At 52.4% G+C, this 130652-nt stretch overlaps 41 protein-coding genes across 41 annotated transcripts in view; 17 read left to right on the forward strand and 24 right to left on the reverse strand.

The window, feature by feature from the left end:
- Positions 1-829: 829 nt before the first annotated feature.
- On the forward strand, positions 830-3002 carry BDZ83DRAFT_705906 (major facilitator superfamily transporter; the record flags this gene model as incomplete). Its single annotated transcript, XM_060511518.1, has 7 exons — positions 830-1069; positions 1129-1199; positions 1267-1337; positions 1428-1719; positions 1785-2540; positions 2605-2709; positions 2763-3002. The coding sequence occupies exons 1-7, from the start codon at positions 1000-1002 to the stop codon at positions 3000-3002; spliced, it is 1605 nt and encodes a 534-aa protein (XP_060361511.1). The 5' UTR covers positions 830-999.
- A 255-nt stretch (positions 3003-3257) lies between these two features.
- Positions 3258-3903, reverse strand: BDZ83DRAFT_585191 (uncharacterized protein; the record flags this gene model as incomplete). The annotated part of the gene is made up of 2 exons (XM_060505828.1): positions 3258-3560; positions 3622-3903. 2 exons carry the CDS (start codon positions 3901-3903, stop codon positions 3258-3260), a joined length of 585 nt encoding a protein of 194 aa, XP_060361512.1.
- Positions 3904-4262: 359 nt separating this feature from the next.
- Positions 4263-6811, forward strand: BDZ83DRAFT_785827 (amidase). The gene is made up of 6 exons (XM_060515639.1): positions 4263-4812; positions 4897-5019; positions 5075-5227; positions 5297-6172; positions 6236-6323; positions 6385-6811. Exons 1-6 carry the CDS (start codon positions 4504-4506, stop codon positions 6498-6500), a joined length of 1665 nt encoding a protein of 554 aa, XP_060361513.1. The 5' UTR covers positions 4263-4503; the 3' UTR covers positions 6501-6811.
- Positions 6812-9590: 2779 nt separating this feature from the next.
- BDZ83DRAFT_631869 (uncharacterized protein) lies at positions 9591-9860 on the reverse strand. The gene has a single exon (XM_060508929.1). The coding sequence runs from the start codon at positions 9774-9776 to the stop codon at positions 9600-9602; it is 177 nt and encodes a 58-aa protein (XP_060361514.1). The 5' UTR covers positions 9777-9860; the 3' UTR covers positions 9591-9599.
- A 2379-nt stretch (positions 9861-12239) lies between these two features.
- Positions 12240-12608, reverse strand: BDZ83DRAFT_654730 (uncharacterized protein; the record flags this gene model as incomplete). Its single annotated transcript, XM_060510743.1, has 1 exon — positions 12240-12608. The coding sequence occupies one exon, from the start codon at positions 12606-12608 to the stop codon at positions 12240-12242; it is 369 nt and encodes a 122-aa protein (XP_060361515.1).
- A 3542-nt stretch (positions 12609-16150) lies between these two features.
- Positions 16151-17484, forward strand: BDZ83DRAFT_585181 (cellulose-binding family II protein; the record flags this gene model as incomplete). Its single annotated transcript, XM_060505827.1, has 2 exons — positions 16151-16928; positions 17090-17484. 2 exons carry the CDS (start codon positions 16151-16153, stop codon positions 17482-17484), a joined length of 1173 nt encoding a protein of 390 aa, XP_060361516.1.
- Positions 17485-19585: 2101 nt separating this feature from the next.
- BDZ83DRAFT_722086 (NupC family nucleoside transporter) lies at positions 19586-21583 on the reverse strand (the record flags this gene model as incomplete). Its single annotated transcript, XM_060512434.1, has 2 exons — positions 19586-19867; positions 19937-21583. 2 exons carry the CDS (start codon positions 21581-21583, stop codon positions 19586-19588), a joined length of 1929 nt encoding a protein of 642 aa, XP_060361517.1.
- A 4775-nt stretch (positions 21584-26358) lies between these two features.
- Positions 26359-28143, reverse strand: BDZ83DRAFT_654733 (MFS hexose transporter; the record flags this gene model as incomplete). The annotated part of the gene is made up of 4 exons (XM_060510744.1): positions 26359-26613; positions 26686-27074; positions 27126-27787; positions 27809-28143. 4 exons carry the CDS (start codon positions 28141-28143, stop codon positions 26359-26361), a joined length of 1641 nt encoding a protein of 546 aa, XP_060361518.1.
- A 1623-nt stretch (positions 28144-29766) lies between these two features.
- Positions 29767-31431, forward strand: BDZ83DRAFT_722088 (alpha-L-rhamnosidase; the record flags this gene model as incomplete). The annotated part of the gene is made up of 1 exon (XM_060512435.1): positions 29767-31431. The coding sequence occupies one exon, from the start codon at positions 29767-29769 to the stop codon at positions 31429-31431; it is 1665 nt and encodes a 554-aa protein (XP_060361519.1).
- Positions 31432-31524: 93 nt separating this feature from the next.
- On the reverse strand, positions 31525-33005 carry BDZ83DRAFT_460249 (pectin lyase fold/virulence factor). The gene is made up of 4 exons (XM_060503227.1): positions 32775-33005; positions 32649-32698; positions 32255-32593; positions 31525-32189 (listed from the first exon to the last, which is right to left on the reverse strand). Exons 1-4 carry the CDS (start codon positions 32834-32836, stop codon positions 31618-31620), a joined length of 1023 nt encoding a protein of 340 aa, XP_060361520.1. The 5' UTR covers positions 32837-33005; the 3' UTR covers positions 31525-31617.
- Positions 33006-35918: 2913 nt separating this feature from the next.
- BDZ83DRAFT_585157 (uncharacterized protein) lies at positions 35919-36872 on the forward strand (the record flags this gene model as incomplete). The annotated part of the gene is made up of 2 exons (XM_060505825.1): positions 35919-36104; positions 36378-36872. 2 exons carry the CDS (start codon positions 35919-35921, stop codon positions 36870-36872), a joined length of 681 nt encoding a protein of 226 aa, XP_060361521.1.
- A 560-nt stretch (positions 36873-37432) lies between these two features.
- Positions 37433-47159, reverse strand: BDZ83DRAFT_755175 (uncharacterized protein; the record flags this gene model as incomplete). The annotated part of the gene is made up of 2 exons (XM_060514576.1): positions 37433-40583; positions 40633-47159. The coding sequence occupies 2 exons, from the start codon at positions 47157-47159 to the stop codon at positions 37433-37435; spliced, it is 9678 nt and encodes a 3225-aa protein (XP_060361522.1).
- A 1773-nt stretch (positions 47160-48932) lies between these two features.
- Positions 48933-50538, forward strand: BDZ83DRAFT_722091 (uncharacterized protein; the record flags this gene model as incomplete). The annotated part of the gene is made up of 4 exons (XM_060512436.1): positions 48933-49286; positions 49349-49615; positions 49672-50315; positions 50499-50538. The coding sequence occupies 4 exons, from the start codon at positions 48933-48935 to the stop codon at positions 50536-50538; spliced, it is 1305 nt and encodes a 434-aa protein (XP_060361523.1).
- Positions 50539-55311: 4773 nt separating this feature from the next.
- Positions 55312-55678, forward strand: BDZ83DRAFT_460528 (uncharacterized protein). The gene has a single exon (XM_060503229.1). The coding sequence runs from the start codon at positions 55424-55426 to the stop codon at positions 55640-55642; it is 219 nt and encodes a 72-aa protein (XP_060361524.1). The 5' UTR covers positions 55312-55423; the 3' UTR covers positions 55643-55678.
- BDZ83DRAFT_460527 (uncharacterized protein) lies at positions 55679-56429 on the reverse strand. The gene has a single exon (XM_060503228.1). The coding sequence runs from the start codon at positions 56172-56174 to the stop codon at positions 55716-55718; it is 459 nt and encodes a 152-aa protein (XP_060361525.1). The 5' UTR covers positions 56175-56429; the 3' UTR covers positions 55679-55715.
- Positions 56430-62327: 5898 nt separating this feature from the next.
- BDZ83DRAFT_755178 (uncharacterized protein) lies at positions 62328-62691 on the forward strand (the record flags this gene model as incomplete). The annotated part of the gene is made up of 2 exons (XM_060514577.1): positions 62328-62555; positions 62611-62691. 2 exons carry the CDS (start codon positions 62328-62330, stop codon positions 62689-62691), a joined length of 309 nt encoding a protein of 102 aa, XP_060361526.1.
- A 3492-nt stretch (positions 62692-66183) lies between these two features.
- Positions 66184-67303, reverse strand: BDZ83DRAFT_733326 (uncharacterized protein; the record flags this gene model as incomplete). Its single annotated transcript, XM_060512917.1, has 3 exons — positions 66184-66664; positions 66877-66987; positions 67235-67303. 3 exons carry the CDS (start codon positions 67301-67303, stop codon positions 66458-66460), a joined length of 387 nt encoding a protein of 128 aa, XP_060361527.1. The 3' UTR covers positions 66184-66457.
- A 5149-nt stretch (positions 67304-72452) lies between these two features.
- BDZ83DRAFT_755179 (uncharacterized protein) lies at positions 72453-72993 on the forward strand (the record flags this gene model as incomplete). The annotated part of the gene is made up of 2 exons (XM_060514578.1): positions 72453-72792; positions 72851-72993. 2 exons carry the CDS (start codon positions 72453-72455, stop codon positions 72991-72993), a joined length of 483 nt encoding a protein of 160 aa, XP_060361528.1.
- Positions 72994-73789: 796 nt separating this feature from the next.
- BDZ83DRAFT_654743 (TfdA family taurine catabolism dioxygenase TauD) lies at positions 73790-75081 on the reverse strand (the record flags this gene model as incomplete). Its single annotated transcript, XM_060510745.1, has 2 exons — positions 73790-74823; positions 74967-75081. The coding sequence occupies 2 exons, from the start codon at positions 75079-75081 to the stop codon at positions 73790-73792; spliced, it is 1149 nt and encodes a 382-aa protein (XP_060361529.1).
- Positions 75082-75987: 906 nt separating this feature from the next.
- Positions 75988-76999, reverse strand: BDZ83DRAFT_460657 (DNA replication complex GINS protein psf-3). The gene is made up of 3 exons (XM_060503231.1): positions 76928-76999; positions 76635-76874; positions 75988-76544 (listed from the first exon to the last, which is right to left on the reverse strand). Exons 2-3 carry the CDS (start codon positions 76674-76676, stop codon positions 76035-76037), a joined length of 552 nt encoding a protein of 183 aa, XP_060361530.1. The 5' UTR covers positions 76677-76874; positions 76928-76999; the 3' UTR covers positions 75988-76034.
- A 364-nt stretch (positions 77000-77363) lies between these two features.
- Positions 77364-78193, forward strand: BDZ83DRAFT_722096 (iron/manganese superoxide dismutase; the record flags this gene model as incomplete). The annotated part of the gene is made up of 3 exons (XM_060512437.1): positions 77364-77493; positions 77565-77830; positions 77894-78193. 3 exons carry the CDS (start codon positions 77364-77366, stop codon positions 78191-78193), a joined length of 696 nt encoding a protein of 231 aa, XP_060361531.1.
- Positions 78194-79007: 814 nt separating this feature from the next.
- On the reverse strand, positions 79008-79891 carry BDZ83DRAFT_548913 (uncharacterized protein; the record flags this gene model as incomplete). Its single annotated transcript, XM_060503471.1, has 2 exons — positions 79008-79244; positions 79301-79891. Coding segments are annotated over 2 exons (828 nt in total), but the record flags the coding sequence as incomplete, so codon positions are not given.
- BDZ83DRAFT_460653 (uncharacterized protein) lies at positions 79826-80791 on the forward strand. The gene has a single exon (XM_060503230.1). It carries the CDS (start codon positions 79958-79960, stop codon positions 80627-80629), a length of 672 nt encoding a protein of 223 aa, XP_060361533.1. The 5' UTR covers positions 79826-79957; the 3' UTR covers positions 80630-80791.
- Positions 80792-81504: 713 nt separating this feature from the next.
- On the forward strand, positions 81505-83484 carry BDZ83DRAFT_460969 (HET domain-containing protein). Its single transcript, XM_060503233.1, has 2 exons — positions 81505-81736; positions 81798-83484. The coding sequence occupies exons 1-2, from the start codon at positions 81731-81733 to the stop codon at positions 83409-83411; spliced, it is 1620 nt and encodes a 539-aa protein (XP_060361534.1). The 5' UTR covers positions 81505-81730; the 3' UTR covers positions 83412-83484.
- Positions 83485-83557: 73 nt separating this feature from the next.
- On the reverse strand, positions 83558-84751 carry BDZ83DRAFT_722097 (uncharacterized protein; the record flags this gene model as incomplete). Its single annotated transcript, XM_060512438.1, has 3 exons — positions 83558-83894; positions 83958-84445; positions 84500-84751. 3 exons carry the CDS (start codon positions 84749-84751, stop codon positions 83558-83560), a joined length of 1077 nt encoding a protein of 358 aa, XP_060361535.1.
- Positions 84752-86707: 1956 nt separating this feature from the next.
- BDZ83DRAFT_585222 (uncharacterized protein) lies at positions 86708-87148 on the reverse strand (the record flags this gene model as incomplete). The annotated part of the gene is made up of 1 exon (XM_060505830.1): positions 86708-87148. A coding segment is annotated over one exon (441 nt), but the record flags the coding sequence as incomplete, so codon positions are not given.
- A 3870-nt stretch (positions 87149-91018) lies between these two features.
- Positions 91019-93142, reverse strand: BDZ83DRAFT_460878 (putative oxidoreductase). The gene is made up of 2 exons (XM_060503232.1): positions 91831-93142; positions 91019-91778 (listed from the first exon to the last, which is right to left on the reverse strand). The coding sequence occupies exons 1-2, from the start codon at positions 92777-92779 to the stop codon at positions 91297-91299; spliced, it is 1431 nt and encodes a 476-aa protein (XP_060361537.1). The 5' UTR covers positions 92780-93142; the 3' UTR covers positions 91019-91296.
- A 364-nt stretch (positions 93143-93506) lies between these two features.
- Positions 93507-95153, reverse strand: BDZ83DRAFT_755188 (uncharacterized protein; the record flags this gene model as incomplete). Its single annotated transcript, XM_060514579.1, has 3 exons — positions 93507-94678; positions 94729-95073; positions 95132-95153. The coding sequence occupies 3 exons, from the start codon at positions 95151-95153 to the stop codon at positions 93507-93509; spliced, it is 1539 nt and encodes a 512-aa protein (XP_060361538.1).
- Positions 95154-95612: 459 nt separating this feature from the next.
- Positions 95613-97571, forward strand: BDZ83DRAFT_631971 (short-chain dehydrogenase). Its single transcript, XM_060508930.1, has 2 exons — positions 95613-96916; positions 96978-97571. The coding sequence occupies exons 1-2, from the start codon at positions 95946-95948 to the stop codon at positions 97093-97095; spliced, it is 1089 nt and encodes a 362-aa protein (XP_060361539.1). The 5' UTR covers positions 95613-95945; the 3' UTR covers positions 97096-97571.
- A 1093-nt stretch (positions 97572-98664) lies between these two features.
- On the reverse strand, positions 98665-99747 carry BDZ83DRAFT_631972 (uncharacterized protein). Its single transcript, XM_060508931.1, has one exon. The coding sequence runs from the start codon at positions 99406-99408 to the stop codon at positions 99100-99102; it is 309 nt and encodes a 102-aa protein (XP_060361540.1). The 5' UTR covers positions 99409-99747; the 3' UTR covers positions 98665-99099.
- A 4-nt stretch (positions 99748-99751) lies between these two features.
- Positions 99752-100419, reverse strand: BDZ83DRAFT_631974 (uncharacterized protein). The gene has a single exon (XM_060508932.1). It carries the CDS (start codon positions 100341-100343, stop codon positions 100035-100037), a length of 309 nt encoding a protein of 102 aa, XP_060361541.1. The 5' UTR covers positions 100344-100419; the 3' UTR covers positions 99752-100034.
- A 2073-nt stretch (positions 100420-102492) lies between these two features.
- On the forward strand, positions 102493-105550 carry BDZ83DRAFT_461076 (OPT oligopeptide transporter). The gene is made up of 3 exons (XM_060503234.1): positions 102493-102679; positions 102756-105059; positions 105116-105550. The coding sequence occupies exons 1-3, from the start codon at positions 102593-102595 to the stop codon at positions 105413-105415; spliced, it is 2691 nt and encodes an 896-aa protein (XP_060361542.1). The 5' UTR covers positions 102493-102592; the 3' UTR covers positions 105416-105550.
- Positions 105551-114051: 8501 nt separating this feature from the next.
- Positions 114052-114961, reverse strand: BDZ83DRAFT_461116 (uncharacterized protein). Its single transcript, XM_060503235.1, has one exon. It carries the CDS (start codon positions 114783-114785, stop codon positions 114207-114209), a length of 579 nt encoding a protein of 192 aa, XP_060361543.1. The 5' UTR covers positions 114786-114961; the 3' UTR covers positions 114052-114206.
- Positions 114793-115723, reverse strand: BDZ83DRAFT_461140 (uncharacterized protein). Its single transcript, XM_060503236.1, has 2 exons — positions 115123-115723; positions 114793-115057 (listed from the first exon to the last, which is right to left on the reverse strand). The coding sequence occupies exons 1-2, from the start codon at positions 115634-115636 to the stop codon at positions 114864-114866; spliced, it is 708 nt and encodes a 235-aa protein (XP_060361544.1). The 5' UTR covers positions 115637-115723; the 3' UTR covers positions 114793-114863.
- Positions 115564-118024, forward strand: BDZ83DRAFT_631983 (amino acid permease-domain-containing protein). Its single transcript, XM_060508933.1, has 5 exons — positions 115564-116034; positions 116084-116140; positions 116197-117733; positions 117799-117896; positions 118007-118024. The coding sequence occupies exons 1-3, from the start codon at positions 115741-115743 to the stop codon at positions 117706-117708; spliced, it is 1863 nt and encodes a 620-aa protein (XP_060361545.1). The 5' UTR covers positions 115564-115740; the 3' UTR covers positions 117709-117733; positions 117799-117896; positions 118007-118024.
- Positions 118025-120291: 2267 nt separating this feature from the next.
- On the forward strand, positions 120292-122376 carry BDZ83DRAFT_722103 (uncharacterized protein; the record flags this gene model as incomplete). Its single annotated transcript, XM_060512439.1, has 3 exons — positions 120292-121382; positions 121433-121710; positions 121763-122376. The coding sequence occupies 3 exons, from the start codon at positions 120292-120294 to the stop codon at positions 122374-122376; spliced, it is 1983 nt and encodes a 660-aa protein (XP_060361546.1).
- Positions 122377-122678: 302 nt separating this feature from the next.
- On the forward strand, positions 122679-124238 carry BDZ83DRAFT_461148 (short-chain dehydrogenase). Its single transcript, XM_060503237.1, has 5 exons — positions 122679-123057; positions 123114-123707; positions 123767-123835; positions 123901-123994; positions 124047-124238. Exons 1-5 carry the CDS (start codon positions 122980-122982, stop codon positions 124154-124156), a joined length of 945 nt encoding a protein of 314 aa, XP_060361547.1. The 5' UTR covers positions 122679-122979; the 3' UTR covers positions 124157-124238.
- BDZ83DRAFT_705981 (uncharacterized protein) lies at positions 123989-125629 on the reverse strand. The gene is made up of 2 exons (XM_060511519.1): positions 125413-125629; positions 123989-125359 (listed from the first exon to the last, which is right to left on the reverse strand). The coding sequence occupies exons 1-2, from the start codon at positions 125483-125485 to the stop codon at positions 124320-124322; spliced, it is 1113 nt and encodes a 370-aa protein (XP_060361548.1). The 5' UTR covers positions 125486-125629; the 3' UTR covers positions 123989-124319.
- Positions 125630-125780: 151 nt separating this feature from the next.
- On the reverse strand, positions 125781-127226 carry BDZ83DRAFT_461178 (NmrA-like family protein). The gene has a single exon (XM_060503238.1). The coding sequence runs from the start codon at positions 126959-126961 to the stop codon at positions 125882-125884; it is 1080 nt and encodes a 359-aa protein (XP_060361549.1). The 5' UTR covers positions 126962-127226; the 3' UTR covers positions 125781-125881.
- Positions 127227-127701: 475 nt separating this feature from the next.
- BDZ83DRAFT_631991 (S-adenosyl-L-methionine-dependent methyltransferase) lies at positions 127702-129124 on the reverse strand. Its single transcript, XM_060508934.1, has 2 exons — positions 128325-129124; positions 127702-128272 (listed from the first exon to the last, which is right to left on the reverse strand). Exons 1-2 carry the CDS (start codon positions 128776-128778, stop codon positions 127965-127967), a joined length of 762 nt encoding a protein of 253 aa, XP_060361550.1. The 5' UTR covers positions 128779-129124; the 3' UTR covers positions 127702-127964.
- Positions 129125-130303: 1179 nt separating this feature from the next.
- The window catches only part of BDZ83DRAFT_631994 (putative arginase), a gene marked incomplete at its 3' end in the record, with an annotated part of 1203 nt that continues 854 nt past the window's right edge, over positions 130304-130652 (reverse strand). The window contains exon 1 of the mRNA XM_060508935.1: positions 130304-130652. This exon is cut by the window's right edge and continues 854 nt beyond it. Within this exon, the coding sequence (XP_060361551.1) occupies positions 130306-130652 (347 nt within the window).

The following is a 130652-nucleotide window of genomic DNA, read 5'->3' on the forward strand; positions in this document are numbered from 1 at the left end:
CAGCAAACCGACCCCGCGAGGCTATTCCGTTGGTCCACTTGAGTGTGGTGTTATAGCCTTCGCACTGGATGCCACGCCTTTGGCATGCTCGGCAATCTGGACGCGTCTCGTCGCATTTCCGTTTCCGCCTCTTACAATTGGAGCATCCTCCCCTAGAGCGACCCATCGGTGACCTACTGAGGGCTATCGACCGAGGTCAGCGTAGTCGTTATCTGTTCAAGCCTTGGAATTGACTGCTCAGCGGAGTTCTCGAAATGGCCGACCTTGCCGACGATGAATGAAGAATTGAGATTTCAACTTCCCAAGAAAGGCAGACGGGGCCGCGAGCGCATATATATGCCGAATAGGGCATGGCTCAGACGCTCGGTTCTGGGGCCCAAGCAATCATGTTGCAGGTTCATAAATGCGGGGGCGATGCCGCTAAGACAAATAGAGTTCTTTGTTATCCATGCGGAATGCCCTCGGAAAGAAAGGGATGAGGGTCTAGCAGGGATTTTACTTGCCAGTATATGGCGTCGAGACCTCGTCAGACTTGCTGGTTAGTGTACACTCACAGGGACTGCAATCAAGTCCCCAGTCCTGTTATCACAACGGTATTGGCCATTCTCGCCATGGTCTTCATCGCCTTCGATTGCGACCGGGGCTCTCAAAGATTATCATCCCGATCTAAACATGGTGCAAGTAATTCAGTCTCCTATGACTGAAAAGGGTTAACCTGGGCGCGTGGCTTATCGTGGCACACGCCAAAATCCCAGCTGTCACACAACTTTGAGTGGTATCCAGGCCGGCATAGAAGTCTCCTGAAAAGTTCGACTTACATTCGTATTTTGTATTAAATACTGGTTGCCTGCTCAACTCATTGCTGTGTCTGCATCAAATGCGACAACATTCTAGGCTGGTTCCTAAACTCAACAGCACCTCACAACATCTAGCCCACAAGCCCACTATTGTTTGTGTCTCTTTCTGCTCTCCCCTCAACGCTGTCGTAGAGAGTTCCCGATGGACGGCCCAGCAGTGACAATGGCTCAACATACACCCCTTCCTCCGGGAACAGTTCACTTGCTGAATTGTATGTCTCTTACTCGAAGTCTTTGCAGACCTGTGCTGACGTCTGCATTCTTCCCCCAGATGAGGACGCTACAGAGTCCCTAACATTCGTTCTATCCCCTACCCCATCGTCAGACCCAAACGACCCACTGGTACGGATTCTGCTGTTTACGATACTTTGTTAATGGCATCTTCTTACTCTTGAAAATTGTGAAATAGAACTGGAGCAAATGGAGAAAGTATCTTAACTACAGTCTTGCCATGGGCGTCACCGTGGCCGCTTTCACCAAGTACGTTAAAGTCACATCGGTTTTCCAATCCATCTGTTGCCCTTCGCGCAACAACTCCCTGGCTGACGATTTGATTGCTTTCCTCCATAGCCTCTCGATCCAGACCGTCTTCTGGCAACAAATGACCGTTGACCTCGATGTGTCTATTAACCAACTCAGCAACGCACAGTCCGCTCAGCTTGCAGGTCTTGCCACAGGCTGCATTTTCTTCATTCCGTTCACGATCAAGTATGGTCGTCGCTTAACGTACTTAGTTTCCACAGCGATTCTTGCAGCAGCAGCGTGGTGGACATCATCTATGCATTCATACGCAGAACTTATTGCCACAGCTGTTATCACGGGACTAGCTGGCGCTATAAACGAGACTGCGGTGCAGATGACTGTAATACCTATCAAAATCCCCTGGTTTTATCTCGCATTGTCGCTAATGATTCTTTTCTGCAACAGATTGCCGATATTTTCTTCGTTCACCAGCGAGGCTCTGCCAACGGTCTCTATTTTACTGCCGTAATGGCAGGAAGCTTTTTGACGCCTTTGGCTGCCGGCTCCCAAGCCGTGACTCAGGGGTGGCGCTGGTCATACTACGCCCTCTCTATCTCTCTGACCGTTCTCTTCTTCATGTTTGTTTTCTTGTATGAAGAGACTAAATATGTTCCCATAAGCCTCGGCGAAAGCGAGCTTACAGACGATAACTCACCAAATGGCGAGAACGACATGGCAAAAGTCAAAAGCCTTGATAAAGGCGGTCTGGAGCTGAACTACATGCGGTCCAATCCCGCTACGAATGTCCGAATGAATTCTTACCGCGAACGCATGCGATTATTGACACCAACCTCGGAATCCTTACTGCGAGTCTTCATCTTGCCACTTCATGTCATTACTCTTCCACACGTCATGTTCACTGCTCTTCAGTTTGCATCTGGTGTTTGCTGGCTCGTCCTGTTCATGTCGGTTGTATCCGTCGTCTTTTCTGCGCCCCCCTACAATTTCAATACTGCAGCAATCGGATACATGAACCTCGGCCCATTTATTGGAAACATTTTCGGCAGTATTTACGGCGGACCTTTAGCAGACTGGACTGTCTTGCGCTTGGCTAAGAGGAATGGGGGCGTTTTCGAGCCGGAAATGCGCCTGTATCCATTATTTCTACCCGTCATCACGATGGCTGGTGGTATTGTCATGTTTGGAGTCACCGCGGATCGAGTAAGTCGCCTTCCTGCTACATTTATTATTTTGCTCCATCGGCTGGTTAGACTAACAGCCCTAGGGAATGCATTGGATCTTCCCCAGCATCGGCGGCGCACTATTCGCATTTGGCCTCGGTGCAAATGGAGATATCACCTTCACATTTGTCATTGATACTTATCGAGAGGTAAATGCATCAATCTCTCATTCAATGTCTTCGACTAACATATAGCTCCACAGCTGACTGCCGAGGCCTTTGTTGGTGTCGCATTTGTTCGTAATGCTGTCAGCGTAGGTGTCCCTTCGGCGCTTGTGCCCTGGATGTCAAACATGGGCCTTACCAATATGTACATTCTGAGTGGGGTTATTTCTCTTCTCATCGGTCTTTTGTATGTCCCTATGATCATTTGGGGCAAGCGCATTCGCACCATTCTGGCTCCCCGATACTTGCGACTTGTGGAGAGGCGCATGCAGATTTAGTGTGCTGAGTACGTGTATTTTATCTTGCCAACCTGACTTGAGATTTGCTTTGATGCACGAAGTGTGGCATCATTCCTGAGTTTGGTGAGAAGTCCCAAACAACTTCTGCGTTTGATGCTGTTTAACTTGGTCGGGCTTGTCGTAATTGGCCTGGTGTCTCGCAACATTTGCAGCTATATACGAACTAGCTTGAAGCCTTGCTTGCCTTCTGGATACATCCAGTGACGAGATCTACAGTTCTGTACGCTATCCCAGTCAAAGCTTCTCTGCCGCTACGCCAGGGAAGTTTGTGAGTCGATAGCAGTCAATGATAGGGCGCCCCTCAAACATAGTCATTACCCCGAGTGCCACCACAGCGTTCATCCAGTCGTAGGGGCTTCCCCCTGGTGCTTCAAACCTGATGTGTGTAAAGTACTCAACGTCATCCTGACTGATTGTAGATCGAGGCGATTTTTCTGTTTGACCAGGGCCAGTGCGGAAAATACCCTGCGCGTTGACAAGAATAAAGATACCATCATTGGTCTGAAGAGTATACATGGCATGCAACCTCGAGAACACCTAGAGAGCGGTAAGCCGTATGAACTTCTCTCCGTTTGTGACTTGTTTGCACTGTGCCAACCTTGTCAGGGCTGATGCGCTCTGCCCAGTCTGCACCACTTCTCTCCACAATCTTGCCCGTAATCCTAGGGCCTTTGACTGACCCGCTCAAGATAGGCAGAACAAGACGGGTGACGCCCGTGTTATCGACGTTTGCAATTTCGGACACGTTGGGGTCCATATCGCAGACGATACGATAGATGAAGTCGAGATGTGGCATGCGCATGGGTGGCACAGCTACTCCACTTGGCGAGAAGGCGTTTCCGGGGGAGGGGGCATGATCGGAGCTTCTCGCAGGTGCCATGACTAGGATGTAAGTTGAGCGCGGGTCGACCTGCCGAATGTATCCTGGTTCGAAGTAAGCAGATGGAGAATCGAACTATGAATGGCTTTTGGAATTGGCACGAGGTGCTGGGACATGTGCCGAATGCTCGAGGCGGAGTTTTAAATAGTTATTCAAAACCAATGCATTCGCAGACTGATAAGAGGGGGTTTGTTACGCAATTGTTGCAGAGTCGAAAAAGCCGTCACCCATCCATCTCCCGAGCGCAGATGCCGGCTCCTCAAAATTGAAAGCCCTGGTACGCATCACACTTTCGACTCCCGGCACCCGACGGCATCGGCAACACTGACCAGCCAAGATCTGGCGGCATCTCCTTCCCTATTTGGCCATTGGACGCGCCGACAAGCCGCCCGGGATGCGTGCCACCGTCCGCAATTCCGGCGACGTTCCTAGCATCAAGGTGAATTGGGGTTGAAAAGAAGACAACGCAGTCAAGTTTTCTCCTTTGTCTCTTGCCCTTGGTCTACTCGACTATCGCATCCAAGTCTCAACAACCACGCATGCAACCTATGAAACCTCTTTCTTCCACGATATCTTCTGAACCTATAAGACGTAGTATTGATGCCCGCGGCAATGGAATGGGAAGCAATTGCTTCTCGCCACCGATTGAAGCAACAGCAGAATATTCCTCAGGAATGGAGAATCTCTGATGATCAGCTAGCCAAGCTTCGAGGCAAGGGAACTGCCGAAGAAGGTCGACTAATAGCCCAAGATGTTGCTCGAAAATCGGCGCTATTGACGGAAAAGGAACTCGACATCACAGGGTGCTACAACGCACGAGAGTTGCTCGACAAGATTCATCACAAGAAACTCACATCGGAAGAAGTGGCAGTGGCGTTTTGCAAGCGCGCCGCTCTCGCTCAACAGCTTGTAAGGATATCTCCATCCCGCTCCGTCACCGTAGGCTGTGGCCGAGCTCTCAAACGCCGAATTACATGTACTGACATCTTCTAGACTTCCTGCTTGACTGAAATCTTCTTCGATGAAGGAATCACCAGGGCTCGAGAACTTGACCAGCACCTAGAGCGTACTGGAGAGCTCCTTGGGCCATTGCACGGCCTACCAATTAGCCTCAAGGTATCTCCATCCGGGAAACTTATCCGCCAGCACCTTGTAGAACTGATGGATATAGGATTCTTTCGTCGTTAAAGGTCATTACGCTACTGTCGGCTATGTCGAGTTTTTGAAAAGGCCACTGCCTACTTCTAATTCGGCAATGGTCGATCTTCTAGTGGACGCTGGAGCCGTCCTATTCTGTAAAACGAACGTTCCCCAAACCATGATGGTTCGTGACCTGCTCAATTTGTAATGATTGAAACTTTTGGTCAAGTGTATATTGACGAGGGTTGAATAGACTGCCGACTCGGAGAACAACATTTTCGGTAGAACTTTGAATCCGCACAAGACGATTCTTACCGCCGGAGGTTCGACCGGTGGTGAGGGAGCTCTTGTAGCATTCAGGGGCTCAGTATTGGGCGTTGGCTCCGATATTGCAGGATCAATCCGGATCCCCTCACTTTGCTGCGGCATTTATGGCTTCAAGCCCACAGCGGATCGAACGCCATTTGGAGGGCAAGCTAACTATCCTTTTCGGAAACTTCAGCTTCCTGGAGTCACCCCTGTGGCTGGGCCGATGGCAAATACAGTTGATGATCTCAGTTTATTCATGGAAACAGTGATCGGTCGTCGGCCTTGGCATTATGACGCATCTGCAGTCAACGCCCCCTGGAGAAGCTCTTATGGAAGCAATAAGACCCTGACCATCGGTATCCTTCCCGAAGACCCGGAATATCCCTTGCAGCCGCCTGTCCGACGAGCTCTCCGATACGCAGTCTCAAAATTGACTGCCGCAGGGCATAGTATTGTCACACTACCAGCAAACCCCGCTTGCAGTGCCAGTGTTGGTGGAAAGCTGGGGTTCCATTACTTCGGGCTAGGATCTTCCGGTCTGGATGCCCTGGCGAGTGAGATTGGTGAACCACTTGTACATTCAGTGAAACGAGGTGTTCATCCTTTCACAACTTCAAAGCCCCTCATTCCGACCGAGTTGGACACAGTACACCAACTAGATGAGTTCCTTAGCTTACAGGCTTCCTATGCCAACAGCTGGAAGGACGTTTGGACCCAGTATCAACTTGATGTTGTCATTGGCCCCGGAGCGATCAGCACCGCGGTTCCCCACGATACCTATGGGATCCCTGTCTACACCTTGATGTGGAATGTGTTAGATGTAAGCCAGCGCAATCACCTCTCTCTACATGTAGTCAACGATTCAACTAACTGAGAGGCCCAGTATCCCGCAGGGATAATACCATACGGTGTGTCCTCCAAGACTAGAGATCCCGACTATCAGAACGCGGCCTCGAAGTTTGAAGCGGACTGTAAGTACTGATCGTTCTAATTCTGCGGTTCTTCTCATGCCTGGTGCTAAACCGATCACAGATGATCCAGAAGCAACGGACGGCGCCCCGTGTTCGCTTCAAGTCGTTGCTCCCCGATTCCATGATGAAGAGTGTTTGTACGCGATGAGAATCATTGACAGAGATATACAAGCATGAAAGTGAGCGATGACTGTGCGGGATACTTGTATTTGTTCTGTAGAGGCACGAAATATCATATCATTATCAAGTGCTTTTTGATAACCCGAGAGTTTCCTCGGCGGCAGTGTCACCACCATCACCACCACAGCCAATACCATGGCGCTGACGGAATTTTTCTAGCCATTCGGGATTATCTGCAACAGTCTGATTCCACTCATCGTCGCAGTCATAAATCACGCGTCTCGACTCTTGTCTAAGCATCTCGTCGGTGATGTCGAACCCTCGAGCAAGGTGCTCCTTTGCAAAGTGCCTCAAATGCTGCTCTAGGATCTCTGTGAAAGCTTTTGAAGTTGCTGCCCTGGAGCTGCGGATCGATTCTGACTGCAAAGGCGTCGTAGCATCTACTGTAGCGGTCCCCTTCCCAGTTTCTTCTTGTGACTCAAGTGTGCGAGACGATATCTGAGCAAAATGGTCTCTGGTGCTCTGATCTGTAACTGAAAATGGGACAGCACTCAGCGACTCTGAACCTATCAAGTAGGGAGGCAGGGCATGCACGACCTGCTGCGCAACCGTTGGGCTGAATCCGTGTTCTCCCTTCCAGTCTTTCATCGTTGCACCATGACGAAAATGGTTGGCGAGATGGTCAACGCGTTTTTTCCAGGTCATGAACTCCATGTCACAGAATCCGCATCGAGAGGAGATCCCTACGGCTTCAGCCTTCCAGCCATCGAATGGAGGCATTATGTCTAGCTTGTGCATAACGCGGAGGTGTTGAACGAGATGGTCTTTCCTGCCAAATGATCGTGCTTCTATCGGTCGCTCGTAGCATGCTTTATGGTTGTGACCATCAAGATGTTCTTCTGACGGGTCTACCTCGCTGCAGTACGCACAATGAGGTCTACCTGTCACTGTAGACGTGACCGAACCTCCCCGCGGTGCGCAAACCCACGACTCCAGGTTAAGATGCCTCGATTTCTCGTGCCGAGCCCAGTCATACTTAGTCTTGAAGCTATCGCAGCAGAATGTACATTTGAAAGGGCGGTCGTCTTTTTTGGAAGCGGCGGCTGCCCGTTTCTTGGACGCTCTTCCCCGCCTGGTGCGATGAAGTAAACTTGGTTCGTTCCGGCGACCTCTTGACGCGTCTGATGCTGCAGACCACACTGAGTTTGCCGACTGTATAGATGAACTGCTCTCGCCACTGTCCAAGCTGGTTCTGGATTCAGTGCGAGCATAATCAGCCACATTCGGTGTTCGATTGACGTCGATGCGAGTACCACTATCTTTCAGCGCGTCATGTATGGCGGTGATGGAGGCTGGTTCGTCTTGCGGGGGAGACTTCCTCCATCGCTGCATAGGACTCAATTCCCCATCGCTTGGAGATACAGGAATTGGTATTGAACCAGCCTGCTTCTCCGAATGCACAAATCGATAACGGCTCCGTCTTCTTGGGAGGCCTTTATTTGTGTTGAACACAGTTTGGTCAGCAAGCTCACCATTGGAGGCGATCGGCCAATTGACGTGGTTTAACGTTGTACCCGGAGACTGCAGAGACCACGAAACATCGCCAAGCGCAAAATTCGGATCAACCGCTTCGCTGCTTCCATCATAAATCCAGGATATCGGTGGCTCTTGGGGATCGCTACCAGCCGTGGAAAACATCGAAGGCCAAATATGGCCCGACGTCCCAGTCGCGAGGCTATCATCCAACGGAGCGCATCCGGGGTTCAGACCCAACCCCGCAGTCAGAGAGGGCGGCCCGAAAGTTCCGCCTGTCACGGGTTGAGTTGTTGCATGTCTTTCCAGCGTATCGGGCTGAGGGTGATCCAAAGTTATTTGCTCCGTGGCAGCATTCATAACTTGTGCGGATATAGGGCCTCGCTGACATGTCAAAGCGACTTCAGCGTCGTGACCACCGGTGACTTGGGGCATGAGTCTGGGATGAGTCCCATTGGGCGATGAGCGTGGGAAGTTCGGCATGCTATCGACATGGCATGATATGCAACAGGAGGAAAGATAGCATGCACGGTCATGTCAAAAATCCTTCCATTTGCTCCGCTTACCTGAGTGAGAGCCTCGCACGCATGGAGATTGATAAGCGCCAAATCTATGAACTTCACGCCCTAGGGCGCAACAAAAATACATCGAGTACCTACGAAGAGACACGTGACACTAGCAGGTGGCCACAGCGTTAACCTTGGCTTGATGTTTGAGTCAGAAGCCCCCTAATGGTCTGCTCAGTTGCTAGGTCATATTACTGATTGCTATGCTGCCGTCGTGGGAGCCCCTTGATGACAAGTGCTGGAACGTGTATCAGGGAACCCAAATTCACTGGTGCAATTTCTTCCAGTACCTATAGCAAGAGCATTGAAATCTCATTCATTGGACTTCCTTCTCGCGATCCTTGCATTCTGATTGCTCGGACCATTGACGCACGTAACAGTAAAGTCTTTTTGTGTTACTACCAGCCTCAACATATCTCTGGGCGATCTAGGCTCGTCGTGCGACCCTCGCATGCAAGTCGCTTTAAATGAAGAATGCTACGTTAGAAGATTTCCAGAAGTCTGTAGGGTTCAGCAATGTGAATTCCAGCTTCCAGGACTTCAACTATAATTGATGAAACAAACCAAGTCTACTTAGTTGATAAAGCGCTCGCTCGTGTCAAGTTGAACAGAAAAGACTCGAAGAATGTTCTATCCAGACCCAAATCAACAATAACTTCGTTCGACTCAATCATAACGATGTTTTTCTCACACACTCGTATCGACTTCCAGAAATAAAGTCCACTATAACCTACTGGTCCATTACTCCAGCCGCCATTTCTCTACAGGAATAACAACCCACCAGTTTAGGTAAAAAAGGCCTACGCCCTGTCCAAGAACCTCTTTTCTTCTTGTAATGGTCCAATGTGCCCATTCGACATTGGTTTCTGGGAAAATGTGAATTGCGCAGACCACCTCGTCTTGTTCGGAGACCTTGGGCAGCGAAGCGGTTGCAGGTGGTCATAACGTATAGCCTTCCCTAATGAGTGCCTAGAGATATCGAGGCTTTCTTGTTTCAATCATCAGTAACGGCTGATGATGATGCCTGTGTCTATTTCGGCCTGCAGGTGGGCGCATACTAAGGTACTTTACGTGAGGATTTGTGATCAAGAACAGCATCGTAGAACATCCTGCTGGACCATTGCTTCTCTTTCTGCGTCTTCTTCTCGAAGCCATGAGCAATAAACGAGCCTAACATGTCGCGTTCTATGATGAGTTTCTCGTCATATCGTCCCTGTGTGGTGTTGTGAGTCATCTATCATGACAGTCCCAATTCAAATCATGTAATTGGCATCCGGCATTAACAGCTTGAGCCTTGAAGACTGTAAAAGTTCGAGAAGCAATGCCATGGCTAAAAGTATGGGAACTACTTTTTCTGCGGTTTCGACATTGTTGTAGCGAAAATTGTCATTGTCAGCCTCCAGGTGGCCAAACTTAGCCCCAAATGCCAAGGCTAATATGGCATCCAGAGTGAAGAATTGGACTTTGCGTGCCAGATCGACGGTCTTGGATGTAGTACTGTTCAAGAGATGACGAGTCTCTGATAAGTTGATAAGTTCGGCAACGTGTTCATTGATAAGCTCATGTGCACCATCAACAGCCGAAATCCACACGGCTAGCGCGCGCACCGACTGAAGAAATTATGTACGAGTTCAACCCCAAAGCCTGGCTGACGACAAGTCGCGAGAGATTGTTCAACTGGGTTCTCCCGTTTCAACGTTGTAAAACAGAACCTGGCTGGTTTAAACTTCCAGACTTGGTAAGCAAAGGCTCTGGACGCCCTGTTCGAGGGTAAGCATTCGTTCGGGGAACTTGAAATTCTTCGTAGGCCAGGCTCGGCCGTTCATAGAGGGGACAGCATGCACGCTACTTGAACAGAAAAGAAAAGAAAAAGAACACCACCTTCACAAGTGCAGGCTTGCTGGCTGACGTCGAGTAAAGTGTCCCTAGAACCCGTAGATTCCACATTTCGGCCCAAGCCGGGAGATAGTAAGAAAACCCAAGAAAGATACACAAAAGCTGACAATACAGCCCATGGCTGGATTGACTCAATACCTTAATTATGGAGAAGCACATCGTCGATCCCGGACCTCCAAAGATCAACCAGCTGGATTAGTCCTGTTCTAAACAGATAAAAGAGCCACATGTACCTTTCCCAATTCACATTGTCGTGGGCAGTCATCACTGATCGGGTGCGTCCTACCAACGTTGACCTCTTTCGCTCTCCCGCAGATATCCTCCGCAACACCCCCGGTTCCGTAGCCCTGGAACGGCAACATTGAACTCAACGGCCACAGTATTACAGTTCACTAAAGCCAAAGCATAGGTAATCTCGTATGGAGTACAGTAGCAACTTTTCAGATACCATAGCTCAGGAACCGCGGATTGCGTTAAGGCCTGGCGAGGGATCTTGACCTGCCTGATGCCTAGCTACGGACACCTGTAGGTAGGTAGACGACTAAGACATTCAAGCGCGTGCTTCAGGCACCTAGATCTAAGGATATGGGTAAGGAACACACATACGAAGTAAATACTTTTGTCTAGTCCTTACGAAGTGGGCGGGGTTTGGCGGATTACGAGCATGTCTCGTCCGGGAAGCCACCGGACTTCCAATGATCGCGACCGAATAATGATGGCTTATTTGCGCTTGGCTGATTGTTTCCACCAGCTTGTAAATGGGATAGACACTGTATCTTGCCAGCCTAGTGTGTTCTGATCAAACAAACGTCGGATGGTAGGATAAAACCGACGGCACCAATACTGCATTGACCGCCCTCGAATCTTGTGAGTCCTTTGGAGCCTTGGTCTCTCCCATTCTCCTCTTGAGTCCCTCTCCTCACTTCGACACTTCCCTATCCGGTATGGTTCCCTCGCCATACAGCTTGATGTACAAGATGGTAGGTTCTAGTATCGCGTCCTAACGACAGCTGCAGAAATACTGTACATGGCTGCAAGCCTCACACACCCGCTCAGCACTGAGCCCATGACCTTTGAGAAAAAGTATCAGCTGGAATAGCTTGGAGATCATATACCACCACGAACAATGGAATACTTCTGTTTTGGGAAAACGTTGTGCTCCTAGGTTTTCAATAAGTATGGGTTTCCTACATTATATCCTCTTTTGATAATATTTTGGCATATGGCATCAATAAGATGCTTCGCCTTAGACTAAGAATCCCGTCAAATCACATCCTTGAGGATAGCAGTTTGAATCGCAGATGCCTCCTCCTGACCCTGGTTCACCTGATTAATAGAAATATCATAGGTTTGAAACACCAAGGTTTTAATATCGTGGACGAAACGCCCACGTCATGTCCTTGGACGATTACGGAGTCACATTTGAAAGGGGACAAATACTTGCCCTTATAATCTTGTCAACATCTTCACACACCGAGGTTTTGGATAACTGATTCCTGGATTTGGAGGGCCATACACGTAGATCAAAGTCTGAATCGTTTCTTTCGTCAAGTCACACCTATGTCCAATGGTGTTTTCCCTTGCATCCGCTCTTTTCGTGTGAGATCAGCAACCAGGCTTTTGCGTCTAGAACATATGACTGAATGCCGAATTACACATACTGTATCATGGACTGCTCGACCGAGCCAATTCGACTCGACTCTTGCCCTTGAAATGTAGGCGAGTGTGGGGGGGGGGGGTACAACACAATTTCTCAATTCATCCCCCCAACGAAGTGGAATCAAAGTATTGGCTTTCCTCCCTAGAAACCCAAAGCACTGTTGAAAATTGTTGCAGCAGAAGCATCTTTGACGCCAGCCGCAGAGACCTGAGCCTTAGCTCGCTGACACTGGTCTTTTGCAGCTTGATTCGCCTCACATACGTTGGTGAGCTGGTCGCAAATTCGGTTCGTGATAATGTTTGGATTCAGCGCGTCTTGTTGACCCTTGGCTACGAGAGCGTCAATTGGTAAGAAAGTGCCTTGATCTGGCTTGCGCCCAGTACGGCCCAGTTGAAAATCCATTGTTGGCGTGCATTTGCCGAAATCAGTCCCGTCAGCCTGTCGCCGAATCGTGGCAGCCGATGCGCTAGATGTGCCGAAAAGTACAAAAAGAGCCTTGGTGGGTCGCATGTTGCAGGTAATTAAACTGATTATTGACACTTCTTCTCGAAGATTAGATGAGTGCGGGCGATGGCGGAAATGTAGAGGTGGTTCAGCTGCTTGAGAAAAAAAGAAATCTTGGGGGTTGCTGCGCGGAGCGGATGATGTTGAAACGGGGTTCACAGAACCTTGAGAACAAATTGAGTTCAACTCAATGATGAAGCGAAAGATGTTAGTGTGACTAGAACCACATCACTCTTGCAGTATTCGACGAATCGATCACTTTTGTAACGTGTAGTGATATCGTGACTCCCTTAGACGATGGAAGCTCAGACCACCCTGAGGCAGATGGCGATCAAGACAGTGCCTTCGGCACTTCGGATGGTTCAAGATCAGACGGGAGTGTTTGAGGTGGGACCTTAAAGAACCAAGCACACGACACATCAATTACAAAACTATCAACATGATTGGACTATAAGATCGACATGCCTTGCAAGACATTGGGGCTCCCTTGCAAGAATCGGACGGCATGACATGAGATGATGCACAGGAGACAATTGAGGCACAGATTGAGAATAATGACGAAACCGCAACCCCGTCACCGACGTCGCAACCAACTGGAACCCTTATCGTGTCTCACCTCTCATCGTGAATGACACTTGGGAATTGCCAGAAATCACGGGAACCGGCAAACTGCCCCTGACACAACGACCGAGCGTCGATTGCGACGGTAGTTGAACTTTACAAGTCGCCGAATGCTGTGTGAGCCGAGAAAGTAGAGTCGATCAAGCGCTATCAACAAACGGCAATCCGAAGCTTGTGCCTTGTTCGCAACTCTGCTCATCTCCTTTAGTGCCTGATGTCAGGACTTGACTCAGATCAGTTGGAAAACACTCGTAGCCACCTCGAAACCAACCAGGTTTAGGACTTGCGTGCCGATCTGCACGGCAACAACGGGGGAAGCCTGCGTTCGGTCGAAGTTATCGTCACCTGATCGGTTCGGGCCCTCTGCAGATTCATTGTCGGGCCGTCACATACCCTCATTGACTAATCTCGTCAGCCGACGCTGCGCAGTAGCCAGTATCAGCAGAATGAGGATGTCGGTATAGGCTTGTAGCAAGCGTGGACTGGGATGTACGATTGAGGATAGAAACTACTCATTGTTAGCAGTTTTGAGCAGACCATCACTAATTGTACTGGTTCCATCGACCCTTGCACATGGAAAACCTGACGGATGCAGTTGTTCTCATCTAGCGTCTGCTGCGTGCGTGGCTTTGTAATCTGTGTTATTGTATCAACAGCGTGGATGGCTGAGTTCGTTTAGCAGGCAATCAGGAGAAAATGCCGGGGCCCCTAATGTCTTGCCAACAATAGGTGGAAGGGCACAGATTTGATAGGGAGGACGCATTTGGCTTGGTGTGTTTTCTTTTGCTTGGATCCTGTCGGGAATTGCCTCGTCATGACATCTGAGGCACAACTTGAAGAATTGGAAGATAAAAAACTGCGGACTATAAAGCGATTATTTTAAGAAGATTTAGGAAGTTCAGAAGGCTCAGGCCATGGAGTTGTAGTGTTGTCTTGCTCCGATGAAAGGGATCAATTTCCTTCGTTTACTCTTGAAAGGTCGAGACGGGGTGTTGGAGATATTACGCGGGAAATGTATCCGTATTCCATTGAGTGAGGTTTTCCCTGGTCTCGACCCATGCATCTCGTATCCCTTAACTATCCCCGCCTCTAAGCCCGGGGAGTTTCCGTTTACGTGCAATTGTGATTGGTATATAGTCAATGATTCCCTCCCTCAATAGGGGAAACCCCTTGACGTTCGAGTTTGATCATTATTACACTAGTGTAGATTAAATGCAGTCGATGTGGGGCATTCGCACTCGGATTCCGGATTCAACGGAGAAGCCTAACTTTATCGAGAGCCGCTGCGTGAAAGTCTGGTCGGGAAAATGTCAAGCATTATGCTTAATTGCAAGACCACACGTGGAATGTCGACTACCTACTGGGCGTCGGACGGAATAGAGTTCATGAGGCTGATCGACGACCACTACTCCTACTACTACAACATGGCTGCAGAGCATCAAGATCGTTCAACATCTTTTTCCAACCCAGCTAAGCTGCCGATGGTGTCGGAAATTCCGGGAGTTGCACACATAGTCAGCCCTACCAAGTACAAGACGATTATCTGCATCAATTTGTGCGTCTGAAATTTGTATCACACAGGCCATACACTTTTCCAAAATCTTACAAATATATCGCAACGTTTCCCATGGATATTACTACTACAACTGGGCGTGGATAGCGAAACAATGTTCATGTACGCATGGGCGTTGACGAGTTTTGGTCTGCTTGGGCCAAGCGAATCGTGCAATGAAGAGGAACCCATTTTGACGCCAAGAGCCTGGAATCGCTCTACCGCCGAGTTCCATCCAAATTCGGCCATGGAGCTGCCAAGATGGGACTTCATGCCGGCACACTTGGTTTATGTAACGTGACTAAAAAGCAATGACCAGGGAACTACCAGGTTCGTGGATGTCAGTCCCGCAAATTCTAATCGTCTGTTTCACCATTACTCGTTCTCGATGGGGTTGAAAGTGCTCTCCGCCCCGTCTGAATCGTCTATGGGCTGCTTTTCTGCCCTTCTCCCCTCTAATTAGAGTCCACATCATCCAGCTGAGTCCTGGCAGTCTGTTTTCTTGGTCGGATGATCGACCCGAAAACACAGAACATCCTCTGTGTCCGTTAGTGTAAACATCGGGTCTTGGTGACAGTTAGGACGACCCCAAGATCCACGGGTAAATGTAACACAAAGCCGTCCTCGAGCTAGTCTTGCGCCCATGAAAAGCCGTGTTTCTATGCCAATAACACCTCACGGCAGATACCTCAGCCTCTTACGGATACTGAACATCCCCTTAGCACCGCATGCATGTCCGCCCTACCCCGGATTTCTCAAGTCTTGTGTGCTCTATTCAGAACCCGCATGTCACACCAGGATTGCTCACTCAGCCTTGGCGCTATTTATCTCCGGCCCAACCATTCGAGAAAGGCAGGACTTCCAGTAAGCCCCTCTTTACGCCGTAGGATTTGTTTCCCAACTTGGACACCCGACGCCACCCTTAAAGCGGTCCTTAATCTTCCATCGTCACTCAGTCCCCGCTGACTTATTCTCCCGCCAATGGATTTAGTCGGAGCAAACGCATTCGATTCTGAATACGGAGGCCTTAATGCTCCGAGGACACAAGGAAAAGCAAATGGGAACGTTGAAAGTCTTGGCCATGGCCGCCAACACGGTAGATACACGAATTAGCAATCAATTCGACATTCTCAGTAAACAGGTGGAGTCTTGGAATTCTCGGTTGGATTGATACGAAGATGACTTAATTAAGGAGTTTGGTGTTGATGTTTATGTATATCTTTGGGTGCTTCCCGTCTAAACTTTCCTCGTATGTCCATCCATTTTCAGCTTCACAAGGTCCTTGGTACCAACTTGTCTTGTCATTCGTTCTTGATCCAAATTCACTTCTTTCCTTTAGTACATTGTCAATCTTCTCTCTTTCTCATCTATCGCCATGCGCTTCTCTACCACATCTGCCGCCGTTGTGGCGCTTGCGGCCTCTTCCCAAGCTATGAACATCTCAACTACTTCCGACCTTGACGGATCTGTGTGGCAGGCCCTCGCTCCCGTTCAGGCCCGAACCTTTGAGCATATGCCTCGTAACCGTCCCATCAAGAGACAATCTGGCTGGAGCCCTCCCTCCAACATCGTCACTCCCCTCAAAGAAGTCTGGGATCACTGCAAGAGCACCTACTCTAATTTCTTCGGCTTCAAGAACTACGGTTGGGACCAAGTCATCGCCACCAAGGGCACCATCAACGTTTGTGTCCGCTGGGAATCGAGTGCTTCTGTCACAGAGGCTCAGCGCACTCAAGTCGCCAAGGCCCTCAACACTGCCCACCAAGGCTGGTACAAGTGGCTTTATGGCTATGATAACTTCCCCTACACCGACATTAAGGTCAACGTTGTCGGTTGGGCCGTTCGTGACAAAAGCCTTCTTCAGGGTTCTACAACTGGCATCCAAGTCTACACTGACAAGGACGCCGAAGGGATCCCCCAGTGCGCTGAGTCTTGCGGTCGTTTCTTCAACCAGAATGGCGACTACAGCAAGTGCGCGGCTGGTGCTGACCGGCACTACGACCAGTCTCTCTGGCTCACCGATGGCATGAACGGTGGTGCTGGCGGCGACTGGGGTCAGCGTATTGGTCGCGAGTACTTCATGGGCGCCCTTGACTCTGCCAGTGCCCACATCCTTCAGCACGAAATTGGACACACTTATGGCCTTGATGACTGTGAGTTTGATTATTTCCCATGACTTCCCTCACAAGTGCTTTGCTAACAAATCTCTTTCTTCAGTCTACGGTACGTGGTGACTCATACAATCCTCAGTTTACCGACATGAGACCCAAACGCATACACTCAATCGTCCGTGTCAATGCTGACCCTAATACAGACTGGACCCCGACCGGTGTCACCAGCTTCATTATGCTCGCTGGATCTGCCGCTCAGATTACCGACTTCGACGGATGGATGCTCCGCAACTGGTGGTACGAGCTCTCCCGTGAACGCGGATGGCAGTCCGGCACCTCGAGCTCTGGTTCCTCCGGCTCTGCTGCCCCCGCGAGCACTGCGTCCGCCAAGCCCACCGCCAAGGCACTGAGCACTGCTCCCGCTGCCGCTGCCGCTACCACTGCCGCTGCCGTCTCAACTCAACCCGCTAATTCTGGAGCAACCGTTGGCGCTTGGGCTCAGTGCGGTGGTTCTGGTTATACCGGCACCACAGCGTGCGTTTCCGGCTTCCAGTGTGTCAAGACCAACGAGTGGTATTCCCAGTGCCTCTCTGCATGAATATGATGCTACATACATCCTCGGCGTGTTCGAACTGCATACCCACGCTACATCAAATTTCCCATAGCTCCTTGTTGGCTAAATGCTTGGACACATGCAGTTAACCTTTTCAACTTCCCAAGAGGACTTCTTGTCTATAGGCATTTTTCGACCCCTGAGGTCTCATTTTCTTCCGTACATATATGTATATGATCAACACCGTCTCACTGTCTTACTGACCCCATTTGTTTTTCTTCTCCCACTTCCACGTGATACATCAACCATGACTACTTATGTGGAATCATTATCAAATTTCCAGGTGAGGCTGGGACTCAGCCCGATCACTGTGTGGGTACTAAGCATTGCGGTAGTTTTCATCGATGACTCGACGAGTGCGAGCAAATAATACTCCGGCCAAAGCAGCCGCTTGCTGATCTTTGGCGCTACTCCTGAAGTTTGACGTCTGACGCTTAAAGTCGAAGGCGGTTCTGCGATTATATTCTCGGCAACATCTACACGAACATGAAAACACTGGCGGATGCTCTCGCGATACGCAAGGTAGCGGGTAAGACGTGATGTCTGCTTGCGGGAACAGTAGCTCAAATTACGTTGAGGTATTGGAGATAATCAGGATGTAACTCAGATAAAGCATGTAGGAGCGCGTACATAGCCGGTATTTCGCTCAGTATTACTCTGCTATGTGTGAGATGAGGTTGGTATCCAGCCTTATGACTACCAATTATCATACTGTTATTCCAGTTGTTGCTGATAGAGCATATGGGATCTCGCCTGGGCTGACCTTGATCGGCCCATGAAGTCTACAGTACCCAATGTTTACCGAAGCAAACCGAAGTCAGTCAGATCTCCACAGTCAAAGATCGATACCCATTTTATGAAATAGTTACGGAGAGTGTGCTGTCTTGTGGAACGCAACTCTCGCGCATCCATCCCTTCGACAGACCTTAAATCCACGCCACGCAGCAATATACGACATTTGACGCAGGAGCCCGAGGCCTTCTGGTAGCAGGATCGTTGTAGTGTGTTTCCGAAGTAAGCATCCCATCGAGTGCTGAATGGCGTCAGTACATTCCCACTCGGGGCAGGAACGAACCACTTATTATATTACGTTGTTCCGTATTAATATGGTAATATCTCTCGCTGATGCACTCAATCGAAGTTCAAAGGGGGATTGGCGTTGGTATAAAATAGAAGACTATGTACTGACGCCATTCAGCACTCGACTGGACGTTGCTGAGCAACAAAGCTTGAAGTAAACAAATATCTCAGCGGAGGTCACAAATCTCTTGGCTGAAGAAACTCATGCGCCTGAACTCTGGATGCGGCTCAAGACGGGGTTGATGGCACGTCGTGTGATTTCTCCCTTGACTGAGAACAGGCTCCATCGCGGCCCCGGCCCACTTTAGAAACTTCCGACCGGTGACAAGCGACTGAAGCCAGAAGCACCAAGCTGAATGTGTGAAGCATGGAGAATTCCTAGTCGCAGTTGAGAACAACTGGTTGGCAATTCTTATTACGCTTCATAAACAGCAAAGGCCGAGGAAGATGAGGCTCAAATGCCAGTCACGAACCCGTTCTTGCTGCCTGCGGCCGGCGCCGACGCCCGCTGGAGACCGGCGGGTTTATGCCTGTCGTCCCTGGTACGCAAAATTCTTTGCTTGACGCGGATCCAATGAGGCTTGGGATAGCGGGTACTACTTCGGCCTGACTCACGGAGATCAGCCGGATTTAGACGGCGGCGGGGCAAAATGCTAGAACATGAGAAAACTTTTGGGAGGATTGCATTATTAAAGAGTACGGATTGCGCAAGACAGTCTTTAATCACGTCTTTGCCAATCGGACAACAGTGGTATATGAGGACTCCTTGACACCTTGTTTCTACCTGAGTTCATGCTTGGTCGATATTTCGAGTTACATTGTCCAGCTCGCTTGCTGGCAGATGCACTGGGTATTATTAACTACTCTGTATATTCTTCTCTCATCAACCGGCGCTTTACAAGCACATTTCTTCCTCAACATCGTACATCTTTTAGTCATATTTTCTCTTCATGTCCATCGAACGGAAACATCCATCCAGCTCGGATTCTCAAGGCCAACCAGTGACCTAAGCACTAGCAGCGAGGTTCGTTACTTGGTGGGTAACAACGAGGCCTGCAACAGCGGCCGACGTCAGAGTCGACATGACGCCAGAAATGAGCGCAGAAATTGCCATGGCACTGACATCGCCACCACGGCTAGGGGCTAGCTGGCCAAGGATACCGATCTGAATACCAAGGGATCCAATGTTACCGAAACCGCAAAGGGCATAGGTCGCAATGAGCTGTGAACGGGGAGAGAGATCGAGGTACTCGGGCGTCTTCATTTCGGTGAAGGCAACGTACTCGTTCTATTCACATACCAGTCAGTACCTGAAGTCAAGTGGTCAAGCAACATTCAGTTGAGGGGTTGCACTTACAGCAATAACCTTGAGGGCGATCAAGCGGGCAACCTTGAGAAGGTCGCCGTTACGGGGAACACCCAGGAGGAACGCAACCGGGTAGAAGATGTAACCGGTAATCAGGTTGAGAGTCAGAGGAGGGTCGTTGATGTTGATGTAGCCACCCCACCAGGTCAGCAGACCATCAACGAGACCGATGAAGGCCAAGATGCACAGGATCGATGCAACAATGGTACCGGCAATCTTGATACCCAACCAAGCACCGTTTGCAAAAGCATGGATAGCGTTCTTGGCCTCATGCTCATCGTCATCAGGGATGACGACCTTTCCAGCAGTCAAAGTCTCCTCCTTCTCGGGGTAGCGAAGCTTGGAGATAGCAATAGAGGCAGGGATTGACATGACGCAGGATGACACCATGGCCTGGGCATTGAGACCCAAGTTGATGTAGGCGACGAGAGTGGAACCAGAGATGGTCGCGAAGCCGCAAGTCATGATCTGGTGGATTTCGGCCTTGGTCATATGAGGGACGAAAGGACGAACCAACATGGCAGACTCGCCCTGGCCGATGAAGGGAGTGGCAGCAGCGACGACAGCCTCGGCACCAGACACGCGAAGAGCCCAGAAGACGAAGGTTGCGAACTTGCCGATGAACCACTGGAGGAAGCCGATGAAGTACAGGACCTGGACAATGGCGACGAAGAAGATGATGGGAGGAATGACGCCAGTAATGAACCAGTGAAGGTCAAGCACACTTTCAGCAGTGAGGAAGGCTGTTCCCTGGTTGGCGAAGCCAAGCAAGTCACCAGCTCGATCCGCAATGAACTTAAAAATGTCGTAACCGACGCCGGTACGAAGGACAAAAAGCGCAATAATGTACTGCGAAAGCATACCGCCAATAACGGGACGCCAGTTGATACGCTTGCGATCGTTCGAAGTTATCCAGAAGCAGGCCAGGATGACGATGAGACCGAAGATGGAAACGGCACGGTTCTCGCGGTTGTTGTCGGCCGACTCCTCCGAGACGAAAGAGCCAACGAGCATGACAGCGAGCGTCACGGCAGCACCGGCTATAGTGCGGAACTTGGCAGGAATGGCGTTGTAGATAACGAGAGCAGTGTGTTGCCACACAAACTTGATCGGCCGGGAGACGTAGGAGCTCGGGACGTAGAAGAAGAGGAGGCGGAGAGAGATGCAGAGCCAAACGAGGAACGGAATGACCCAGTTCTTGTCGTTGCGGTGCTCGACGAGCGAGGCAATCCACCAGCCGGTGAAGAAGCAGAAGAGGATGAGGTGGAAAACCCACTTGAACTTGCGGTAGAAGGTTTTGAACTTAGAGGGCTTCTTCTCCTCCTCATCGTTGGAGGCCACGACGCCAGTCTTCTCGCCATCGTAATCAGGGGGCCCGCTGAGCTTGTCGCCCTTCTCAATGTCGTGGGGCTGGACAGAGTGCTCGTGTAGGTGGCTCTGGTGCGGAACGGTCGTCTCTCCGGTCCTGGTGTAGGTTACATTGTCGTCGTGACCCTTGGCATCAACACGAGCGCTGTGGTGCAGATGTTGATGCTGGTGCTGGTTGTGAATTTCCAGCGCCGGGTCCGAGTTGCGACGGGGTGGCGTGCTCCCGGCCGTAGTGGTGGTCTGGTTGACCTCGGTGACCTGGGAAGACATGGCAGCAGGATATGCTTCTTGAAAGCGCACCGATAAAGAGAGAAATAGATGGGAGAAAGGTAGGGCTGAAGGAGCGTTGAGCGGCTTGACAACCAGTCCTTTCAGTGGTCTGCCGTAACGAGGAGACCGTGGGCTACGCAGTTGAAGGCGCCCTGGCGTACTTTAGGGAGGTTGACGGCGAGAGACTCGAGAAGCAGCTGCACGAGACAAGACCCTTACAATGGATGAGTCTCGAGGGGAAGCTCTCTTTAAAAAGCCCCAGTGCGACGATCAAGAAATCCGAAAGTAGTGCCGAGGCTAGGCTAGGCAAGTAAAGCAATGCCTACGACTCGTCGACCTTATCAGCAACCAGGACAGGATGGAGTTCGCCGCCCTTGTGGTGTGGAGGAGGAAACCCTCATGCGGTTCGGTGCCCATCTCGGTGGATTGACCCAGATTCTGGACGAACGGCTAGCCAACGAGGGGTGCGGGATGGGATGGGCGACAGGGTTCACGGGTGTGGAATTGACGAACAACTACTGTACCAGAGATACTGGGTGGCCAGGGTGTAGCAAGGGAGTGTGGGAGGGGAGCAGGTCCGAAGAACGCCAACGCGAGAATCAGGGACGAGATTGGAGCAGATTGAAAGAGTAGGTAAGACGATATCTTTGGAGACAGGGCAGACGAGGGAGTGGCAAGCCGCCCAATCTGTGTGGGCCGGCCGCCGACGGTTCTCGTGAAGTGCCAGACTGGCGGACCATACGAATACTCTGGGGTCTATCAGCAGCACATTTTGGTCTTGATTCCTGGCAGTACGACGCTATTGGTACTCTCTCAGGTTTTGGGACCCTTGGTGAAGCTATTGCCGGCCACTTGGGGCAGACAGACGGTGTTGTGACGGGAAAAGTATCTGTCAAGCAATCGAAACCAAACCCACTCGCGTACGCCAAGGCCCACCGATACTCTAAGTCGACGGGGTCAAGATACCGGTTGGGTTAATCAGAAAAGTTCGGTCTTGGGAACCCTTTGATTGTTGCTCGGTGTGCTTGCGATAAGGAATGTAATTTTTTTTTGATTTTCTGCATTTTGACAGTAGCTGGACAGGGATAGTCGCCGCACCCAACGGCACAGACTCTCGATCAGAGCCGGGCCAAGACCTTTAGCTCTCGACGTGAGTGGCAAAGCTAACGGCGTGCTTCCGGTTCTGGAAGGTTAATGGAACGATGGATACTTGCAGTGGAGTCGACTGAGATTGAAGAGACGGGACTGGACGTAGGAGAAATGGTCTAGCAAAAGGGCAGGGCTAGCGTGTGGGTGTGAAAAGGTTGCCGAGTTCGTTGGACAAACGATTGGCGGTCCCGGCAAGGATCGAGACTGGCCGAACTCGTGGGCGAGACGCGTCGGCCGAGTCCACGCACGAATCATGGCCCTGGATCCATCTCATGATGAGATCTGCTCGTTCCTTCTGTTGTCAGGTATCACGGCTAAGCAATAGCAGCGGCCAGCGAAATTGTACTCCGTAGACTCGAAGGTACCCGGACAAAGTACGGAGCACCGTCGTCTAAAGGATCTGAGACTGCGGTGCCTCCAATAATGTCGAGGCAGCGGGTTCCCGGGGATGGCGTTCGGTGTCTTTGACTGATCATTAAGGGGTTCCTGATAGGCTCAAGACCGGGCCTGTTTCTGTACGATGGAAAGGTGTGTGGCAGATCCTTCCGCTCTGCTGGGCGCAGACATGGCCAAGGGGCCGACGCCCAAGACCCTAAGAGGCGCACGAAGTGACCCCCAAGCTGTCAGAAAGACACGGAGACATGCGGAGAATCGGGACTGGCTGGCGATAGCTGCATCAGTCGTCGCGGCGCCACAAGCCATGGATCGAAAGGGCCGCTAGAGGCCGGTGACCCAGCAAGCCCACGGCACAGGTTGAGATGCGAAACCTCGACAGTTGACACCTGCTCGAGACGTACTATCAAAGTATCAATCAATGTCTGATGCTTGATTGAGGCACAGGATTTTGACCTGCTGCCAAAGAGACGCATGGCTGCTCACCTTGCGATATAGTACTGAAAGATAAACGATAAGAGCAATCCCTACTACTGATTCCGCAGGTATTCACTTCGATTTCGTGCGGATGCGGATGCTCAATTGGTCTCTCAGTAATGTGCCCTTCCGCCATGCGCACTGCTGGAGCAATGAGGCGAAATGAAAAGCCAAGATTGGCGAGCTAGCCCTGTCATTCGTAATTGCAAGCAGTAAGCGAGCCCTATGCTTGGGATTCCTGGCCCGGACCGCATTCTTGCGATTTAGTTGATAGAGGAAGTGCAGGTTATTGGAGGGTGGTAGATAGGTAGTGTCGGCAGAAAGTCAATCTTGGGCTTTCCCCAGCCCTCTCTATCGGTGCCCTCAGTTCCTGGGTTGGTCCTGTGTCGTCGGACAGGGCCGAGAAGACGGGACCTGGGGATGAATATCTGCCAGACCGTCACTGTCAGACGAGAAGTTCAAAGTTCCTCTTGAGCACGAGCACCAAGTTGACCAACACAAAAGGGCCTGGGCCTGGGCGCATCTGGCATCCCCAGTCTGTCCCCCCCTCTCACTCCCATGCTTCAGCATCCGCGTCTTAGTGCGCGCACTAAGGGTGCCAGGCGGGCAGAGGATGTGCTCCACGCCACCCTGGGGAACATGAGCAAGGTTGTCGGGCCTGTTAGGTTGCGCATTGCAGCCGTCGTATCTGTGTGCCCAATCCAGTCAACGAGCGCGTGCGACTCGGCTGTCGAGATTGGCCCAGCACAAAAGTGCCATGCCTTTCGCTTTTCAGCTTCGGTCGGCTCCGCCATTCTAATCGAGTCTGTTGGCTGGGAACCTGGGGACTACAGCATAGCTCTGTACTCTTTACAGGCACGTGAAGTGTTTCTGATGATAAGCTTAAGGTGAGCTCCGACGACGCCAATGCGAAACTGAGCCTGGCTCACAGCTCATCAGCCTGGCTCCTTCGCTGTCCTCCGACAGCCATTTATCTACAATCGAGTCTTTGCGCGCGCAAGACTGATCCCTCGATGCCCGTTACGGAAGAGCCAAGTGACCATTATCAGAAAGAGTAATACTAATGGGCTGGGGACTTGACATTGTGTCGCCTTCGATGCAGTATGCGAGAAAGGGATATGTCCAGCATCCCCGTCGGCTCCCGCATTGAGAACGGAAATGATTATCAATGGGCTAGTTAGCTGCGCAACTGGGTCAGTAAAAGACCGCGGATCCAGAGATGCTACCACGTGTGGTCTCCGCCCCCAGATCCAACATCGCGGACCGCCGCATTCGCAGAGTGCCTTAGAAAGTCGCGACTCCACTCCCGGATATTCGGACACATACAGCAAGCACATGACGGGCAAGCTGGGTCTTACTCTTGGCTACTGGGAAACAGAGTAAACCCTGTTTATTCGATGGTGTCTGTACATACCTACGGTCAAGTCCACACACAGATGCACGATCAGTTTCCCACGAATCGACATCTATCCGTACAGGCTCCATTCCCCCCCAAACCTGACCTCCTACGTACTATGATCCTTGCAAAACACGCGTAAGTTTGTAACAGCTGCCAAAGCGGATTTTCTAGCCAACATGACAGTCTTCTTATGAGGATACGAAATCCCACTTGCCATTCGAGTTCAAGTGATTTTATTCGATGATCGTTACGTCATTTCCGTTCTTGTAATTTATCCACTTATTTTTCTCCAGGATGTGGATGAAAAAGTCGGTATTGCTGAGATGATGCCATCACCAACCTCCTGAAAGCGCATCCTGTATGTGCGCTAGTCACACTGATCGCGAAGGGACAGGCCTCCGTCCTAAGATCCCACGAACTCCTTTCTAATACAAATCCCTCGGGCCGTACCGTTGAATCTCCTTTTGGCGAATGGCGATGCCTACAACTGGTGAGTGCCGTGGAAATCACGTGCAACAAAGGTTCTCTTTTGCCAATTAAATAAGGGCAACGAGATACAGTCGCTCCGGTGGCACATGCAGAGTCTTATGAGAGCCGGCGATGCAGAGATTGAATTCTATGTAAGCTATTCCAAGTAGGTGCCTTATTCCAATGAGGTTGCACCCAGAAATTGACCAGAATGATACCTGAGAGGCTGCGAGACAGGTCGACTGGTATCGGCTATGGCCTTGTATCCGAGGTGATTCAAGGAGAGCAACAGATGAGGCGAGCAGCGATCTCCTAGTAGTGGAATTTGGTAGCAATTATGTCAAAAATCGGCTAGCCGGCGCCTTCATCATTATCTGGGGTGACGCAGGTCGGCGTGATCCGTGAAAGACACGAAGCGCCAAAGGACCAGAGAGCTCCGAGGCTAGACTAGACATTGAATTATCAGTATCCGGTTCAGACTAGCGTCATTGCCTGGAGTATGACTTGGAAACGCTTACAGGCAAGATGTTGCAGAACGACTTTAGTCGATAAATGTCTTCAATTCCACCTGGGTGTGCCGGCAGAAGATAAACCGACTTTTCTCCTGATATACGAGTAGAAATTATTATTAAAGATGGGGTAATATGTCTCCTGAACGTTACTAAGTATTGATAGCTACTTCACTTGCCTTTTATGAGGCGTTATTGGCGTCATTAGTAGCGGAAACTCGCGTGGTCTTGAGGAGTTCCATTGAGTACTATATTCTGATGTCTGGCACTTCCCGCCTGCTCGGAAATCCTTTTGAGAATCAAATCAATCGTCGTCTAACTACTGCGCCCCTGGAGTCATCTTGACTACATCAGGTCAAAGATCAATGAACTGTGACAGATCATTGCTGTTGAGCAACTGCCCTTTCACTTTTCTCCTGTACCTCTGTCTTGTAGCCCTTGAACTTCCGTGCTGGGATTTGCTTGATGAACATCTCATCAAGCTCTTCGTAAGACCGTCCAGCAACCTCGGGTTGATAGAACCAGAGATAGACAGTGGATAGAATGGAAAGGCCGCCAAAGATGAAGGCCACCTTGGCACCGAGATTGGCTTGATCTGGGTTGAAAAGGAAGGGGATAACAAAGGCCCACATGGTCTGGAAAGAAGGGATTAGTTTCCATATTTCAACCAGATCAAGAATGATATTTGGTGGCAGGATTTGACTTACGAAGAGACTGTTTTGCAAAGCCAAAGCCATAGAGGCAGTCTTCGCACGGAGACGCGAAGTTGCAACCTCGGTCAAGAGAGAATAGGCCGTGGCTCCAATAGTGACGTTGTAGATATAGCAGTACACCAGCAGCAGTGCGACGGTTCCCTTGACGGCACCAGGTGTGGCAGCCACCGCAAGACCACCAGTAATCATGAGAAGGACTGTCAAGATGCACATCCCCCAGAGAGTGAGGCCGCGGCGACCAACTCGATCAATGAGGAACCATGCGGTTACGTTACCGAGCATGGACATTACCTGCTGCACGATAGCCAGCGTAAAACTCTCTTTTGTGCTATATCCGGCCAGTTGCTGGTAGTAGGTAGAGTACGATGCAACGAAGAATACACCTAAACAGAGTCAGTCAAGGGCAGGATTGTGAAAGGACACGAATAACGTACCGCACAGAGCCTGGATGCTCAAAGGTGCGACTGAGATGATGGTACGGCGAAGGTTGGACTTGCGGAAGCACTCAGCAAAGCTGGCGCCGTCGGTCTCCTTGCGTACCTCAGCAAGGGTGAGAGTAATAACAGATAGGCGCTTCTCGACCTGGACCGCATCGTAGCCAAGACGGCTCAGAGACTTGGCAGCCCTCTGCATCTTGCCCTTGCTAACCAACCACCACGGTGACTCGGGCATGAAAAACAGCAAGAGGGCACCGACGCCGCTGATGCCGTATTGGGACACAAAGATTGTGCGGTAAGCCCAGCGGTCGGTTCTAGTTCCAGTCTCGTTGACAACCAGGCTGACGATGAAAGGACCAATGGTGAAGGCGATGGCCGCAGCGGCGGTCAAGATACCGCGGAGAGCCAGGGGCGCGATCTCGCCAATGTATGTCATGCTGACTGTGATGAAAGCGCCAATGGGAAATCCGGCAATGAACTTGCCCGCGAAGAAGATCTCGTTGGTGGTGCTTACCGTCTCGCAAGTGATGCCTGCAAAGATGAAGGCGTAGCTGATGAAGTAAGTCCACTTGCGGCCGATGCGGTCGGCCACCCAGCCAGCACCGAGGGATCCAACGACGGCACTGTGATGGAGAGTAACGTTAGCTCGTGACGGGAAGCTATAGGAACAGTGCACATACGATGCGACAGGGGCTCCGCTGTAGGCAGATTGCCACTTTGCGGGGAGAACATAGTTGCCATTGAATTCGGAACCGAAATCCTTGCGGAACTGGGGGATTCCAATGACTGTTCCTCCCGCCTGGTTGTCAAAGCTGGTGAGGACGAGGACGTATATGGCGTAAATACACCACACAAACGCCCACGGCTGGTTCTTGATGGCTTGTAAAACAGTTTCGTCGTGATCTTCTGCCGTCGCGGCGTGGCCGATTTCCTCTACGTGCTCGCCCTTGGCCGCGGCGATGTCGTCCTTATCGACGATTGACGTCGGGTGCGCCTCAAGGTGTTTGTCGTCCATGATCGCCGTTCCTGTCAGCTCTGAGAGAGGAAATGGAAGTGTCGAATATGTTTAAAAACCTCGGGCCGAACAACTTAAAGTTGAGAGAAAATCTGGGGAAGCACCGACGATCTGGGGAAGTTGAGGAGTTCGAGACTGGGGAACTAGGGCAAGGTGTAACAAAGCCGGGAACGTCCCCGGTTCTTATTGTCTAGAACTTTTCAAAAGCATTTCAGATGGAGGCAGTTGTAGGCACTTCTTCGGATCAACGTCGTCTCAATGATCGGCCGACAATAACCCATAGTCTATAGCGCAAGCCCCCTTTCTCCCTGGTGGCATTCCTCATCAGGTCCGAGGTCAGGCGTGATGGTCCTGGAGGTAGGCCCGCCTCCTCACCCAACCATTTGGTTGACTTTTGCGGGGGAGGGGCCGGGCTGTCTGCATGGTGGGAGCCGTGGGAGTGCGTTTCACTGATGGCTCGGCCATGTTGCCGGCAAGTGTTGACCTGGGACCAAGGGAGGTTGTCAATAGCGCGGCGCGGTAGACAGCCTCCCGAGTCAGTCTATGTCCCGAAGAATAACCTGAGAGCTTTGGTTGGTTGTGACTGAATGGCTGCTAACCCAAAGAGTGACAGCCAGACTGAGCCATAAGATGAACTTGGACTTGGTGCCGATGCCAGTCACGCACGCCAGTGGTGGTCAGGTCTGGACATGGACTCTGGCCTGGGCCAAAGGTGACAATGACCCGCCGTTTCGGTAGTGTAGTCTGGGGACCCCACAGACACGGCTATACCCCGGCTCGTGCATGAAAAAATGCAGATGAAAGATGCGGGGGTTTGACCTGAGCATCATCAGAATCGCGGGTTGCTGCGAGTTTCTGGGACCTAGGCGGTGGTGGTTATTGTTGTGATGGAAGTTGTGCTTGGACATGCTTCTTTTTTCTTGAGACGACCGACAATCGCCATGTTCCAGCATCGAGAACGATATGCCCTTGTGTTCAGCAAATCGCGAGAGCAGGCGTATTGTGAACTTGTGGCAGCTCGGCATCTGCGTAAAGGAGCCTCTTCTAGCTTGGGGCCGTTCCTCGATCTAATGGTGCCGCCAAGGAGTCAAAGGCTTTTGCAAAACCAGAACAAGGACCTTACGAAACGAAGACTATGCTAGTCTGCCCGCAGCTCATCCGTAGTTCTGCCGTTGTTGAACCCTCTTCTTGCCTCCAGCTGACCTGGGCCATTGGAGTTCCAGACGCTTGTCGATTCAGCTTGTCATGAATCCTGACTCTTCCTCGGTATATCCCCGCACCGGCCCCAGAAATGGTCTCCACGCCGACATTGCCATGGGTCTGAAAAGTCCCGATTGAGCAATCAGAAGCGTCAGCCACATTCCCCTCATCTCGAGCTTCGGTGCTTTGGATTGCCCTTCTCGGGTGGTTGTCACACCGAAGCGTTTATGGATTCTGTTTGGGATCGTGGCGTCTTCAAAAGCATTTCCAACGACCTGGACCTAAACCCATGCTTTGTTGGCAACCACAGACGAAACACAAATCTCGAGTTCATTTCCAGCCCCCAATCACGCGCCTTATCCTTCCGAGTACTACAATAGTCTCTACCTTACTCCCTAGTCGACTTTGAGCCATCCACCCACCATGGCAGATGCTCCCGAGGACATGGTCGAGAGCGTGCTTCCGACGCGCTGGAACCGAGACTTTGAAAAGATTGCCAATGATCTGTGCCCGCAGCTACAGCGATGGACACGAACACCTCAACGCGTCATCACATTCGATAAAGACGAGGGCCAATACTTTGGTGTCCGTGCCGTACCTGCGGAATACCCCATTGACAAATTACCGTCCAAGACTTGGGGGAAAGGAGATGGCTTCATTCTCGACTTTGGTATTCACATGGTGGGATATCTCTCAATGAGACTAGAGTCCCGAGGCTCGCACATGGACGCCCCGTGCAGGTTGCGCCTCACATTCGGCGAATCTCCTTTGGACGTAACTCTCGGTATGGAAAATGTCAAGACATGGATCAGTACCAGTTGGCTTCCAGACGAAATCATCAATATCGACATGTGCCCGGAGGAGGTCTCTCTATCTCGACGATACTCGTTCCGCTTCCTTCGAGTGGAAGTCATCGACACCTCACCCAAATATAAGGTTACATTTTCCGACGTCAAATGTCAATGTGTTAGCGCCATCAGCCAGAACCACTCCCTGGAGGCTCCGCAGTTCAACGATTCTCTCCTCCAGCAGATTGACCACGTTAGCATATCGACACTGAGAGATTGCATGCAAACCGTCTTTGAGGACGGACCTCGAAGGGATCGTCGGCTCTGGAGCGGAGATCTTCGGCTTCAAGCACTTGCAAACTACAGCACCTTCCGGGACTTCAACCTCGTCAAGCGCTGCATCTTCCAATTTGCTGCCGTGGTGCGCGAAGATGACTCTGTGCCAGCTTGCATCTTTGAACAGCCTCAGCTCACGCCTTCGACCGACTACATAGTTGACTACGACGCGCTATTCGCCGCCATTACGTACGACTACGTGGTGGCATCGGGCGACAAAGCTGCGGGCCACAGCCTCTGGCCCACCGTCCTCGGCTGCGTGAAGCGGGCTCTCACGCATCTTGATGCTATCACTCACGTGTTTGATGAGTCCAAGGGCGAAGGATGGAAGTTCCTTGACTGGCAGCCTGGGCTGGAACATAGTGCAGGACTACACGGAGTCCTACTGTATTGTCTGAAAGCAGCTAACTCCTTGGCCACGGTTCTCGGCAAGGATGCCCCTTTTGTGGACCTCGTGGCCCAAATGACCGAAGCAGCGAAGGTGTTCCTTTCTCCAGACAATGTCTTCGTGTCTGGCCCCAAGGGACAGGTCAGCTTTGCGTCGGCATCTTGGCTTGTTCTTGCAGAAGCATATCCTCAGGAAATCGCTAAGGCTGCCCTGATTAACACACTTGCACACCCCGACGCTCTCAAGCCCCTGACCCCTTACCTATGGCACCATGTGTGCGATGCCCTCGCTACCGTGGGCTTGTTCGATAAGTGTGTGGAGATCATGACCAGCTACTGGGGAGGTATGGTCCGCGCCGGTGCAGACACCTTTTGGGAGTGCTACAACCCCGAAGACCCTCGGGCAAGTCCCTACGGAGATGCTCGAAACAACAGTTTCTGTCACGCTTGGAGCTGTACACCGACGTACCTACTAAGGGGGAAGCTGAGAGAGTTTGTCGGCGTCAAGGAAACGAAACCGGTCACGATGGGTCACTTGGACGAGTATTGGATCAAGTCACAGGTCGGGAGTCAGTAAGACAGCAGTCAGTCGGTGATTAGAGTAGTTTGAGTCAAGTGATAGACGCCAGAGAAAATTGATAATCATTTCCCGAATGATATGTGCAGCTTGGCTTTTCCAGTTAAGTATGTACAGGAAAATGAGATCGGCTCGTTTCTTGTCGAGCCGGGTCCTGGTTGCTTCATGTTCATGGCCTTCTCGCGCCTAAGCGGCGCCAGCAAGAGCACTGGCGGGCTTGGCACCAGGGTAGAAGGTGGTGGGGATGGCGGGAATGTCGATGGACTTGGTGATGCCGAGTCCGGCGGTGACGAGGCCGGGCATGGTGGCAGCGGAGTAGCTGGTGACGGTCTTGGTGGTAGCGGTGCTGGTGTAGGTTCCAGAGCCGGTGCGCATGCAGTGGCCGGTGCCGAAGGCGTTGTTGCACTTGTCGACGATGGAAGAGCCAGACTCGGTCCAGATGTTGATGCCGGACACGTCAATGTTCTCGCAAGGGACGGCGGCAGCGCAGAGGGCGACCACGGGACCGCGAGCGGCACCGTTGGCGGCGGTACCCTTCCAGTTGGAGAAGGTCAGGTTCTTGTACTCGACACCGTTGCCGGCGACCTTGCTCTGGCCGGTCCAAGCAGAGTCGATCTTGAGGGAGTAGGCGTTGCCGTGACCGATGAAGTTCTCGAACTTGGCGTTCTGGAAGGCACCATCACCACCATTGTTCTTGATCATGAGCATCTGGTTGGAGTTGGAGGTGTAGACATTGCGGTAGTGGATGTCGGAGATGGCTATAAGCAACTCTTGTTAGTGATTGCATCGTAATGGAGAGATTCCTCTCGGAGCCTAAATATACCAGTGTCAACGCCCAATGAGCCGATGCCGCAGCCACCGGACCAGTTGCAGAAGACGTTCTCGACGAGAATGTTGCTAGATTTGTTCTTGACAGTGACGCACTCGTCCTTGTTGGTGACGGCGACGTCGTGAACGTGCACGTTCTTGGCAGCCATCAAGTTGAAGCCATCAAGACCGCCCTGGTTGCCACCACGGACAATCATGTTGTAGACCTCGCCGTTGGTGACGGTGTCCATGACGAAGTGGAAGGCCGGGGAGTCGACGAGAGCAATGTCATGAACGCTGAAGTTGGTGACAGAGACGAATCTCAGGAGACGAGGTCCGTAGACACCGCTGCCCTCTGTCATATCGTCAGTATCGTGTGGTGGCGATTGGTTGTTGTGGGACTGTCTTACGCTTGTGGAATTCATAGCCATAGCCCTGCATGGCACCCTTGGAGTTGCCGCTGTAGAACTCGATATCAGTTGACTTCTGGACGATGATCATGTGGCCGCCAGCAGTTCCAGTGCGGTAGATGGTACCCTCGAGGTTGATGGAAACACCAGTCCCGCCGGAGAGAGTCTGCCAAGTGCCGAGACCCCATTCACCAGTGGGAATGAGGATCTCACCTCCGGTCTTGCAGGCGTCCCAAGCGGACTTGAGGGCCGCGCCGATGTCTCCGGTGGCACCGGTCTTGGCGCCGTAGCTGGTGATGTTACATGTCTTCTTGGCGGCCTTGGTAGCGGCCTTGGTGGTAGGTCCAACGGTGCCAGACAGCTGGGCGTTGACCAGTTCCGGGATAAGAGCGCCCAGCGCAAGGAGTGAAATGGAAGCGAACTTCATGTTTGTAGATTTTTGAACGAGTGAATACCGACAGAAACGTCGAGAACTGAAAGAGCAAAAAAGAAAATGAGAGGGCGAGGCACCGGAATGGGAAGACGGAATGAACAGGGAAAACAATCGCTTTGTATCTCTTGGAAAGAAAAGGGCACTGATGAAAAGGAATCCCCTCCTCCGATTTCCCCTAACTTCCTCCGCCAATGGGCCCAGCAGCCTTACCTCGATTCCTCGACTCCTGCGGTCGATTCGCCATTTGCTGTGCCCACGCCGCTTCCGCCAGCGACCCCACGATCCGTCCCATTGTTTGTGGGAAATTGAACGGAACAGGTGCTCTGGAGAGTGGCTGTTTGACGAATCACGAAAATCGAACCCTCTGCACCCGGGAGTCTGAGGCCGTGTTAATTAATTAAAAGAACAACACAGACAGTGGGCTCAAGAGCGAGCTCGCTTCACTCAAATGCCGTCCCGGATGGGTATTAGAGGTATGAAATAGAGTACGTGGTGGCGCTATCGGGGCCTGGCCGCCAGACCATTCTCTTCACCCCCGGTAGTTTTGTCAGGGGTCCTGCTTGTTGGACTGCTTTACCTCAGCATCCCTACTCTGCAAAAATCCAAGGTCAAATCTTCTCGACGAACCAGGGCCATCAGGGGGCGGCCAGGAGCGGCGCTGGGGCAAGCTTTGGTGAAACAAAAGGAAACGGCACAGATGAGCCGCGTCATGGTTGCAGTTCGTCCCGTCGCGGTCGAAACTTGAAAGTATATTTCATCTGTCTGGCACACGCTGCCCACGGCAAGGGCCACAGACTGATTAAAGAGAGATGACCCAGCCGCATCTTCTGCCCAGCAAGTTAAGGAATTGTCTCAACCATCATCCCGCCTTTTGGTATCATCATATCAAGATCCAAAATGGGGGGCTGACGACTGATGATCTAGGCGCAGCAGAAATTCTACCCAGCATCATGTCCTACGTCCCAACGAGAAAATATCGGCATCCCACTGCCGGGGCCAAGTTCGAAACGGCCTAGGGGGAGAATTTCCCAAGTCCTTATTTTGATTAACAGTGTCCGCAGCCTTCGTGTCAGATACAGAACGTCCAGGTATGCCAGTTCCGTATACCGTCCTCCGAACTGGCCTGAAGTACCGATGCTTCTGGAACTGCTCCCATTCGGACTGCCAAGCGCCGTGCCGTAACGGCGATGCTCCGTGGGCCAAGACGGGGACGTTGGAGCAACAGATCGGGACCACCATCGGATTATGCGTGCCGTTCGGAGAATATTCTCTCTATCCTCCTTCTCTTTCGGGACTTGGCCCATCACGAATCATTTCCAGCTTTTCCAGGGCTCTCTCGATGTGACCCGCTATGCAGTGGTTCGAACATCAAGATGAAGATCTCCTTGACCAGGAACTCCCATTTATTGGCTACTGCCGGCACTTGACTCGCCCACGCAAAGAGCCACAAAAATGGAGCGGAACCTCCTCCACTAGTGAGTTCGTCAATGATCACGGGTTCTGGGACGGACGGCAAACGCGGCTTAATCAGCGGTCTCGCTTCTTAACTTCAACCCTTAGAAGTTAGAAGTTCCAGGAGCAGATGGATACTGCGTAGAGAAGCGTGACCTCAATCCAGTCAATGGACCTTGGCAACAGCTGCAACGCCGCGTCTGCTGTCAGTCTGTTCCTAAGTCTGATATTCGTACATGCGATGACGAAGCTGCGTGGCTACTACATGAGCAATCCACCTTGCCAAAGTAGCACCGTTTGTCCCTTCTTGTCTCCGCATCCATCCATCCGCCTCTAGCTCTTGAGATCTCGATATGCACGACCCCTCAACATCCACGTGAGCCAACATAAGCTTACCACTGCAGCGCAAAATGAGCGGTATGTCAGCAGAAGGCATGGGGCCAACCACGAGAGCCCAGAGGTCCAAGTGAGACTGTCTGTGAGACCCAGCCCTCTGGCGTCTGACAGGTGCAACTGCGCCGCCGCCCCCGGAACTCCTTTGGCTCACCTCCCGGCGGCCTTCGCCTTGACTCGAACCGTCCTAGTCGGTGACTCGTCCCTCCGCCCTCGGCACCAAGACGCTCAGCAGAGACTCGGGTTGCAGCTCAGCCCTGCGACGCACGCCTATCGCGTTTGTTAATCGGGGCTGACGGTGATACTCTGCCTACCACAAGGTTCTGCAGCTTGCATTCTCAGCTATCCCATTTGCTCGGAAAGGCCCGAGTCCGGGGGAAGAAGATGAAGAAGGATTCATCACACTTGGATGCAAGGGATGCAGATGCCCGTCTCACTTTGCATAGCCTATACCATACTTTATTCCGTAGGGCGACGTGCTTTCAGCTTCGGGAGTTCAGCGGGCGGTGCGTATGCGCAGCAGACTTCCAACGTGCTGTTTGATTTACACACCAATTCCGGCTTAGGAGGAACGACACGCCTTGGTCACGATATTGGCGGGCTTGCTCTCGCGTCGCGGTCTCTTTGCGAGATCCCTCTAAACGCACAGTCGATTGTGGTAAGATATAGGCTAATATGAGAGATGGCGATGTAAGTAGTTTCCGAGCAAATCATCCGTATCTCAATTGTTGTCAGATGTCTATAAATCCAACCTGGTTCCTCCTCCGATATGGCCTCTCTTCTTTTCTTCTCATCAACAATCACTTAAAACAGTTCGTTTACAGCTCAACATTTGTCTTTTCCTCTTTTTTCTTTCCTGTTTCCTTATTTCCTTTGTCGGTTTCTCTTTCCTTGGGACAATCGCTCAATCTTCAAACCTCGACTCCATCACTCTCACAATCGTCAACTTTTGCTTAATCTAAACTCGAATCCACCACATCTATAAATCAACAATGCATTTTTCCACCGTCCTCACTTTCCTCGCTGCCGTCGCAACTCTTGCCTCGGCGAGCCCTTCCCTCAACACCAAGCGCGACGACACGGTCTGCGCACCGGGTACTGGCTTCTTCCAGTCCTGTGCCAATGGCTTCCGCGGCTGCTGCAAGTCCGACGCCTGCACCATCGGCTACTGCCCCGGCGTGACCGGAACCTCCGCCAACGCTCCGGCCGAGACCATCCCCGTCAGCCCCGACCACTCGGCCAGCCAGCAATCCACCGACCCCACCGTCTGCCCTAGCGGCACCGGATTCTTCCAATCCTGCTCGAACGGTTTCCGCGGATGTTGCAAGGAGGACGCTTGCACCATTGGCTACTGTCCCTCGGCCTCTGTGAAGCGTCAGGACCCGACGGTGTGCGCTCCCGGCACTGGTTTCTTCCAGTCTTGCTCCAATGGGTTCCGTGGATGCTGCCAGTCTGACGCTTGCACTCTCGGTTACTGCCCTACTACCTCTGCCTCCGAGAAGCGTCAGGATCCCACCGTCTGTGCCCCTGGCACCGGCTTCTTCCAGTCCTGCTCAAACGGTTTCCGCGGCTGCTGCAAGTCCGACGCCTGCACCTTGGGATACTGCCCCGACCTGGCCATCGCCTCCTCCTCAAAACGCGCCGCCGACCCTACAGTCTGCGCTCCCGGCACCGGCTTCTTCCAGTCGTGCGCCAACGGCTTCCGCGGGTGCTGCAAGCAGGACGCCTGTACCATTGGCTACTGCCCGGACGTCAAGACCTTTGAGACGGTGACCAAGACGGCCCCTCAGACGACCGCCACCCCGACCCCCGAGAGCAAGTCCAACGCCAACGCTGATCCCACTGTCTGCGCACCCGGTACCGGCTTCTTCCAGTCGTGCGCTAACGGATTTCGCGGGTGCTGCAAGTCTGACGCTTGCACTATCGGCTACTGCCCTTCCAACTAAAGGGTTGGATTGTTGACAAGGAGTTGGGCATACGTAGACGAATCGACAACCGTGGTTGATGAGCATGCGAGGATGGAAGATGGTATAGATGGCATTACACGGTGGAGTTTGAGCATAGCATTAGGGCGTTTGTTCTTTTCTGATTTTAGTATAGTAGCGCATCTCGGTTGAACTTGGTTACTCAGAAGATAATACACCCACACTCCTTTCTTGTTGCGATTGCCTTGACTGAGAGGAAATGCGCTGGCAAGTGATGAACATGACCTTGATGCTAGGGAGGGAGGGGTACTTACTGCCCGTGTGTTTTAACAGAAGCCGTGAGCTCGTAAAAGATCTGCAATCTGACGAGACCTTTATATAAAACTGGCAGAGGTCCTAACGTGCTAACACAAGGCAAGATAAAGTATATGTAATTGCTAATGAAATCGCGAGGCTATGCTTACAGGCCTCAAAAAGAAGTGAATTAATCACGAAACGAGTCAAAAAAGACCTCCCCTCATGTATCCGAACCAGCCTCGGCCTATTACTCGGCCACAGTATCACACCATTCACCTATCACTTTACTCGAGTCCCCTGAACCGACGGTTGAATTCCTCCACAGCGACGGCCACCATCTTGTACAAAAATGCGCGGCCACTTTCATCGCCAACAGGTAGGAATGGACCGTTCGTGCCTCCCCTCAGCGTCAGGCTCAGGCCAGTCCGCTCCTTGGCAATCGTCTGGACGTCCTTGAGGGGCACATCCCATTCCGACGTCAGTCGCCGGCTACGAATAAGCAAAATCCGAGCGTAAGTGACCATGACAACCATGTCCTCGCGTGGCAGTTCGAGATGGGCAATGTAGTTCTCGTTGAAGTACTTGCCATTGTCGACCTGCTTCAACCATGACTGGCCAAGGGCTTCCCGGGCATTGTACGGTCGCACGATACCATCAGAAGGCACGAATCGAGCAGGGCGGACACGATCGAGTTCTGAGCCGTCAAAGACGGTGGTCGTGTTGCGGATGCCTTCTGAGACATTCGAGGCCATGTCTAGAACGCCAATAGCGGGCTTGGTAGCAAATCCGACGACACCCTTGCCGATTCCCTTGAAGAATCCAACAGCACCCTCCTGCTCGGCACCCTCCAATGGTTTGCGGACGAGTCCTCCCACGCCAGAAGCGGCACTTGTGAAGAAAGAGTTGGCGCCGGTAGTGACGCCATACAGAGCATGTTTGGGCCGATTGCGTGCACGCGTAATGCGACGACGATCTTGGAATTGCTTGTCGAGAGTCGCAGCTGCAAGGCCTTTTGACAAGCTGCCGGTGAATTTGGAGAAGGAATCGGTGAAGCCGTAGACAGACTTCTTGACAAGTGATGCGGCTCCCTTCGCAACTCCGATACCAAAGTCCTCGGGCTTGTCCGAAAGAATGAGACCTTGGTAGGGTTCGTAGAACACGTCTGTAAGGCCGGAGCTGATGTTGTTGAACAAGCCAACGGGGTTTCCGAGGAAGTCGGCAGACCCGAGGATCTTATGAACCTGGTAAAGAACTTCTTGGCTGTAGTGACTCATGATGTTTTGTGTCAAGGCAGCCACGGACACGCGGACGTTGTCTAGCATGAGTGCATTAAGGCGAATCGGCGCGTCGTTGATATTACCGATGGCCATCGTCATGACATTGAGGAAGAACATGAGAGGGTTTCGGGACGACGTCTTGTCCTCGGCATTGACTCGCTCCGTGCGCATGAAGGAGAGGTCGAGTTGCATGGGCTGGATGTTGAGAAGCTCGAAGTAGATGTCTTGTCCAGATTGTTGCCGCTGCGGCTCCGGGATGTCCAGCTCCTCGTCACAAAGTTTGCCGTCCTCATTGGTGTCTGACCAGGCGGCCCCAGGAATATTGGAGAAATCCAAGACAGCGTAGACAAAGTCCTCATCGAGCTCGATTGTCATCTGCTGCATCAGCAGTGTTGCATATTTGATGTACAGCACCCCGTAGGAATCGTCCTTCACGCGAGTAACCATGGCGTGAAGCGAGGGATGTGCGTCGACCTCTTGAGCCCTCTTTGGAACGACACTCGGGTACAAGATCATCGGGAACAAACCACCGTACAGTTGGTTGTCTATTTGAATCCACTTGACAGATAGAGCGATCGTCTGATGCAAAGGAGAATCATGGTAACGAAGAGAGACATCTCTGAATGTGACGTATGCAAGCTCCTTTAGTTGTGAATTGATGAGCGAGATTCCAATGCCCGAAAGCTTCAGCTGAGCGCGGAAGGTTGCAGTCGTCTCTTGATCTTTGACCTCAAAGCCATCGGTGCTCGTGCGAGATCCAGACTTGGACTTCTGTCGATACAGACTCTTGGATTGCCGGAAGTTGGACAGAATCATAGTCTGGGTAGGTCCGTCAGCGGCAACATTGATGTCGATAATCTTCTGTTGTCCGGATGTCGTCGCAAACTTCATTGGAATCTGATTGCCGATTTCCGCGAGCTTGACATGTCTTTCCTTGCCATGGGCATTGATGATAATCTCACGGAACTTGGCAGCCGGGAAATCCCATGCGTATGGCATGATGCTCCTAGGCGGCAGCCTATACTTGATTGGCCTCCAGCCGGATCTGTCTTCGACTCCATCATCGTCCAGGCTAGGGTTGGCCTGATAGAATGTGAATTCTGTGTCACTCTCGTTTCGCATCTGGTATGGCCAATTCTTGGTCTCCAAGCTGAGATGGAGGAAGATTGTTGCACCCTCCATCAAGATCTCAGCGCGAATCAGACGTTGGCGTTGGCCTGCTTTGGCAATCTTGACGTGGGTGGTTCCGATGTCTGAGATGTTGAAAGGAGAGGTCCACTGGTTGTTCATGCCGGGGTGGCACAACGAAAGTTGTTTGATGGAGGTCTTCTGCATGAAGTGAAGTGGCTCATGGGCGCCGGGCTTGAGCGTCATGAACCCAGAAGAGCTAGACTCCCGTATGTTGATCTCCTCTCCAAGCTTGTTTTCCAGAACGAATCGTGGTGCGAGAGTGACGACCTTGGTCATCTTGTATTTGCCTTCTCCAGCCTCGGTGGTGATGCCAATGTGCACCTCAGTGTTCCTGGAGGGCGAGGGCAGCACCACCTCGGTTGTGCTTCCGATGGCGTCGAAACTCTGCGGCTTGCTCCATTCCGAATCCGCAATCTGCAGCAAGGCTCGGTTTCTATGATCGTCGTTGCCGTAGGAGAACATGAATGGCGTAGCTCTGGGACGGTTGTTGCCAGACCTGGAGGACAGAGTCGACTGTCCGGCTGCAGGTCGTGCGCCCTGCAAGAAGCCCTTGGCTCTGATCTGCAGGTCAAGACCAGTCTTATTCAGGATGATGTAGGGACTGTAGACCGTGACCCGGAAAGCTCCACCGCTATCAGGGATCTTGTGGTAGTGGAGCTTGAGATTTAGCTGCAAGCCTTCCTCGTCCTTGCAGAGCAGCCTGTCTTCCTTTTTGAAATCATCCGAAGCCCCAGAGTTGATGATGGCAAAGTCGCTGGGTTTGAAGACAGTGTCCTGCATGTCAACACTGAGGAGGAGCAGATGTGATAGCTCTACAACATGTACGGGGCTAAGGCCACCTTTGCGGAGGAAGTTTGCCCAGTCCTTTTTGGTGTTCTTGTCGTAGATGCGATACTTGAAGTCGTAAGGAAGCAAGTTCTCGAGGATAACTGGAGGCGAAAGCTTGATGCGCATGTAAGGATAGTTTCTGAACGAGAGATTAGTCAAGGATAATGATAAGATGATGGCAGACTTACTTGGTTAAAGGATTCGACCGATCAAAGGTGGCGTTGAGCTGGAAGTAGAACGGGTCCCCGTTCTCCCCCTTGCAAACCATCGTCCGTGTTGGCCGCTTCAAGAGATCTCTCCACCACAAGGTCTCAGAGGACCAGGCGTAGCCAAATCCAGAGTCGGGCCGTACCAATAGAGACTTCAGGAATACGGCACCCACAGGAGCCGGGCGGCTTTCACCGGGAGCGATCTTCTCGATCTTGAGCAGGTGGCCTTCTTGCGCGTCGTAGACCCCAAGCTCGACTGGGATCTGGGTGAGGTTGTCAACCACGAGGGGCGATCGTAGAGTGACATATTTGACGTTGTCCTTGCCCAAGGTGACCTCTACGAGAAGTCGGTGCAAAATGTTGTCAGTCTTGGGCTTGAGGCCGTAGATCGCTTCACCCTCACGATTCAGCCTGACGTTCTTGACCGGGTCAAAGCCACTACCTTCCAAGTGAATGCCGACACTACCAGTACTGCTCTCAGTCGATAGGTTCTCTCTCATCTTCTCCCACGGTTCAAAGCTCCAAGGGACTTCCTGCCCGTCCTCGAGACGCGCGGTCATGTTGTCGTCCGTCGTTATACTCTTTGACTGTACGACAACGTCAAATCCGGTATAGTTCCGGATGCGGTAAGGGGCATCAACACCACGCGGTTTGCCGAGAACATCTTCGTCCTTGCTAAGGAAAGCGAAGGACTTGGACGCCAAGGCAATGGTAGCTGTCGTAATTGTGACATCAAAAATCTTCTTGGAAGCGACATCAATGGACAAAAGACCCGACTGCTGCTCTCTCGCAATGCCAAATCCGACCTGCCAAGGCTCTAGCAGAGGCTCCCACGCGGACTTTGAAAAGTTGTACACGTTCGTATAGATATCGATCGCAGTTTCAGCCTTGAGATTCGAAGACCAGTCTTCGGCCGTGGCGGTGAAGTTCTTGATACCCAGGTCTAGGATGGGAAGTTCGTGGACATCGCCGATGAGGACAACGCGGATGCCCTCAATTGTTGCCGAAAGTTCCTCGTGGCGCTTAGGCTGAGTTTGAACAGCTGTGTTATTGGAATCACTGTGGGCTTGTTTGGCTTGAGATGCTGCTACCAATGCAGTCTTGGACATCATAGTCTTATTCGCAATGGTTGAAGGGCCCTTGCCACTGGCAGTCCGCTGCTTCAGACCTGCTTGACGCAGCTTTCTCGCTTTCTCGTCCGCTGCCGATGCGCTCTTGCTCTCCTTCTGATCCTTTTGCTGCTGATCTGACAGCTCAGTCGCCTTGCTTGCGATCTGAAGTGCGAGCAGAATGTCTCTCAGAGACAACCTCAAGATCAGGGGTTCAATATCAGCATGAATGCTTGTAATGTTAGGTTTCGAGCTATCCATAGACATTTGGACTGAAAAGTCGTCAATGAGTCGGAGACGCGAGTCTTCGAATCGATCCATCCGGCACAAAAACATGCCGATCTCGGAGACCTGGAAGGTCAGAGCATGTTGCTGAGAAAGCAAAACTTGCTTGGTACCCAGAACAATGGCTTCGGAGCTTGCGCTGAGGGGGTTGGCGATCAGGATAACCTGTGCATCGACAATGTTCACCCTATACGCAATGCTCATGGTGCTCTGTGGCTTCTCCTCGGTCTCTGCCTGCGGCTCTTCCGCCCCCTCTCTGCTACTCTTCTGGGACTTGGGCTTGTTGGACCAAGTGACTTGCATTGAGTCGGCATCGGCCTCTGATTCGTCAGGGGTCTCAAAGAGAGACTCATCGTCTACCGGAGAAGGTTCCTCCGGTTGCAAGCCAACCATGACGAAGTTCTGGATGGCAAAGAGGTAGTCGAGTGCGAAAATGATGCGTGGGCTGTCGACGGTGACGATTGCGATGAGGCTTCTGTCTTGGCCGCCAGACATTGTGATGCTGGCCATCAATTGTTGAACCTCCTTGTTCGAGGAAGTCATGATACGTCGAAACTTGTTTGTTTCACGCGGACGGCTGTCGTAAATCGTGAATGAGTGGATCAAGAACTCGCCTTCGAGCGAACCGTCGTTGAGCATTCTCGTCTTGAGTTTCGTGACGTCCAAAGAGAAGCGCGACAGGCTGGCGTCTTCAAGCTTGCCGATCGGCTTGTCATCCGGAGCAAGCAGTAGTTCCATACCAATTGTGTTGACCTGGAAGACGAGGTCGAGCTTTGTCCACGTCTGGTTCTTGGGTGAGAGTTCGGGTCCAAGATCAACCTGCTTCTCCTCCTCGCTTCCCTTCTTGTCAAGCGGCATGGATCTCGCTCTTTGAAGAGTGTCCTTGTCTACTTCTCGCTCAGCTTCTTGATCTTGCTCTTCTGAATCGGTGGCGAACGCTGCTGGTACTGCCTTTGAAATCTCCATCAGGAACCTTAGTTGGTACTGAGTAAGTTTCAAGTTGAAATCCGACATGCTTCCTTCAATTTCGAGCTCGGGTCGCTTTGTGCCATCTTGGTGCTCGGCATACGTGACATTAAAGCCCAAGTCAACTTTGTCGATCAACTCCAACTCTTCTGAAAGGTCACCAGGATAGTTGAAATCGGATGTCAGACGAATATTGCGAATGCCTGCGGAGATCTTGGTCGCAATTTGGGAGTCTTGGGAATCGTCCAAGGGCGCGAACTTATTCTGAGCGTAGATCTCTCCCAAGTAGGCGGTAATAACGTCCCGTTTGGGCTGGCCGTGATTGACGACCCGAGGGAAGACAACAATTGGCGTCTTGACCACAACGTCGTACTTGAACTTGTTTGTGCTTTGTTGGATTTGGGTGGCCTGGGACGCTGCTGCTTGACGTGCGGCGTTGTAAATGGCTTGCATCTTGCCAAATTTGACGAGGAACTGAATGATCTTCCTGAAGGGCTCCTCGAGGAAGTTAAGCTTGACGGAACCAGCCCGTAGGTAGACCGATGAGTCGTATCCAGGATACGCTTTCTTGTTGGTAGCATCAAATGTCTCGTAGCGGAAATCAGCGAGCTCATCGCCTTGAATAGAAATGAGTTGCCTCAGGTTGGAATCCTCCGAGACACCTTGATTGATATCGTCAACCAGATTGAGATTGCCCAGTCTAGCATTGACTCGCATCGTCTTGCCCAAAAGGAAGACTCCAACATCGGCGTGGTTGAAAGACAGGGTTGCTAGGCGAATTTCATCGTTGTTCAGGATCAGACGGATACTCTTTAGGTCGATCTTGACTCTAATGGAGCCTGCGTTCGTAGGCCCGTCCTCGGGAGGAGCATCAACGGCAATCTCGACACCTTCGTCATCGTCCTCCGAATCGGAGATGGCCTTCTGTTCTTGAGGCGTCGCTGCCTCGTTGTTGTTTCCGGTGAAAGTTGCCAGGATGAAGTCAAGCAAGGTAAGAAGCGTCTTCCTCGTAACGATGAGGTTGATAGTTGATATTGCGGCGGTGACGTTCGTCTCCACACCTTCATACACAGGCATGAACTCTGGTGATGATCGATTGACCTTGGTAAACTTGACGCTGACAAGGCTACGATTCTGCTCTCGATCCTCAACGTCTCCAGATGAAACGATGGACTTGAACTCCGCAGGAGGGTTGTCAACAAAGTCGTCCATGATGACGGAACCAAGCGAGACCTCCGCAGACATGTCATATGGACGTAGATAGAAGAGAAGGTCAAAATTCTCAGCAACAAGCTCGACAAGAAGCTGATCAGGCTTCTTCCTGTCAGGATCGCTCCGGTAGAGGGATCCCTTTAGGGTGTCGACCTTGAACTTGAGCTCGAAAGAACGCTGTTGGAGCTTTAGCTGTTCCTTGTTGCTCCTACCACCATCGTCGGCGTCCTCAAACTCGTCCTGATCGTCGTCATCTTCGTCAATCACAATGGCAGTTTGTTGCTGCATGAAAGGGAATTGGGAAGACTTCCGGCGGCTATTGGTGTCCTTGCGAGAACGCGATCGGTTAGAGGCGGTGCTAAGACCACGTGGGCGAGTTGTCACTGCTTGGCCCTGGGAGTCCTTGATTTGCGCCTGTTGCAGCTCTTGGTTGCCAAATTTGGGGATGGCGACATCGATAATTCGCATTAGATTCTTGTACTTGGAATCTGATATGGTTGCGTGGAGCATAGGAAGGTGGCCAGAGACCTTCAATTTGGTCAGATTTGGCGCCTTGGGCAGAATCGAAGTCTCAACCACAAAGTCGACGTTGATCTCTTCCACCACGTGCAAGTGCTGTGTGTCGTCCTTGTTCGATATTTGAGCCTTTGTCGCCTCGATCGAGGGACCAATTAGCACCTGCGTGGAGGAGAGCTTGACCAAGAATTTGTCGTACATGACAGACTCTAAGCGCTTGAAGTCTTCGTCAGTGTACGACTGGCGTTGTTTCGACTGAATCTGTTTCATAGTGTCCTGGTCCACCAGCTCGCTGTTAACGCTGATATGACCGGCATCCAGAATTAGACAAGTAGATTCTTTGACGTTGATGCTGACCGGTACGATAATAAGCGGGGCCTGCAGGTCAAGCTGAGCATTGATGGTCTTGTGCTCCTCGAGAGCAAATTCCAGACCAGCCCGCGTCTGTTCTCGGAAGGTCTCTACGGTGGCGCCGGCGGTTTCCATCAGCGCCGTGATGGACTCCATGTGTCGTTCTGGTGGTCTAAAGAAGTCGGCCACGCCTACAACGAAGTTTGGATTCCAGACAATCTCGAGTGGCTTGAGGGATCCGCTGAGAGCAATATCGCCTTCGCGATCGATGGGATTTTGTTCAACCTCGAAGCGGAAGAAGGGTTCATCGTCGTTGTCTTCGAGCTCTTCGATGGTCAGGCGCTTTTGGTCGTGGATCTCGGGGGCATCCTTGACTCTGACAATCTCGGGGAACAGTGAGTCTGGCGTTGTACCATCGTTGACACGAAGTCCGCCCAGACTAAGATCAGCCAGGAAGGAATCAGGACGCTGCAGCACCTTGGCTTTGAAGACATCAAAGTGCAGGCTGAGAAGATCACTCCGCTTGCCATTATGGCTCTTCTTCAGCGTAAAGCTTCCGGTGCTCAGCCATGCCTCGACTTGCATTTTGACAGAGTCCCGAGGAACATCAACTGACTCTGCCAAGGCAGTCTTCTCGTCAAACTCAATAGCATCGTAGAGCTCTTTGCGCTGCTCCTCGGTGATTTGTGTGTTCTCGTCATCTTCAGCATGGTGCTCCTGCTGCTTCTGGCCACTACCCCAGGCCCACGCCAGCCAGCCTTGTTGCTCCTGTTTAGGGGGCTGGTTCTTTAGGGCAGCGGCATTCTCCTTCTTAAGCTGGTTCCGTGCCAGAGATCGCCAGAATCGGAGATCCTCGTAATCAAGCTTGATCTCGAGTTTGTTGATGTCTTCGTTCTCTTGGGAGCCGAGTTGTTGCTGTTGCTTGCGCTTTTTGAAGAGTTCAATGTAGCGTTGGCGGTCATCACGTCGTTCTTTGAAGTATTCCCATGACCATCTACGGTTCTTCTCGTGGATCTTGCTGAGCACTGAGTCACCAGCAAACTTGAGCCAGGCCCTGGGGTCTTCCTTGGGTGTGACTCCTTTGGGCTGGAATTTTTTGTACTCTTGGTGGCGGATGAAGTAGTGGAAAAGATCAACCATCATCAAGCCATCACGGTACTGGTCGTCATCGATTACGAGGCCAATCTCCTCAAAGAGTAGACTGGCTTTGGCCTTGGGAGCATGGACATCCCCCGTCTTGTCGAGGACGATTTTTGCCTTTCCGTTGACGGGTCGCAGGATGAATTGGTGGTTGAGGCCTGTATCCTCGGTCGATCCTATCAGACTCTTGAACTTGTCAACCATTTCATCATGCGGCATCGGTGGTTTATCGCCGGTATCAACTTCTCGGCCCGGGCCCAGCAGCTCTGTATCTGTGTTCCAGTAGACGGCGAGGGCGCCGAGGGTTGCAAGCTTGTGGGTGCTCTTGGTCGAGTCCTGGACAAAGGTAGGCTTCCACTGTCCGTCGGTGCTGACAGCACTGAACTCCTCGAGAGTCACACCAAGTGCAAAGGGGTGTCCGGGAGCGGAAATGGAATCTTCGTATCGGATATGGATGTTCTTGACTGTGACTTGCAGGTTGTCAACAATCTTGGTGACCAGGCTCTGGGTGAAGGTCTGGCTCTTTTTCTGCTCCTCCTGGCTCATGCCCTCCTGAGACCTCTCCTTGAGAAGCTCTGCAGAATCGAGTTTCTCCATCTTGATTCTCTGCTTCCTACGCTCTTCCTCTTGCTCGTCATACGCAGCCTCTTCCCGGGGGGAGGCCAGCAGGAAGACATCCTCGATGAAGACCTTGACAGGCGCGCCACGCAAGTTGGACCATGGGATTATGAGTGTGAGCTCGCCGAGATGGCCTTCCATGACATTGATGGGAAGCTTCAGCTGGTCGAGGGCTTCCCTCCGAAGCTCGAGGTTACGTAGCTTGACATCGCCAGACCAGATTCCAACCTTGAGCTGTGCTGGATCGAAATTCTTGACGTACATGCCCAGGAATCTATTGAGCAGGCCGGCAACGAGTCCCTCCAACATCTTGTCTGTATGTGGCGCCTTAACCCTGGCGAGGGAGGGTCAGGTTGGTGTTCTATCGTGTATCGGTAGTGGGAAGCATAGGAAGGGAGAGACTTGGAAAGTCGGAAAGCTCGATGACGACGGGCAGGACGCAAGTCAGATCAGTAGCCGCCGAGAAGGCTCTGCCGTCATCAAAGTGGGCGCGGCGCTGTAGGATGGTATCGTGTACGGGGTCTTGGTGGGTTGCTCGCTTCTTGGGTGTCGTTACTTTTCGTCGTAGGTGTAATACAAAAGGATGGTGATGTGGAATTTTTGGGTATCGAGGGGTGGATGTCGTGTTCTCGGATGGCGTGCCGTCGGCCGTGACTCCGGGTCTGAGGTGGGTTGGCGACGAGGTAGGGCAAGGTAGGTAGGTATGGGAAAGAGAGTGCCGCGTCGCAGATTTGCCCAAAAGTCAATATTTGCCAGCTCGAGTTTGACAGATTGCACGCTCGTCTGCGTTGTCGATATTGAGCTGGTGCTGGTGCTGGGGGGTGGGCGTTGGCAGGGTTGATTTGGTCACAGTGTTGGGGCAGATTGGGGTCTGGACTGAGGGAGCGGCGGATTTGTGCATGATGACGCTGCCTGATTGTCGAAGTGGGTGAAGGCCAGCCAGCTGCCAAAGTGCTTTCCCCGCACCAGAGCCAGAAACAGGCCAGGGCAACAGCTCGGTCCAGGGCAGACTGTGGCTGCCCACTGCCTCCTGCCAGCTCTTCAGCTGCTCCACAGTACTCCCAACCTCAGAAAGGTAGGTAGCTAATTACATAAGGTACCTACATCATAGCCCAATTCGTAGTGCCCCAAGTCAGGTTTGCACGCATCCGTATCGGCATTTTACGTAGTACTTCCATGACTCCCATCATCAAGATACCTTAGAGGTGATGAATTCTGGTTACGATAGGCAAGTGTCAAGTGCTCTCTCTATTCGCCTTTGGAAATCCAATCATGTTATGGTGCGCCAGAACGAACTACGACATTGGAATGTTTGTGTTGTTTGCTACATATGCGCTTGGGATGATGAATACGTTTGAGGAAATGCACTCACGTGCCTTTTGTGCTCCCTTATTTCAATACCCAAGGTACCCAAGGTGAGGAGTATGGGCCGCGTAGGTAAGGTGAGGCAGGTAAGGTAGGTACCAAGGCGTGGCATCGCATCGGCACAGACGGCGGGGATAGAAGCTTGGGCCACTGTATACCTAGTAGCAGTGCTCCACCCCACTCAGCTGCTGGTTCGTCCAATGCGGAGCCTCTGGCCCGGGCGTCATGGGAGAGGTCTCCACATTACGTCACCATCCGGCAGCTGGAGCTCTGGCAACCTCGATGGCCTGGGCTGCGTGCGATCTGATGGCCATGCAAATGCGAGCAATGAGGACCTTACCGTCTATCAGCTGTGTGCCTTGGTTTTCTACTTCCAGTTCCAGTTCTGGACCCGAGCCTTACATCAACTTGAGGCAATCGGATAAGGTAGGCACTTTGCTAATTCCAATTGGTCCCCCTGAGCGACACCAAAAAGACACTTCAAGACACCCGGCTGGACTCTTCTTTTGCTTCAACAAACATCAACAACAACTTCCCCACAAGCATTGATACTACCAATTCCCAGAGAGAATACCACTGTTTGCTGGCTTCATTCCGATCTCGATTTCTTCCGTTCATACATTTAAACTACAACTTTAAACTGTCCAAAACCATATCAACCTCGCCATCCTCGTACACAAGGTAGCTCCGGAAAGCATACGCCAAAGCTCCCTCACGATGCTTCGCTCTTCGCGTCAACTCGCGCGGCTTGCTCCGCGCAAAGTCGCAGCTCCCTCAGCAATCCCTTCAACATCCTTCTCGACGAGGTCTCCGTCGAGTTCTCTTCACACCCCCAGGCGGCCTGCTTCGGCCCTCCAAGCTCGTCTGACTCCCTTGTCACTCCAAGCACGATACACGAATTCGCCCTACGACAAGATCGATAAGAAGGCCGAGGCCGAGATTGCAAAGAAGAAGCTCGAGTCTAATCCCGAGGCGGTTTCGACCGAGTCGTCTAGGATCCATCTCTTTGAGCCGGAACCCGCAAAAACACAAAAGGAAGAGGATCTCACAGGAGGACTCAAGAAGGAGTTGGTAAGTCTGCACGAGCCTTTTCCGCATATCAAACGGTACGCCAATTGACACATTACCGATAGAACATTGTCAAGGATACCTTCAATCTCAGCGAAGTGCCGAGGGAGCCCTACTTGCTAGGTCTTGCAGGCACGCTGCCCTACCTTGCCACATCCCTGAGCACAGTCTACCTGAGCTGGGACCTGAACCTCGAATGGCCCTCTACGTCGACATTTGCAAACCATATTTACATGAACCATGATTCAGCGCAATACTGGCTGAGCCTCCTCGAGCCCATCCAGCTCGGGTACGGCGCCATCATCATCTCCTTCCTTGGCGCAGTCCATTGGGTGAGCAGCATCCGCGTGTCAACTGCAATGGAACGACTGGGCTAACGCTATTGTAGGGCATGGAATATGCCGAAAAGACGCCTCATCCCATCCGAACAAAGTTCCGCTACGGCATGGGTGTCGTCGCGCCTATGATTGCCTGGCCATCCCTCCTCATGCCCGTCGAATATGCTCTCACCTCGCAATTCGCCGCCTTCACCTTCCTCTACCTTGCCGACACCCGAGCCAAGAACAAGGGCTGGACCCCGCAATGGTACGGAATCTACCGCTTCGTCCTGACTGCCATTGTTGGAGTCTCCATCTTTGCCAGCTTGGTTGGCCGCACCAAGATTGGCAACGCACAACCCCATATTGGCGAAGGCCTAGCCGAGAGCATGCACCTGGGCAAGACCGACACCACCAAGGACTGGGCTAAGCTCGAGGAGGAAGAGAGAAAGAAGCAGAAGAAGGAGAAGGAGGAGGCTGAGAAGAAGAAGAAGGAAGAAGAGAAGAAGCAAAAGGAGGAGGAGAAGAAGAATGCCAAGAAGGGTGACTCCAAGAGCAAGACCAAGAAGGACGACGAGAAGGACGACAAGAAGGACACCGGTGCCACCAAAAAGGACGACTCCAAGGAGGAGGAGGAGGAGAAGGAGGCGGATAAGCAAGATGAGGACGACAAGCAGGATAACGAGAAGGAAGAAAAGTCTGAGGACAAGGACGGGTCTAAGGATGACTCCGAGGATGGGGATAAAGACGATTCCAAGGATGAGGGCAAGGATGAGGGCAAGCCCAAGTCCAAGGATGATGGCAAGAAGAAGGAGAAGAAGCAGTAAAGGCGTTGTTGGATTGATTCCCACGACAGTCCGGAGTTCCCCCGATTACCTTTTTCCTATCTGAACTGTAGCTGTATCTGCGCAGCGGAAGAACATTGCGAGCCAGGTTAAATGGGCAAGGCGTTTGGGGCATTTCATGTACACCGTTGAAGCAAACACTATATTCAAGCAAGCTATCGATTACCAACGGGATGGACTATCTACATTAGCCATTGCTGCTATATCATGACGTGAGGTGTACCATAGCCCCAACGTCCTCTCACGACAGTGACACTGTACAATCCCATATAACTTCTACGCACCGACTTCAACCCACGTCGCCAGCGGACGTGTCATCTCTGCTTCCCGTTCCCTGTGCCAGACACCTTCAAGCCCGAAACCATTCATCGTCTAGTATCCCAGAAGGCTACATAACCCTGAGCAAGTTTCAAGCCCCAACATCGCGGGCTATCGACCTACCCAAGCAGAACCAAAAGCTATAGGCGAGGCCGAGCGAGCTACACACACGTACCCACACATTTCCGAGCCTCGGAGGCTTCCATCCCTCTTCGTTTTTTTCTTCTTCTTTTTTAGCATATGTTGTGTCGTCGTGGGAAATTTGACGCGCGGCTGAACACTCTTCCTTCGGATCCGAAACGGCGACAAGACCTCCTGGTGGCAGAAGCGTGTCTGAGCACACTGTCAGATAGTCCCTCCTTTCTCCTTTCGTGTATTCAGAGCCGTGATGAGAAGGACATGTCTATAGGAGTAAACGGCCAGTAGGTCTGAAGAATGCCACCAAACTTACACAGGGCCGATGAATGATACCAAGAAATCGTCACGAAAAAAAGCCCGAAGCAGATTCAGGAAACCATCCCGGTCCTCCCGGACGGCACCGGCAGTTCCGTAAGCCCCACTCATTCGCCCGACGGGCCCCTCCCAAGTCCGTCCACGATCCCGTCCGATCCGCCCGATCGATGATTGAGGGGCCTATTAATCGTTGACTTTTTCTCAGAAGTTGCATGAACTCTCCCGGCCGAACTACCCGAACCGACACCAGATTGAAGCAACAAGACCGCGGTCTTCTTGTTTTCCCCCCTCCCTTGGCACCACCTGCCGTCTTGTCATTTGCATCCTACATCCCGCAATGACCTCACTCTTTTTGCGACCCTCGACCCCGCCAGACCGTTTTGCGGCGTCCCGCGGTCCGTATTCCCATGTCCCCAAGCCGTGTTGCAAGTTTAACCAGGCACACGATTTTTGCTCCCACGGAAGATTTTCTGGCGTTTCAATCATATTCAGGGCAGACGGCAGACGCCCTCGGCATGGGCAACAGGTTAGCACAGCACAGCACGGTTCACCCATTTCCCCTGTCGCGAGTTAAGGCGAGCCAAAAAGCCCTGCAAGAACGCATAATCCAAGGCGGAGGGGGTCCGAGGGGGATAACAGCATTACCCGGTGTCCTTCAGCCATCCGTTTTCGCAGCCATTCATTCTCTTGCTTTGATACCGTTTACGATCCTTCGGGTATGCCCAAGATCTGCAGGGCGTGACTTGAAATCCGAGAGTTCTTACACAGTAGAATAAGATAGGAGAAAAGCGCCAAATCAATACGGATTGATTGGTTCGACGCCGGACTCTTATTTGATCAGCGTCCGCATCAGCACCAAGCAGCACCGCCTCACCATCACGAGACGCAGTTTAGAAGAACTCTCTAACTGTGATACACCGCCCCGGGCTTACCATGATATCCGATCTGAAATAGACAGACATGGCAAATTTCTACATGTTCCCGCGGAAAGCGTAGCTATCACGCTGCACGGTACGATTCAGCAACCCTTAAAGATCATCACCGGTGACGTGGTGGGGGTGGCTAAGGTACCTTAGCAAAAGAGAACGTCACCCAAAGTCAGGGTCAGTCAGGCACGGAAGTCTTCCGCAAGCAATTGAGTCCAGCAGCCAGGCGGCCAGCCACATGGCAAACTCCCCAAAAGAGCCTTTTTTTTTTCCCCTCTAAATGAGGTGCCTTGATTTAAAGTGATTTGTGTTAAGGGGGGGAGGGGGCGAACCCGACCCGACGCAACGTAACTCTGTCGTAGGGCTCATTCTAGCTTTTTACGTTGTTCCTTTTTATCCTTTCTCCGTATGTCATCACCAACAAATTAGGTACGGCCCAATGGCCGGCCCCTCGACTCCTGAGAAACCGTTTAACCTCTCCCAGGATTCCGGGTTGCTTGCATCCCGCTGCATTCGACTGACACGGTTCCGGTGCTCTGTCACCGTCACTGGGCCAGGCAAGGCAACTTGCAAGGTAGGTATTCTCGCAGGCGTGTAAGTCCCTCCGCCCCACGAATCCGTTTGGTGTTGAAATCTTCTTCCTCGCTGATGTCATTGCCCGCCACGCCACGCCGCGAAGCCTTTTCTTCCCAGGGCTCCTGCGTGAATGGAGCTGCCAAAGAGCTTATACCCCCTGAGAACGTCGCTTCCAAAGCGGACACGATGTTGTCACTGGCTCCTATTGCCCCTCCCGTGCCGCTCCAAGACAGGAGTACGGAGTATCCTTTTGCTAGTCAAGGGCCCGATGGCGGCACAGCGTTTGTGCGTACAAAAGTAAGTAGTGCATCCGTGGTGTAATAGTGACAGTGTGCGCGGGGTTGCCCCCCCCCCCCCGAGCAGGAAACCCAAGCAGCCGGCAAGGATAACAAGAAGAAGACGAAGACGAGGATGAACCCCCCACCCCCCTTCTGCCCCTCCATTGAACCTTGACGTCATCGCCACGACGCCAGACCACGCGCCGCGTCTCACTTGATGGACGAGATGGAAAACCTCCTGTCACGATTTCCACGATTCCATGATCCCATCCCGTGGCGAAACCTGTCTGTTATGCTCACCGTCTTTGTGCCTTGTGGAACAACCACCCCATGAACCAAACTCTCACTCTCCGTTGGTTTGGCTGATCTGATGATTTCCGTTTTCCCACGGTTCAGTCGGCCTGACATCCACACAACCATCAAGTTTGACGGTCCGGTGCGGTGTGCATGCGGTATCGGAACGTTTGAGGGGGGTGAGGGTGTTCTGTCACGATGTGGTTCAACCGTATTGCATCGGACCCAAAAGACGAGGGGCATGAACACCATCCACACTTCCACACACACAGTAAGTAACTGGTTGATGGATCTCATCCCCAAAACTTGCGACGACTCGCGCATTTCAACTCGTCGCAACCTCATTCGTCTCCCAACCCGGAGCTTCTCCGCCGACGCATGATAACACTGTCATGATGGAAGGCAAGCATTTGCCATATTTTCAAAAGAATGTCATGTTTTCCCTTTCTTTTGCACATGTTTCGCCGCCGCGACCCGGTCCTCTATACCTTTAAGCCTTTTTGGTCAATGATGTGCGCTGCAGGCCTGCAAGTTGCAACAGATGAACTTGTGAGCGGAGCCGCCAGCGTTTTTTTTTTTTCTTCTCCTGCGTGTCTCCTCGGCCGTATGTAGATCTCTTGGTGAGAAACTTGCGGAGACATTTCCCCCGAAGCATATACGATCGTCGTCGCCGCAGCCAACACACGCGAAAAATACCCCGAGGGCAATACCTATCTTCACACCTCATCAAGTACCGCAAAATCCCTTTGTACATCCTGCCGTTTAAAAACATGTACGGTAGAGTCGACTGTAGTGCGTCGCCAGCCGCGCCGTCGGCGGGTATCGTGCATGAAACACAACATCACCAATGATGTTTCGGTTTTTCTGGGTGAAGTGTGCATCAAACATCCAAACCTTCAGGAATACCCATCTAGTCTGGCATACCTACCAGAGAGCGATCCAGTCACATGGCCTTTGCCGGCCGGGAAGGCGCCCGTCATGCGGCATGCCACAACTGGACAAAGGATGCCCGCCGTTGGCCGGCACTGGAACCCAATCACTCTTCACGGCAATCGTCTATAGAGTACTGGATAGATAGATGCATTGCAACTTGCAGCACGGCTCTGGTCCTCGTGACTGCTGCCTCATGGCTCTGGAAACCAACCCTGATCCCCGCCTCTTCACTGAGGATTGGTTGAACGAGATCGTAGTTGGTGACTACCCCCATCCCCGCGATAAGCCGCAATCGAGATCCTTCATCTCTTGACACTTTTTTGACATGTGGCTTTCTGCCCGGCGGCCATCTCCATGTAGCGGGCCTCACCGACCGTTTTCCGTGCGTCTGGCGCGGCCCCGTACCTTCAAAAGAAAGGAGCGGACACTTTTGCCGGTGCCTACTCGAAGCGCCCGGTTAACGGAAGTGCGGATGTGTGTGTCTATACGGCATGCGCACCGATCAGAGTTCTTCTGTGAGAGATTCTAGGTTTCCTGCAGGGTGCCAAGCGATACTCCGGATACAAGACGAGATACAGTTGGTCAATCAAGCCCTCCTCGAAACGCCGTGCCTTGCTCCGGTGAGCCGGTCCCAAGAAACGCCAAGGTATTGCCGTTGCCGGACTTGGTCCGAGGATGAGGATGAGGATGTGCATTGAGTATGGAAAGACATTCTTCTTTTTCACTCTTGGTGCAAAATGTGGCCTCATTAAGCTTTCCCCATGCGGCTGGGTGGCATGCGCGACTCTGCAACGACCGCTACTAGGACTCGAGCTGAGTCGAAGAAGGCCTGTTGATCCCGCGAGAACTGATTCAGGCCGTTTCATACGGGATGGTCGCAATGTGCGTGAATGAGTCGGTGCTCTTTCGGCTATGCCCGAGTCGGTCGGTGTACGTATCCCCATTGTCGCGTGGGAACTGGTGACTTGAGACGACATGCTGTACGGATACGGTGTGTGCGCGTTTGAACCGTAAAGATTCGAGTTGCGACTAATCCTGCACACTTGGGCTTAGGCATCTAGGTAGTCCTGTTTTCGGATACGGTACCTAGAACTCTGAGAAGGCCAACGGAAATTGTAACGGATGGTGTATGGATGGCCGGCCGGACGGTCAGCGGTCTGGAGTTCTTAGTCCTGTAGTATCTTCCGTACCAGCTAAGGAATGTGTATTCGGGCAGACGCGGAGCAGGCGGTGAAATGGCGCCGAAGCACACCGAAGCACACACACATACCCCTCCACCACGGCCCTGGCGGGTTATCCTTCTCCAGGTTCGCTGCGCGCTTCCATCCTCCCGTGGCCTCGGCGCCCCCTCTCTATCGACGCGGGGTACCCAGCGATCGCCCGGCCGCAAAGGACCCTGATGCACCGAATCCGCTGTAACCCGACTTTACTTACATTCCGTGGGTGGCTTTGGGACGCACAACGTGCCTCTAGGGATTACGTCTGGTAAGCATCAACCACAGAAGAGGTTCCATACATGACATGACGGGACCGATGCCTGTGCCGCCATTTGGAGCAGGCACAGCGTGGAAAACGCACGTCTTTGCTGGTGGAAAAGTCGGGGTGTTGCTGACGGAAGCAAATGTGGCACAGTTTGAGCATCGGCAACCACCCTTGACGAGCGGCCCAACCAACAAACCAAGAGAAAGGGCCATGTCGTGCGTCTTTGGTCCCTCCATCTGGGCTCCGCGCTGGCGGGAGATGCGGCTACGGGATGGGTGGGTGGGAAGCGGGTGACTGGCCGGAAAGTCACGAGGCTCTGGTTCGCCGGACCGTTGACGAGTCCAGGTGAGCACGCCGTGATATTGTCGCCATGCCCGCCGCCCGTGACCGGTTTGGGCAGGAGCACACTGCGAAGTCGTGGTGGGATGCCATGCCAAACGGTCCGGCGGCTACACATACTCTTGTCCATAAAAGTGGGAGGGGGAGGAGGGGTTGATGGTCTCGGTCAAAGGTTACATCCCCAACATCTGGCATCTGACAGACCACCCACTTGAGCTTGATGCCTAGTAGTTTGGTGATGAGTCGCAAGATGGGGGTTCATGGCACTTTTGGTATCCAGAGAGGCCAAAGAGGCCACCGAGGCCAGCGCGGGAAACGCGTGGATTAAAGGCCAAGACGGCAAGGATGACTGCGATGCCACTATTCAGTTGCGTGCTCTTGTATCCTTGTTGTACCACATTCCGCGCCCAACGTGAAGACGAGATGCTAAAGTCTAAATCGTTTCCTCAACGCAGCCCATTTGTCGGGCCTGCGATGGGGTTACACGTCAGTGACAGGTACGAGATGCAGCATGAGTGTGTCTTCTACAGAAACAAAGGTAAGCCCGACTCATCCATCCTGGTTAGGGGCCTAGGAACCAGGCAGACGACCCAATGGAAGGCTTCCAAATTCAAACCTAGACACCCGGGATGGACTTTGGGCTATATTCCATGACCAAAGCATGGCGATTGGGTGCAGTTTCGCGAGTTGGCTAGCAGCGCGGGATAATTCGCACCATGGATATTTAGTGTTGGGTACGAAACTAGGACAATGAACATTAAGGTACGGAACAACGGGGTCGAGAGCGCCATCCGTCTCGGGTGCCAAGTACCGCAACATGACATGGCCTGGCTTCCTTTATTTGAAATGCATGGCGAGATGCAGATGACTGGAACTCTAGACTCAGGAGACCTTCGTGCGACTGGTGGATATTGCAAGTGTTGGCCGGCTGCCCGAATAGGCATCCCATGTTGAATTTTTCCTCCTTGTATTTTCTTATCGCGCCTTTTCCCGCTGGTGTGGTCAACGGCGGGCATATGAGACGAGATTGTGCTTTGATACCTAGGTGGTCCCTCCATACTGCGGCAGCTATTTTGATAATGGCTGTTTTGATGAAATGAGGGGACGTCTGGGGTTGAAAGAGGGGAGTAGTAGTGCTGGCGCGACGAGCAGCCGAAAACGGCTCAAGAAGAGCACGGATGGTGGCTTCAAAGACTGATTCCGCTGTCAGATCCTTCAGTTTCGAGCAAGTCTGACCAGAAGCAGATATTGGTACGGAGTATGGGGCAATGCATTAATCTGGCGTGATGATATTCTGGGGGTTAAATGAGTTGATCGTGGGCGATGAACCGATAAAATTGCACGTCGCAGACCGATGCGCGTGTGCCCCCCAGATGCCCCAGATGGCAAGATGACAATCGGCGGCTCGTTCTTTTTTTCCATGTCCAGATTCAAGGATGACACTGACGGGTGCCCAGTGTTAAAGGCTGTGGACTGTGTAACCGTGGTTCAGCATCCGAGGTCCCCATTGCATCCAGCAATATCCGGACGGGCCTTCAGGGCAGAACGGGTAGCGTCCGTATTTGATTGCAGGGTTGGTCCTTTAGCACAGCCTGCCAAGATCCAGGAGGAGGAAACGATAGAGGCCACAGACCAAGGGGCAGAGGGGCCAAGCCAAGAGGAGGTTGTGCCGTCCATCCATCACCGTATCAGTTCCGTTGTCGACGTTGCCTTGTCTCGAGATTCGGACCCTTTCATCAAGATGGTCGGTCTAACGCTTCAGAGTGCGAGATGGACACTCAAGCAGGACAAGCAAAAGTGCCCCAGCGTGTTTGTACAATGTCTGGCTATACCAGTACTTCGTGAGGTTCTCTAGCGGACGAGCTGATGGCGATGTCGTGTCGGGTGTTTCTTCGTGTCAGTCTCGCGCGTCTCATCCATCGTGATATGACGTGTTTGTCGGCCAGGTTCCGCCATAGGATCCAAGAGGCGATACACATGCTTGGCTGGCGCACATCATTTTCCGAGTCAGGTATTAGAGGCTCAACAACGCTGCGGGTGTGGTACCAAAGTACTCTGGCACTTGTAGGTATCTGCAAAGGGACAAGAGCCAAGATCTGAAGCTTGACATGATCTGCAGCAGCCCTTTGGTATCTTGACTCTTGACACAACAGGGGCCTCGGGAATACTAACGAGGCAGACGATCAACAAAGGCGATGACGGGCGGGAATACTCTTTACGGGTAGAGGCGTCATTTAGCCACACAAAACCCAAAAACCTGCGAGGTTCTAGCGTGCGTTTGGTTGAGAAGAAAAGACCTTATTCTCGACGAAACAGACAGCGGGAGCCAGTGACTGGAGAAATGCAGCAGGTTGGCGTGTCATTGGCGGGCTGAAGACGGAGATGATCTGGCAGGCGAGACAAATGTCCAGCGTTGGAGCCTTTGGAGAAGAGACACTCACCTCATCCTACTCCTCGGTGAGCGGTGTCGACGGTCGTGACGGTGTAGATGGCGTAGACGGTGGGGTGGCACGGTGAGTGACAGACTGACGGTCGGTGTCAGTGTCAAAAGTGGAAGGAACCCCCCATCTTTTGGATGGAGACATTGGTGGAACCGAGGTGCTCTGGTGGTGCAGCCCTGCAAATTAGGGGACCGCAAGTGCAAAACAAGAAGAAGGTGAGTGCAGGTACAACGAGTACGTATCCGTCGCACCACGCCTTGTAGATGGGAGTAAGTACCGTACCTCCCGTTGCCTTTCTCAGCCAGTCGTCACTCCTCGCGGCAGGTCACCTTCTATTCGCCGTCAGCTGGTCTCGTAAAGTACCTATCGTCCGTATCTCATCCAGTCCTAGACGTCGTATCCGTGTTTGGGTACGAACCGTCTTGCCTCGGTCATGGTCACCCGTGCCTGGCCACCAAGTCCGTTTCGCTTCATTATTTCGACGGAAGACGGAAGACCCGAGAAATCCACGCCTGGTCCGCCCGAGGCGCCGTGTCTTCCTTTCCCCCAATTTGTATCTTAAAAATCCCCTCAGCAAAAAAGAAAAAGATGGGATCGTGTTGAAGGGCCTGGTTAGTCTTCTGCCTTTTCTGCCTGACATGGCCGAAGCGAGACGCCGCGACCTGCCTTCTAGGGTGCCTGACTCCCGCCTGAGGAGGTAACCTGCAGCCCGCAACGTGCCAGTGCCCTCCCCTGGAGCCCTGTCTTCCCTGGTAGCCATGCACCCCAAGGTTTCCCCTCCGTGTAAGAGGTGAGAGGGTCGACATGTACATCTGCAGATCATGGCAGTGTAAAGGTACTTTGGCCTTCAGCCACGGACGGCCGCCTTGGTGCTGACAGGAACGGACGTATTCCGTTCTCGGCGTGTACGGATACTTGCCCAAGGCTTACAGTGAATTATTATCCTCGTCATTACTCGCCGCCGGCCCCAGGTTTGGAGTGCTGTATCATCGCTGCAATCCTCGGCCGTGTCATGGACTCGTTCATAGCTCAATGGTTGAATACCAAGTACGTAGTACGGCACTCGGCTTCCATTAGGATGTGCTTGTCGCTGTCATTCTGTCATTTTATCTTCGCCTCCCGCCAGCTCTAAGGTAATCTGATACCGCCCGGTCGTGCTGCGGTCTTATTCCATGATAGCCGCCAGATAAGGCACGGATAAGAAGGCCGGGAATGACACAAGATTACCGATAATCTTGTATTCGTAAAGTTCAGCTCCCGTGGGTACCTTACGTACTCCGCCTTTTCGCCATCATCATCCATGGCACTCACTACCTTGCGCAGTACCTTGGTATTATTATATCTTGCTCTACGGGGACCCGCTCTTTGGCTTGTTGTTTATTCTTCCGTTTCAAACGGATCCTTGGGCCCTCGACAAAAAGAAGAAACACCAAAGTGCAGGGAGTGATGGGATTTGCTAGACATTGATCGATACAGATATACCAATCTCAGATCTATAGGTAAAATCACGACTTGCACCATGTTAGCGCTGTCTTTCGTATATTCTCTCGGCAATATGCCTCAGCTGCCCAATGTCTCTTGATGTATTTGTATCTCACGCACGGCCAATGTCAGTCACGGATATTCCAAAATGTTCAGCTGCCGGGCAAATAAACACCGCAGTACCTGCGGACAGTGTAGACTTTCAAATCCCCTCCCCCAATCGCATCGTCGTGGTCCACGATCCAGGCCATCTAGGCCGCCCAGGCCATCCAGAAGCAGGCTGCGCATTCTGAGGTTGCAAATACCCCAAGAGTCCAGACCTCTCCAATGGTCCATCTAAGCTCCTATGGTACCCTTCGTTCCGGACACCGACACGTTGGCAGTCAAGATTACCCCAAGCCATCTCACGGAGCAAAGCTTGCAACGGGCTAGAGTTACAGCCACGTCGCCGACTTGGACGGAGCGAAGGAGTCCAGCAATAAGGTGAATCATCACGACCGAAGCCGGCGGTATCTTGGAAAGTACCTACGCTTCCACTTCCGGAACCCCCCGCACCATCACCATCAACACCGGGCACCACCAGTATGATTCCTCCGACTCTGACTCTTTTCTTCTGACGGGAGTCTTCAAGTCCAACAAGCCCTTCACCCACAAAACTCAGACCCGACTCTCCGTGGCCTTCTGGGCCGAAACAAGGCCGCATCAGCAGTCTCAATACTCGGTATCGGCCTCGCCATCAGCACCAATACCATCGTCTCGGCATCAGCAAATCACCGCAGTGTGGCACTCATGCATCAAATGGACCAATACTCTGTAAGGCGTAGGCAGCCTGCACCCCGTACACCGTACCCAATCCAATATCAGGCTCACGCACCTCACCTCACCTCACCTCACCTCACCTCAGACTCTCTCAGTCAGCCTGCCCTCCGACTATTGACTATTGAATGCGACCCCCTGCCTCCGCCATTCCGACTTGCTGGGCAGAAGGAACAAGATTTGAGACAAGAGTCACCGAGAAGACGCGTCTTCAGCTGAGAGGTGAAGCCGGCCGACCACGTAGGACCTACCTACCAGTGCCAGCACACAGCAGCTGCCACTGATGCTGCACAGTCCCTTTTGTCCTGACCTGGGCAGCTGGGCTGAACCCGACCCGGCGTAGGTCTGTCCAGCTCCCCCGGACTTTCGCGTTAGGCTCTCTCTGGCCTCTGCCTCGCTTCCATTTCGGTGAGGTGTGGGTGAGTTACTTACTCCCATTTATTAGGTGCGTGTCACCATTTGAACGGACCCAGAAGTCATTGGCGAAAGCCTGTCGTACCGTTTCGCTCTCCGTTTTCCGTTTTTTCCCTCTTTGCGACCTCACCCGTTCCTTCCACCCACCCCTGCCCACGGTTGCCCTACCTTACCTTACTCGGTCTCCACTGGGAAGGGGGGGTCGCCCACTTCCTTCCCACCCTGCACAGACCGGGAAGTCCACCCCTGCCCCCTCCTTCCCTCCTTCTCACAAGTTCACACATGTCACTCCGTCTCCTTCCCCCTTCCGTCCCACACCCACCCATAGCAGGTTCGGTACCTACGGTGCTCCTTCCCGCCACGCGAGGCCAACCTGAAAATAATACGGGGAAAGGACCGCACCCTCGCACTTGCTGCCTTGCAGCCCACAATCCCATAATCCATAATAACCCAGCCTTCGCCCGCGTCCATCCATCGTGACGGCCTCCTCCCGATCCTCTTTCTATCCTCTCCCGCGACTCTGACATTCCGCCGTACCGCAGTAATCGGAATTCCAAAGGGCCTCGACGATCTCACAAGAAGCCTCCTCCTCCACCGCCTCATACCAGTCTACACACATACGCCTCTACTCACTACCGCTCCCCCGATCCGCCCTCTACTCGATCCAGCCCACACCGTCTAGTGCTGTCTCGCCCTGCCTCATTCTCACTGGCAACCGAACAAAGGAAAACGAACACTTCCTACTCTACCAGTAAACCTTTTTCCTTGGACCCTTGGATATCCGAACGCCCGCCCGCCTGGATTCTTTGTCGCTTTCGTCGATATTTCCAGCACACCCTCCCGTCATCCCGAATTCCAGAGTCCAGACTTCCCTGCTCTCTGCCACCCCGTCCCAGCTATAACTCAAGGGTCCCTGTCTTGGAGGCTCAAATAACTCCCGCTGCGATCACCCCGGCTTTTTCAAAACACCAGCAGCCAAGCAACTCATCTACGCGAAATCCAGCATCACGCGTCATTATCCCACGTCTACATAAATCACAACCATAAAGGGCCCGCGCATTCCATCCCATCTAGCATTCCTACCCGCCTTCCAATCCACAACTAGCCGCCACTATCAGACTCCACACAAAATGTCACCAGCACAAGACCAATATTACTACGTTGTTCCCAACGCCAGCGCCATGGACCCCAACGCTAGAGAATTCGACCTCGCTTCACAAGGTTGGATCCAAGCCACCATCATCGAGGATGACGATCTCATGTTTGGCGGCAAGTCTTTGAGCACTTGGTATGAGGAGGAGAGAAGACGCCTGAGCAATGGTTCCTCGGATGAGGAGGAGCACCGCGGTCGCCAAAGGGTAAGCTATAATGTCTCGTGAAGCCTACTCGAGACACGCCATTAACTCTTCCAAGGTCCGCAAGCACCACTCTTCTCACAAGCACCACCACCACTCCTCGAAGCAGCACTCTACCAGCTCCGACAAGAAGCACTAAGCGCGCCCTTTTTCAGCTCTCCATCTCCTATGGTATAGACCGCCATCACCGCGATACCCTTTGCGAGCGCTTGAATTTCATACCCCTTTCACGTCGACTCCGTATGTCCAACACGGATACGTAGGTCGACTTTCTCGCCTCCATTCCTCACCTCCTCAATACCCTCCTCTGTGTGGCATTGGGTACACCGGCGTTTGTTTTTATCAGCGTTGCATGTTTCGGCTGGGTCACTAGAACGGCTTCATGTCCAAAGAGAGGACAGCAACCAGCATGGAAATCACGGGAGCCACAGCAGAAATACGGATTTCTCCGGCACCGCCTTTCGTTTTAATTGTTATTGCATTGATCGCAACGGCCTGCGATAGCGTCATGATTCGCATCTAGATGGTTTTGGGGCATCATCACCAGACACTCTCTGACTTGAACGTCGAGGGTTGACTTGTTACTTTGCACGAGTGGATAAATGTCTACTCGGGGGATTTGTGCAGCGGAGGCATCATACACGTACTGTACCCCGTTGCGGGACGGCGTGGCTACAGGTTAGCAAGATAAGACTGTTGCGAGGCAACGAAGACGAGCAGTGGAGCTTCATCTTGAGCTGAGTAGCGGTGAGAGCTGCGCCTCGGCTCAAAGCGTGGGGCCCACGAGAATGAATACAAATCAGTTAAAGTATATTATCTTTGTGCCCATTTAATGATACGGTGATTCCTACCATAAAATAAAACACAGTGTTGAAATGCGTCCGAGTCTTTGACAGACATGACCGCCAATAATGCACAGCAGTGCTTGCCCCCACGCTCAACAGTTGAGGCAGACCTAGCCATAGCATAATCCAATAGACGGGTTCCATCAGTGGTTTCCCTCTGCAGGTCCAGCGCCGGAACAGAGAATTGAGCCCAATCAAGCTGCAGCTGCCTCGCCCGCAGTGCAAGTTTAGGCTTGTGTCCAGGACTTGAGGAGCCCAGAGACGACAAAGTCTGGAGAGCAGCGTTGCATGCACGCACATGCATGCGCGCTACGGATAACTAGTGTCCTTCTGTCTGCCGCGATTTCTTCTTCTGCGCGGGATGAAGGCCCTGGTCCTGCGCGGGTTACTGCCCGTGGTTTCGGGTACGGCCGGCGGCTGGTGCCGGGGGCATACTGGGGGCGCGCATGGAGAGCGTCAGAGTGCCAGAGTCGGAGAGCACCAGTGGCAGTTGGGGGTCAGAGCCTGACTCGGGGGTGTCTGGGTGGGTGTGTTCTTGACTCTTGTCGTCCCGTTTTCTTGTCCATTTCTTTGTGTGTTTGAATCTTTCTGAGGTGTCCGGCATCGGCGATGTCGGCATTGAAAAAGTTTTATGAGGTTGGAGATGGTGTGAGGGATGGATTGGCAATGCCGAATGCCGTAACTTGATGTCGGCCAGTGGCTGCCACCAAAGAGCTGAGTACGGATAGTCGTCCCGATGGGCTTGTTGGCGAGTGACTAGATTTGCCAAAGCTATTGGCCCTTTTAACGTCAACGCCGCGGTCTACTTGCGTAGTGGCTTGTGGTATGTGGCTCTGATAGCCGCGATGTTGTCGCCTTGGGGTGACTTTACGCCTTAATACTTGAGTGAAGTGCACTGGGCCCAAGTGCTCTATCGAATGCATAGACTCGGCCCCCAGATATCGTTGTTTCTCGCAGTGTCAGGCATTTTCGTCTTCCTACCGAGGCAGGATTGAGCTTGACTGATCACGTAACATAACTCTAAAGTTTGTCTTCGAGTTGAGCCTCAAGGGTTCTCCCCACTACTACCTCATGCTTAACTTCATGCCTCAATCAAGCGTTCGTGTAAAGTGACCAAGTCCTCGCACAACAGCTCCAAAGTCGTGGCCGCAGGCCGTGAAGACTACTAGTTGCCTCCGGTCATGAAGTTCAAAACTATTCTCTCATGACAGCTCCACGTCCGCCACACCGGATTACAACAGGACGCATCACAGACCTGCATCACTGTTTAACCCTAGTATCTCGAGGAAACACTGCCCCTTTTATTCTCGCTGCTGTTGCATTGGCTCGCGCAATAGCTACGCAGACCAACATGGGCCAGAAGCGGGTGATTTGTGGGGCGAGTTCCAACCTCAACAGCATCGAACTCATCCAATGCGCGAACTTGACGACGCCAAGCTGGGATCCAACAAGAGTCTTGAACTGCAGATCTTTCAACTTCTAGTTGCGCGCCAGCATGCTTCGGGAAGCATGTTATACAAGTCTGGTGGGCTAGGCGCATATGGACGGATAACACTGGCTAGCAGCCCTGAGCCATGGGGAGAGGTGACTTGAAGATTACTTGGCAACTTTATATGAAGACACAAAGTCATACCCAGAGGTACAGCTCGATTTTCTGACCTGGTGTTGTTCCAAGGCTATGAACTATCATCACGATCTCGTGATATGTGATTCGCTCTTATCAAGAGTCTTGCCAGTCTGTCTCACCGTGGCAGCAACGCATGGACTTATACACGGCATATCGGAATATACCATAAATAAATACTGGCTTCAAAAATGCACCGATACGCCGTCTCCTTGCTGACAGCCATAAGAATGTGGCAGATACTCCATTGGAACCATGGACTATTTCCAGCCAAGGAGCAGTACTCTGGCAACTCCAACGTGAAGACAAGACAACCAGTACTGCTCATCGGCAACACGGCTTTTCTGGTCATGCCGCTCGACGCGGCGGGAATTGAGTGCTCTAGCTTCCAGGGTAGTGTTTTCCCGAAGGAACAGAAAACCAGTTCAAGTCGGGAATTTAGAAATATCTTTGTTCTTGTTCGCCGACGGAGTATAGTATCTATGAGGGAGAGAGCATCGACATGTTCTGGGGATGTGATGACTTATCTTATCAGTAGGACTTTAACACGAGAGGAAATGACTGACGACTCACGAATTATATTGGCTTGCTGCTCATTGACATCATTGCTGGCTGGAACAGAACATCAAGCGGCCATGGGGTTCCGCCTCGATTCTCTGGTTTTCAATACCGCACTCTGGAGCTTGAATATCTAAATGTTGGCGCCGTATGGCCTTTGAGCTAGCTTCCCAAGTCGCAGATCCGGTCATGGACAAACACACAAAGATTATCAGACTTCTTCAGCGCGAGACTTCCGCAAATCCAGGCAGGCTAACTCTGGCAGTTGGCATGAGAGATTCTGGCACAGAACTACAGAAGGGCACATGTACGAACAAGGACGACGATACGAGTAACTATTAGAATGACTGAAAACTACTAGGTAGCTTTTATTTTCGAACTAAGATACTGATAGCTATCCGCTATTGAAGACTGGCATCTCTCGATGTGCTACACGCGATTGCTAGACGCCCAACTCGGACTCTCTTGCAGAAACCCACCGGATGCTTATGTATTACAAGCCGATCTCTCGCAGTAGCCGGATCGGTGCTCATATGCCAGTACAGGCACATCTGTGCATGGATGGCCTGCTTTCTTCCGGGCGCATGGCTGTCTCGCAAGTTTTCTCTCCTTATGGTTTGTGCCGCACTTGATGCAGTGGTACCGAACGTAGGGTCGGGTGCACATCTTTGCGAATGTTGTCAGTGAACGTTCTGGTAATGGTGATGGTGCTAGATGAGGATTGTGATTGTTTTCGATTTTGTTACTTTGGGGTTCTTGTCGAAGTTGGCAGTGTTGACAGTTTGTCTTGTAGTTTTCTCGGTTGGAAGTGTGCGGTCAAAATGTATTGATGCCGGAGGAATCGAACTTTTTATGTGATTTCGAAGAGAAAAAGTGAATCACACAGTCGAGTTCTCGAGATATGTGGCTTGCGGTACATGAGAAGGTGAATCAGTCAAGCTCCTTCCAACACCTTCGGATGCTGACGTGACGCCAAATGGCTGCTTCCCCTTGAGATCTGAATCGAAGCTCGAGACAGTAGGTGCGAGCTTTAATGGTTTTGTCTTTCCTGTTGAAATCTCGGGGATTCTTGCTTCGTGGATGGCCTATCAAATCTGGGTCAAAAGTCGCCGTTCTTCCATCTTCTCCAGTGCTTCTCGTATGACTTTGACGGGCGAGTCACCGTATGTATTCCAAGCTTTCTTCCCAGCCTTCGCAGTGATGATCTGGCGAGTTTCGAGGTCCAAGAGAAAACACAAAGCAGCAAAGACAGTGCCTGAACAGTAAAGAGGTGCAATTCCTCCTGTAATAGTTTCACCTGGCTGATCAAGACAGCTGGTGGGAAGGATTGAACAACATCTTCGCGTCTAAGTCCGATCAAGCATGTGCCAGATGGTTCACGTTGCTTCAACAATGCTAGAATGGATCCCTACACTACACCAATTGATCCAAACAAGTCTGTTCTTCGTATCATGTTCAATACCTAAGATACTTGACGATTGAATAACGTTTTTGTGAAAATCTAGCTCTTTTGGGTTCATGTGACGCAGAGGCGGCGTTAATAGCAGATAATTGGGTACCGAGTCAGCGGCAGTGGCATCGAATTGTTGAATATAGATTTAGTACTCAAAAAGGCGTTGTTATGAGACCGTGTAGTCAGGGACACTTCGTGTCACCCTCCTTAGCCCGGTAATTTGGAAGACGGTACATAGCAGCACGACGAAGGGCCTCCAGTGCGGGCTCATATGTCCAGATACTCCAATCCCAATCGTATTGGAGCGGTGCGGTGTTCTTTCCTGTGGGCTCACTTGAGGTCAAGACGATAGAACAGGTCTCTGTGCGGACCGAGTATGTGTGAGATTTCGCAGACTAGTACTCGTTCGTGTGTCTTGCTCAATTCTCTTTGGGATCAAATAAGATGCGCGGCTGTTCGCTATTGCTCATGAACAGAAGTCTCCTAACACCATGTTCTACAATACCCTCAAAGAAGGCATACGATGTTCACCGCCGGGACCATTCAAGTACGTTGACCGCGGGACCTGACAGACGAATGATCATGCCTGGCGCATGAATTGCCATCCTCAATGAGAAGACTTCAAGGTCTGAGTAGCTGTTCCGTCACAGAAGATGAATGTCGTTGCGGTTCTCAAGAGACCCGATCACGGAGTCGACTTATGGTGCTTGCCTCTGTATTTCGTCGGGAAATGTGGTGAGGATTGATCTTAGGGGAGTAGTTTTAGGCTTGTCGTGTCACTGAGAAGGCAACGCTCTGGAGAATCGTGATTGAACGACCGAGATGGAAAAGCTCAGGAGCACGTGATCTGGATCCCATCTTGAATACGGTTGCCGTACCGTGAAGTACACCAGATTCGCAAAGGCAGTGGTAGCATTTCCCACAGACGACATCAGTAATTCCTTCCCTAAGTCAATCAACCAACCGCAATCTACACTCCACGGTCTGATTTCCGTCGCCTTGGAAGCCAGAGCTGCTTTCTTCCGCGAGTGAGATCTAACCCTGCGGCATACATGGAAGCTGTTGATGCTATTTGCGATAGTCAGTCCGTTTTATGACAAGTTTACCGCCCCCCTTACTCCTCGTTTCCCGCACGCACTTGTCAAAGAACTGGACCAGCGTCTTTCCGGCCAAGGTCATCCACCCAAAAGCGAAAGACTGGGATCTCACAGATACAGGATGATTCACCTCTACGTTCAAGGGCAGGGGATGTCAAGGTAGCAGTAGCGTAGGTTTTGAGATTGGTGCTGCCTGTGACATGATCCAGACCAATCCTCAGTGCAGCTTCAGGATCCCGGGTGGAAGCGTAGGACTATACCTGTCGGCGAGGTTCGCACCAAGTAAAGCCGCAGGCTCACGACTTCAAAAGCGAGGCCAAACTTATCAAACTTACGCCAAGAGTTCCTTCCAAGTTCAGGTGTTGAGTCCCATGTGTGAACAGTGTCTCTCGGAAGTTGTTTCCTCAGTCGCTTGTTACATCACGTGCAAGATTCTAGAGGAATCATTGCCCTCGCATTGCTCCTAAGCTGCCAAATGCTGGATAGTCCGGAGACGAGTCGCTCATCGAGACCTTCCTGGCAGGGCGATGCGTAGTTTATCGGCCGGGAACGGGATTGAAAAACGGTCCATTCCGCCGGAGCCGGCATTTCCGTCGTCCGAGTGTGCCGCGGCGCAGCAAGCTTTGAGCCAGATCTGATGTGTAAATCTGCAAAGTTCCGTCAGACCACTGCAACCTTATATCTCATTATGGACCTGTGACGCCTCGGACGCCCACCAGGCGTTGGAACATGCGGGGTATAGCTGATGTACAAGACAAAGACTTTGCGGATTCCGGATCGTACGTTGAGGGGACAACGGCCAAGAACTCTCCGTGTCGCCGGGATAAGGCATCCTTGACGAAAAGCGCGAGCGTTTAGTGGACAGGATGCAGTGCTGAAAGCAACGAGAAAAAGGTTCAGCCGGGCGAATGTCATGGCTTCTTGGCTTCCTTGCGGTGGCTTCGCCCATTCGGATATGCAGGATATTTGGATAAGTGCACCGAGCAGGGAGACTCTGACATTCTAGACTTTGAGCTGCAATCTTGGAGCAACAGCACTTTTGTAACGCGGCTATGCAAAGTAAAAAGTAGGCTTTACTCTCGAGAAGCTTGTTGTAGCTGGCTTAGCTCCCGGTTCTTATTGACGCCTCGTGATTCTCGTAGCCCCCTCATCTTGGTCAAGTGAGCGGGCACTACCTACGGATTGCGCTCCGGCCGACAGCCCCGCGGGTCCGGGGATGGGAGCTCTGAAAGCCCCTCACCGGTCGCAGCTTCGCGGACCGAGGAGCTGTAAGTTTTGCTTGCTGTCTTTCCGAGGGCCATTCCGTCACTGGAGTCTAAACGTGACAAAGGGATTGTGCGGGCGTCAACTGCGTTGACAAATTCTCAGCCAAAGGGGCTCGGCGGGGCGCAAACAGCCCAAAGGACTACAGAGGCGCAACGGGCTGGACACTTGGCGTTGATAATCATGAGTGGCTTTGCGGGGTCAGCAGAGGGCCAGGCCAAGGAGCCAAGTGTTGGTGATGGGGCTGTGGGCATGTGAAGATGAGAGGGCTCAGAGGAGAGAGAATGGGATGAAAGCTGAGATGCGATGAAATGCAGACAAATGAGATGGCAAGAGTTGCGTCTGGATGACGCACTGACCGAACGAGTGATGAGCTGTTTCTTGCTGTTCAAGTATTGGCAGACATGGCAGACGAGCTTCATCTCATCGACAAGGTCATCCCAAGAGTCTAGACCTCTTGGACGTCAAACCAAGCTTTGACCAAAGGATCCAATTTCGTCAGACTGTGTTGGTCTTTGATTTTTGCTAGCAGTGCCGTCCGGTCATCTTTTAGACGGCGTCCGATGTGGCCGTCTCTGATGTGTCCACGGCGCCATGCAGAGCGCCACAGTGATCCCTCCTTGACCTATTTCAAGAGAGGTGTGAGAGGATCTGATTACCGTAAGAAACAAGGTAATGTGTGTTATGCAAGGCAAGGTTAGCTAACGACCGGTACTGCCGGTTTCCGTAGTAGCCTCCTTTACATCTCAGTCAGAAGTCTCTCCTCAAGTTCCCTCGGTCTCTAGTTACGCATACCTACGTACTGCGTGTCCGTACACCCTCAAAAAAGACTTCGGCCAAAGTCGCCCACTTCACCGAAAGTCGGGCGCCGATCTGTGAGTCCGGTGCGGAATCGGTCTCTGCACGGTAACCCTCTCTAGTGGTCCCATTCGCGGGAATAGACGGGAACTTTGAGATGAGGTCCGCCGGCGGTAAATGAGGGAACGCGCAGGCGGCAGCAGCCCTGTGGGCTCGAGGATTTCAAGCCTCAAGAAGGTTGGTTCATGGTTGTACCTTGACTTGACAATCAAGAACTCATGAAAGTAGGTAGGGTTGAAGGAGACACCACCAAAGACTCATCTGACATGTCTCGCACACCCAAACTTGCCGCGTCCTTCCCGCACCGTCACCGTCATTTGATCCAAGGCACGCAAGTACCGAAGAGGGTTGGGTTAGGGCGTATGTCTCAGTGTCCAAGACACAGACTAGCAAAGTGAACCCCTTCACCGCAGGTCATGAAGCCATTGAGAGTGTTGCCCTGGGCGAATCTGGGCCCTGGACGGGCGATAATGGCCTTATCGCTCCATATCAGCGTGGCATCGCATCATCCGGTCACACTGACTGGTCGCCAGGGAGAAACACACCCATCATCATGGCCCGTTGATAACCCACAACAAAACATTCAAAAGATTTCAACGCTACCTTACGCCTCATGCGTGCCCGGGAAGAGAGAACACTTGACCGTAGCCACTATCAATGTCGTATCTTTCTCTCTCTTTCTGAGTTTCTTCGTTCGCCCGGCAGATGGCCATCCCGCGGGCGTCGGACGGATGCCACGGCCTCTCATCGCCTGACCACGCAGCCACGCTCGTCCACGTCGGCCAGCTGTTTTCATCCACTCAGAAACGCGAAGCTGACACCGCCATAACATCATGACAAGACCAGGGGCGCGGGAAAGTTTCTTGCAGCGCCATCCGGCGGCATCCACAATTCGAGATGCAAGGGGAGAGGGACCTCTCTTCCATGCGCATGACACTCTTCCGCAAGGTAAATAGGTAAGGCATTCGTAGAGTAGGTAGTCACGTAGTGTAAGTCGGGCGTGCAGGTTTTATTCGTACAGCACACACACACTTTACGTATGTACACAACGAGGTACACAAACAAGTACTTCATCGACACGAAACTGAAAATTTGTTGACACATCGGAGAATTTCCATCATAATTTTTTCTTGTCCCTCTCGTTTAATTGTTTCCAGGGACCAATTCGACGTCACAAACGAAAACTCCTGCGTCGTAGCTCCAGTTCTTTTTTCTCGCGTAGGGCCCCTTTTTTGGTTACGTGGTTCGGCCCTTTTTTTGCACATTCTTCCCGTTGAGTTCCCTTGAATCAGTGATTCGTGAGAATCGAACCGTAGCTGGAGTGCTGGAGAAAGGCCTCGTCTCCAAAACGCCCCAAAGTAGCTCCAAGAAGCAAGGACTTCAAGGAGAAGAGAAAAAATTGCTTGGTTGGACCCATTTAATGCCCAGTTCCGGACACTGCCCGGGCCAGACGGAGCTCACAGCGCAACCCTCCCGGCCCCATCGTCATTACTCATTCTAGGTCGAATTACCTCAAAAGTACTACTTTCTACCGAGTGTTATACATACTTCGTACTAGTAACTACTCCTTAGTCTCAGAAATGTATGCGGCCATGGCTGGCTTTGTACCCTCAGCGCCCTGAGAGGTGTGCCACGAGTGTGCCCAGAGCCACACACACACACACATACACGCACATACACCCTTCCCAGGTTCCTTTTGGCCTGATGGGCTGGTAATAATAATGTCCATGGGCGTTGGCATGAGTAAGTAAGGATCGGCCTTGTTCCGTTGGGCGCTGCCGCGGGTCTGATCGCCATCGCTCTTCAGATTTTTAGGGCGCCTCGTCTCGAACGATCTGAGCCTTAGATTGGTGATCACTGCATAGGGTTCCGGCACCCGCGGCTTATATAGTGGGCTTGGGATCCCGTTCGAACTGCTCCCTCGTCATATTCGTCAGATCCCATTTCCTGGCACGGCACTTGGCTCTTCGTCTGAACGGTTCCCCTATATTTACATCGGGCACCCATCGACACCTCACGTCAACAATAAGCACAGACACTTACAGCAACACACACCTCAAAGGAGTACAAATACCAACACGACGGAACCCAGCACACACAGACGTGCTACTACCACATACCATCTGGATCTTAAACTCTCAACAACAAAACATTAAGCTCTCATACACGCAAGAATCACATACACCTCAACGCCATCCCAACATGTTCGGCCGCCAGTCACAAACTCAGTTCCCCAAGCGAAGCAGCTCAGGCTACTCGTGGCCCGAGAGCGACAGCGAAGACGACATCGTTATCAGGCCCTGCGCCACGAACGAGAAGGCCGATGCCACAGTCACCATGACCGAGTGCGTTCCGGGCCCGACGGCGGTGCAACAGACTTCTCAGCCCAGACCTTCTCTCAGCGGCCGCCGCGCCTCTGCTGAAGACACCAACCTGCAAGAGCTTTGGGAATGCATGCTCGAGCTCCAGCAACAATATCACTGCTATAACTCGACGCGTATGGAGATTGCTGCCGATAGGGAGGACGCCATGGACATGATGCGTATGTTGACACACAGTTTTCGCCCCTTGCAAGAGCCTTTCGCTAACACCTTATTCAGCCACCAAGTACTGCATGGACATGCTCAACGACTCCATCGAGTCCCTTCCTGAAGAGGGCTGGAAGAAGCTCAGCAAGTTCCTCATCACCGACCTCGAGCACGCCCAAAAATCGCAAAAGTGGAAGTTCTGGAAGCACCTCTAGATTTGTGCACATGGACCGCCCAACTCTTGCATTCATCCTTTCTTTCAGCGAAGCGAAGGGCTCTCGGCTCTGATTAGAATGATACCCCCTTCTTTTTTTTGTCATACCAAAAGTTTCGGTTTAGGGTCAGGCGTCTCATCGGATATCCCCTGGTTCAAATACTCATATTGGGTTTGGTGGCTCTGAAGGCATTGGCGGATTCCTGTTAAATTATTTAATCCATCACACAAATCATATTTGACACACTTTGAAACCTTGACTCTTCTGTGTTCATGTCACTCATAGTGAATTTCACCCCTTCACTTACACGATCTCGTCATATCGTACGAGACGACATCTCATGGAATGCTCGGTGCGGGGTGTTGGAGATCTCGGCAGAAGCTCACGGCCGCCGGCTCCGATTCCGGATCGTGAATGCCGATCGTTCGTTGGCGTGCTCACCAATGTGACGCGACATGCATGTGCCATTACATCGCGGGGAAAACGTCAAGTAGGCCGATGAGTCAGAGCGTTTTGACATGTCGACTCAAATGTGACGCTAGCTGCCAGCTTACACATACTCGTCAAGTATACAGGAGGTAATTCGTCACGATGTTGAAAGTGCAGTGATGTACAGGTTCAATGGGGGGACCCGTGGTATCCGCAGCATGTCTCGACTCTCGAGTCAAACTGCGGAATTAGCCTTCAATAGCGCAGAGCATCACTCATGAAGATCGTCGTAAGAAAACATCTCATTGGGCTAAACTCTCATTACAAGGCCGTACAAAACAAAGCGGAAACCACAGCAATAGTCGATCTACACGGCCGCGGCAACTTCGACAGGTCCCTGTGGAAGCCGGGCCGCGGCAATGTTGCACTGCCGGAACAACCGCACCTCATCTTCCGCAAAGGCGCCCACCACGGAGTGGATCACGCCGCGGTTGTGGAAAATGACAAAGTCGCCCTGCTCCCAGTCGTGAGCGTACACGTTCTTGGGCGAGATGCCCGGCCGCTGCAGGCGGTGTACCGTTTCCCGCACCTCGGCGAGGTCCTCCACCACGGTGCCGTCCGCCAAATGCAACTTCCGCACCGCCGAGGGGTGGACCTGCAACGCTAGCCGGTCCGTGACCGGGTTCCGCCAGCACATGGGCAGGATCTGGATCTTTTCCTCCTCGATGGGGGGCAGGTCGTCGAGCGGGACCTCCTTGCCCTCCGAGACCATGCCCAGGCCGGTGGAGCGGGACTTGGCGCTGCTCATCCACACGTAGGGGTGCGGTGCGTACTCCACCTTTGTCGTACGGACGAACTCTTGGTCCTCGGGCGAGAGGTTGTCGTACATTGCGTAGCCGGACACGAAGGCTGTGGTACCGAGAGGGACCGTCATCTCTTGGTCGGTGCCGTCGTCGTAGCGGAGGGTTTGCTTGCGACCGCCGGGCACACGGACTGCCAAGAGAGTCGTGGCGACGGGCGGTGCGAGACCGTAGAGCGCGGCATCAATGTGCCAACGGTAGAAACGTGTAAAGTCCAAGTCATCCTCATCAGGGATGGTTGTGGCGTGGAATGTGCGGTGGTGAGGGTGTCTGAGCTGGATGTTCTTCAGACCCTCGTACTCCTCGACGAAGCCATTGCCAATAACTTGGACTTGAGGCTGATGCGGGATGGTCTTCAGATCGGGATGCAGAATGGAGCGCTTAGCGTCCAGAGTCTTGCCGTGACCATAGTTCTCACCAGAGTCAGGGTCGAACTTTTGTGTAATCTCGAATTGTGCCTTGGGAGATGCATGTGCCTGGTTCTTGATTACGAGAACTTGGTGCTTGAAGAGAGCTTCACGGATGACATCAAAGTCGGCATCTGTAAGTCGTCAGCCCCTGGTCTGAAATGGTGAGTCTTGTTACTTGAAGCTTACCAGAGGAGGTTACCGATTTCACGGGTATTCTCCCACTACTTGTACAACATCATCGCTTTCAATGAATCACGCTCGCGTCATATCTTACCAGTGAGTTTCTCAATATCAGCGTTGCTTATAGTAGCGCCGAAGTCAACAGCCGAGTCCGCAGCAGGGATAATTGGCTGGACGGTTATGCGGGAGGGAGTCTGTGAGATGGCCATTTTCGAGCTGAAGTTCAGAATAATGTTGTTTCCTGATTTGGTAGTGCGTCAATCTTGTTTCGAATGGCAGCTGTCTTCCAACGTCTCAAATCAATTCATAAAGCAGTCCGGGAGTCCTGAAGAGCCTTTTATGTCTTGTGAAAGACGTTGTGGTGGAGTCGTCAACTCGGATCCCGCCGATGGCCTGCGGGTGAGTTTGTTATCTCACCCGCACCGGCCCGCCCGCACTCGAGAGACTACATAGATATGCTTCGTAGAGATAGTGGGGTTTCTCGATAAGGCTGTGGCGTAGAACACCGAATTACGCATTTCCGGGTTGTATTTTGCCGGTGTTATTGGATGATTACTCTCGATATCTTTCGAGTCGGTAAAGATTCTGGATTGGGACTTTGTGCACCCTATCAAGCAGTACTGTCAGCCTCTTGTTGGCAGTAATTCAACATCTGGCTGCTCGCGTACCCAACTAATAAGGTACATGACTCCATCCTTGAACCAACATCGGCTCGAAGCCCCAACGCCGAACCCGCGAGTCACCCCGCCACCCCTCCATCCCACCCCTCCATCTCTTCCACCCGCGACTCGGCCTACGGGCGCAGAATCCCGCGAGTTTATGATAGCTGTGCCCGAAATATTGCAGATTCTCGCGTGGCAGCCCCTCAGTGCGCACTGGTGCTTTCCATCTCTTCAAAGCCCGCTGCTGGCATGGCTGCGTCGGTCTCCGCCCTTGCGCCGACTGAAGCGGACCATGTCGTCGGAGGGAAGCGGCAGGAGAGTGTTCTCAATGCTCCAGCGTGTCGTCTCTGCCAGAGGCCAACTGCAGATCTGGAGACTATGCATCCGTGGCAGTGACTATCTGTAGCCGTCCTCAGTTGCTGGCAAACGAAAGCGAGCCAGGACGTGACCGTAGCGCTATCGTTGCGTCTAAAATATGAGTCGATAGCGTAGTTGGCTCCTCAATGCTTCTTGACCTTGTCCATCCATTCCTTGGAAGCCTTTGTGCCGTCGTGAGCTTTTCGGAAAAGTCCTCGCTCCCACTCATCCAGACCGCGGAGGAACTCCTCACCGGAGCCTCCAACACCATCATCACCTCCTTTTCGGGCGTGCAATGCGATCTCAGACGCGCGCGCTATGAACGTCTTTCGCATGGTATCACTAAGGTCGCGCTCGTCGAAGAGATCCAGGATGCGAGTGCCGAGTCCGTAGAAGTGGGCGCTCTGGTCTCTAACCGGCACCGAGCGCGCATCGGCCTTGAGTGCTTGTACGACTTGATTCGAAAGTGAGGGGGGAAGGTTCAAGGTGACGGGCGCCTTGGAATCGTCGCCAGTGCCCGCATTGGCAAGGGCGAGCATCTCGGCGAGCCAGAGAGGGAGGCTGACATTGGTTCCTGCCTTCAGAGCATGCGAGGGATTATTGTCGAGGTATCCGAGGTCGGCGACATCGAGTTCGAATTTGCAGGGGACTTTCTAGGCAGCTGTTAGCTTTGTCTTCGATTGTACCGAGTGTGAAGGTAATGGCGTGAGTAGAGGGGCATGATCTGAAGAATCATCACATACCTCGGCATCTGTGAGAATGGAATCAATGTCGTAGTAAGACATGTTGGCTTCTTCGACGAGAGACTCGCTACGTTTGACTGGGTGTTGACAACTGGAATACGAGACCAAATCTGGGAGGGGGTCTGCTGGTGAAGCTTGACGCGTCTGGCGGTGCAGCAGACGCGATTCTTGGGAGTCCAGCCACACATCACCCCGCCATGTCTGTCACTGTCAAGCCACACCCAGTGGGTGAGGCTGTGGCTATGTAGGTCTTAGTAAGACAGAAGAGCACCCAATGAGACGTGATGGATTACCTAAGAGTGTTCGAAGAGCTCCAAGGAAGCTGGAGGTGACAGCTCCCCATTTTTAGTGGATGACGACATTTCTCCACGTCTCTCATTCGCTGAAAGCTTGATTAGGTGATTAAGTACCTAAAGCAGTGGACGGGGGAGTCGCTGGAGGAACACGGGGAGAAGCGTAAAAGCGCTGAAGAGCGAGCCCGGCCAGCAACAGCTCGGTAGCCGTAGCCCGGAGGCAGCTTTTCTGGAGATCCGAGCTCCCTCACGTAATAGCCGACCGAACCTCCCGCAATTGACATCATTCTGAGATTTGCACCTGCATTTGTCAACCCGCCAATTCAACGTCAAAAGGTACTTTTACGCCCTTACTGCCTCGCTCCTTTGGATTTTAGCATCTCGCAACCTTTGATCAAAGCCATTGGCACTAATCCAAAGACACAGAATACGCAAAATGTCGTCCACCCTCCTCCGTACCGCGCCCGTCCTCCGCACAGCTCTGCGAGCTGGCGCCGGTAAGCCTGCTGCTGCTTTGGCCAGCACCAGCTTCGTTCGCGGCAAGGCTACTCTGCCCGATATCTCTTGTAGGTAACACCGTCGTTGTGATCGTGTTCGTTGCGAGCGTCCAGATGCGCTAATGCCTCTTCCTACGCAGACGACTACGGCGCCCTTGAGCCCTACATCTCGGCCCAGATCATGGAGCTTCACCATTCCAAGCACCACCAGACCTATGTCAACGGCCTCAACACCGCTCTTGAGACCGTCGAAGATGCCAACGCCAAGGGCGACTACGCCAAAGCTGCTGCTCAAGCTCCCTTGATCAACTTCCACGGCGGTGGCCACGTCAACCACTCTCTCTTCTGGGAGAACCTCGCCCCTGCCAGCAGAGATGGTGGTGGTGAGCCCGACGGCAAACTGGCTGTACGATACCTCTCCGAAACAAACCTACATTCTACTATGAGAAGATATTGACACATTTCACAGCAAGCCATCAAGGAGGACTTTGGCTCCTTCGACACACTGCGCAAGCAAATCAACACCTCCTTGGCCGGAATCCAGGGCAGCGGTTGGGCCTGGCTGGTCAAGGACAAGACCAGCGGCACCCTTGGCGTCGTCACTCGCGCGAACCAAGACCCCGTCACCGGCAACCTCGAGCCTCTTCTCGGTATCGATGCTTGGGAGCACGCCTACTACCTGCAGTACCAGAACCGCAAGGCTGAGTACTTTGACGCCATCTGGAACGTTGTCAACTGGAAGACTGTTGCCAAGCGCTTCGAGAAATAAGCAAACAAGGGACACATGTACGATATGCAACTGTTGATACCTAGCAAGAATTTACCGTGTTCGATCAATGCCAATCTGCTGGAATACGACGTGCCAGGCTGTGATAGCCACCTCAACTTCACACAACAAGACACTATAGGTTGAAATTAACACGGTTTGTAGCTATGGTACTAATGACAATACTATGACCTCGACCGACAGAAACAAGTCCCGAACTCCTCGCTCTATTCAACAATGTTTCGACGCCATCTCATGGTATTGGGAGGAATCCCATACCCGCCCACTTGCTGCCATCAAAGTGGACGTGCTTCAGCTGCCGGTTCGCTTGGAAGAAGCAATGACTGAGGTCATGCGATGCCTCAAGAGGCACCTCCGGAATCTTTGCCGACGCAGCTGTCACGCAGGCGATATGTGTTGGATTGTCAGCACCATCAAAGACGGAATCTGACTCTGGTCCTTTCCACCCTGTTGTGTCGTCCTCGTACACATAGGATATCTTGCCAGTCTTGGAGTCCTGGTACAGGACCCATGTGTTGAGGGCCTCTGATTTCTGACCGCTAGAATCAAGCCGAGCTACCGCGAAGCCAGCCATGGTAAAGTTCGAGTCGACAGTCACCGGTAGCTGGCCCGTCGAGGTGAGCTGTTGGCCACCAGATGATCGATCATAGTTTTGCAGATGGCCGTCGGTGCTACGGTATATGATGCGTGCGCTTGATGCGGATGTCAGGTCGCCAGCTGAGTGGATCACTTCTCGAGGAAGAATAACCAGTGCCGAGCCCGGAGACGCAGTGACCCCAACTATCTTGGGCTCCTGGAACCTAGGCGACTTGTAATCGAAAAATACCTCCATAACATCTCCGTTGCTTGCCTGGACAATGGTGGACGGCCAGTATGATGCCATCTGTGTTCCTGTGTTGCTGATGGTGTAACCCGCCTCATTGACGCTGTCTGTCAGGCCCCCTCTCGAGAAACCTTCACGCCAATTGACGCCGAGGATCTTGTCTGGCGATCCGATATAAAAGACTTCGGACTGTGGAATTACAGGCAAGGGCTTCACGAGACGTCTTTAGTCAAAGGTCCACCGGTGAGGAAAGGGCGAATACGAACCTCATCGGGCTTGGTCCACAGCTGACCGGCGCCGAAAGGAGAGCCCACTTTGGGGGCTGCGCCAGCTTCCATCGGGGGAGTCCAGGCTTGGTAGATGGTCATGTATTGAGACCGTCTCAATGAACCATCCGCGCCTTGGAAGAAGACTTGCAGGGTAAAGTCGGACCCGTATCGCCATCCGACAGCAGATACAGCCGAGTTCTGCATGATCTTAGTAGCGCTCGTCGATGGCGCATCGCCGTTTACCGATCCCGGTCCACCCGTCTGTGATTGTGCGCTCCGGTTCGCCGTCACCCTCCATGCGGCCACGCCGCCGATGACACCTCCGAGGATCAAAACGACTAGAGCCACCGTGATTGCGATACACCATGGGAATCGCCGACCCGGCCGCTGATCCTGCTGTCCTCCAACATGGCCATCAGGGGCTTGCGAAGAGTAGCCATTGTCTAACGTCTTGTGTTCACTGTAGCCTGAGCCGTTTTGTAAGGGAGATTGCCAGTGATTTGCTCCGTTGGCGATGGCTATGGGAGTGTTGTCGTAGTGTGTGCTTACTTCAAGCCCTGGTTGAACAGACTCGGCTGGACGATCCATGGTGAACGGCTTGTGAGGGTAGATATTCCTCTGTTCTAGTTCAAAACGAGCGTAGGAGAGCACGAGATGTCAAAACCACCAAAGTTCCAAGAGTTCAAGAGAACGAGCGGGAGTGCGTCGTGGGTCTCTTGCCGTATGTATATCTGGGCTTACATCCGACCCCACGCTAAGGCAAGGCTTTTACTCACTTCGCTTCGTCTTGTTTCAATACTTTCCAAATCTACGGGAGACCATCCAAGGGCTCTAAAGTCTCGTGTCCTTCTTATCCACTCTGGAGGCTACCTACTTTGCAGGACCGAATCGGATCCTAGGTTCGACATCAGGACACGAGCCAAGATCTGCAACTGTGCCTTCTCGCCCGCAGGAGGAGCAATGCCAGGTAACAGCCGACATCGAGACGCCCCCTGCTCCATTGATGTCCAAGGTGGCCTCGTCAGACTTTTCCCTTGTTCAATGATAGGGTCTCTATTGGCACGTAGGATTCTCAAGTTCACCTCAGACTGGAAAAGAGACATAAACTTGGCAATCATCAGGCTACGTACGCTCTACGCGACAGAGACGACGTTGGCGCCAAGGAGGCGGCACAGCAGGGTCTCTAATTGCGGCCTCTGGTATCCTGCAGCTAATAGGGCTGGGCTGACTGAAGTGACGATTCATAACGCAGAGCTTCATGCACTGCCAGAGGTCGGTTGCATCGGAAATACCAAAGTCCCTTTCCAGCGTGTCAATGCCTCTTGATGAAGGAGAGCATGGGCGGGGACTTGAAGCGCCAGACCGGGGCCCTGGCTAATTCGCTGACAGGCAACGAGCTGACAACACTAAGTTAACCTTGTTTGTGATTGAGAACGGGTCTGAGACTGAATGATGATTCGTGGGGTCGCTTTTGGGGGTTAATTCTCCAGTCCCACGGATGATTGAGGCCAATTACTGTATGCTGCTCTACCTGGTATTACTACCTTGAATCCCAGACTCCAGTTTCCCGGGATTGCGCCCTTTGTTAAGAAACCAGGCCTTGTACAACATTATGTAAAGCTTCAACTGACTTCATCGTTGGCTGCGGTGATTGCTGGGCGGCGAAACCCGCGGTTCTGTCATCTCTCCATCAAGAAAATAGCCCAAATGCACGAGAATCGCATCTCGGATCGATCGGCAAAAGATTGGTCCAATGGACTTTTGGTACGCATCAGATTGCTCCTCACGTGTGCGCATTAGGCAGAACCAAATGGTCCGCGAGTCCGCCACGTTTAGGCTTCATCGAGATAAAAAGGAACGGAACAGGTTGCTCCAAATGATCGAGTCTCGGTATTTAAACACTGAGATAGCATATCGCTCAGATATTGCTCGATCCAACTCGTTTCACATGCCTGTATTCCATCGTGAGAAGTAATCATACCTTCAACATGCCTCTATGCGACCTCTGCAGGTCCATCTCATGGGAGGATCTCCCTCCCTTCCCAAATGAAAACTTCATGAAGACGTTAAGCGGCTACCCGCGATTTCATCACTTAGTATTGAAGAGTCACCTGATTGAGAAAGACACGCCCATCCAAAGGTTCGGCGTTCAATATCATGCAAGCCTGCAGAGTCTCCGCCAAGCTGCCTCTGGCGGCTGCGAGCTGTGTCAGGTCATCGAGAAAGAAGCCGATGCACTGATAGAGGAGATCGAAGGCCTTCCCCAGCCAAGACGCGGCCTGATGCAGACCGAGCCCAGTTGGGATATGTGGCTGACGAAGCGATCGGAGCCTGAAGTGTCCGGCGATGGGTTCTGGGTGGTGAATAGAAGCTCGTGGGGGAGTGACAAGTGGCTGGTCCCGATTGCATCTATCGGCTTCAGTTCTCATGAAGGTGAGTTTCTCTCCACTTCCTTCTCAACCCAAAATTCTTGGTGTAAATGCTCATTTGCAAGTTAGATGATCCTCGCACCACCGGGTCTTCTGCTCGCGTGTTGAGAGAAGTTCCGGACGAGACGACACTCCGCCGAGCTGTTGACTGGCTTGAGAGGTGCAACGAACATGAGTATTGTAGTACTCGCGGGATATCATCTCTACCAAGTCGTGTGCTTGACGTTGGAACACTAGAGTCCGGTCCCGTCATTAAACTCATCGAGCCAGGTGCTGATCTCCACGATCGGTACATTACTCTAAGCTACTGCTGGGGTCAAGGATTGAAGCAGTTCACCACAACAAACGAAACAATGCAAGCCCGAAAGGAGGGTTTCTTACTAGACTCCTTACCACAGACCCTCAAGGATGCAGTTTTCATTACTCGAAAACTCGGAGTCCAGTACCTCTGGATCGACAGTCTCTGCATCTGCCAGGATGATCTCAAAGACTGGGAGCGAGAGTCGGGTCAAATGGCAGCAGTCTACTCTAATTCCTACCTTACTCTTGCGGCCACAAAGTCTCCAGACATCAACGGGGGTCTCCTCTCGTCTCGAAAGAAAAGGACGTACTTGAAGCTCCCTTGGGCAAGTTCAAGCAACGAAGACACATTCATGCTTGCGTCTGTTCTACCTCTCCACAAAGAAATCATCCACGAGTACCACTTGCAAATGAGGGAGGAACCCCTGACTAAAAGAGCTTGGGGCTTTCAAGAACGTGTTCTTGCCCGAAGAATACTACACTTCGGAAGCGAACAAATGTACTGGGAATGTCTCGAGGGTTTCCAGGCCGAAGAAGGTCTCAAACTCCCACACCGACTACCATGCGTCAATCCCGACCCAGAAGTGATTGCCCATGTGGAAAAGCGCGCCGAGGAGCAGGCAGAGCTTCACAAAGATTTCAATCACTCTGCGTCCTCTCTCAAGGCTTGGCCTCACCTCGTGTGCGAGTACGGACCTAGGGAGTTGACGAATCCGGCCGATAAACTACCTGCATTCTCCGGCGTGGCAAAGACGTTCAGCAAGATTCTCGACGACGAGTACTTAGCAGGGTTGTGGCGAGGTTCCTTGATCGAGGGGCTGTGTTGGCAGCCATTGAGCTGCAAGCCTGCTTCGGGAGGTTACCGCGCTCCGTCGTGGTCCTGGGCCTCTGTCGATGGTACGCCTGCGACGGGATTCTTGGGTGAGAGTGTACCTCACGCCGAAATCATTGAGGCAAAGGTTGAGATTGACGGCGAAAACCCATTTGGTCGTGTTAAAGACGGCTGGATCAAGCTTGAGGCTCCGCTTGTTAAGATGGTCGTGTCCGACAACAAAGGCCTGACAGGACACATACTCCTGAGGACCGAGAAGGGCGCGACTGACTTCTACGCAATGCTGGACACGATGGACCGGAACTATGCTGCTAGCGGGAATCTCTTCAGGTCAATGGATCTGAGTGCTGTCGTTCTGGCCTTCACCTATGGCACTCCTTTCAAGGCTGATCCCGAGCGGAAGGATCCTTGTGCTCAAGCGCTACTTGTGGTCCCTTCGGAGGATCGACCGGGTTGTATGAGGAGAATTGGGATGCTCGTCCAGGACGGAGCAGCCTTTGGGACAGATCTACAGGCTTCTACGAAGTCTGTTGTCACTCTAATATAATTTGCTTGAGGGAGTGAGGAGGAAAAAGGAAGTGCAGGGTATCATCAATATATTTCAGACTTTACGTCATGCCGTGCTGCGAGATCGCTTCGCCCACGGGGCAAAGGTAAGGTAGTTCAGGTAGGTTTCCAGGTGTTGAGATCCTGCTACGGAGATGTTAAGAAGTGCGCCTGGGTGTCTGGCCTCGCTGGCATTGAGTGCAACACGCTGATCTCCACCGTTTTGTTGATCCCTACAAGCATCGTCGGTTCAATCCCGTCAAGCCCGATATTGGATCTTGACGAGCCAGCGCTGATTATGTTCTCCTGAGAGCTTGCCCGCCTGCCACCGCGAACCTCAACCAGTCTCTCGCTGTGTTGCGTGGCAGCATACCAATCATTCTGCTTCTGATACGATGCAAACCCTCGGAGTGGCGGCCGACTTGGCTGCGTAGGGTGGTAGACCTGTGTCGTGAAGACGAGTTTAGATGCCAGGATGTCAATGCTATTCAGGTAATATTACTTAGCAGCACTATGCAGGACGTGGGAGTATCGGTGTATTACTCACAACATGACTACAGGGAATAGGCACTCAAGTGTATATGCGAAGCGGTCAATCTGACTTGCTGCATTCGTAGCACTCTGCGCAGCAATCTGAAAAGAATATGTGACGGCTCGCATTGTTCCAACTAAAGCCAGCGTCGCCAGCCGAACTTCAGTGCTTCTCATTAGGTATTTGAACAGACCTCCCTTTAGAGCTGCTCTCAAGGACGTCGACTTGACCTCGGCGAATGTCTTGAGCAAGAAAAAGGAGCTGATACACTCAAGCGAAGCTATGAGAACAAAGTAACCGATGTGTAGGTTGTTGACGGTGCTCTGCAGGTTCGTATTGCCTCTCAGGATAAATTTAGCGCGCGAGACGGCTATCATGATGCGTATTGATATGATTGAGAGAACCATGATCCAGAACAAGCTGTTGAAGATCTTCCAGCCCAAGTCCTTTAGAATTCTTCGGAGAAGAACGTAACTGTAGAAGGACAAGCCCACTTCCTGGATCTGTATGCAAGGTTAATGTGAAGGGCGCGGAACAGCCTTGATTTTCGTTCTCACCATCCAGAAGATATCCCCAAACACCGACGCCGCAGCTTTGCTCTTTAGGGAATAAGTCTCATCGTAGAATGCGTAGTAGCAAAGCCCGTTTGCGATGGCGCCGGCAGCTGACGATATGATTGGCACCGCATTTATCTGGGAGAAGGTTGTGATTCCGACAATGAGGAAGCCAAGAATAACGTTGGCGGCACCGATGGTACTCAGGATCGACCAGCTTAGCTCAAAATATACCGGAAGGAGCGGCGTCGACATTTTGGCGCCACTTGAGCAACTAGATGTTTACTCAACTGTCGCATGGCGGTTGGATGCGAGAGATGGCTTGAGCATCGTCTGTCGCGAACGCCTTACGATCAGTCTTGCGCTTAATACTCTCTGCCTGGCAAACCTAGTGGCATCGACCGGCGTTCAACTCACAGGGCGACTTAGTCCTCTTCGGCGGCAGGGTGTCAGAAACATGCAGTCTAGAACTCTGCCTTGCGAATCGCTCGGCACAAGGCGAATCATTTCGCAATCCGGCCGGTTTTAGTGATGTTAGGAGCGTTCGAGACGTGTCTATCATGGTCGACCCTTGTCGCACACCAATGTGGCCGAAGTCTTCTTGTGAAGCCTAAGGATGATGGGCTTGGCCTCTGCTTCAATTCTCAGAGTTTCCAGGGCTCAACATCGGAAATATGCACGGAAGGTGTACCTATTTCCAACACGGTTCTTCGTAAATATTGGACAATGCCCTGTGCTTCAAATCTTCGGAGAAAGACTGTGCAATTCTCGTTCTGGTGTTCCCCAGGGCTTGCCTACCTATCGCGTGCCTCTCATCCACTTCAGTGATGAAGTTGGCATACGGCCAGACTTTTGCTGCCTTCGAAGAGTTGCGGAATTTGTCGTGGCACAGCGGCTGCGACCTGATGAACCGGCGAGTGCGACTGGCTGCCGATTCCCCGACCAGAGATGAGCTTTAAAGTTCGAGGCACAACACCACGGACTCCCCAGAAAGCTTAGAGCACCTCATTCCCATGTTCAAACCCCGCTTCTCTCCAAAATGTTTATGGATGGAGTCTGAAAGGAGGGAAGCACCCTGTCTGACGATCAGCGACTACTGCACGTGTTCACTCCGTTCGCTGGGCCTAAGGCCAATGTCGAGAGGTAGGAAGATGTTGGTGGCGATTTTGACCTGCGAGTGTTCCATTAACAGCACCACGGCACGATGCAGACGGGTCTCAGCAGAGAAACCCGAGACGGGCGAGACTATGATGATGTTGAATGCCAAGAAGACGACGGACTTCAGGCCGATAAGTTCACGTCAGGGACACTCGGAAATGGCTCCGATGACCATACTATACTTCGGGCAGGCCATCGATTCCCAGCAGCTCAAGAGCTGACCATCATGTTCAATTCCACATGTACGAGAGACCATTTGGAGCTTCTTCGACAGTGTGCACCTGTGTACGTGAAACATGACCTACGAATTGGCTGACCATCGATAGGAGATGAGATTGCGACGGGAACTGATGAATGTCAGCAACGACTAAACGGATGGACAAGAATGACAGTGCGCTTTCGCATAGCACGTGATAAGGAGCCTGAGTCGTGAAGATACAGAAAGTATATTAACACGGCAAGGTGATTTTGTCACTGGCGATTGAAGTGAAGTTGGAGGCAGTGCCTCACAACAGCCTTAAAGAACGGTCAATGCCAGGTACATCAATCACCGCAATCTCAGAATACTACGATCTTCTTCAAAATGGCGAGTATCAGCCAGTCAAGATGAAGGCGCTACGGGACATGAGGAAACGTTATTACAGCAGCTAGATCAAAGCTTACCGGGGACTTTCCACGACGGCTGTTCCTACTCGCTAGGGAGAACTCTCTTTTCAAATTGGTGGGTAGACAGACATCACTTTTCTGACTTCATTCGCATGATTGTCTCCCAGACAGAGACGATGGAGATATTCAATCCTGCCAAATTCAGTAGCTTCTTGAGCGTCAAATACATGTACCAGTAACAGCCTAGCAAGCTGAGGTACATAGGGTATCCGAATCTCATCCCTCCCTCGAGTGATCGCCTTAGCAAACAGCCTTTTTTCTACGTTGTCCCAAACGCCTTTTCCATCTAATTTTACCTGTCCCTGAAACATCCTGACCGCGACTTCCTCCATCTGGAACTATGCCCTCGCGCAATGGGCGGTAATATCGTCGAGACCGGAGAAGCTCTTAGCTGTGTTCTGCGCCCATCGAGGGGATTCCTTGTTCCGAATCCGCATCGAACATCTTCCAGTCAACGAAAGACTCCCCTTCATTCGCACCATTTGGACATGGTTGGTTATCCATTTGTATCCCTCCTCCGCCGGACGCCGATGCCGAAGCGCCCCCGGCCATGCTCGATGATACCAAGTTTTGCGCCGCGCCGGAAATGTACTCCTCGATAAAGGAGCACCCACAGCTACCGTGTTGGAGCACCATGGTCTTCAACATGAGGATCTCGCCTCGGAGCAACGCAGCCTCGTCGTTGAGGTTCTTGTTGATGTTTTCGGCCATCGCCTCCTGGGTTTGTAGCTCCTCGACTCCCTTTTGCTTCTTCTTTCTGCACTTGTAAGCTGCCTCACGGTTTCGTGCGCGGATCTTATTCTTCTTGGCTTCGGCGCCGCTGCGTTTGTCCCCTGTATCGATGGCGCCGCTCACTGATGTGTTTGAGGCTCGTCGGGTGCTGCCTTTCTGCCGTGCTTCTGTGCCTGTCTTTGGTGCAACAGCATCTGGTCCATCATGCTCGGAAATCCTCGGTCGCCCCCTGCGTCGCTTTGGAGATTCTATCGCCTCGATTGGTAAAGATGGTTTGGTTTCGCTTGCGGAATCAAGAATCAGAGGATCAATCGGTGGGAATTTCGGTGACTTTATGCTATTGTGCGGCGAGATGACGGAGCTTATTGGTGACACCAATCCTTCTGCCTGATTGCTGGCAGGAGAATCTTGCCACGGTTGGGGACCATAACCTTGTGTTGATATTGAAGAATGACGATCTACTTCAAAAGGAGAATTCGCGGTTGGAACCCGGGGCGAGGCGAGAGCCGCTTGTAGATCATTGCTGTCAAATGTCTGTTGTGGATGTTGCTGTTGCTGGTGCTGCTGTGTTTGTGATTGAGGTTGCTCGAAGTTTCTCAAAGCCTGGTCTGCATGTTGAGGTTAGAGCACAATCTGAAAACATAAGGATATTTTATGGATAACCCACTTTGTTGAGGCAGGCTCACACCACTGCCGGGAAATGCCATCTCGAGCTCTCTTTTCGCTGCGATGCGACTATTGCAGGGGACAGCAGGGGGAGAGCAGGGTTGTCTCGACTGGCTAGGCTAGCCTTGGCTGGAGATAGCAGCTTAAGCAAGCGATGGTGGTATCACGAAGGTAATCTCTGGTGTTACCGATCGATTGTGCGTATTAGATGGACACTCAGCCTCTGGAGGTCATTTGGCGAAGAAGAATAATCTTTTGGAGAAAGTCGAAAGTGGCTAGAAACGAGAAACACACGCGTACCGCGTCAAGGGGTTCGTGACGAGGTCCTACGATCCTTTTAAAGGAACACAGCACTAATCCGCGGAAGACGAGGTGGGGGGGGGGCAAAGAGTCTGTGGTCTTGTTCCTGGGCCCGATTAGGACAAGCACCTCATGGCACGGCGGCACCAAGGCAAGACACGGCAGGCCAAGAAGAGGGATCCTGTACGCTGGAACCAGTGCCAGTAACAAGATCGGCGTACCGCATTTCGGGTGAGGAGTGCTTCTTGAAAAGCTCGTGGACTAATTAGCGGGGTGGCTTCGGCCGAGCTCAACAAGGTCGAAGAGGGGCCTTGACTCCCGTGAGCCTTGACTTTTAAAGCCTTGCTGTCACATAACAGCTGCCGAGGTGCGGGATGCAGAGAGTGTTGGCCACTATGAGAATAAGTAGCGTCTAGGTAGTGTGCAGATTCCCGTCCCTCCTGGCTTGGCTCGGCTATACCAACATACTGCTAGCACGAAGGGAGCCGGCTTCAACGAACCCTAGGTGCCTATGTGTTGGCCAGGAACGATGGGGTAGAGAAAATAAGGGGATGTGTTTGTGATGTCAATATGTACGATGACGGAGCGCCACTATCCTACACGATTTCCGTAACCTGCTTTCGTTTGTAACGCAGGGGGGAGCCGGAGCTTTCCTCCGGGCTTGGGAGTTGTGCGGGTTGAATCTCAGCCAACGGGGTTGTTTCCCTAGGTATTGAACGAATATACATGTCTCAATGGCTAGCTTTCGATCAGAGGCGTGTCGGGTCGACCAGGAACTGCTTGCCTGTGCTTGGCTAGTAGGGCCCTTGCAATCCACTAATCAAGATGGAATCTCCCTCTTATTCTCTTCCCCTCGAAACCTCCGCTCGCTGTCCATGCTCAATCATTCCCGTGGCATACCCACCGTGCCACTTTGATCTACCATCCCGAGTGTCCGAAGTATGCCATTGGACAATTCCCAGAGGAAGCAAATCGGAAATGTGGCTTGCCTTGAAGTGGCGAACTCGCAAGGAGGAGTGTGCTAGTGTGCCTCGGGACCCCGGCTTGGACGCGACGACGAGCCACAGTTTCGACCCCGCGAGGCAGGTTAAACAGGCTTTGATCTTACATGTGCCGTAGCAGCCACGAGCAGGCGAGCGTCAAATAGCCCTTGAAATCTCTGGACTGTTGGCGATCCTCCACCATTGCGTCATCACTGAGTTGCTTCATTGAGAGGCCTTTCGTTGGAAGACGGGGGTTCTTCTCCACGCCCCCATCCCGACGGTTCCTAGGTCAATCACATTGTCAGTTACTATTCGAGTTCTGGAATCCTGGGACTGCATCGTCCTATCTTTATGGCTTGCCGACGTGTCCGTGGTGCATTACGCTCCAATGAACGAGCCTTTCAGGAGCAAAGATGATCTATGACCCTGTAAACTCCGATGGAATTCCTGATCTCGATTTGACAGAATCCCATTCTGCTTAGCGATCACATCTATGGACCACCACTCGACGCTAGTTTAGCGCATGAGTTATCATCTTCTTCGGGGCACAATCTCCACAGACATTGAAGTTTCTGTCCTCGTCCCTCTCCAATTTCTTCCACCCGTGCCACTCATTCCATCCCGCGCCTAACAGGAGGGAGGTGTGGCGCAGTTGACCCTCACGAGTTAACGAGCAGAGCAACTGCTCAATCATGCCACTTAGAACTGGGGCCATTGCCTCTTCTTGACATTCCCTTATGGCCAACCCACCGTCAGCTGATTGGCTTCATGTATCACTATCCTACTGCAAGTCTCTAGCGTACAGTCACAAGGGAATAAGCTAGAGCCGAAAACTCGAACCGCAGATGGTCCTCCGTCCGGGCCGGTCGGCCTATTCCGCACAAGTTTCACCCGACTATCAGACTAGCCCCAGAAGTGAGGGGTTTGGAGATGCTTCTACCTAGCTTATCCCGCACTGCTCTTCAAACTTTAACCATTTACAGCAAAAGGCCATCCGCACTTGTAGCTATTTTCGCGCAATGTACCGGTAGTGCAAAGCCTGTCTGCTTGAGCCGTGCACCTGTGATGCTGTAGCTGGTCTGACATTTTGATGTCGGATTGTGTTCTGTGAGGACAGGTGCTACAGGGTAGCGACTGCATAGCGCTCCCTTTGATAGAAACAAAAGTTCTAATCTTTTCAAGCTCCCTCTAGCAATCTCTGGCACTTGTACCTCAACCTCAAATCGTTACCGAATCCACCTCACTTCTACCGTGCACGCTGTTCGTAGGCGCCTCTAAATATTGAATCATGCTTTATCTGATCCCGCGTCCTGCGGCTCGCTCTTTTGGGATTGTGTCCCGACGCCAGCGTCTGAGCCATCTTGGACTTGAACGGACTGACCATTGATATCCAACCCCTAACCAGGTCCGGCCATCGATACGATAGAAACGAACGCCATCAGAGGCAATCACGATGGTCCGATCCAGCTTCTACTTGCAAATTTTTCTCCAAGCTCGGCTGGTGTCGTTCTTTTGTCGCTCTTTTCGCCGAAAACAGATGCATGCTATGTTAAGTCATGCGCTATCTGCGGCTTTGTTTGGTTGGCACCAGAAACAGAAGACTCGTGACAACGGTTTTAATGACCGTCGCAAGGAAAGTTGGGAACCTGCCACTACGCTTCTATTGTTCTCGATCCAGCTGAATGAGACTTGGCTGCAATTCAGTGGTGTTCTTGACACGGCGATTGTAATTATTTGCATTTACTATGCGACTCGAGGCCCAAAGTCCACTCTCGACTATGAGTTGGACACAATATGAAATCATGACGAATCGGAGTTTAGGACAGGCTTACATATACATGGCTCTTGATACAATCGCATGCAGTAGATCGTCAGATGGCTAGCTTGCTTGCTTCATAGCAAAGTTTACGTTGCTCAAAGTCGTCTCTGTGGATACTTGAGGCGGTAAAGAACCAGCCATGATAATGGCCGGTCAGATTGACAATTTTGGGGAATGAGGTTTGCCCCTTGGCTTATGATTCGCTTAATCGTGTAATAAGCTGACAAGAGAAAGACTTGAACGACGGCGTTTAATTCTTTTGGGGCATCAGGGACTTCGGGTGGCTGGCCGAACTGTCTGCCGCCTCGGAAAGCAATGCGCCGCAGTCAAACTAGTTGTCAATTCGTTGGTTGTAGCAAGAGGCCTAGGTATGTGACATTCGCCTACTATATTTCGTTCAACAATCATGACCAACCGTACGACCAACACCAACGCTATTCGTATGTGGTAGCTTCAAGTCGCACCGTAATCTCAACTTATGCTAACTTCGGATACCCCGTTTTGAAGACATTTTCCGGGTCGAACTTCTGCTTGATCTCCCTGAGCCTTGATAGGGTGTCCTCGCCATATGTTGATACCCAGTCCATGTCCCTGTCAGGCCCCAGGTTACGGTTCCCGTATGGAAGCATTTGGCCGTGTTCTGAGAGGGAGTTGACCAAATCATCCGCCCATTTCTTATACTCTTCATATTCCGCCGCCTGTGCGGTGGTGTCGATGACACCACCCGAGGGAGCTGCTATGCGATGCCTCTTGCGCAGAGGGTAGCATACTGACGGGTTCGCCTCGATGGCTCGACCATGAGCGGCATGGATAACAGTAGCCGAGGTTGCACCCGGTGGTGAATTGTTGCCGAACGCACTGGCTATTCCTGGAGTGAAATATTCGAACATCCTCAGTCGAGGATACCAGTGGACATTAGTCGGCGAGGGGATTGCATCGAAAAACGTAAAGTCGTCCACTGCAGGCCAGATAAGTTATTGTGGTCTGTATTGGGGGACTGTGGTACATACCTTCTGCCACCGTGTTGAGAACTGGCGTACCAAGAGACTTCATCTTCTCAAAGAAAGCCCAACCCTCTTCCAGATCATCGTTCTCAGACGTCCAAGCAAACAGCCAGGCAAATACGGGACCAACGCCGGGAAGAGCCATGTGAGTAGCTTCGCCAGTGAAGTTGACAGGCAAATCCCTCTCAAATTCACCAAATTTCTTCAACACTTCGCCAACCTGATCATTGGGAAATCCGAGAAAGCCCGCCAAGAAGCCCGTTTGGGGATACACCTTGAGCTGCAGCTCGACTACAACACCAAAGTTGCCGTTGCCAGCGCCGCAAAGAGCCCAGAGCAACTCAGGATGATCGTCCGTGTCGACAATGTCGCCATTCGCGAGAACCACACGCGCACCGAGGATTTGGTCCGCACCAAGACCATGGTAAGCGCTCGTGTATCCGTAACCACCGCCCATGGCCCAGCCAGCGATGCTAACAGTCGGACACCAGCCGTGGGGGGTGACGAGCTTGTGCTGCTGCAGAAAGTGCGCGAGTTTGATGCCCAGGATGCCGCCGCCAACGCGGACGGACTTTTTGTCTTCGGCGATGACGATGCTGTCGAGGCTTCTCAGGTCCACGATGACGCCGTCTTTCCCCTGTGCCTGCCCGAATGTCAAGTCGTGCCCACCACTCCGGAGGCCGAATGGGATGTCTTGAGCTTTCAGCTCCTTGATGATGGCAACACTTTCGGCTTCGGTTCTCGGCCGGATGACCGCGAAAGGCTGTTGAGTCATGTTCGCGTTGAAGAAGCTTCTAACTTCCTCGTACTTCTCGGCCGAGTTCGTGTATACCAGAAGATTGGGGAAGTTCGTCATGAGGCTTTTCAGCTTGGGTGCATCTGCAGCAATCTGCTCCAGCGTCGATGCTGTGGGGTGAGACCCCCGGAATTCTGGTGAAGCCTCAAGTGATGCCATTGTAGTTGGATTCTCGATATGTAACGTTGATTGACATTGCGAAGCTTGAGGTCACAATGGAGCTTATATATGTCCCGTACATGCCATGCGCGGAAGGGGATCTGCTGCCAAAGCGTGCAGATCTCATATCAGAATCCAAACAGTGACTGTCGATTGGACAGGAACCCGAGAGTTTTAACCATGCTACCGTAGGGGAGGGGCCGGCTAGGCTGACGTGAGATGGAAGCAGGGCAGTGTGTGGTTTCTTGACGAAAGTCCCCATGGCACGACGCGTACGGACGGACATCTGGCCACATCGCGGTCGGAAATAGCTACGGATTAGTTGAAGAGTTGTCAATCTCTTGTCAATTTGATATGCTTCCCGAAGAATCCAGAATCAAGGAACCATCGTGATAGGTCGAGGTCTTGAGCTGTAAATAGTCGAGAGGGGTAACAATAGGCTGGGCTTGGCATTACTAGTAGCTCAAAATCGTGAGTTGTGTAATATGCGGCTCGAGATACGCTTGAGACCGATGATGGATTCTGGACTGGGTGGTGGAAGAAGGTCGGTATATTCAACTCCTGGATTCAACGTGACGGTTTTGACGTGGTAGATTGGCAATCGACGGCCTCCAATCGCTTCACATTGTCTGCATTAGACCTCAACGGATCCCAGACACCTAGCCAGCCGGAGTGAAGCTCGCCGACTTCTGTTCAAGTGGCATGTGCTTGCGTCTCGGGATCAGCATTATGCGCTAGCTCTCGGAATTCTGGCGACGTGCAGCACTAGCTTTTCGAAAACCTTGATACCGGCAGAATCATGGACATTTTCGGTCCAAATGACATTCTCGAGCTTGGCCTTGGCTTCGGGCCATGTAGGTCCCAGAGAGTCTCGCAGATTGGCCAACTTTGGCAAAAGCCAACGATCGTCCTCCTCTTCAAAGACGGATATGGCACCGATGACAAGACTCCAGGCCAGTAGTAGCTTCGTGGAAGCGCATGTCGAGGCTGATATCTCGAATTTCTTGCATGCTGACCTGAGCTTGGTAGTCAAGGAGGTGAACTGGAATTTTGCACCTTGTACCTGGAGAAAGAGGGTGGTGATGTAGCTGATCATCCCAAGGCGACCCAGTTCGGCCAAGGCATTATGTGCTGTCGTCTCCGAGTACAACAGCCGGTATTGAACGCAAGTCATGAACTCCTGAAACAGGTTCGGGTCAATCTTGCGATTGGTGTGGTACAGCGCGGTCGCCAGGCGGGAGAAGTCGTGGAGATCTTGGAAGACGTTGCCCAAGCGACTGTCGGCCGCGTCCAAGAGAAGTCGTACGCTTGAAGAACCAGGGCAAATCTCGGAGCCAACAGGGACTTTGCCCAGTATAGGGGAAAAAGCAGGCTCCCACGAGAAGGTATCCCGGAAGTAGAGCGGCTTCTCGCCGGTGCATAAACTCCAGCCAATGTCCACCCTTTGCTTCGTCAGATGTTGAGCATAAATATCGAGGAATGACACGTACCGGCAGATCTTGACCTGCAACTGAAGATTGTGAGAGAAACTTTCGATTCCGCCCCTCAGCTTCACTATCTGACGCATGCCTTGGATATGTGCGGCGGCATTGTCGCGCTGTCCGAAAATTTCAGCCACCATACACATGGACACAATTGTGGCGATGGTCGAGTCGGCCAACGCCATGTCTTGGTCTGCAATGTTTTGGTTCAAGAGCTGGAGTGTCTTCCAAATATGGAAGTTGGTGTGCTTGCTTGGGTTGTCTCCTTTGACAGTGTCGTTCATCAATCCTACGGTGAATAAAATCGAGTGCAGAAACGCGGCATCTGTTAGCAGCCAGTAGAACCACGGCGTCTTGCTCTCGTCGTACTGCAGGCACCACTCGATGGGGTACATTGTCTCTTTAACAACGGCGTAAACTATGACCAGGTGAGCATAATGACAAATCCAGGGCAGGAATCAAGCTCACATTCGAATAGCATGCCCCGGGAGGCCGCGTCAATATCGTCGGCAAATTGGAACATGTACAAGTCATTGGGTGTGCGGAATACATGCTCGTACCAGGCAATTTTGTAGAGCTTTTGCTTTCTCGGCTCTTTAACGAGAGCAGTGAGTGACTTGGGCGCAGGTGGTTCCTCTGGTTCCTGTGGGGGTTGAGGACTAGTCTGGTTGACCCATTTGGTCGAGCGCTTTTGGCCGCCACGAGACGGGCGTGTATTTTTGCCTCGCATGACATGGCTGCGTATGAGTTTCCGATCGTCTGTCTTGGGCTTTCCAGATGTATCTGTGATGACAAAGGCAAATCCCTTGCTGGCTGCAATAGCGACGTTAGAGTGGATGATGATGATGGGTAGATGGATTAGAGATCATACTAGGCCGTTTCTGGTTTCCCATCTTCAACCCAGCGGATCTCAAGGGTCCTACTGCCTCTTCCGGTGAATAATCAAGTGGAGTTCCCTCTCATATGTAATCAGCAATGACTTGATGGAGACCTGACGGAGCTAAGGGTGCAGCCGAAACGAGGTCTGAGATGCTCCTCGGTTTGAGGTTGAAGTGAGAAGACCGGTAGGGAGGAAGGACTGTTTACCCAAAGGGGAAAACAATCGAGGAAATGGGTAACGGAGCGTTGAAAGGCAACGAAAACCACGCGTAAGACGGTCGGATTTACCCTGCAACCTTACCTTATCCCGACCTAATCGCCCCTCACTACGACAAAGTAAGCCGGCACGACGACCAAAGTCCCTTCGCCGAGCACTGATTGTTGCCTTCTTCCGGTCTAGCTCCGATCCTTCCGGCCGCAGCCCCGCTCGCTGGCGGCCGCTCCGCCACGTGTTATCCGGCGGTTTAGTGGGCCAAGGCACTGGTGGGGGATCCGAACACGCCGTCCACACACCGATTGCTTTCCGGTCTTGGACAAGGCCCGTTTCTCACGTCGATTGATTCCCATATTAGGTACCCAGTCGGTCTTCCCTTTTGAGACAGCAATCCATCACCAGGCGTTCACGATGCCTCAACTTCAGCCATCTCTAGCGTTTCGGTGCCTCTGCCCTGCAGTCTACACGCGTTCAAGAGTGCAAAGTGCCTTACATCCCAAAAGTGAAGCTGGTCATACCCCAGATAGCTTGAAAGCTATATATTCAGCACGAATTCGACGATGAATTCCAACATACTGCTCTGTACAGATCAATGCAATCACATCAACAACCGCAACAACCACAACACCTTACTTCTTCTCACATCACCTCACAACTCATCATGACGAGCTCACTTGAACTCACTCCTCTCACCATGGGGCCAGGCAGACTATTCATCAACTCCCAGTTCTGTGCCACAGTCCGGACACCACCAAAGGACCTCTCCCTCTCCGGGAAGACGGCTATCGTTTCTGGAGCCAACATTGGGCTGGGCTTCACTGCCGCACGCCAGCTGCTCGATCACAATCTCTCACACCTCATCATCGCCGTTCGATCCGCTGAAAGAGGAGAGGCTGCCGCGAATATCCTGAGAGAAAGTCATCCCGACGCTACGGTCGAGGTCTGGTCTCTAGACATGCTCTCATACAAGTCCATCCAGGACTTTGCCAACCGCTGTTCCAACTTGCCCCGGATCGACTACGTCATCTTGAATGCTGGCATGGTTCAGGAAGACTTCAGGCTCTCGCCAGCAGGCCATGAGCAGGTCTTCCAAGTGAACTACCTGTCGACTGCCCTTCTCGCCATCCTTCTTTTGCCAGTCTTGAAGTCCAAGAAAGCTTCAGATCAGCCAAGCAGATTGACAATCGTCAACTCTGGCACTGCCTTTATGGCCAAGTTCCCGGAGCAGGACAAAGTTCCCATGATAGCGGCATTCGACGACGAGAAGACTTTTAATGCCACCGATCGGTATTCGACGTCGAAGCTCTTGGGTCACCTCTTCATCATCAAGCTCGCCCAACATGTCCGAAGGGAAGATGTCGTCGTCAACCTCGTCGACCCGGGTCTCTGTAAAGGATCAGGACTTCACCGCCACGTCGGCAGTCTTATCAAAACGATAGCGGAAGTGGGAAAGAGCTTGACGGGGAGAACCCTCGATGTCGGAGCGTCAACATACCTTGATGCCGCTGTCGTTAGAGGAGAAGAGACTCATGGAAGCTACTTGATGGACTGGAAAATCTTTCCGTAAGTGCTGACTGCCCACGCCCTTTCATCGATGGACCTCGCTAACTGCTCGCTGACAAAGCTTTGCCAACATCATCTATACACCACAGGGCAAGACCGCTCGAGAGCAATTGTGGGAGGAGACTCTACAGGAATTGGACTTTGCCGGGGTGCGCTCGATCCTTCGCTCCATGCAGTAGGACTCGCGATAAGGACCTCGCTTCCTTCCGGGCCCTTTTGCCCCGTCAGCCTGGGACTTGGCATTACCTGGGGAACATGTTGGGTCGTATGCAGAAAGTCTAATTGCTGATTGATGCAGTCGTCTCGGATGCAATAGTTTCTGGTGTCAGTCTGCCTGTTTTTCTTGCTGCATTTCCGATTTGGTGTATTGGGTGAATGGGTCTCGCTTAGATATCTCGTATCATCTTTGGTCATTTCATGGGTATTCTGGTCTACATAGAGTAGTGAGTTGACAGTCTCACTTCTGTATTGATTTGTCAGTTCCAACAACGCCCGCTTGTGAACGCCTCGACCGCAGGCAGTCCATCATTATGTCTGGCAAGTGGTGGCGTCAGGATGCTGTAGCGAGCTGGTATGGTGGCAAGCCGTAATCCACGAAGGAGGAACTGAGTATCATGACATCTACCTCGAAGGTTAAGAGATAACGGTGAATCCCAAGCCATGATTTATCTACTCAAGTCCCAATCCTTCATATCGGATGAACCGTCCTTTACGGCGCAATTGGCAAGTGCAGGAAGGCGGAAGAGGTGTGTAGATCGAAGCGAGAGCTCACCATAAGGCGCAAGATCATCGATATACTGCGTCTTCATGGGTGCAGCGGATACCATCTAAAGCCGTCTCGCAGTCCACGAAGGTCTGGTCCTGGTACCAGAATCCTGTAGCCTGGCTACGGCAAGTCCCTGCTTGACATGATAGCTTATGCCAAGGTGCCTCAGCACTCATTCACGGTTGGCGTGGCAAAGCACCTTCTTAGTTGAGATGGTACGTTGTATTGCTATCCAAACTGAAGGGGGTCAGGCTCGGCCCCCCCAACGGTGAGTGAGCTTCCAACTTTGCATTGCAATACTCAGGAGAACAATGGCATGGCGACCCGTGAGAACTAGCAAACGATCCTCAAGCCTTGGCGATCTTACCTTTGGATGGCTCGCGATAGGGTATCACCGGTTGAGTGTCATCACCGAGCTGTCGGATACATTCACTCTGGGTTTGTCTTTGTCCTGAGATGGAAGTGATATTGCAGCCGAAAGTCACCGGCATGCGGTTCCAGCCCTCTCTTCGAGGCCCCTTGACTTGTACGTAGCTGAGCGATGAAGCGGCACGATGACCACTTCTGGGCCTGCGCCCGCTGCCAAGGCGCCGCATCATTTGTAGAAAGCATCCAAGTTCCAACATACCTCTCTGGCACTCCGCAGGCCAAGAACAGACCGAGCCAGGGGACCGCTGCGGATGACCCTAGAGCCAAACGACCCTGGCGATTCCGCACGATGTATGTCTGTCGACTCCAGGCGCAAAAGGTCTGCGGCGATTCCTCAGCTCGCCCAGCGAAATATCTTCCAAGACTTTTCCAAGACGGCAAGATGCGCCCATACGAAGCATTGGCATCGCCAAGGAGAAAGCCAAGTTGCCGCGAACCGAGGATTCTGCAGTGGTCTACGCATCGTGGGTCTTGGGAGAAGTGTAGTTTAAGTCTCTACAACACGGATATGCAGACGAACGTCACGAATGTAATTTATCAAGGGAAAGTAAAAGTCACCTTCGATTATTGTTGTTCAAAAAGCCATCTAGACTAAAGGCTAAAGGCGAGTCATTGGCTTGGTTTGCGCCAAGAGACCATTTCGAACTCACATCGAATACGGAAGCTTCTTAACAATCGCCCTGGCGCATGACTGACCCTTTCGACTATGAGGATGCAAGCTATTCGTGTATTTCACGACTTATTCACGGGCTGCCACATCTGCCGCCACGCCGCCCGAAGAGCAAGAAATGGAACCCAGGATATGGCTCGCGATGGCCCAGCGCGCGGAGTCGCGCCGCACAAACGTCCCTGACGTCTCTTGGCACGCTTAACAAAGTGCCTGCTTTGGTTTTGAGCACATAATGAATGATAAGGGATCACGCGCCTATTGCGATAACAGTGGAGGGAATTACACCATGTCGGGTTGGCCAGCATCCTTGATACAACATCAAGTTCGCAACGTGTGGTGTACCCAATCGCAGCGTCGGTTTTTGACCTGCCGAAAGAAGACCAGTGCCGGTCGGGAATGTACTCTTGCGCGAACGACAAAGCAACGGACGGAAAAGCTGTTGGCCTGTCGTGCGTGTGCGGTTTTGGAAATGGCGGGTGGCTCGTCCCTGCAAGCCAAGACTTCAATGTCACAGGGCAAACGCCGCGGCCGGCTGTGATTTCGAGGGCTTATCATCGGCTCGTAAGCTGGCGCGAAAGCATCATGTTCCGGAGGGAGTTCCGCACCGGCAATCCTAACGGCGAACATCTATGAGGTTTGTACCGTATCCGACGCAAGTCCGACGTTCATCTGGAATCGAGATGTGAAGTGCTCATTGTCGGCGAGCGACTTGGGAAGAGTAAGTGTAAAGAAACATCCGTGAGTGCAATGTTGAATGCTTGTTAGTATTTCCGTACTGCGTAGGGTATAGACCACACAATCGACAGCAATCTGGCCCAAATCGCACGGAATGGCTAGCCAATCCTACGGCAGAAGACTGACAGGGATGACTGATAGGACGCGTTGCTTGATCCATCTAATAAGCTGCCGATGTTTGGCGCCAGTCTGGTTCGAGCATGGATAGTGGCCGTCAAAAAGTTCCTCCAGAAGCAGTGTTCTGCGTCCCTCCGCCCCCCCGCCCAACTGGCCGAAGCTCTGAACACAGATTAATCAACTTGCCACCTTGTGGCTGGTTGGATGATACGACTCCTCTTTGTCCACGGCTTTTGAATGGTCAATCCGGTTGCAAATCCTCCGTCCATCTGGCTGATAAGAGTTGGAGAGACGGGCTGGTGGAGAGAGAGGGGAGAAGGGACAGACAGGGGTTGGTCTCCGTAGCGGAACAGGGCTGCATTGTTGGGATGGGGGCACAACTTCAATACTCTCTGCCTCACTCACAAGACTCGAGAGTCAACTCTGATGTTGAATAGGCGTGAGGCTCTGATAGCTTCAGCGCCTCTTTTGTAGGCTGCAGAAATGGTGTGTATTTCCCCGGATGGTGACAAGCTTTCGGGCAAGATCTCTTGATTTTTCTTGTCCTTCTTGATGGCAGGTCTTGGACGTCTTGGACGCTCTTGGGAGACCTGGGGGGATGTCGTGAAAGTCTTGGGCAACGGGCTTGGGCAAAGCTTGGGGGCTCTTGGGGTTTCTTGGGAGAGGGACGCCACGTCCAGGGTCCTTCGATCATATCCTTCTTCAGCCATCACTGCGAGCTGCCGAGCGCCTCGAGTCGTCTATGCCGTCGACTAGCGCGTCAATGGGTGAAGGGGGAGAAGCAGCAAAAAGGACCGAGGGCTATCAAGTCGCCCTCCAACAAGAACAGCCAGTGCTAGCCATCCACACCATCCAACTATGTAGACTCTAGGGGACGAATTAACCGTTTTCCACCAACCTTCCGTGCTTCTTCGACGCCGTTTTGACGGTGCCTCCCGCTCTCGCCTCGCTGCGGCAAACACCGCTGGAATGTTGTAGTGTAACGTCGTGGCTTCCGACTAGCTCGTCTCTTCGTGCTTTAGTGAGGTGCTTCTGCATTTGCATTGTTGTGCTCACCAGCTGAGGGAAGCGAAGCGGCGCAGCAATGTAACCAGTGATAAGCTGTACGACCGAGAGCCAATTCGTAGAATCCGAAGCAAAGGTATGGATACGGTTATGTATGTCTCGATACTCCATAGAGACAAGATCGATTGATCGATGCTCTCACGATGGAAACCCAGGCTGATGGATGGGATGCCTCTCCACCCCGGCCCTCACGTCTTATCGTGTGCTCATTTGAACCACCGCACAGAGTTTCATTCTTCATTCTTCCGGAGCGGCTCCCTCCCACATGCCAGTTCCACCAAATATGCTTCTTGGCGGGAGCACAGTGAAAGGGTAACACTTTCACACGCGACAGTGCACGGCCAATGCCGAGAGGGATCCCCGGATTGGTATTCGTATACGGAGTCGGTCACTCGCCTTGCCACCAGCATCCCCCCGCCACTGCCATATTGCCTGCTCAGAGCCTGAGATTGGACATTGATGGGGGGGCAACATGGATCAAATGTCTCTACACGGCGTAAAAACTGCGTACCAACACTATCCATCAGAGACTTGATCGACCAAAGCGAGTGAGACAATGGCTGCTCCCTCCTTCTGTAAGCTGGTGTGTCGCACCACGATGAAGCCATCGCGATTACGACGGGGCGCGGATTCGCAGAGGGCCCAACGTCCAAGATACTCCGCACCATTGGCAGACCTGGATCTCGCAAAGACTGCAGCCGCATTCGCTCACGTTCAAAAAGTCCCCAAAAGAGGTCTCCCCGCTATTGATATCTTGGACCTGCCATACTGGATCAAGCCACTCGAGGGCCCAACTGCTTGGCATCACCAGCGGAAGCGCACTTGACCTCCCAAATAGGCGGTTTGCTGCGTGTTGGCCGCCCTGTCTGGTCCATGGGAAAGTCCAGCAGCTGGTGAGCATGTTCTCCTCGTAGCCAGGCACACCAGGATCCCTCATCTCTGGAGGTCCATCCGCGCTGTGGGTTCCTGGGTCAGTGGGTGCCGAACGCAACTGGACCCCGGTGGGTGGCCGGGAGGAGGAGTGGGAGGAGGTGGGGTTTTCCTTTCCGCCCATCGGCCCACGACTAGGAAACTGGAGTCTGAAGGACACCAAGGGAGAAGAAAGTAGAAAAAAAGACGAACTGGACCGGCATGTTAGAACGACATCTCAGGCGTATGGCTCGTTCGAAGGAAGTTTGTGTCTCTTACGTACTGGGATAGACGCTGTGATTCTCTCTTGTTGGTCTTTCTCACTTCCTCCATGTCATCGTCTCACAACCTCTCATCTCATCCTATTCTTTCATTGCAGCCGGCCCCCGGCAGATTGCGCCCAATGCGGCTATAGTGCGAATGCAGACCGATCCCTTCCTACCGCGTCCCAGAACCTTTGATATCGGACTTGTCGCAATGCAGAAGGTAGACCTCCCTGTCACAAGGGTTGCACTGGGGTCTCCGGACGCACAAGCATAGGAGGGAGGGTGACGGGCTGGAAGTCCAGCCCTGAACATGATCATCCCTGCCACCTCAACTCTGGTTCCAGAAAGGGGAAGCTCACTGGATCGACTGGCCCAGCGCCATCTCGGCCTCTCATCTATGTTAGGCGCATGGGGGATCTCTGCCGTTACCTGTATCCTCGGGATCGTCTCGTGGCGAAACTGGGACCACCGTCGTGTCCGTTCGTTGCCAGGCCGTTGGGAACCCTTGGCTCCACCGTCGATAAGCATCCGGCGTCTGACAAGGATGGCCGCCTCGTGGCTCTTGGATATTAAAAGGTCGAGATGTCCTCGGTTCCCTCCACCCGCCTCTCGTCTCTTTCTCGGTCACTGGCAACTTTCCAGCCCAAGCGTCCACGGGTCAACCGAATCAAGCTTCTACAACCTTTTCAAGGTGAAGAATACTGACCCAGTGCATCAAAATGTCCGACATTCGTGAAGAACGGGCCCCCGTCCACCAGGGCGGTGTGGTCTCGAACGAGAAGGTCTCGACCGAAAAGACTGCTCCTGTAAGTTGGTCCTGGATGTCGACGAGCATCAACATACCTCTCCATTGATGAACCATACGCTGATGCCTTCCATCAGATCGTCGATGCCCACCCCGATGGGGCCGACTACAACGAACACGTTGAGCACGACTTCAACGTCACCGAGGATGATTTGCTCGAGGCCAAGGAGCTCGCCTCGCAGATGTCCCTCGAGGAGGTCCGCGAGATGATGTTCAACGTCCACAAGATCCACGAGAAGGATCCCAACTTCCCCCTCGCCATTATCGAGAAGATTGAGGACTTCCTCCACAACGACGATGTCTTTGAGAACCCCGAGAAGCACGAAACTCTCATTCAGGAGATGAAGCTCGAGGCCGCACTCATCACCGGAAACTCGCCCTACGCCGAGGTCCGCGCCGTCGTCGACAACCACGACGACCCCACCATGCCCAGTTCGACCCTCCGCGCCTGGGTTATCGGTCTCGTCTTCTCTGCTCTGCTCGCCTTCGTCAACCAACTCTTCTCGGTCCGCTACCCGTCCATCACCATTCTGGCCAACGTTGCTCAGTTGCTCGCCTACCCCCTGGGTAAGCTGTGGGAGAAGTCCCTCCCCGATGTTGGATTCACCGTCGCCGGCCACCGTTACTCGCTGAACCCCGGCCCGTTCAACCGCAAGGAGCACATGCTCATCACCATCATGGCCAATGTCGCCTACAACATCCCCTACACCAACTACATCATCTGGACGCAGTGGCTGCCCAAGTTCTTCAACCAGAGCTACGCTGCCAACTTTGGCTACCAGCTTCTCATCTCCTTGTCGACCAACTTCATCGGATACGGTCTTGCGGGTCTCTGCAGGAGATTCCTCGTCTACCCCTCGTACTGTGTGTGGCCGGCATCCTTGGTCACCATTGCCTTGAACTCTGCTTTCCACACCGACAAGAACTCCACCGTCGATGGTCCCTTCAACAGCATCTGGCGCTGGAGCAGACAGAAGTTCTTCTACATCACCTTTGCCGCCATGTTCGTCTGGTTCTGGTTCCCCAACTACCTGTTCACGGCTCTGTCCACCTTCAGCTGGATGACCTGGATCGCCCCCAAGAACCGCAACCTCGCGACAATCACTGGCTTCAACAGTGGTCTTGGTCTCAACCCCTTCCCTACTTTTGACTGGAACATCCTGTTGTACGACAACACCGACCCTCTCATGGTCCCCTTCTTCTCCACCTTCAACAAGTTCCTTGGCACCTTCATCTCCATGTTCGTCGTCTTGGCTGTTTGGTACACCAACACCTACAACACCGGATACCTGCCCATCAACTCCAACAAGGTCTACGATCACTTTGGCGCTCTGTACAACGTCTCGCGCGCCGTCAACGAGCACGGTCTATTCGACAAGGAGGCGTACGAGGCGTACTCCCCCCCCTTCTTGGGCGCTGCGAATGTCATGATCTACATGTTCTTCTTCGCCATCTACACCGCCACAATCACATACGCCGCTCTCTACCACCGTCACGAGATTGCCCTTGGCTTTAAGGCTCTCATTGGTAGCTTCAGGAAGAACAGCGACATTGAGAAGGACCAGGTCCTTGACGTCCACAGCCGTCTGATGAAGGCTTACCCCGAGGTCCCCGAATGGCACTACCTCACCGTCCTCGTCATCGCCATTGCGTTGGGCTGTGCTGGTATCGCTGGTTGGCCTACGTACACCACCGTCGGTGTCGTCTTCTATGGTATCATCCTCTGCATGATCTTCGTCGTGCCGGTCGGTATCATCAAGGCCATGACGGGTATCGAGGTCACCCTGAACGTGCTTGCCGAGTTCATCGGTGGTTCCTGGGTCGAGGGTAACGCCCTGGCCATGAACTACTTCAAGTCTTTCGGCTACGTCACCTGCGCTCACGCCGTCTGGTTTTCCAACGACTTGAAGCTCGCCCACTACGTCAAGATCCCCCCTCGCCACACCTTCTGGGCTCAGATCGTCGCGACTTTCGTGTCCACCCTCGTCTGTCTCGCCGTCCTCAAGTTTCAGATGTTCAGCATCCCGGGTATCTGCACCGAGGACGCCAAGTTCAAGATGACCTGCCCTGGTATCAACACCTTCTTCACCGCCTCTGTCCTTTGGGGTACCGTCGGTCCCAAGAAGATTTGGGGTGCTGGCGGCCAGTACACTGCCACCCTCCTCGGCTTCCCCCTCGGTGTCGCCATCGTTCTCTTCTTCTGGAGCTTGAACAAGTTCTTCCCTAAGTGGAAGTGGGTTCGCCAGATCCACCCAGTTGCCATCATGTACGGAGGTCTCGTCTGGGCCCCCTACAACATGTCCTTCGTCTGGCCCTCCGTCCCCATTGCCTACTTCTCCTGGGTCTACCTCAAGAGCCGCTTCTTGGGTCTGTGGTCCAAGGTCAGTTGCTTCCCTGCCACCGCTATTCGCATTCTGAGGCTAACACTCACGTTCAGTACAACTTCGTTCTCTCCGCCGCTTTCTCTTGCGGTATTGCCATCTCCTCTATCATCATGTTCTTCGGCCTTCAATGGCAGGACATCGAGGTCGACTGGTGGGGCAACTCAGTCGTACGTTTTTTCCCAGTTCCCAACTTGATCTTAAAAGACCCTACTAACATTCCTCTCCTCACAGGTCAGCCAGGGTTGCGAAGGCAAGGCTTGCCGTCTGCTTACTCTTGCAGAGGGCGAGTACTTCGGTCCCCGCATTGGAGACTTCCACTAGATGTGGAGGTTTCCTTCGTGCTGCACAACTAAGTTGTGCTTGTGGCTTTTTGTTTCGAATTTCAGCGCATGTATGATGTGATGAAAAGAACGTGGGGACTAGAGACATCGTGGACACGTACCTAGAAACGGTGTTATAATCAGCGGATGTAACGATTTGAAGGATGAAAGAATACCCAACCATTCATTTATGACTTAGTGGAAGAATACTATACCCCATTGAGCAAGCTCAGTCTCGTCTTTTTCCAATGTCTTTTCTTGACGTCGTGTTATGCGTCTCGAGGTGAGGCCAATTCGGTCATTCTATCCCGGCATTCTCATCTCACCGTCACGTCGATTCAGCAACACTGGCCAGTGATTGCTCTCGTGAGGAATTGGCCTCATTTTGTGCGTTTGAATCCCAATGAATCATGCTTGTCGTGGCCACCTCCACTCCTCTGGCGTTCACTTATCTCCAGGGTCATATATAATGAGATTCACCAACGTCGATGCCGCGGGGTCGGCAATCGCTCGGTGCCGGGCCGGCGTGGCTATGCTGGACAAAGAAAGCCTCATTGGGTCGCTTAGATGATGCCCATGATCAATTCCACGATTTCGTCGATCAAGCTCGGTTCTGATCTCGGGGACTTCGTTGGCTTTGACGACTAGTAGCTGAATGTTGGACCTGGAGACGTTGGCGATATAGCTCTCAAATCGACGGGACCAGAAATCACGGCTCTAGGTGTGGCAGAATTCGTCGTCCCTCTAGGTCCGTTATATCAGCCTTAGGTTATTCGGGGTTGAAATTCGATTGAAGCACATGTACACATACTCTCGACGACTCGCTGTGTGCAAAGGAAGGGAAAGTGTGACACCGCTTTTCTCCGTGGGACGACGTCGACGACTTCAACCGGGTCCGTGAGACAAAAAACGTCACGGCTGGATAGGCTCCTTCTGTGTGATATACCTGTCCATACCTACCAGCGTCTAGGAGACACCGTGGCTTTCTCTTCGTGCCTCGTCTTCCCCATCATCGACTTTTGGTAGGCCTGGTGCCGTCGAGTTGGGCCTGGCATCTGCTGAAGGATGTTTTTGAACGCACCATGGGGACTCTGGGTATTCACTGAAGTCGTTGACGATTTACTTCAAATTTACACAAAGCACGACATGAACGTACAAGTAATACCGGCGTCAGGAAGCAATCCAAGTAATCAAACATGACAACGGGGACGTCCGTTTAAAGGAGTAAGTCTCTTCAACATGAACCAATCCAGCAATCTAATAAAGTTATAAGCTAAGCCAATCAAGACGTACACTGACGATATTCTAGGACCAACGTTAGCCCGGCTTACATGGGCGTCTCGGCTGCTGACCGACTCACCGGGCGACTACCGAGCCGTCAGCAATCTGACCTTGAACTTGCGGATTATACGTCGTCCAAGGAAATGCGCATGTCTTTGATGCCCCGTTTTCACAGTCTTGATAGTCGGCATTTCTCCGGTTCGACGAGGTGGACGGGGCTTATCGTCAGGCAGACTCGACGGCGAGCTCAACTGGGCAGCCCGAGCAGGTCGCCACGCTTGATTCTGGGTTGCCAAGGCTTCGTGGAGCATCCATAATATCCTCTTATCTTATAGAAGAGCAATAGGTTGCCTTGGCGGTACTTTATTTTACAAGTAAGCATCGGTCGAAATCGCCCGAGCCGAGCAACAATCAAGGAGGCCACATTGTGGAATAGATACGCTGCAGTCATAGAGATATGCCGAGCATGGACGTTCGGAGCTAGAGCATCTCCTTCAGGGGCGCCTCGTGGTGAGAGTTGAAGCGGAACATCCTGGAAATTTGTCTGTCAGAAGTTATGGCCGGTTTCAAGGCCGTCTTTCTGATATGCCCATCGCAAACCCAATAGTCCTCTGCACAACACAATGTATAGGGTAAATTGCAAGACCTATTGGTTATCCATGGTGTTATGGTCTCCTGAGTCTTAAGATCCGATGCCAGGACAGCCTTGGACACCCATCCCGAGGTACGACTGAGACAGCGGCAGAGGAGGCATCGCCCTTTCCTCACAGCAATGCAGCCAGTTCAGTCCCATCAGAATCATGAGGGCAGCTCTCAATCTTCCCGGAATCTGCTGAAGTCTCCCGGCTTTCTTACTTCAATCAAGGGATATGTCTTGATCAGAGCGTTCGTCGGCCATCAGCTACCTACTGAGAACCGGACCTCGACACGGCCGGGCTCCCCGTTCCCGGCGGAGAACTCTGTGAGGCCTTGATCTGGCATGAACCCAATAATATGAAAAAGATGAACACCCATCTCAAGACAAAGCAGATAGAAAACCTCTCGAGACCTCATCCGTGATCATGCCATCACGCAGGTATATATCAGAATACGTGACAACTCGTCCACCGCCCTACTCATCCCTGCTGACCTCTTTCACCCCATCCAATATCGTTCATCCCCCTTTCCCAGCGTGATACGCCACGCTCTCTCTTCCACTAATCGAAGATTCCATGACCACCTAGCGACACTGTTAATGGCAGGACGACTTTACCCCAAGAGGTCAATTCATCAAGCCCGTAAGCCAGATGAAGCTCACGGCGACCGAGCTAGCCGCCGATAACAGCAAGAAAGGCAGAAGGGGTTCAGCACATCCCCTCTCCGACCATCAAGAGCAAGGGTATTGTCTTGGAGCAGTCGAAGAGCCACTGTCCGTTGCCAGCGTTATTCCGCAATGCCAGCTCGCGCGGGACACCGAGATACCGGAGCTAGATGAGCTCCCACCACGGAATCAACTGTAGGGCAAAGGGTCAGTATCCAAGGCGTCGGCGCCTCTGTGCGCTGCTCGTCCCCTTTGACATTCCATCATAGTAGATGCCATTGTAGACGAGAGGAACAGAAACTTGTTGCTGCTCCTGGATCGCGCAATCGTCTTCACCCTGCTTGCAAAACGTGGGTACGGCTATGAAGAAGAGGCAAGTCACTTCACGCTGGGTATTTGAACGTTGCCAGAAAAGACCAATGGAGTGAGTGGTCTGGAAGCTTCATTCTTAAAGGATTCCATTTATCTAGGTGGAGGTCACGTAGAAATGCCCTTCGATGGCAGCAGCTATACAAACACCAGGACAAGCATCGCCGCATTTCACACAATGCAAGAGACGAATGCATAAAGTAAAGCAGTCGCGAGATTGACTTGAAAAGATTGGTCTAGACATCATGTTTTTTTCAGGTAGATGGTCTAGTAATATTCGAGGTTATAAAGATATCGCTGTCTCTGTATAATGCATCAACGCGCCCAGCATCACATCACCCACAGAGGTCAACAAATCGCGCCCATCGTCGCGGTGCACCCACGGGGAGGGACAACCCGCAGGTCTACCAGGAAGCTAGTCTTCGAACACAAACTCACCTTTGCAAAAGCAACCTTAGGATCGAGGAGATCAAAGATGCGGTTTCCCGTAAGTACCACTTAAACTACACGCGCCGTCACTCGAGAAGCAACGCCCCTTCGTATCAGAACAACGGAACCCGAGAAAACAGCAACTCCCCTCGTGGAAAAGAAATTAGTCACCCGCCGCTCTCGATAGACACAGCAACCAAGTGCATCCCTCAGCGCCGCCAACCTGTCCTCATTGTCGCGTCTTGTTCACCAGCAGCGTCTTCGCATACCCCGCGTCGCTGTGGCCGCCGGAGCCGTTTGTCCCCTGCATCCCGAACCGCAGCGTGAGCTTCTGCCCCTCCACGACCACCTCCACACTCTTCCTCGTCATCGCTTTCGAAGCGACTGGGTGCGCTCAGCGCTTCTTCATCGTCCCTCGACAAATTGATCGACGGACACTAGATTAGTAGAGGAAGAAGGCGGGGTAAGGTCGATTAGCGGTAAGGGCAAGCTTCGCGGATGCGGAGGTGGAGCCGGTCAAAGACGGCTCGTACGGCGGAGGCGAGTTGATGCACTCGAGAGTAGGCAGACTGGAGAGTAGATCCGAAAGTGCTGCTCCTCGTCATCGTCCCTACGCGTGAAGGATCGTCTGTCGCGGGACGTCACGCGGGTCCTCAATCCGGGCGATTTGTCGTAAATGTCTCTGATGGATCCATAATTCTGTACAGATAGTCAATTGTAGTTATTTTAGATTTGTACCTTAATACCTAGGTAGTCGTCTGTCCAATTGCTTGGGGGCTGATTCGTTCGCGGCCAGCTTCGGATGTGTCACGACCTGACCACTTTTTGGCGTGGAAATCGCGGGGAAATGGAGCCCGGCTCTCTCTCTGCTCCAGCGCTCGCGTGCGTGAGTGCGTGCACAATGCGCCGCCGTGCGGGCTGGCGGGTTCTTCTTCTTTCGCTGGAGTCTGGAAGTCTGGAACCTCTGGAGACGAGAGCGTGGAAACTGGAGACACGCAGCGAGATGAGATGCCGATGTGGAGATGTCCCAGGCTCGATTCTCAAAGTCCGTACGTAATGAGATGTCGGCAAAAGTAGTTTTGATCAAGTAATGGATGGAGTTTCTTTGCTGGAGTTACCAAACTCCCAAGCCGTGGATTCGCGGGGAAAGTGGTTTCCGGGGTAAGATAAACGAAGTATGCGTCAATTTCTTTTTGTCAATTCCGAGTTCATGCCTTTGCCGTGAAAAGCAACGTCTTCTCACTTCTTTCATATCGTCACCCCGGCAGTCTGTCTGTCTGGGATAAAGTGTGATTGCGACTGCGACCGCGCCGTTCAACGTGGCTTGCTGCAAAAGAGCGGCACGGGGAGAGAATCAGCCTTCGACGCCGGGCCGTTGGTGCTCATTGGCGACTGAACGAAATGGGTGACGCAAACCACATCCAACTTGCATCCGATGCCGACTGACGTTTTCCGATAGATACCTGCAATCCTGACGCGACTTGATCCTCACGTGCCTTGCCCTTCTCATAGGTCGCCGATCCATTGACGCAGACGTAGATCTTGTGGTGCTTGTCTCAGAGGAATGCCCACACGTCCAGGCCGGCCGGATTTGAGGTACAACCGTCACCCGGCTATCTCATCTCGGTGACGACTTTTAGGCTCTCCTCACGGAAAGCATCGAAAATATCCTAGCCAAGACTAAGCTGAATGTGAATAGTCGATAACCAACGTCTTTCTGCGCCCTGCAGCCTCATAGGGCTTCGGAAATCATGCTAGACAACTTGTCCGCCGGGGAGGGTTGAAGGGGGGAGGGGAGGCCTGGCTTCTACTGCCTATCTAAAGTAGTCATCCCCTCGGCGCGAGCGAGCATCGAGAGATAAGAAGCCGCCGCTATGCTACTGAATCGACCGGGAGACAAGGCAAGGCCAGGAAAGCGGCCAAGCCGTCCTCCCTTCCCGCCGCCCTTCAGGCTGCGCTGCGGGCGTTCAGCCCTGGAAGATGAGCTTGCCAACCGGAAACCTTTCCTCCTCCCAGCCTAGAGTGTTTGTGTGCGTGTGCCTTATCAGTCTGCAGCAGCCCTTGGCCATGCCATGGCGATCAATCAAACGGCCCAAGCCTCTGGGGGAAACCTGAGCTGGCAGCGGCAGTCCTTCTTCGTCCTCGCATTCCCGCAGACCACGGGCCGCAGACGAACGGGTAGATAGCCAGGGCTTCAGCGTCCAGGACCACGGTCGCCTCGCCTCCAGCTTCGATTTCGGAAGAGACTAGGCGATCGAGTCTGATGCGATCTTGGCGCATGAGTAAAATGTCCGAAGTTGTCGCTTCTCAACGCCTGTTTTTCAGCTGGTGATGCTAACATTGGTATGCGGCGACAACAACATCAACGACGCATCAAACGACGTCTGCTGGACATGATGTTTCCAACGAACCACCAATAATTAGATAATCAATCGAAATAAGGTATTTGCTGCACGGACATCGTTTGTCGTGAACTTTACCGCCGAATGCGAGTCTTCGAGGTTTTACTCGCGACAACTCCGAGTCGTTCGTTCTCATCGGATGTCGATCAGTTCATGATAGGAACCAGCACGGATGAAGGGCGCGGCTGCTCTGCAGACAGTCGTCGACGCTGATTTCCGATATCAGCCATATCCCGTAGCCATGTGAGATTGTCCCACCACACAGAGGGAAGAGTCCCCCAATTCGGAGCGGGTCTCAGAACCCGCTCGTTGCGATCTTCGGTCAGTCCGAATGCAGGAGACCCTCGTCTCGTCTCTCGTCCCACCCACATGTCCGTAGTGCTACAATTAAACTGGAGTCTGGAGAGATAAGAAGCGAGTGCAGAGGCCAACGTCAAACGCACGCCATTACGTACAAAATTCTTCTCGCGCACGAATGAGCACTTCACTTGGCTTCCCCAGAGGATGCTAATCCATCACCATGGATTGGATTGATGGTCCGGACACTGCCCACTTCCTCCACACCTGCTGTCGAAAGAAAGCGTGGGCCATGACACGGCGGCGGCGTGGATGGCTTCACCACGCATCACGTCGGCAGAACGAGTGTCTTTGAGAAAGCAATCAACTGCCAATTTCAAAGCCAACAAGACGTTGGTGGTGTGTTTCTGGTAGCGCAGCGCCTCTCGGTCCTAACCGAGGAATCGAAATCCCTACCACCGTTACCTTGTCACGCCATCAAGCGCGGTCTACTTGGCCTTATTCACTAGGCTCAGGGCTGTTCGGTTACCGTGTGGCTGCAGTACGCAGCCTCATCAGATATGCCCATAAACTGTGCGAGCTTGCATAGCAAAAGAAGCGCTAATTTGCATCCGTAAGGTAGGCACTGACTGATGCAGCCAAGGAGGCATGGAAAGGAGCTAGTTGCCGCTTCGAGGCCTCTTGACACGGAGCAATCTCGAATACGGGGCGTCTGCGACTGCCGTGCCGCCAATGTGGGTAATTTCTCATCATTACTGCCTGCCTCCTGGGGCTGGGAATGTTATGGTCGCGTTGGCGCTGCAACCGGACGCGGACTATACTGCAAGCCCAAATAGTTCGGCGAGATTGTTCGGACGAGCTGTTCACTTCATACTGACCGCAAGAGAAAAGGGAGGGGGGGGGGGGGAAGAGGTGCTGGTTCATCGAACGGGCCAAGATGTTCCTTGAGATGCGTCAACGTTGAAGTCTAGATGAATTCCAGCTCGCTCGCTCGAAAGAAGACTACTCAGGCAAGAGCTGGATGTAGCAATCTGAGATGCGGATGTACTGAGTCGTGTACGGAAACTCATTGCTCCATGTCGTTCAAATCCCAGTCCAAATAGCGCGTTCATGGCGACCGTACAAATGGAAGATTAGGTTACCTGCAATTGCGTGAGAAATTCGCGCTTGCGGCTTCATCCCAGGCCCAGGGAATTCCCTCTCCCGAGTCTCCCCCTCACACCCCTCTCCCCCTGACCGACACCGCACGCGGACTCACCTGGGTCAGCACACGCTCCTGGCTGTTTCCCCGAGTTCACCCCAATTAAACTGGACCCAACTTAGGTTCCTCACGCAAGGGTACGGATACATGGTGGGTACGGCAGCCCAATATTCGAACTGGATCCGCATATGTGTGGTGCTTCTGGCGTTAGCAGTGGGATCCATGATCCTGCGGCGTAGATAAGCATCCCGTTTCGAACTTCCACCTATTTGATACCGGAAGTATAGATAACGAAGCAAATGACTTCATATGCTGACTTTTAGGGTGCGACTCGCGGGAGTCTCAGCCAGAATCACAATGCCCCTCAGATTAACAAATCGAGATGCAGCGAAGCGTGTGAGTGACATTATTGGAGGGAGGGCCCGATGGAAGGACGCTAGAAGGACGAGTAGAAGGTCTTGATCTGCCTGGCCATGCAGCGATGCTGGGATTCGCATGTCACCCGCCGCCCAAAGGATGCGACCTACTGCAGCCATTGCAGAATGGTGGTCGCAGGGGATGATAGGGCGTTGGAAGTTGCCAATGGCCAGAGACCAAAATGACCGATATTCAGATTCAAGCAGGTTATTGGAATTGGCGGAGCGTGGGTCGCAGACATGTGGTGCTGCCATATTCGACCTTCCTGGTGCGAGAGACTAGAAGTTCTGCTCCCCCTTTGCCGTTCACACTGGACGGCTAGGAACTAAAGACTAGGTAAATAAGTAAGCTCACAAGTAAGGTAGACAGGCAAAGCTGGCAAAGCTGGCGCACTGATGGCTGGTTCGAAACGTGTCGGCCTATGGGACGAGCCGTGAGCACCATCAAACAGCTTATCGCATTGTCATCTGTCAAGGTCGGTTGATGTTGGTTCCGAATGCGCCGCAAGACGTAAAGTCGACATTCTGTCATTAACCCCGTTGACGAAGAGGCGTGGCAATTTTCACCCACGCCTCTTTAGCCGGGGAACGGGTAGGACCTCTGCCGGATGGGGGTCTGTCGCGGACATATCGTGTCTAGTCAGCCAAATTACATTATAACCAACTGTCGCAACCGACATGGCCGCGCGATAGGGCCTACGCCGGCGACGACGCGAAGTTGTCGTGTTCTGCAGGGAGGAATGGGAACACCGGGAGCTATCGACCAGGGGTGGGACCGATTCCACCTGCTGCGCAAGGTAGTACCATTCCCCTCTTGAACGCAGAAGAGAAAACTCCCCGTTCCAACTGTCTGTCATCGAAACGAAACGTAGTGCTGGACCGGCCAGCCATATGCCCTTGAAATCACGTCTGCGTTTTTCTTGCGCAAAGACTGGCCCGACAGGATTCCTTCCTTCGAAAAGAAACCATGATGTTGCGTGCATCTTTCGCATTGGATGATTTGCACCATCACAAGCCATCACGCGGTAGCGCCGCCAGTGCAGCATGGTCGCTCAAGTTGAGGCATCGAGGTCAGACTATGTGCCAGCCGCGGTCGTTGGCTCTGTCGGCTGCACGACGTCGGGGCTCTTCAAGGATGAGGGAAACCTGGGGCGGCCAAGATCAGCCCCCCTGGTCCACCCACACCACATGCATTCTCGGACCAGCCAGTTGTCTGGCCGGAGTCGACTTCTTGGCAACCCAAGCTCTTGAAAAGGAAGTTAGGGAACAGCCAGTTTCCGTGGATGCCGTGCCGAGGCGTGTAGCAAAAGCCGCTGCAACCCTGGCAAGAAGCCTGGTTGGACATCATGGGTGTGGCTTGCCTGCAGGATTTTCTTCCCGATGAGCCTCCTCGACTTCGACGATTTCCAGTGTAAGACAGAGTGACGGAATAGCAGCAGAGACTGTTGTGTACTACAGCACGCAGATTGCGATGCAGGCTAGCCTCCTGGCTTTGTCTCCAGCGTCGCGGACCTGGACCTCTGCGTGGGTCGTCTCCCCTCACCGACCCGGGCCCAAAGATTCGTGCTCTCCACTTCACATATGCCTCCCAGGGCCCCAGTTCCACAGACAGGTTCGAGAGGAGGAGGGTCGGACTGGATCCTGAGATAACGTTGAGGAGACAGCGCGCAATGAACAATGGGAGGGGCGGCCACTTTTTCGGAGCCATTTGCTAACGGCTTCAAGTGACAAGTTGCCCATTGGCCAACCAGCACAGCCCACGCTATCTGGGGGCTCTCAGACTTTCTCAGTCGCCCGCCTGGGGCGTACGCATATGTCTCGGTGCCACGGTGGAGAGCAGGGTGACATCCCATTGCTGTGGTTCTCGTCTCCCCCAGGTCACGGTCGCTGGCGACGGGGTCTCGTCCAAATCCACTTCGTTACGACTGCGATTGCGACTGCTTGCCCTTTCTTCGGCCGAATATGGGTTTGTACCCGCGCCTGGGTTCCTCGTTAGTGCATCATGCACATCGGAAAGCTGTCCGCAGCCAGCCCGCCTAACTCACCAGGCACCTCGTTCTCAGCTCGCCCAGACAGTAGTACTCCGTACGAATACAGAGGAGTAGACTCGACAACGACGGGGAAGGTTTCGCTCGTTCCCGCTGGCCTGCCGTAGGACTTGGTACGTATCGAAGCACGACCAAAAAGCCAAATCGCCTCCATCCCTCCCCCAAATCGTGTGCAAGAAGTAACGGGGGTTGCTGCCAGGATAGCCTGCCATATCCTGTCCTTGCCAAGATCTGCGTCTGTCGTCCGTCGAGAGGGGGGCAAAGTTGGATAGACCAGCTTGATACTCAATCGGCCCTGGACCCTCATCTCTCCCTCCTTCTCTTGTGTGTAATTTTCCATCGTCAACCAGGTGCAGCCTATCGGCTTTCCATGCATGACTGGATCCGCTTGCCGCCCTTGACAAGAACCCTTAGTCCTTGCGCGCCTGTTTCTGTCCTCTCGGTCGGCATTTCCTTCATAAACCTCCCCCTTCCCCCGTCCGATCTGGTTTGTCTCGTGCTCGACAGCCATCCCTCTCCGTCATTTTTGTTCTTCTCGGGCCCTCCTCCCGCAGCATTCATTTGTAACAGATACTGCTTGTCTGTATACCCCACAAAGCCGCGAAATCCATCGCCATGGCTGCACCAGAAGGGGTTGTGCCCACCAAGGTCGAGGCCGATGAGAAGGCCACCGGTGGCCTTCCTGGCTATGATACCGGCAGTGGACAGGAGATCCGAGGCGACATCAGCGAGGACAGCTGGGCAACACGCAATGGCCTGAATATGAAATCCTTCACGAAGAAGGAATATGGTCGCGGCATCGTCGAACTCGACCGCGCTATGAGCTCTCGCCATCTCCACATGATTGCCATTGGCGGTTCCATTGGTGCTGGTTTCTTCGTCGGTTCCGGTGGCGCTCTGAGCAAGGGTGTAGGTATACTGTCTTGGTTGTTGACGGCGGTTTCTGACGCACAAGCAGGGTCCCGGTTCGCTCTTGATCGACTTCGTTCTCGTGGGTATCATGATGTTCAACGTCGGTAAGTTTCATCCCGCTGCCAACCCCGCAAAAGGGAGAGGTCCTGACATCATGCAGTGTATGCCTTGGGTGAACTCGCTGTTATGTATCCCGTCTCTGGTGGCTTCTACACGTACTCGACTCGCTTCATCGATCCTTCGTGGGGCTTCGCCATGGGCTGGAATTACGTTTTCCAGTGGGCCATCGTGCTACCGCTTGAGTTGACTGTCTCTGGCCTTGTTGTCGCATACTGGAATGACTCTGTCAACGTGGCCGTTTGGATCACACTTTTCCTCGTCGTCATCATCATCATCAACATTTTTGGATCTATAGGATACGCCGAGGAGGAGTTTTGGTCGTCCTGCCTCAAGCTCGGAGCCACTGTCGTCTTCATGATCATCTGTCTCGTCCTCGTCCTCGGTGGCGGACCGTCCAGCGGCAGATACAGCGAATACCAGGGTGCGAAGACGTGGTATGACCCGGGCGCATTCCGCAACGGTTTCAAGGGTTTCTGTTCCGTCTTCGTCACGGCCGCTTTCTCCTTCTCCGGTACCGAGTTGGTCGGTCTTGCTGCCGCCGAGGCCAAGAACCCCGTCAAGACACTTCCCGGTGCCATTAAGCAGGTATTCTGGCGTATTTCGCTCTTCTACATTTTGGGCCTGTTCTTTGTCGGTCTGTTGATTCCCTCTGACGACCCTGCGCTGCTCTCCGAGTCTGCCTACTCTGACGTCAAGGCCTCTCCTTTTGTGTTGGTCGGCAAGTACGCCGGTCTCGTGGGTTTCGACCACTTCATGAACGTTGTCATCCTCGTCTCTGTCGTGTCGATCGGTGTGTCTGGCGTTTACGGTGGTTCGCGTACCCTCACTGCCCTGGCCCAGCAGGGCTATGCGCCCAAGATCTTTACCTATATTGACAGATCAGGACGCCCGCTGCCTTCTGTGCTGGCTGTCATCATTTTCTCGCCTTTGGCATATATCAACCTTAGCGCGAGCGGCCCTGTTGTGTTTGACTGGCTGTTGGCTCTTTCTGGTCTGGCTGCGGTCTTCACCTGGGGATCCATTTGCCTGGCGCACATTCGCTTCCGTAAGGCGTGGGCCTACCACGGTCACACCGTTGATGAGATCCCGTTCAAGGCCATTGGTGGCGTTACTGGCTCCTGGATCGGACTCTTCCTCTGTTTCATCGTGCTTGCTGCTCAGGTATGTGAAAGTTCTTTCGACGGGATCAGATGTTGCATGCTAACAAGAATCCACAGTTCTACACTGCCATTGCTCCCCCTGGAACGACCGAGCTCAACGACGCTGAAGGCTTCTTCAAGTCGTACCTCGCCCTTCCCGTTGTCATCGTTTTCTGGCTTGGTGGCTTCTTCTGGAAGCGCACTGGCTGGCTCCGTACCGCCCAGATGGATGTCGACACTGGCCGCCGTGAACTTGACTGGGACGAGATCCACGCATACCGTGCACACATCGCTTCGCTCCCTGCATGGAGGCGCGTTCTCCACAAGGTGTGGTAGACAGCTTTGGTGTTTGCCAAAGGAGGAACTGCGTGCTACTGCACATTCATGTATTTTAATCAAAATCCTGCGTTGAAGATGATCAGGATGGGACCAACGTCCTGGTAATTGTTAGCAAAATGAAGATACCACAAGTGCTTTTACATCAACGTTGCTTCATACTAACATCTTAGCACGCATGGAAAGTATCTGGTGCATTCCATGCTCTCACTGCATGGTGGCTAGGACAATACGAAGTGGATTTTCTGCGTATTCGGCCGCAAACTGCTGCATAAAGAGATCTGGTTGGCAATTCTGGAGTCGTGGGTTGTAGTGCGGTTATAAGCCCGGAAGCTGTGCCGCCAACCAAGAGAATGCCAAGGGCTAGTGTGTGCCTTATCTCGGAGAGCAGCAGCAGTTCAGCGGTGGTCCATGCCAACAGCAGCGATAACACAAGGTAGGCGAGTGTTGTTGGTGAAGATCAAAACGACCAGCCCAGAAGAGCAGGTGATACCTGATTGCCGGACAGCGGTAACTGGAGATGGTTGGTCCGGCTTGTTTGATATCTCTCGGCGTAGGGGGTTCACGGTCGACAGATAGTTCTTGGGAAGATGGCCTAGCCGGATTCAGCGACCCATCCCGAGGAACTGACAGGGCCAGAAGAACACCTAATAAAATCGGAATGCGAGATCGGGCGGCGGCACGGTGATTCTGAGGTCTAGTGAGGATTTTCGGGCTGGTCAATCAGCTAGATAGATGTTGCCGCATTGGTGATGATTAGACGTTTCTGTCAGTCGTAGTTGGAGTCAGCCGGGCAATTGTGAAGTTGGACGGAGTATCCCCGGGCCGGAGAGGATTGATGGAACCTAACGGAATGGAATAATTCTAGGTTTTCGAGGGAAGGAACAATTGAGTGAATAGGAGACCGGGAAAGAGCCTACCAACGGCTGCTTCATCGTGACCTTTTGCCAAAAGATCAAAAAGACGGCTGCTGGTCTTCATTTAAACAACACTCTCAATCTGCGTGGCAGGGTGACAAAAACGCCTTAGCTCACCATACATAGCGTTGACTGCATGTCATTTCGGCGCCCTTTGACACACGTCTCCCCACAACCGCCCCGCTGAAGAACATGTCAAGCCCCACGGCTGAATTTATGAATTGCCTCTTGGGTAAGAGACAGGCAATTTTCGCCCCCACTCGCTGCTTGCACGCTTTCACTGATGGTCGCAATTACTTCTGGGATCTTACTCTGACGCTTTTGAGCTGAGAGGACACCGTGCTTCGGCAGAGCCTGACTTCGTACCGAGCGTAAAAACATCTACTAGCCCAGCCTCCCAGAGATGACTTTTACCACACTGCTGTCAATAGCTTAGGTAATGTAATCCTATCATCAAGCATCCTTACACAACTTGCCTTCATGAGATCTGTTTGACTGGCTCATGTTTCCTCCCACTCGAGCCTCTCGAGGTATGTCTACCCTGATGAAGAGCCCATCTGTATGCCTTAGAAGGCGTCGCGAGGCCTGTCTGCAAGAAAGCGATATATTCTCGAGGTACTCATTATTCGGGAATATGTCGAACTTACACGAGACGAGCATAAGAATCTACTGAGGAAACTGTGCTGTGTGGAATACATGGTACCTAGTACGCAAAACAAGTAAGAGAAAGGTGCATCGATAGCACTCTCTGCAGAATGACAGACAGACCAAAACATGTAACATGGTCTCAAATGGCATTATCACCTCTGAAATCGAATCACATAGAATTACATTCATATCCCTCGCGATTGCAAAATGTTCTTTTCCCTCACCTCTCCACCAAGGTACATTCAGCGCGGGCGTCAAACGGCAGAGAGCCGGCCGGCAGGTACAGAAAGTGGGACGCTGTACTCGGCCATGTGGGTCCCTCAGCCGCAGTGCGCCCCCGAGTTTTGCGCAGCGGCGCACAACTCACCACCGCCATTTCCCCCTTCAAAGCTGAGGATCTCAATCTGAGCATCTCACCCATCCCCAAGCTCCTGTTCCATCTCACTTTCGAATCTGATCCGTTCGATCCAGCGGCTGAACATCGGCTTCACTCTTTTGGAATCGGCCTCAGCTTACCTCGCCGTACAAACAGGGCCTGGACACAACGCGCCACAATGAGCCCTCCGTCCCCAAGCAAGGGCAAGGCTCCCAACATCGATGATGGAGACCTGTCCGACGGGTCATCTCAACCAAGCGACGCAGAATGCGTTGATGCCGAAGTTGTCTCTCCAAAATTGCTAGAAGGAGATAAAAGGCCGGATCCGACTGTTTCCGCTCAACCCCCGACTCGAAGCTCTCTGCGGGCCACCCAGGAGATGCAAGGCGAGAAATCTGTCAAGCTAGAACGACTTTCACCAAGTTTGCAGCGAGGCAGCAGTATAGACTCATCCGCATTTGATGCCGAGTTTGCTCCTTCGGAGACTGGCCACAAATCTTCCCCATCTTCAGATTTGATAAAGAAACAGGAGAAAAAGAAGGTCAAAGATATGGGCGCTGTTGGGCTTGAGGCAGTTTATGCGGCTGCTCTGGGGGAAGACGCCAAAAACCTTTCATTGGATGCCGACCGAAAAGTCAAGTCAGAATTCCCACCGAGTGATATTACGATCCAGCCTGGGCAGGCCTCCGGTCACCCGTCCCTCGAGAGATCTAGAAGGATGTCTGAAGGCGACACCGAGAGCAGCGCGTCCAATGCAGAGGATGAGCCAGAGAATCAGAACGAAGACCGTACAAAGAAGGTCCAACGCCTCATAGTCGATAGGATCATGTCCTCATTCATGAGTTGGCTGGACATAAGGAAGCAAGTTAAGCAAGAGGAGCAGGAGCATGAGAGTGAGTCTCAAATTGAGGAAGGCTTGTTGGGGGCTGCCCCTGGCGGCGATGCTGCAGATGATGCTCTCTACGAGTCCAGTCCGACAATGCTAGCAAGTGTTGCTACTAGTGCGACGAGCTCTTCAAGAGGACATGAACTCGAAAGCTTCATGTATCGTCAAGTTCAAGCTCCCAGAGCTCCTGCACCCGTCACTCGCCACAGGAACTCGAACATTGCCCTCCCACCGCCGCCTCCGCGAAACTCATCTATAGCATTAGCTGTAGGAGCAGATTCATCTAGAGGATCGGCTCCTATAGGAATATCACCGCCGCCAGTGGGACAGGGGTCGCAACTATCTGCGACTTATGTGCCAAGTTCCGATTCAATGGTAGATTTTGCGGGGCTACCACCACTGGCATCAGCGGCACCACCAGCAGCCCCAGCACTCATATCACCACAACAGGCGCAGCCGCGATCAGGCTACACTGCTAGGGGGGCAAGCGAGGTCGAAGAAGTCTCACATTCTAGCAAACGGAGTGCTGCTCCAGCATCAGCATCCCGGTCCTTTGTCTCGGAAGCGTTGTTTGAATCTATAGGAGCCTCCGCACCTTCGCGCCGTGCAAAAGCTCCACGGCAGACGTCGGCAGAGAAAGGAGCGGGTGGCACCAGCAAAGTGGCTATGCACACAGGCAAAAGGGGGCGTAAGGGAAACCCGACGAGAAATCACGACAGGTCGGCAGGCGGTCAAGCGCCAGACGAAGAAGAAGAGGAGGAGGGCGATGAGAATCAACTGCCCCGAGCAAAACTGTCAAAAGTCCAGGAAGACACGATTGTGGGCGCAAAACTTGCGTGTCCCTTTTTCAAGCACAACCCAAGGAAGTACAAAACCCAGCGACCGTGCTGCGGGCCAGGCTGGGACCAAGTCCACCGTATCAAGTACGTGTATCCTCTCTTCTCACACGAACTCACTGCTGACCACTCGCCAGGGAGCACATTTATCGCAAGCACTCTCTTCCCAAGTTCTCGTGCCCGCGATGCTCGCAGTCTTTCGAGACCCAACTGGCTCTGCAAGCTCACGCCCGCTCGCTGGACGCCTGTGACGTACGCGAACCGGAGGTCTTGGATGGTATCACGCAGGATCAGGAGAAGAAGCTCCGTTCCCGGAAGAAGACGTCGGCCAAAGAGCTCACTGAAGCAGAGAAGTGGATTCAGGTCTACCTTATCCTCTTCCCCGACGTGCGAGAGCGAGAGATTCCGTCACCGTGTAAGTTTATGCTCCTAGCGATGGAAGCAGGGACTGGTGCTAATTCTTGCAGACCATAATGCAGAGGACGCCGAGATGAATCTGGGAGGCTACGAAGACTATCTTCGCCGTGAACTTCCACCGCTGGTCCGCCGACAGCTCGAAAAAGAGGTCGAGCGTGAGCTGAGTTTCGTCGAGGAAGGGATGAAGCAAAAGGTCATTGACATTGCTCGGAATCTCCAGCTCACGCTGTTCAAGGGCTATCAACAGCTTGAGAACCAAGAGCGAGGACTGCAAGACCCGCCGAGTGTTGATGCGTCCTCAAGCTCCGAGACGGGAGCGTCTTTCTTCACGGCGACGGACACTTCGCCGTCAACCATGACGACCAGCGGCACAACGCCTGAGATTCCAGATCCGTTAGACATATTCGGTGACCCCTCCATTCCGGACTTCGACTTTAATTTTCTTGCCGAGGTTTCTTATCCAGAGTCACTGTCGCCCTCCAAGGGACAGGATTTGGACTTGGGGTTCAATCAGTCTTTTGCGACCCAAGAACCAGCTACGATCACACCAGGGATGGAGATGCTCGGGGCACAGCAACACGATATGCCATACTACGGAGTAGATGACTACCAAGATCCAAATAGCCAGAGGATAGAGGCGGGCATTCTAAGTTATCTTCCATGAGCTTTCGGGCACGGCGCTCCCTTTGCTGCACTCTTATTGCTTTGTCCTATTTTCCATTGAGGCAGTACTTAAGATACCCAAACATTCTTTCATCAATTCATCAGTTTTTGCGTTGTATTATGGGAGTGTCAGTTCGCAACGATGTCACAAAGCTGTCGTATCTAGCCTATGGACATCTCACCACAGGCAATGGTTTATTTCGCCGCAGCCCCGGCGCAAACCTAAGGCACGGGGTCCCGGGGTGCAAGTCCGGAGATAAGCGGGCCAGCCAAAGACCGGGAGCCCGGATTCCAGGAGCTCTCGAATTAAGGTTTATCTGCTTACGTTGACTGCATATTGTGGAGTTATTGCACACTTAGTGACTTGCTGCTTGTTTTCTCCCTGCTGTACGATTCATTTCCGTCTCCGTCTCTAGCCAACTTACCGGGACCTATTGTTGATAGATGCTTACGTTGACTGCAGCTGAGCCAGCCGGCACTGCAAGTAGATCCAAGACCATAATACATTACAGAGTCATATATATAACGTCAATAATCATGAAGCAAGTAAAAGGAGTCGTTTCCAAGTCCTGTAAACGTCTCAAGCACTTCGAAATCCAGTAAGATGGGCAGCGCATTGAGTAATATGTTCCCGCCAAAGGCCAGCTTCACCGAAGCAAATTTGCCTGATCAAAGCGACAAGGTACCTTTCATGTTTTATACCCATCATTTATACTGGTTCAGGACTAACATACATAGGTGTTCATCGTCACAGGAAGTTCAGGTGGCCTAGGAAAAGAACTTACCAAAATCCTCTACCAAAAGAACGCCAAAATCTACATGGCGTGTCGGTCTGAAGCCAAGACCGCAGCCGTGATCAAGGAACTGAAGGAATTGTATCCCAACTCCCAAGGCCACGCCGAGTACCTCCACCTGGATCTGAATGATTTGACCACGATCAAACAATCTGCCCAAGAATTTCTCAGCAAGGAAACTCGTCTTGACGTCCTCTGGAACAACGCCGGTGTCATGACTCCGCCGCCGGGTTCCAAGACCGCCCAGGGCTACGAGCTGCAACTGGGCACCAACAATCTCGCTCCATTCCTGTTTACCCACTTCCTCCACCCAGTGCTGTCTGGCACGGCCAAGGTTGCACCAAAAGACTCCGTCCGAGTTGTCTGGGTGTCTTCTAGCACGGCGGCCATGGCACCGAAGCCTCCAATCGACTTCAACAATATGGATTATGCAAAGGATGAGGGCCAGGTACAAAAGTACGCGAGGAGCAAGGCTGGTAACGTCTTGCACGGAACGGAGTTTGCGAGAAGAGTATCTGGAGAAGGAATCATTAGCGTTGTAAGCTGGACACCGTTCGTGAGCCGATGAATGTATGCAGTTGTTAACGGCGACGGCAGAGTCTTGACCCCGGAATTTTCATGACGGATCTGCAACGAACCATGCCGCTGTGGCAGCGGATCATTGTGGTAAGTTCTGCCCAGAGAACTTTGTAACTCCTCCATCTCTAACCACCTCTCGATGTGTCCTCTAGAAATTCCTCGCGCATAAGCCAATCAATGGCGCATACACCGAGCTCTTTGCCGGTTTAAGTCCTACGATTACGGAGAAGAACAACGGTGGCTGGGGTAAGTCACTCTGATTTTGAAGTGTTGTATCCAATGCTGACGACAACTCTAGTGGTTCCCTTTGGTCGACTCGCAGCTGGACGAGAAGATCTCCGTGACAAGGAGCTAGGCAAGAAGTACTGGGAGTGGACGGAGAAACAGCTGAAGCCATATATTTCCTGATGGATTTGATGCTACCCTATCATGATTTCTCATGTTTCTCTTTGTATCCCTTTCTTGTCCTCTCTATGCATAAAGTAGTAACTAGAACATAACTTCCTAGGGAAGTTTGCGAAATCCATACAGAGGCGTATTGCATCTTGTCATTCATAAGGTTTCCCGCCTCCTAGCAGCCCCGCAAGCCCCTCCACCAAGCACTGGTCTGTACCATGCCGTCTTTATCGTCTCTTATAACTCCCTTCCATTTCTCCAGGAACCATGGCATCGCTTCCCAGCTGCGGCCATCCCACGGCACACCATTTCCACGCCCATGCATAGAACCCATTGCGGAGCCCCAGCATCGAACTCCCCCGCCCAGCATGTCGATACAGAGGTCGTCCTCGTCTATCTGCGGTGAGGCTCCAGAAGCGAGTACGATGGCGCTGGAGCGGAAAGATGGCCAGGGTATCAAGTCAAAGCAAGGGTGATGAGCCCGAGAACGCTGGATGAAGGTCGGTCTCAGATCCGGGGTGATCTTTTGAAGAGCTGTGTCATCGTCGCTCGGGTCGTTATCATGCTCGCTCAGCCGACTGTGATCAACGCTGTAGAATAGTGACTGCGCGTTCTCGTCCATTAGATACTCTGTCGTTATGCTGAGCTGAGCTGCTATCGCGCGCATTGCCGACGCATATGACATCGAGTTTAGATGAATGACGTCTCTGGAGGGTCTAGGATAAGTCGGCTGGAGCCATTCAAGTGCCGGCTGTTCATTCGGTGCCGTAAGATGAGCTAGTATCGTAAGGCCAGCAACGACGACCTGCCGCATATCGACATTGCCGCATCGCGCTTTCACGGCTGCGATCCACTCACGAGATGACAGCGATAAGGCACTCTCGTACAGTACCGGATCCATGGAGTATCCTATGGCTATCAACCCGTACTTCACTACGTCACGAAGTGTAAAGTTTTCCCTCACCATGATACCCCAACCTTTCTTATTTTCATGTGCTGAGAGGGATAGTAACGCCTGGTAAATGTCCGAAGCTGTAAGGTTGCATGAAGCGGTATACGCCTCCACCTTGTTATTTGATGACTCGGCTACCGCATAGCGAGTAGGAGGGCAAATCGAAACCTCCTTGACGCAGTCTTGCGCTGCTGGTTCTTGCGTTACCCACGCAGCGGCGACCATCTGCTCCAGATGCCGAACCTTAGTCTTCTGCCTCGCGCCTAATTTTTGAGTAAGCAAGATACACCATATGCGAGTTTCTTGGGTTGCATACGGTATGCCCGCTGAGCGTCGGCATTCTGGCGCTTCCGACGGTCCTTCGCATCAGGCATCTTTCTGCGCGGCATTTTGACGTGGTTGTCACAATAGCTGAACCTGAACTACCAACTGAATGGGTTCTGCAATCGTTGAAACACATACGAAAGAGGATCGAACTGTATCTCAACAGATTGACAAATTCAAATTTACTGTTAGAATGCTGTACAAGTGGCTTGACTGGAGGAGGTTTAGTGAGTTTGCGTTGCGGACTTTGAGTACAACCTAATCTCCGCAATGTCCGGGTGCCAAGTTAGGTGTATTCGAATGCCTCGAACGCGAAAGTTCAACACTGATCACGGAAGTTTCGAACTAAAACACATAGATCTGGAGCCTGAAGATACCGATATTCATTGCTTGCTCAAAGTGAGTGAACTGCTATATTCTCAACAGTTTTGCTACCTAAGTCTCAATCCCCATCTAATCAACTACAATTTCCCCTTCCGGTTATCCTCGCCAAGCTTCAGAATGGATGCAAGATTGTTCGCCTCAATGACTTCAAAAAGCTCCCCAAGACCAGCAAGACGACGTTTCTCGCTCTCTCTGCGGAAGAACTCCTCCGCTGTCTTGATTCTGTTTGGGTGAATCTCGTCCAAGAGCGCGTAGTCACGTTGAATGACGCCTTTGTTGTCCCCAGAGTTCGTCCACATTGTCCAGAAACCCGAAAAGTTATCTCTGACAGACATAGTCGCCGGGTCCGTGGGATCGGCGTTGTAACCCGCAGGTTGGCTGGAGATTGGGAAGTTGTCGAAGTAGACGTCCATGGGAGTGTCAACATACTGGGCTGGCTTTCCCGTGGCCTTTTCAAACGCCTTTGCCAAGTCTTCGTAGTGAATATGGTCGACGGCTACTTCTAGGTCCATTCCATCCGATCTTTCGGGGTGGTCGAAAAGCCAACGGACATAATGTTCGCAATCATCAAGGGCAACGTGCGGGACTGCGCCGGCACCAAGAGGCACTCTCCATGTAACAATCCCGTTTTCGACCCGTGGCGTCATGATCGTTTTGGAAGAGATCGTCATTTCAATGTAAGGGCCGGTAGTGAAGATAGCGACACCCATGTCGTTGCCCTTTCTCTGCTGCAGCATCCACTCGGCCAGACGCCCCTTGCTGTCGTAGTGTCCGCACCGAAACTTTGGGTTGTAGCCACTTTTTTTATAACCGTAGTCGAGATTTCCAAAGACGAAGAACTTGATTCCGAGCTCCACCGCTAGCTCGTAGCAGCGGATCGTCCAGTAGGTCTCTGTCTTCTCGCCGCAGTTGAAGCCATCGATATTGACAAAAGCACCCCAGCACCCGGCGAATCCCTTGCGCAGGTCGATTTCGTTAGCGAAAGTTCCCTCAATAAACTCAACATCTCCGAGTTTCGAGAGTTCTTTCGCCCTCGCAGAGTTGGAGTCACGTGTCAATACACGCAAACTGTAGCCTCCGTCCTTGGCAAGTCCTCGACAGACGGGAAGGCCTTGGGCACCAGTGGCACCAATGACGAAGATGCGGCGGTTTGCCATATTGAGATATTTGAGTGATTTGAGATTTATGAGTTTCTCTTACTATAGTGATCTTTGTCAATTATCGCAGTCGTAGGCTGCTCTTCTCACTGCAAGGTGCCAGGGGCATTTCCTTATAAGCTCCCTCGTGGGCGATCCGTCCCTGCTTCCACCCGTCGGATCCCCTACGTAATTTGGCCTGTCGTTCATAAGTAACGTCAAGCCAAAAGGCAAGCTTGGACTTGCTCTCGCTGATTAGTTATTCGATCAACAATGGATGATTAGTGATCCTGCTCGACCACCAACGAAGACGGTGTCTTGGAAATATGACTAGACAGCAAATAAAGCTTGTGGCTCAATGCTTCAAAGGCACTTACAGCCTTCTCTCCTAGCTATCGTCAAGATAGGAACACAATAAAGGCCGTGTATCTTCCTTCTCCAATGTCCTTGCTAAAGCTGGGACGCTTTAACAGTTGCATGTGCACTGCGATCCGACGAACCTTGGTGATTGAAGCAACTAATTGGACTCGTTTCCAAAGGGGATACAAACATTCAAACTACCCAATTCGTTTCACCGAGTATTCGCCTTGAAAAGGGCGTCAGACACGTGATGTCCAAACGCTTGATCAGTAATCGGATCTGACGATGGCTTAGCTGGTGGTGGCTGTGATCTTTAGCTTACCAATCTTTGGAGATTAGGTAACTCACGGTATCTCCTGTGAAAGTTGGAATATGCCATCGGCTCCCCATGCGCTTCAATAGGCTGGAGTAGCAGGTATAGTAAACTTCGTTCCCTAGGGTACATGTAGTCATTCTGAGCCGAGGGAGCTCGGTGAATCAAGGCAAAGCGCAAGGAGACCGATTATTAGTGTCGTCAGAGTGCTTTGTCATCTGTTGCGTATCTGTTCGCAATAGGTCGAGCATCAACGCCCTTTCATATTTGGCAAGGCTCTTCTCAAGGTCAAGTATTTCAGGTAACGAATCGACGCAGGCTTCACGTTGAAACCAGGCAACCACCTTTAGCTTAAGATCTCTTGAAGCACTCAATAATACCATGTGGGTTGCCCGGAGATGTCCAGAACTCAACTCTTCCCAGCCCGGCCTTGGCGAGAACATCTTTCCACACCTGCCTCGGCCGTTCCTTACCGCCGACGCTCAGCATCAAAAGATCTATGGCTGCCGTATGAGGCGAAGGCGGATTTGGCGTAATTTGTTCTGCGATCAACAGACGACTATCCTGCGCCATGGAGCTTGCGATACAAGCCAGGATCTCGACCACCAAGTCATCACTGTAATTATGAAGACAATAACGGATGTAGTACACAAGTGCGCCTGGTTCATGTTAGCCATCGTTCTAGGAAAGTAAGAGAGGTTGCTGGCAAACCTTTGACTGGTTGCTCCTTATGAAAATCAATGGCCATCAACTTCGTTCCCCGTGAGGCAATAGAATCCTGAGATTCGGCAACCTCGCTAATGACTGTGTTAAGATCTTGAAGAACACATCGACATAATGGGATGCCATAGTTGTCGCAGATGGTCTTCATGGCATGGCCGCTTCCCCCTCCAACATCGACGAAAAGGGGCCTGTCCGCTGGCCCTGAGTGCGCGGCATCTGAGATCCAGGAGAAGTCATAGACGCCGCACACCGGAAGAAGCATTCCCATTGCCTTCATTGAACGAAGGAAGATTCTCTTGTCTTCAAGATTCTGGAGAGATACCTCCCAGACGTTCTTCTCTGGCTGGCCGTACGCAAAGGTGTATGGAACGTGTGTTCGGCCTCGTGGTTCTTGTAGCCCGTAAGCATCAAAGTACTTCTCGAACTGGGCGTATGAGACCATGCCATGTACGAAGCTTACTGGTCAGTTATTTGTTAAGAAATTTATGGATTGACATATCGAGCACTTACACGATCCTTGTGAGATCCCCGTCTGGGTTGTCATTGATGAACATTTTGGACTTTTCGGTATGAGCCACGGCATCCTCGCCGACCTGCTTCAGGATGCCAGTGGAGTTCAACATCCACGCGAGGCGAACTAGGACGGGAAAGCCAACAATGAGTTGTCTGTCTTGAAAGTGAGGAAGTCTGGTGGTAATCTTACCCAGCAGCTGCAGCTCACACCCAACACTGCTAGCCAACTCCTTGTATGAGATTGAACCTTCTATTGGAATCTTTTGGAAGACTCCCCAGGCATTGAAGAGCTGCTTTCCGGTCATTTCGCCGACCTTGATGCAATCATTCATAGCCCTCTCCCGTGGACTGTCTTCGAGTTTGTCGATGATGGCTTGTGCTCTTTGGATGATGCTAGACTTGAAGTTGCGGTCGGTCTTGGAACCCAAGATGTTTGCTGTATCATACGTATCCACTTCATGGAGTAGATCCACCGCGAGCTTTCTAAGCTCTAAAGAGGCTTCGGCCGCGATTTCTCCCATATTCACGAAGTAGTCTGACGGTCGATCAGGGACTTTGTTGTACTGCTTGTCGAGGATGATGAGATGAAAGTTACGCGAGAAACAAGTTGCGTACTCGGGATCCGCCAATTTTGTACTGGGGAAGAGTCGACAGCTTGGTGTTGGTGGAATTGACAAGCAAACACCTCGACCCAACTCATGCTTCGTTGGAACAGGGATGTCGATTAGGCGCGGCAAACAAATAGGAGCAAACTGCATGATATCGCTGCAGACAATGCCAACCTAGCAGGGGTGATTACTGGCAACCTGATGACCGTTACTTGTTTTCGAAGGGAAGGCGACCACATCGTGGGCTCGCTGGGGATAGAACACCATGTAAATCGATTCTTTGGAGGCGATGGTGATATGGCCAAGTCCTCAGCCACAGGTGTCACCTCGCTATGAGAGCGCGAGGGCAGACACGCCCTTCAACTGGATTGTCCTGCTCTGCAAACGCCAATTCGAATCATCAATGTACGCCACCAATAATCACCAAGTCATTGATATCTCTCCCAACACATGGGTAGCGCATTCTGGCGGGCGCAGAAGCGACCGCCTGCGTCATGTAGCGGTGGAGTAAAGCTGTAAAAACCCCCAAGCTTCGAGGTCTATGAACGCCTCTGAAAGCAAACATGCAGGGATGCTTTCTTCGGCAGTCAGTACCTACACCAACACGAACCGGACTCGCATTCCAAGGGGCCAATGAAACCCTCGCGCGGGCGTTGCTGTCCTCGCTAAGCGTTGACATCTTCTCCGGGGAGACTCATCGGATGCCGGCCTTGATTCGAAGCTCCGGAGCGTAAGAGATCTGGCAATACGACCAACCATCAACGAAAGTCACTGTCACATGAAGGTGAGAATAGAGACAGGAGGCTGCTGAAAGGCAAACATCCACATACTACCAACAAGTAACAAGCTCACGGCTTAGCTAGCACCCCCGATTTGATCAACGACTGCAAAAACACCTTAATCGCCTCAACCGCAACCGACGCAAGATTTCCAGCCCCCTCATACGAAGGATCAAAAGAAGCCACCGTAAGAGACACCGGCTCAGTCGTCTCCGAAATCCCCTCAAAGCACCCAATGATATCCTCCCTCAACAGGCCCCCCGGCGCAGCAAACCGGTTCGCGTGTCCGATGGACGTATCCAAAGAATCAACATCAAAGTGAATCATCGTAGAACTAAGCTTCTTCCGCTGCAACACCACCCCAAGCTGGGCACCGAAATCAACCTTCTTCTCGGTGCTGCCCCAGATGACATCGA

Source organism: Colletotrichum acutatum, assembly GCF_030867785.1.
Source record: "Colletotrichum acutatum strain CBS 112980 chromosome Unknown BDZ83scaffold_95, whole genome shotgun sequence".
Classification (NCBI taxonomy): domain Eukaryota; kingdom Fungi; phylum Ascomycota; class Sordariomycetes; order Glomerellales; family Glomerellaceae; genus Colletotrichum; species Colletotrichum acutatum.

Excerpts from the sequence above, each read along its gene's own strand:
- BDZ83DRAFT_785827 (XM_060515639.1), top strand. The coding sequence starts at position 4,504 with ATGCCCGCGGCAATGGAATGGGAAGCAATTGCTTCTCGCCACCGATTG. Across the intron at positions 5,020-5,074 it reads GCCTACCAATTAGCCTCAAG|GATTCTTTCGTCGTTAAAGG; the intron begins GTATCTCCATCC and ends TGATGGATATAG. Across the intron at positions 6,324-6,384 it reads CTCGAAGTTTGAAGCGGACT|ATGATCCAGAAGCAACGGAC; the intron begins GTAAGTACTGAT and ends AACCGATCACAG.
- BDZ83DRAFT_460527 (XM_060503228.1), bottom strand. The coding sequence starts at position 56,174 with ATGGACAAGAGTATGTGTAGCCGCCGGACCGTTTGGCATGGCATCCCA.
- BDZ83DRAFT_631991 (XM_060508934.1), bottom strand. The coding sequence starts at position 128,778 with ATGGTCTCATACGCCCAGTTCGAGAAGTACTTTGATGCTTACGGGCTA. Across the intron at positions 128,273-128,324 it reads TAAGGAGCAACCAGTCAAAG|GCGCACTTGTGTACTACATC; the intron begins GTTTGCCAGCAA and ends AACATGAACCAG.
- BDZ83DRAFT_461076 (XM_060503234.1), top strand. The coding sequence starts at position 102,593 with ATGTCCGACATTCGTGAAGAACGGGCCCCCGTCCACCAGGGCGGTGTG. Across the intron at positions 102,680-102,755 it reads CGACCGAAAAGACTGCTCCT|ATCGTCGATGCCCACCCCGA; the intron begins GTAAGTTGGTCC and ends GCCTTCCATCAG. Across the intron at positions 105,060-105,115 it reads TCTTGGGTCTGTGGTCCAAG|TACAACTTCGTTCTCTCCGC; the intron begins GTCAGTTGCTTC and ends ACTCACGTTCAG.
- BDZ83DRAFT_461140 (XM_060503236.1), bottom strand. The coding sequence starts at position 115,636 with ATGGCTGTCGAGCACGAGACAAACCAGATCGGACGGGGGAAGGGGGAG. Across the intron at positions 115,058-115,122 it reads AGCTGAGAACGAGGTGCCTG|GCGCGGGTACAAACCCATAT; the intron begins GTGAGTTAGGCG and ends CGAGGAACCCAG.
- BDZ83DRAFT_631869 (XM_060508929.1), bottom strand. The coding sequence starts at position 9,776 with ATGACTCACAACACCACACAGGGACGATATGACGAGAAACTCATCATA.
- BDZ83DRAFT_631972 (XM_060508931.1), bottom strand. The coding sequence starts at position 99,408 with ATGTTCGCCGTTAGGATTGCCGGTGCGGAACTCCCTCCGGAACATGAT.
- BDZ83DRAFT_631983 (XM_060508933.1), top strand. The coding sequence starts at position 115,741 with ATGGCTGCACCAGAAGGGGTTGTGCCCACCAAGGTCGAGGCCGATGAG. Across the intron at positions 116,035-116,083 it reads GTGGCGCTCTGAGCAAGGGT|GGTCCCGGTTCGCTCTTGAT; the intron begins GTAGGTATACTG and ends ACGCACAAGCAG. Across the intron at positions 116,141-116,196 it reads GTATCATGATGTTCAACGTC|GTGTATGCCTTGGGTGAACT; the intron begins GGTAAGTTTCAT and ends TGACATCATGCA.
- BDZ83DRAFT_631974 (XM_060508932.1), bottom strand. The coding sequence starts at position 100,343 with ATGGCTGAAGAAGGATATGATCGAAGGACCCTGGACGTGGCGTCCCTC.
- BDZ83DRAFT_460249 (XM_060503227.1), bottom strand. The coding sequence starts at position 32,836 with ATGGGGTCTCGGCACTTGGCAGACTCTCTCCGGCGGGACTGGTGTTTC. Across the intron at positions 32,699-32,774 it reads TGTTTCCATCAACCTCGAGG|CGGCAACTCCAAGGGTGCCA; the intron begins GTACCATCTACC and ends CGAGTTCTACAG. Across the intron at positions 32,594-32,648 it reads TGGCTATGAATTCCACAAGC|AGGGCAGCGGTGTCTACGGA; the intron begins GTAAGACAGTCC and ends ACGATATGACAG.
- BDZ83DRAFT_461148 (XM_060503237.1), top strand. The coding sequence starts at position 122,980 with ATGGGCAGCGCATTGAGTAATATGTTCCCGCCAAAGGCCAGCTTCACC. Across the intron at positions 123,708-123,766 it reads GAGAAGGAATCATTAGCGTT|AGTCTTGACCCCGGAATTTT; the intron begins GTAAGCTGGACA and ends CGGCGACGGCAG. Across the intron at positions 123,836-123,900 it reads TGTGGCAGCGGATCATTGTG|AAATTCCTCGCGCATAAGCC; the intron begins GTAAGTTCTGCC and ends TGTGTCCTCTAG.
- BDZ83DRAFT_460528 (XM_060503229.1), top strand. The coding sequence starts at position 55,424 with ATGTGTATTCGGGCAGACGCGGAGCAGGCGGTGAAATGGCGCCGAAGC.
- BDZ83DRAFT_631971 (XM_060508930.1), top strand. The coding sequence starts at position 95,946 with ATGCAATCACATCAACAACCGCAACAACCACAACACCTTACTTCTTCT. Across the intron at positions 96,917-96,977 it reads ATGGACTGGAAAATCTTTCC|CTTTGCCAACATCATCTATA; the intron begins GTAAGTGCTGAC and ends TCGCTGACAAAG.
- BDZ83DRAFT_460657 (XM_060503231.1), bottom strand. The coding sequence starts at position 76,676 with ATGTCTTACTACGACATTGATTCCATTCTCACAGATGCCGAG. Across the intron at positions 76,545-76,634 it reads CCATTCTCACAGATGCCGAG|AAAGTCCCCTGCAAATTCGA; the intron begins GTATGTGATGAT and ends ACAGCTGCCTAG.
- BDZ83DRAFT_461116 (XM_060503235.1), bottom strand. The coding sequence starts at position 114,785 with ATGGCTCCGAAAAAGTGGCCGCCCCTCCCATTGTTCATTGCGCGCTGT.
- BDZ83DRAFT_705981 (XM_060511519.1), bottom strand. The coding sequence starts at position 125,485 with ATGCCGCGCAGAAAGATGCCTGATGCGAAGGACCGTCGGAAGCGCCAG. Across the intron at positions 125,360-125,412 it reads CGACGCTCAGCGGGCATACC|GCGCGAGGCAGAAGACTAAG; the intron begins GTATGCAACCCA and ends CTCAAAAATTAG.
- BDZ83DRAFT_461178 (XM_060503238.1), bottom strand. The coding sequence starts at position 126,961 with ATGGCAAACCGCCGCATCTTCGTCATTGGTGCCACTGGTGCCCAAGGC.
- BDZ83DRAFT_460878 (XM_060503232.1), bottom strand. The coding sequence starts at position 92,779 with ATGGCATCACTTGAGGCTTCACCAGAATTCCGGGGGTCTCACCCCACA. Across the intron at positions 91,779-91,830 it reads TCTCAACACGGTGGCAGAAG|TGGACGACTTTACGTTTTTC; the intron begins GTATGTACCACA and ends TCTGGCCTGCAG.
- BDZ83DRAFT_460653 (XM_060503230.1), top strand. The coding sequence starts at position 79,958 with ATGTCAAAACCACCAAAGTTCCAAGAGTTCAAGAGAACGAGCGGGAGT.